The 129,079-nt window shown below is 38.3% G+C and overlaps 4 protein-coding genes across 4 annotated transcripts; 1 reads left to right on the forward strand and 3 right to left on the reverse strand.

Annotated features, from left to right (window-relative positions):
• Positions 1–2,453: 2,453 nt before the first annotated feature.
• On the reverse strand, positions 2,454–9,707 carry LOC137261916 (soma ferritin-like). Its single transcript, XM_067799734.1, has 4 exons — positions 9,457–9,707; positions 6,234–6,380; positions 4,783–4,908; positions 2,454–3,539 (listed from the first exon to the last, which is right to left on the reverse strand). The coding sequence occupies exons 1-4, from the start codon at positions 9,553–9,555 to the stop codon at positions 3,399–3,401; spliced, it is 513 nt and encodes a 170-aa protein (XP_067655835.1). The 5' UTR covers positions 9,556–9,707; the 3' UTR covers positions 2,454–3,398.
• A 16,681-nt stretch (positions 9,708–26,388) lies between these two features.
• Positions 26,389–40,295, reverse strand: LOC137261912 (retinol dehydrogenase 7-like). Its single transcript, XM_067799729.1, has 6 exons — positions 39,874–40,295; positions 37,500–37,626; positions 35,878–35,963; positions 35,265–35,447; positions 32,701–32,838; positions 26,389–30,348 (listed from the first exon to the last, which is right to left on the reverse strand). Exons 1-6 carry the CDS (start codon positions 40,190–40,192, stop codon positions 30,011–30,013), a joined length of 1,191 nt encoding a protein of 396 aa, XP_067655830.1. The 5' UTR covers positions 40,193–40,295; the 3' UTR covers positions 26,389–30,010.
• Positions 40,296–40,345: 50 nt separating this feature from the next.
• Positions 40,346–93,560, forward strand: LOC137261914 (ER membrane protein complex subunit 10-like). Its single transcript, XM_067799732.1, has 7 exons — positions 40,346–40,484; positions 52,019–52,076; positions 53,016–53,131; positions 54,431–54,535; positions 56,468–56,649; positions 58,298–58,394; positions 91,051–93,560. Exons 1-7 carry the CDS (start codon positions 40,404–40,406, stop codon positions 91,129–91,131), a joined length of 720 nt encoding a protein of 239 aa, XP_067655833.1. The 5' UTR covers positions 40,346–40,403; the 3' UTR covers positions 91,132–93,560.
• On the reverse strand, positions 64,529–66,918 carry LOC137261944 (probable G-protein coupled receptor B0563.6). The gene is made up of 2 exons (XM_067799764.1): positions 66,903–66,918; positions 64,529–65,841 (listed from the first exon to the last, which is right to left on the reverse strand). The coding sequence occupies exons 1-2, from the start codon at positions 66,916–66,918 to the stop codon at positions 64,529–64,531; spliced, it is 1,329 nt and encodes a 442-aa protein (XP_067655865.1).
• Positions 93,561–129,079: the final 35,519 nt, after the last annotated feature.

The raw sequence follows: 129,079 nt of genomic DNA on the forward strand, positions 1-129,079 counted from the left end.
CAGGTATGCATTACTTGCCATTTATGCATCACATGCCATTTAAGAGGCTTTTGAAACCTCACTTGCTCTGTGAATTCCAGAAAAAGGCTAGGCAAAGCTTAGTCATATATTATTTAACTGTTGTCTGTCAATCCTCAGCAAAACCCAGTTGAGTTCAATGCAGTATTACCATATTAACATTCTAAAAGCTGACAGTTGACATTAAGCTTTAATACGAGATAAAAGCGTACATAAATCATTGCTACATAAATACAAGTAGTACACGTTTATCATTTACTACTACCCAACAGCTTTCTGATATTTGAAAATATTCCAGATATTTATGTGGCAGTTTTGCACAGTGATAAAATTCATCGACCCATTTCTGACTCGAACGGACTCTAGACTCCATAGTGTTTAAAAACATGACCCAAGACATCTGCGACACAGGAGAAATAACTGCATTTGACATTAGGGGCTGTTATAATTTAAAGCAAGAGTGTGGTGATGATTTTGAAAAAGAGAGTTAGACAGAGAGGGATGGGGGTGGGGTGTGGTGGGGGAGAAGGGGTTCACCCATTTTGTTCTGGGGAGATAGTGGGGTCAGCTATATTGTGCAACAGAAATATAGAGGGTTAAGGCATTGCTATTGTACAACATGCAGGAGGGAATCACTTACTTTGCACTTGAATTTTAAGGCAGTCATTCAAATGAGATTGAGAATACTTTACCATAGAAAATCATCCTCACTCCCCAAGCCATTAATTATGTTTGTGTTTAACATTTTATAATACAGCTCTGTTTACTAAATGGGTAATCTCTTTATGGATGAGTAAATGACATATTCTTCCATGTCATCTCTTAATACTGGATTGTGATTGGTTAATCAAAGTCATTCAGAGGTATATAATCACGTTATATAACTCTGATTTTCCAACACTTTATGTATTTGTTTAGAATCTGAATAACATGGTTATGATAGAATGGAGATAAACATACTGTGTATGTGAGGTATATAATGAAGTTATAATAGCTCTAAATGTGATTTAAAACCAAACACGAAGACATTTTCATGGATGAGTGAGTGCATGTTGTTTGAAGTTGCAGTCACTTTTGTTCCAGCTTTGATCGCGTACAAATCAAGTCCTATCAGACCAACCAAAGAATGGAAGGATGATGATTTGAAGTGTGAAGGTGCTGTGATGAATTTACTCTCATCAACTATTGTTTCATCTTAAGGTTGAAAACTTTGTTAACAAGATGTTTTTTCACCATGACAGTATTACAATCTATACTTGTTGAATAAAATGTATATCAACAAAATGCTCCTTATGTTGGATTGTATGATTCCTGTTTACATTTGGATCAACCAATGACAGTCAGACATTCATGGATCAAGGTGATGATCAATTTATGAATGAATGAATGAAATCTGTGGACATATTGGGAGTCTGGAAAATGCAATCCAAATCCAAATCTTGTTATTTACAATAAACATGGTGTGCTGAGGACCTGTCCCAGACCAGATGGTCACAGGGGAATTCATTTCATCCCTGACATTACATCAGCAGGAAGCTGATTAGCATTGAAATGGTTAAGGGCTTCCTTCACAAAGCAACCTTTACTAAGGTTAACCTTAACACCCATTCTTTAACACTGCACTAAGGCTACCTTAGTGCTATGTTAAAGAATGGAAGTTGAGGTTGCTTTGTGAAAGGAGTCCCAGGACTGAATGATGAAAAAGTTCCAAAACAATTCACTTTCAAGGGAGATAACCACCCAAGATGTGGACATTATGTACAGTCTTTCCCCTTACATCCAGTCCTGAGAATGATGAGCGAGTGTATGTGTGGTAAGAGTGATTTGGCAAGATATGGAGTCTTAAGCACACTGAAGTGTTATGGAACATATACTGAGTCAAAAAAGAAACTTCACATTCTTTCTTCAGGGCACTATAAAAGAACAAGAGGTGGTAGGATGGTTAAATTGTTATTATTTCATTGCTGAGATCTGTGTGATGTACTCGATTCACTGACAGTGCCACAATCAGTTCCATTTGGCTACACATTCACGTTGCAGATTTGACGATCATGGCATTTAAAGTACCATTAGAACTGTGGTTCAAAACTGTTTTTTCACTTCTTGAGGCCAATGCAAACACATGCAAATGAAGAAAACTTGATTTTGCACGCACACCATTTGCATAAGGAATGGATGGGTTTGAGTGGGTTTTGCTAACGTTTTTCTAGAGTCAAAAGATTGGGATCCCATTTTGGATACATTGATGTCTCATCAGAGAAAAATTATTCATTATTTTTAATAATTACATTTTGTGAAGTTTCTTTATTGACTCGGGACATAATGCAGAAATGACAAAAGGCAAGCCCATGAAATACGGAACAAGCTGCCATTTTAAATACAGAATAACAACAGTCAGTGAGTTCACTTGCATTTCATACATTTATTCTTGTAACATCTGACAAACTGACCCACTACATGCCTTGTAAACAATACCTGCATAAACCAGTTATATAGAACCTCGTAAAATATCTGACATTGTATAGATGCCACAACTAGCAGACACATGTATATAATCCCTGCAGTAGGCGACATGTCGCTTATAGTAAATACATGAGTAGATGCCTCCAGAAAATACTGCTGTAGGAAAGCATGTTTACAGTGATACGACTGTGCACATATTTCATCTGCGTGAAAATACACAGTAATTCCTCATTGGTTTCATGTCATCATTCATGCGAGACAAGTTAACTAGTTGTTGATTTCTGAGAGGTGTTAAGTTGTTAGAAGTGAATTACAATATCAAATGTCTACAAAATGCTCCTGGCTTGTAAATGAAACAGAAACTGGCCTTTAAATGAATGTGGGCCTCCTATTCCATGAGGGCAGCATTTCTGTGCAATGTCTGAGGTATGGAACATGTGTGGAACATGTTATCATGATGCATACCAGTACATCTCATAAAACAATGGAAATTAATAAGACACTATCATTATTTCGTCATGCTTATAAATGTTTCTCAATCTCAATGCATGACCGTAATTAGAATACAAAGATATACAATTGTTTTGATTGCCGATTCTCATTCAACCACATCTGATAGCAGACCATTATACATTCATAAAGAAAATACACCCACACAAATGAACAAGTACACAACTAAATACAACAGAGTAAGTCAAAATCTAGTTTCACAATTAACAAAATTTTGTAATAATTCATCTTTCGTCACAATGAAAATATACCCTTTCACTTTGGGATATGGTGCAAAACTTGATGAGCTTCAAAGTAAAATACTACAGACTAAGTATATGGTACAACAGATTTGGAAATCTTATTCATTAGGTACGTATGCAGAAATGCATTTGACGAGATGCGAGGATGATGTGTGTTATGTAAGGTCAGGCATTTAGAGTTTCCTTGTCAAACATGTACTCCCCAAGTCCTGGTCCAACTCGTTTCAGAGAAGTGATATATTCAGAGATCTGTTTAATGGACTCAACCTGCTCTTTCAGAAATTCTTCCTCTATAAAATCTGCCATCTGCAAAAGCAAAATAAAAAGAAAATTTCAACACAGGAATTAAGTTGTTATTTCTAATACTAAGGTTCCACAGGAGCTTACCAAAGTGCTACAGACTTTACACACAAATATCAATGTGCTACAGATTTAACACACAAATATCAATGTGCTACAGATTTAACACACAAATATCAATGTGCTACAGACTTTACACACAAATATCAATGTGCTACAGACTTTACACACAAATATCAATGTGCTACAGACTTTACACACAAATATCAATGTGCTACAGACTTTACACACAAATATCAATGTGCTACAGACTTTACACACAAATATCAATGTGCTACATCATGATGACTCAAGAGTGATATTGCACTAAATGATCCATAACTCAAATGCCAGCATTTCTGTCACCACAAATAAAAAATACACAAGGACTCTAACTCTGACATTATCAGTCGGCAACTGCATTCCATGAACAGTCAAACTACTTTCTTTACAATAAAATTACAGGAAGTATTTCTTCTGGCCATTTCTCCAATTGGGAACCTATGATATGTGTCAACCAAGTCGGTGAAGCTGACCCCCTGATCCCGTTAGGTGCCTTTTACGGAAAGCATGCGTTGCTGAAGACGTATTCTACCCCAGATCTTTACAGGTCTAAGATTGTTACAGCAGGAATAACCCACTCACACGAAGTATGGTGTTACCAAGGTGACCAGTCCTTGTTTCTACCATGTAATGCCAAATTCCACACTGTGAAACGACTAGTGCATCATTATGGGTATAATATATGTGTGGAATAAACTACCTTGCTTAAAATCTATTGGGAGATAACTATTATCATGGTCACTGGTTGTATCATAAATCTGACTGGTCGAATTATCAGTGACAAATTACTGAATCATCGGACAGTCCTCTGTTATACTGGTTGTATCATAAATCTGACTGGTCAAATTACTAGTGACAAATTCCTGAATCATTGGACAGTCCTCTGTTATACTGGTTGTATCATAAATCTGACTGGTCGAATTATCAGTGACAAATTACTGAATCATCGGACAGTCCTCTGTTATACTGGTTGTATCATAAATCTGACTGGTCGAATTACCAGTGACAAATTACTGAATCATCGGACAGTCCTCTGTTACACTGGTTGTATCATAAACCTGTCTGGTCGAATTACCAATGACAAATTCCTGAATCATTGGACAGCCCACTGTTATACACCCCTTTATACAGATATGACAATTCTTACATGTGCATCGTTGTGAGCATCAGCTACTCCGTGCAGGTCAATCAGGGCCTGATTTACGTTTTTTTCCAAGGCAAGGGCGGACTGCATAGCATCAAGACCTGAGCCCCACTCGTCTCTCTCGGGCTTCTGAATATGGAAAGGAGATATAATAAATTACTGGATATTTACCAGAAACATAAAAGCCATTGAACTCAGGCATAATGGTGCATCACCCAAACCGAACATGGACAGTTCTTGCTTTCAAACTCAAATCCTCGGACACTGATACACTCCCTTTCGAGTAACAGGTCATCACTGTTATCAGGTGTTAAGTGATACATGTACTAACCATCTTGCACCTGGTGCAACCTAAGATATAAACCTACTTGCACCAGCCAAATTCTAGAGGTTTCGATGCACATAAACCTATTTCCTTGATGTACCTATGAAACCATAGCAACACAGAAAAACAGCTGATCCCTGTTTACGAGAACCTAAATGTGTCCATAAATAGCAACGCTTCCATGTCACAACTTCTAGTATTCAAAGTTCAGATGAAATATGACATACGCATGCTTATGATGTTAGATTTATTGGGGATTCGATTTTTAATAACTGACTTGCATCTAGTGCAAGTTTGACTAATAACTAGATAGCACATTGTAATATTACGCTGCAACAGTGCAAGTAAAAAGGCACTAAATCAATCTCTGGTTGAGTGGTTATGCTTTCACAATGATGATGGACAGTCAGATGGACTGATTAATATAGAAGAAAAAAATCCCTTTTCACAATGTAAATTATACTTCCTTGAAGTTGCAGACATGTACATGTGATTATTTATAGAAACTGAATCCAAGGAAAGAGTTAGAAATGACCTTTATCACATTTGTCAGGCATATGGACTGAAAGATAAACATCATGAAAGCCACTTCACATGCTTATTTTCTTTGTCATATGAAAGCTTTCTGAGTGTTGCAGCGTAATAATGTTAATTTACCAAATAATCAATTAAATATACACAGTGTTCACAATGGTTTTTCAAAGTAACAGGACATTGGGTCCTGTAAGTTTAAGATGTCTGTCTGACCCACTGAAAATTCACAGGGCCCACAGAATAAAGTTGAACAAACATTTCAGATTTGACACTTCTTTTAATTGGCATTGAAATTATTAACATTATATGATAACAAACATAAGATTTCTAAACAGCAAACAAGTGTCACTTGCCGCAAAAAACAACTTCACACAAAGACATTGTGAAATAATAAATCAGATACTGAGGTCGGCAGAATTGGTGATTTCTATCTACCAGATTTGTCAGAGGGTCAGACGCTATCCGTGAACATGGCATACATGTACAATGATATACATACAGGTACATATACTCATCTGAAGAGAGTTGCAATCAAAAGAACGGTATATTTCATCACTTCCACAAGATTTCAGTTGAATCAATAACATATTGTTACCTGCACATTCTGCAACACAATGCGACCACCTCTCAAGTTCTGGAACTGCATTAATTTCTCTGCATGTTCACGTTCCTCATCAGATTGCTTTTTAAAGAATTTGTGGAAGCCTTTCAGACCAACATCATCTCGGTCAAAGTGGAATGCCTGAAGACAAAAAGCAAACTGGTATGATTTCATGTTGCCTGTAGTAGTATCCCAGCAACATCACAAATATGGGACATCAAGAAAAAGAAAACAAATCTTTAACACCACACAACTTTCAATCAGGGTTGTTACTGAATCAGGCCAGCAGTTTCAAATATGTGCAGGCCCTTATGACCTTCAGTAAATTATTTGCCAATTATTTTTCATTGGAATGGTTCCTCTTTTTTGTTTTATTCAACATTTTAAGCGCCACCCATGTTATTCAGATCGTTCTTCACCTCCATTACCCCTGCCAGCTTCCGGTTGAACGGAGTGACGGAACAAGAATAAGCAGAAATTAAAACGAAATACCATATTGTCTAATTTTATCATGAACCTGTTGGGGTTTATATGTCTTATCTGTCGTCGCTATTTTTAGAATTTTCGTAACATTTATTCTGCATAAAAACACTTCTGGCATAATGGGCGAATGAAGCAGGGGAGGTAACTGTAAGTGTTCCATGTGGAATAATATCCTCCTGTTCCTTCACTCCTTTGAACCAGAAGCTGGCAGGGGTAATGGAGGCAAAGAATGGTCTGATCTACCATAAGTTGGTATAAAATGTTGAATAAAAAATATTTCAATTGAGTAATTGTTCAACATAGGGTTGGAAATGTGAGAGCACAACCAAGTGAAGACATAGGTGTCTACTTTTCATGGTGGAGATATTTTATTTTGACATGAAAAATATTTTTCGAACTGAAGCGAGGAAAGTATGTTGCCTATCTATGCTGTGCAACCCATTTGCGCTACAGTTTGCCTGTGCATAGGCTTTGCTAGATTTTGAAGAAACAGTGCGAACCTGTGTGCAATGTAGTCTATTTTGTTTTTATTGGTTTGACTTTAACAAAATGGGTCAGCAGATTTCATTCAGCGCCTATAGATTTCAAAGCCTGTAGGTAGCAGCAGGCCATGATGGCCAGCTGGTAAATCAAAGTATTGCAAACACTACTTTCAATCAAGTGATCTAAAAATACTTGTGTATGTGTGAAGTTTCTATGGTAACGGGCAGCTCCCCATTGTGAAATGCTCAGAAATTCCTGCTCTGCCTTTCAAATCATCTCAGCTGGATATATCTAATAATCCAGAGTTTATCATTTGATAGGCATTCTAAACATGGAATATAAACATGACAATGTATACAATTTTCTTGTTTAATGCAAAGGATAACTTTTCAATGCAGAGTCTCATAAGTAAGAGAGGACCTGCCAAGGTACGGGGTAGAATAGGCCTTTAGCGACCCACGCTTGCCATGAAAGGTGACTATGCTTGTCGTAAGAGGTGACTGACGGGATCGGGTGGTCAGGCTCGCTGATTTGTTTGTCATCGGTTTATAATTGTGCAGATCGATGCTCATATTGTTGATCACTGGATTGTCTGATCCAGACTCTATTATTTACAGACTGCCACCATATAGCTGGAATATTGCTGAGTGTGGCACAAAATTCAACTCACTCACTCCCTCAAGTAAGCAAGTAAGAACCACTTGAAATAGCACAAGTTATGAAGTGAATATTACAAAAGAGATGAAATAAGCTGATTGTATGTTAATTGAATAGTTGATTGATGTCATCACCTCTTCATCGGGTTATGTTTCAGTAATACAATTTCCAGAGCTGGCAAATGACTAGTTGAATGATCATCAACGAACCACTACCATTTACTATTTTCTGTGTAATTCTTTAATCTCAAGTTCTAAGACATCAGGTTTGATCTAATGGTGTAGCAAAACGTTTTTACACATGGGAAGGTTACAAGTTTGGACTCGCAGTTTCAAATCGTTATTATTGGTTTGTATTACAAGGGGGTAAGCGCAATAGTAAGAACACTAAAACACATGCATGAACTGTACGTGATGAGCATTAACTGTGACTAACCCTACTTGTTCTGGGTGTTCATATAATGTGCATACCCCCTTGTGACACCAACGAACAAAGTGATTTGAAACTATGATCGTTTGTAAAACAACGTTTATCCTAAGCTGAATTACATTCCGAGACTGCAACCAAAGGTTGGTTTACTAGGAACAAAATTTATAGTCCAATACTCCAAAATACACACATGATAATGGATTTAATACAATGTGTAGATGGTACCTGTCATGATGATTCATCACCCTAATTTATTGGACTTCATGAACATGTGGTGATGTACCTACTAAACATAAATCAGAAAATTATACTTCATATTCAATTGTAATTTGTATACTGAACACATGTGGAAAGGTAAAGTACACTTAAGTTATAAATTCAACTGCTGTACCATCAGTCATCTGCATCTGGTAGTATAAAAACAAGGTAAATGTATTAACTGCTCTTGAGTATAAAATCTCACATTCAGCAGGATCAATGATGAAACAGATGTAATTTTATTTCTCTGAACATTACACATGATGAATTTTCAAAATATAACAAGAAGATTAGAAGCTTTAATACTCTGGTTTCCATGAAAAGGGGGTGGAGCACTGATGATTTAAATCTATGTTCTGTAAGTTAGTGTAACATAGAAATATATATTCTGTATGTTGCCATTTGTCATGGTTATTACATTACGCAATAAAAAACAAATGTGACAAGTCACACTGCAAGACAAAGCTAAACATAACATACAATTACAATACTGACTATATAAACATTCTGAAAATTTGTGAACATTTGAACAACTGCAAAGTGGGGCACCAGAATGAAATCAGATGCCAATGTTGTCTGTGATCTATATTTCGCTAAAATTACTGGAACCCCCCTAAAGTTATAACTAGACATGAAAAAATAACGCCGAACCTGGAAAATCCATAGCTCTTACTATTATGGTGAATACTATCGTTCCAAATTAAGACCTTGAACTTACATAAACACTATAAACTATATCACTCCAATGTCAAATATCCACCATAAGAAAAGGACAGATTCGTCAAGGAATGGGAAATGTTGTACTATATTGATTGTGTAAATAATATGAGGGACAATAAGTTATATAAATGCGGAGCTCCTGATATTCGTGAGAAGGTAGACAATTCACGAAGCTACAAAGACTCACCATAGACTGATACACGTAACTGGCATACAGCTCCATGTTAATCTGTCGGTTAATGCCCGCCTCGCAATCTTCGTGATAGTTCTGGCGTGCTTGCGACATTGTGTGATGTGAGAATATTCTTTACAAAGGTAATGGCAGGGTGATACACCGTCGAAAAATTGTCCGTACGCACACTGACGCAGCTAAACAAAGATCGACTATTTTTATTTCGCAAAATGGTGGCTGAAACAGGAAGTGACGAATATATGCACAATCCAATCAGAGCACCTCGGCCTTGTCCGCGAAACTCACAAGCGATAGGTGCGAGTGACCACGGTCTCCTGAGTGAGTGAGTGTACGAGTTGTTAGTTATGTTCTTATCGGCAATAATTCAGCTATATCGTGACGAGAACAATCAATTAATTAAAGATAATTATATTTTGGATATGAAGAAGGATCGCAAACACTTTTGAGTGATGTGGGTACCAATCCCTCCAATATCTGATTTCAGAGTTGTACAACGCATTGGTATCAGCTATTATTTAGTTATCTAAACATTGGGAGTGAGTGAGTTTAGTTTTACGATGCACTCAGCAATGTTCCAGCTATCTGGTGGCGGTCTGTAAATAATCGAGCCAGAACCAGGCACTCCAGTGATCAACAGCATGAGCATCGATCTCCACAAATGGGTACTAATGGCATGTGTCAACCAAGTCAGCAACCCAGACCACCCGATCACGTTAGTCGCCTCTTACGACTAGCATGGTCGCCTTTTATGGCGAGCACGGGTTGCTGAAGGCCCATAGTACCCGGCACCTTCACGTGTCTCTAAACATTGGATCATACCAAACGAAAGACGCATTCGGTTACTTCGCAGGAAGGCGACTTTTTACTTTTAGTTATTCGCACGAAGGCGAAACAGTGATGTTTAGTGCTGTTACAGTAATGTTTATGTATATTAGCGTAAGGGCGGCGACTAAATTTGTACGTGAACAATTAAAGTTCATTGGTCGTTCATACTGACACCGCTTTCGTGAACAGTTCTTGCCGAACCTCTCCCGCAGAGGAAGACACCTGTGGACGGCGAACAGCACTTCACCATCTTGTAACCATGCAATGGCCCTGCTTCTGATGTGGGCGCTTAACGGTTTGCGCTGTGGAATGTAGAAGAAATTGTGAGGCTTTAAATTAATACTGTCTATGGACAACTTTGTTTAAAAATATTTGAAAACAGTTCGCAGTTTCCAACATTTGGTATATCCATACATAGGTAAAGCCATGTTGAAATAGGATTGATCGTACTGCCTAAGCCAAGCTAACATCCCCATTATCTTCGAAACGTTTCAACGTATCATACGAGCGAAGTGAGTTACGATTGTCTGGCTGTCGAAGCAGACCTATCCAGAACGAAACAACTCGTGACATGTATAGTTTACACGTAAAGGGTATCTCCCACATTCGGCTAAAAGTGCCTCGTTCGATGTATATATCTCGTGTTGAAGTTGTATACGGGTATCTGGAATACCTGTGAATCCTTTGCTAATTATATCAAGGAGAACAATTCCCTTGTAGTTATTGGGATCCTCTCTATCCCCCGCTAAATGTAACGGGACGATGTGACCAAGGTTCCGATAATCTGGAAAACTACCAGTATCGAGAATCGCGTTGAAAAGACGTTAATAAAAGGGTGGTAATATAGAACAGGTTTCCTTAATGGCCTCCGTCGGAATACCATCAGCCCCAGGAGATTTGCCATTTTCAGTTTCTTAACCGCGTTCAAAATTTCATCATTTGAGATCTCGTCACAACGTCACAATCTCTACTTTGTTCACAACTAACATCATGATTTACAAGAATTGTTCGTACATGTATATCAAACTGCGTAAACGTTTGAGAGTTGAAGGTGTTACTAAAGTGTTTATGCCAGTTATATGGGGTGATGTTTGTTTGTATGCTGGTAGTGTTACAATACGTCTTGATTGACTTCCAGAACTCTTTGCAGGGTTTCCTTTTTGTTGCAGCTCAGTGTTATATCCAGGAGATTGTACCTTTTATTTTAATGAAGGGAGTGTGATGATATGGGGTGGGATGTGTGGAAATGAGAACACAGACCTGCTCTTATTGACGGTGATTTAAATGCTCAACGTTACACTGACCTGGTGTTACGTCCAGTTGTCATGGTGCATTGTTTCAGCATGATAACGCAAGACCTCATGTGGCTCGTGTTGTACGTCAGTTTCTTAATGCCAACTATGATAATGTTTTGCCATGGCCACCATGTTCACGCGATTTGCCCCCTATCGAGCATTTGTCGGGTCACCTTGATCAACAAATCCGTCGTCGACTAAATCCTTCAAAAAACATAAATCAGCTGGGTGAAGCATTGACAAGAAGAATGGCGAGCTATTCCGAATGACGTCATTGGCCGTCTGACACGTTCAGTACGACGTCGAGTGCATGCCTGCGTAAATGCACACAGTGGATGTTGATTCCTGTTGTTACTGCCTGAGCCTTTACTTTTCATCACTTTGGTTACGTTACTTAGCTACAATAAAATTACTTCCTAAGTAGAAATATACACAAGGCTATTATGTCCATATCTGCTTTCAATAAAAAAAACATTGTCTCACTGACACATTTTCAGTGTTTTTTCAGGAATGTAGGTTGTTCAGTCCTTTGGGTACCGTTGGTGTGGTGTAATGGTTCCTGGTCTGGATTTGCCATGTGCCTTCTATTCACTGTGACAATCGTTTGTAGTCGTGATTTTTCCTACGTTGCAACAGAGTCGAGAGAGAAGCAGATGACGCCACTCTTAGACAGTTAAACACTATCTATAAACACCTTTTACCATTTGATTTGTACGCTCTTCTGCTGACGTTTGCTCAGATACAACTGCATACTCGTCAGCTTGCACACCACTCATCTATAATGTCTGTTAATTCCATCGCTATTAAATGGACAGAATCTGTTCTTGGAGTCAGACAGTTCGTGTCTTAAAATGGGACAAGATCACCAGTAACCTTCACATCTGCGACATCCTTGACGAGCCCCGTTAGAACTGGTTCTTCAGCAACCGATGCTTGTCGAAAGAGGCGACTAACGGAATCGGGTGGTCAGGTTCGCGGACTTGGTTGACAGGTGTCATTGTATCCCATTTCCGGTGATATCTAGATTGTCTGGTCCACACTCGATTATTTATAGACCGTCACCGTATAGCTGGAATATTGCTGAGCGCATTCAACAATCAGTCAGTCCAAGGCCAGTATTTACGATAGTGCTGGTCAGATAGAGCTAAAAAAACAGATTTAGAGTTATGGGTAAAAGTGCCAAATGCACATGACAGCAGAGATATTTTTAAACATAAATACAAATAGTCTGTCATCACAATTGTACAATAAACGTAAAATGATTACAGAAACTAGATGTAATATCGTTTGCAAGAACCTATGTACAGCAATTGCTAGTTCACAGACAGAAGAAACGATGCAGGAACTCAAGTCAAAAATTAGGTAGTATGCATTAATCACAGTTTAGTTTTATTTATAAATTATGTTTTCTATTTTTCTAAATTTTCACGATATCTGATTGCTATAAAATATCATAATGTCATATGTCACACATTGCTGCAAATGTATCCTTCTGGTTTCGGACTGATTTGTTTTCTGGTTATCAAATCATACTAAAGCCATTAGCTCCTGACAGCTGTACTAAAGCGAGCTGAGAACGCAGGGCTGATAGACAAGCATCTAATATTCTCTGCAAGCTTCTTGTCCAACACTCTTCTGGACAGCAAGGCCATGGTTTCTGCATCTTTTCCTATCCGATGGTTGATCTGTACGTCAAGTGACAGGCTGGTAGCAATAGTCGGCCTATGGTAAGTGAAGCCCTCTGTTACATCAAGGGTGTAGTCATTGTATTCTTTGCAGGCATGAGAGAACCTGTCCAAGAGTCTCCGCTGGTCCTCCTCAGTGTGTGGGGAGATGGAGAAAAGTTATGTCCTGACTTTTGAGGCCCCTGGCAGCATAACAGGGGTGAATAACTTAATCTGCAAAAGTGGATCACAGTTTCAACATCACTTATAGTAACTAACAATTAAAACAATTGAGGCAGTGACTGTTGCACTTCAGCTTGGCTTTAAAACAGATACCACCTGTTTGACACTTACTGTGTCCCCAGCAGTCGCACCTCACACACACTTGTCCACCACATACAGATGAAATGAAATTTCATGAAAATGACTGAAGCATTCTGATTGTTGTTATAGTAAATGACACAGAATGGCCAAACCTTCTTTGTCATTTCATCAAAGAAGTGAAAGTTTTAGTCACTTGACAAAATGACTGATTTCACAATCTGACTGTAACATATATACATCAATGATATTCTTGAACAACAAACAACCAGGAACATGTATGAATGGTGCATATCTATGAAGATTGTTCTTGCAAACCCATTAACCAGCATGTATCTTCCCCTTCATTTGAACACCTCTGTGGTACAGTTGATGAGGGTGTGTTGGGAGAGGTGAAGGTCAGTGGTTTGATTCTCAAAGATGTTAATAAATGGCACTTGATGTTACGCTGGTTTAAGAAATGATTCGCAGTTTCTGAGCCAGTCATTAAAGTCAGGTCAGTCAAGAAGTCAGGTCAGTCAAGAAGTCAGGTCAGTCAAGAAGTCAGGTCAGTCAAGAAGTCAGTCCTCATCTTTAAGTTTTCATCATCTTCACCTCAGAGCATGGTGACAACCATCAAATTTCCTTAATGAATGTCGCCCCAAATTCACTCTCTCACACAGACGTGGATATTCAAATGTACAGTAATATTTTCACGGGTGCAATTTTTGTAGAAAGTTCTCAAAAGACCTGTTAGATCTAGAGGTTTTCTTCAACACATTTCAAGCACCTGAGTGATGGTATCCATTGTTGGTATTCACATATTACATAGAAAACACAATACAGACACATCTTTAAAATAAGAATTTTCTTTTAAACAACAGTTTGAAGCAATAAAGAAAGTAATGCTGCACTGAGAATGATAGTAACAAAATAAAACCATTGCAGCACCATTATTAGACATGTGTTCTTAAACAGTAATATATGGGAATGTCCTGAACATAAAGTATTTTACATTTACAATAAATTTAGTATGGACAGTCGTATCAGCAAAATCTAAATGCTTAAGTAAGGAAATTACACTTCAAAAAGAGCATTCTTCCTGAAACAGAGGTCTTTCCTTTGGACTACAAAGATCCAGAAACATTCTGGTGCTACTAGGCACAGAAAAACATGCTGTAACAGATGACTGACATTTTGGAAATTTGTGAATAAATAAGAAAATACACAACATTATGGGTAACAACTGCAGAATGTTTCAGTTCTACAGATTAAATATCAAGAATCTGCACTGAAGTGTCACTGAAGGCACTGCAGAGGTTCTTATCCATGACAGTGTATGTTTTACCATGTTGAAATTGCCAATTATATGGTTAAACCAAAATTTAGGATATTCCTGAAAAATTGTTTAATGTGCTTTGAGACCATTAGTACAGCTAAAATAAATATCAAATGGTTCCCCTTAAATGTAACATGGATGATGGCTACATCATCCCATCAGCATCTAACCACGTAATCCACAAAAGTTAATCCACTCATCCTACAGTGGCTTCTCATTAATCTGCCCAACTGACATTCCCACTAACTAATCCTACACCTCCTTGGCTTCTGCCTAATTAACTTACATGCACTAACTGTCATTGTAATCCCAATCATCTTGTTTCTGTTATTTTAGCTCATCATCATGTTATTTTAGCTCATCATCATGTTATTTTAGCTCATCATGAAGTTATTTAGCTCATCATTATGTTATTTTAGCTCATCATGAAGTTATTTAGCTCATCATCATGCTATTTTAGCTCATCATCATGCTATTGTAGCTCATCATCATGTTATTTTAGCTCATCATCATGCTATTGTAGCTCATCATCATGCTAATGTAGCTCATCATCATGTTATTTTAGCTCATTTTATTTTAGCTCATCATGCTATTTTAGCTCATCATCATGCTATTGTAGCTCATCATCATGTTATTTTAGCTCATCATCATGCTATTGTAGCTCATCATCATGCTATTGTAGTTCATCATCATGTTATTTTAGCTCATCATTTTATTTTAGCTCATCATGCTATTGTAGCTCATCATCATGCTATTGTAGCTCATCATCATGTTATTGTAGCTCATCATTTTATTTTAGCTCATCATTTTATTTTAGCTCATCATCATGCTATTGTAGCTCATCATCATGCTATTGTAGCTCATCATCATGTTATTTTAGCTCATCATGTAACTTCTTTCCATGCTTTGTTATCCCACATTTGTTAGTGTTATCTCATTATCAAATGTACATGTAAATAACTGCTAAATTCACGGTACATGTAAATAACTCATTCCTTTATATGCTTGAATTTGGTATAAACATTTTTACCAGAACATGCTGATTATCCATAAAGTTTTGTGATCTTTAAACCACCAATTCTTAGAATGCCACTCAAACAAATGTAAATTCATTTCTCAAGCTAATAGTGGCTTCAGATTAACCTGACAACTCCCAAAAATCAACACTCACACAAAGTATACCATATGTAATACAATGAATTGTCAAAACATGTTTAGCATCAATACAATGAATTGTCAAAACAAGTTTAGCATCAGATGAGCTCCTGCTGTCCAGCTCATAAACAGTGATAAACAGGTGATTAAGCAATATAAATGTATTCATTCACATAACACATTTAGAATAATATCAGACGAATCAGGGGTTCAAAAGTCCCATTGACCGATGCCCAAGACAAGTCAGTTTTCATTTTGGGCAATCAAATAATGGAATCCTACTTGTCCATGGGCTACCAGATAAGTTTCGCTGCAAATTGTTTTCAAACAGCAAATAAACTTGGATTTCTGCTCGAAATGTAGCTATTACATTTTGCAGTGACAATAAAGTAGGATTACCTTTCTTTGCTATTTATCACTTTCCGATAAATAGTCCAGTACAAATTAACACCAAATACCATGTTGATTTATTCTTTAATAATTTCACCATCATCATTATGTCATGACAAGTAGGGCAAGTGGAAAATTAGTAGGAGAAGCTACTTTCTTAATTTTGTGGTTAAATATTTGAACCCCTGTGAATTGAAACATACCTCCTGTGAAGCAGGTTTTGTATGTCATGCAGAAGTGATAAACATGAAAGATGATTATGACAACTTCTTCATTGGAACACAAGGTGTCATAATCTACCATATTTCCTGTAATAAGTGCCTGGTCTCTAATATGCACCAATGATAAAACAAAAGTTTAAGATACAGTGCAAGCTGTCAAAACCAGCATCTGTCCGATCTGACAAGTTGTCAACACCAGCGTAAAGTCTCAGTCCCAACCCTGGCTTGTACATTTATCCTCAGCTCTACCATCCAGCACGCTGTATAAACCAGACTATTTCTTCAGTCCTGATAAGTGCCGGTGTAGACAGCTTCCACAGTGCAACTAATTACACCCAGCAAGTGCAATAAGTGCCAGGTCTGGAAGTGTAAAGAAAAATAAGTGCTCCAGCATTTCTTAGAGGAAATGCTTAATTCGCCTGATGAAGGAGTGAGCACAAACAAATACAGACAGGAATAGCCATAAATGTCTTTCACATGGTGTAAATTAATTGATTGGTTGAAAAACATGATCAAATGGTATTAGATTCCCGGAAACTGCAAGACTATTCACTGTGTATTGACACATAAACAATTGTTTTGTTGTGCCTTCAACAGTTGTGACGTCATTCAAATCATATTGTGACGTAAAGTTAGAATGACGTCACAAATGAGCAACTCCAGATGCTACAATGGGAACCAGCTGAAACGGCCAGCTGATGACACTTCACTGCTGTACTCCTCCTCGATGTAAATGAGTGCAGACAGTAAAACCCCCTTTGTTTACTTTTTGGTTTGCAATGTTGATAAACATCATGTGTTGGCCGATTTCCAGGTGTTATTGAGTATTTGAAGCACAGGAATATTTCATTTGAAACCTCCGGCTGACGCCGGGAATGCATTTGGAACCAACGACGTCAGCCAGAGGTTTCAAATGAAATATTCCTGTGCTTCAAATACTCAATAACACCCAGAAATTGACCAACACATGATGTTTATCTCCTAATTATTGTTCTTGTTCAAAATATAATTCACAGTAAATGACTCCCATGGTAACTACTTGATGGTGTAATACTTGCCATGCTTCTCCAGGTTACCTTTCTATAGATGCGGATGAGGAAGTACGGTAAGTGTTACACCATCAACACAGTGTCTGGACCATCTTTAAGACATAAGCAAGAATATACAAGACCCAGCAACATCTGTGACAGGGTGTGTGTGGCAGGGAAGTACAGTAAGCGTTACACCATCAACACAGTGCCTGGACCATCTTTAAGACATAAGTAAGAATGTACAAGACCCATCAGGATCTGTACCAGGGTGTATCTGGCGGGGAAGTATGGCAAGTGTTACATAATCAGCACACTGTGTGGAGTATCTTTAAGAAACACACAAGGCCAGTCAGGATCTGTAGCAGGGTGTGCCTGGTGGGGGTTCAAGTCTGGACTATCGTTAAGAAAGACAAGAATATACAAGACCCATCTAGGTTTGTGAGAGGATCTGTACCAGGGTGTGTCAGCAGGGGGGTGGGGAAGTATGGCAAGTGTTACGCCATCAACACACTGTCTGGACTAGCTTTAAGAAACAAACAAGACTCACTATCATCTGCACCAGGGTGTGTCAGCAGGGGGGTGGGGAAGTATGGCAAGTGTTGCACCATCAACACACTGTCTGGACTAGCTTTAAGAAACAAACAAGACTCACTAGCATCTGCACCAGGGTGTGTCAGCAGGGGGGTGGGGAAGTATGGCAAGTGTTACGCCATCAACACACTGTCTGGACTAGCTTTAAGAAACAAACAAGACTCACAATCATCTGCACCAGGGTGTGTCAGCAGGGGGGTGGGGAAGTATGGCAAGTGTTACACCATCAACACACTGTCTGGACTAGCTTTAAGAAACAAACAAGACTCACTAGCATCTGTACCAGGGTGTGTCAGCAGGGGAAGTATGGCAAGTGTTACACCATCAACACAGTGTCTCATCGATTTTTAAGACAAGAGCAAGTCCCATCAGCATCTATACCAGGGTGTATCTGGTGAGGAAGTACAGTAAGTGTTGCACAATCAGCACACTGTCTGAACTGTCTTTAAGAAACACACGAATATACAAGATCCAGCTGCATCTGTGCCAGGGTGTATCTGGCAGGGAAGTACAGTAAGCGTTACACCATCAACACAGTGTCTGGACCATCTTTAAGACATAAGCAAGAATGTACAAGACCCAGCAGGATCTGTACCAGGGTGTATCTGGCGGGGAAGTATGGCAAGTGTTACATAATCAGCACACTGTGTGGAGTATCTTTAAGAAACACACAAGGCCAGTCAGGATCTGTAGCAGGGTGTGCCTGGTGGGGGTTCAAGTCTGGACTATCGTTAAGAAAGACAAGAATATACAAGACCCATCTAGGTTTGTGAGAGGATCTGTACCAGGGTGTGTCAGCAGGGGGGTGGGGAAGTATGGCAAGTGTTACACCATCAACACACTGTCTGGACTAGCTTTAAGAAACAAACAAGACTCACTATCATCTGCACCAGGGTGTGTCAGCAGGGGGGTGGGGAAGTATGGCAAGTGTTACACCATCAACACACTGTCTGGACTAGCTTTAAGAAACAAACAAGACTCACTAGCATCTGCACCAGGGTGTGTCAGCAGGGGGGTGGGGAAGTATGGCAAGTGTTACGCCATCAACACACTGTCTGGACTAGCTTTAAGAAACAAACAAGACTCACTAGCATCTGTACCAGGGTGTGTCAGCAGGGGAAGTATGGCAAGTGTAACACCATCAACACAGTGTCTCATCGACTTTTAAGACAAGAGCAAGTCCCATCAGCATCTATACCAGGGTGTATCTGGTGAGGAAGTACAGTAAGTGTTGCACAATCAGCACACTGTCTGAACTGTCTTTAAGAAACGCACGAATATACAAGATCCAGCTGCATCTGTGCCAGGGTGTATCTGGCAGGGAGGTATGGCAAGTGTTACACCATCAACACAGTGCCTGGACCATCTTTAAGACATAAGCAAGAATGTACAAGACCCAGCAGGATCTGTACCAGGGTGTATGTGGCAGGGAAGTATGGCAAGTGTTACATAATCAGCACACTGTGTGGAGTATCTTTAAGAAACACACAAGACCAGTCAGGATCTGTAGCAGGGTGTGCCTGGTGGGAGTTCAAGCACGGTAAGTGTTATGCAATCAGCGACACTGTCTGGACTATCGTTAAGAAAGACAAGAATATACAAGACCCATCTAGGTTTGTAAGAGGATCTGTACCAGGGTGTGTCAGCAGAGGGGTGGGGAAGTATGGCAAGTGTTACACCATCAACACACTGTCTGGACTAGCTTTAAGAAACAAACAAGACTCACTAGCATCTGTACCAGGGTGTGTCAGCAGGGGAAGTATGGCAAGTGTAACACCATCAACACAGTGTCTCATCGATTTTTAAGACAAGAGCAAGTCCCATCAGCATCTATACCAGGGTGTATCTGGTGAGGAAGTACAGTAAGTGTTGCACAATCAGCACACTGTCTGAACTGTCTTTAAGAAACGCAAGAATATACAAGACCCAGCAGCATCTGTGCCAGGGTGTATCTGGCAGGGAAGTACAGTAAGTGTTACACCATCAACACAGTGTCTGGACCATCTTTAAGACATTAGCAAGAATATACAAGACCCAGCAGCATCTGTGCCAGGGTGTATCTGGCAGGGAAGTACAGTAAGTGTTACACCATCAACACAGTGTCTGGACCATCTTTAAGACATAATCAAGAATATACAAGACCCAGCAGGATCTGTACCAGGGTGTATCTGGCAGGGAGGTATGGCAAGTGTTACACCATCAACACAGTGTCTGGACCATCTTTAAGACATTAGCAAGAATATACAAGACCCAGCAGGATCTGTACCAGGGTGTATCTGGCAGGGAGGTATGGCAAGTGTTACACCATCAACACAGTGCCTGGACCATCTTTAAGACATTAGCAAGAATATACAAGACCCAGCAGGATCTGTACCAGGGTGTATCTGGCGGGGAAGTATGGCAAGTGTTACACCATCAACACAGTGTCTGGACCATCTTTAAGACATTAGCAAGAATATACAAGACCCAGCAGGATCTGTACCAGGGTGTATCTGGCGGGGAAGTATGGCAAGTGTTACACCATCAACACAGTGTCTGGACCATCTTTAAGACATTAGCAAGAATATACAAGACCCAGCAGGATCTGTACCAGGGTGTATCTGGCAGGGAAGTACAGTAAGTGTTACACCATCAACACAGTGTCTGGACCATCTTTAAGACATAAGCAAGAATATACAAGACCCAGCAGCATCTGTACCAGGGTGTATCTGGCAGGGAAGTATGGCAAGTGTTACACCATCAACACAGTGTCTGGACCATCTTTAAGACATAAGCAAGAATGTACAAGACCCAGCAGGATCTGTACCAGGGTGTATCTGGCGGGGAAGTATGGCAAGTGTTACACCATCAACACAGTGCCTGGACCATCTTTAAGACATTAGCAAGAATATACAAGACCCATCAGGATCTGTACCAGGGTGTATCTGGCAGGGAGGTATGGCAAGTGTTACACCATCAACACAGTGCCTGGACCATCTTTAAGACATTAGCAAGAATGTATAAGACCCAGCAGGATCTGTACCAGGGTGTATCTGGCAGGGAGGTATGGCAAGTGTTACACCATCAACACAGTGCCTGGACCATCTTTAAGACATAAGCAAGAATATACAAGACCCATCAGGATCTGTACCAGGGTGTATCTGGCAGGGAAGTATGGCAAGTGTTACATAATCAGCACACTGTGTGGAGTATCTTTAAGAAACACACAAGACCAATCAAGATTTGTAGCAGCGTGTGCCTGGTGGGGGTTCAAGTACAGTAAGTGTTATGCAATCAGCGACACTGTCTGGACTATCGTTAAGAAAGACAAGAATATACGAGACCCATCTAGGTCTGTAAGAGGATCTGTACCAAGGTGTGTCAGCAGGGGGGTGGGGAAGTATGGCAAGTGTTACACCATCAACACACTGTCTGGACTAGCTTTAAGAAACACAGGAATATACAAGACACATCAGAATCTGTTCCTGGGGGTGTCAGCTGGGGAACCATGGGAAGTGTTACAGCATCAAGACAGTGTTTGGTAAATCTTCAAGACAAGTTCATAAATAAACAAGACCCATGATGATCTATTCCAAAAGAAAGAGGTGGAAGCAAGACAAGAAATACCCCATAAACATGACGTACATGCTGTCTTTTGCAGCCAAAAATAAACTAACTAAATAGAAATTAAAAAATAAAGAAACAAGTACCACTGACCTGCACCACAGAGTACTGGAGAAGAAGCATGACCCACCACTGAAGTCCAAATCATCTGTGATACTATACCAAGAAAATGGAAAGACACACCTTTTTCAGTATTGTAACTGGAAATATTAAGCGTTAGTTGGTGTAATAAAATATAAACTGTGGTCCTTTTTGCCTCCATACTCATTCCATATTAATATGGATTTATTTCATTTGAGTTCTTGTACTGACATGTTTTTTCACAACACTATTTATCTTGAGTAAAAGCTAGATAGTTTACTAATGACTTCTTTATTCTATTAAAATGTGATGTTTCAGACAAAATACTGGACAGCATATGATGGAATGATGCATTTGATGAAGAAAGGCTAAACAACGTAAGTATGTGCCCAGTGACATGACAATAAAGACCTTACAAGAGGAGCACTTACAAGGCACCAATCACCTCACCTTCATGAGTCTATCACACTAAAAAGGTCATCAACATCTGCCTCCAAATGACTTCTTGGGAAAAGAATTCAATTGCCATCCCACATTAACCCACAACCACACCAATCAGTTGCACCACATTCGAACAAGAAGTCTGCTTTCAGCCTTGTTTCAGTCAAACAACTTACATTTTGTGACCAAGGAAATGAAATTTCAATACCACACGCATGGACCTGTTTCAGGCCCTTGATCAGCAAATCTTACTACTAGAGGAAATATCATCAAAATGAGCAACAAGACCATCACTGAAAAGCAGATGAACCTTCTGGCCTAAGTACTACCATTCAACTACGTTATCAACATCAAAAAGATGGCTCCAGTACAGTGAGCGAGTGAGTTTTAGTTTTACGCTTCTTTTAGCAATATTCCAGCAATATCATGGAGGGGACACAAGAAAATTGGCTTCACACATTGAACCCATGTGGGGAATCAAACCCAGGTCTTCAGCATGGACAGCGAACACTTTAACCACTAGGCTACCCTCCTGCCCGGCTCCAGTATAGAGTACTAAATAGTGTCCTCCCTTACTGCAAAATATCTTTTCAAGATAGGATATAAAGATGGGTCCCCAGTGTGTACTAAAAGTAAAGAATTTGATTGTGATATCATACACTTATTCTAGTATTGTAAACATGTCAACTCTTTATGGACTGATATTCAACACCGCATAAACAATGTTGCAGAAACTAGATAATAAAGAGAATTGTCAATAAAAAGAATGTTGTTTTGGGATTTCCTGTTAACAACAATGACCCTCTAAATGCTAAATCTGGTGATAAACGACCTCATTTTTAAATCATATTTCCACCATAGACAGTTGAGTCATGAAGTTATCTAGAAGAGTTGACAAACTACTATGATATTACTGCTTGTAAAGTAATAGCATATTCAACTTGTGATTATAATATGTGTACTAACTTACGGTCCAGCTGTCAACGATTATTTGTTTGACATTGTGAATGATGCAACATCATTCATTTCTTATGCCACATCAACTTGTCATATACATTGTTCAAGTCAACTGTAGCCTAATCATTGATGTGTAATGTGTCCATGTATACAATAATAAGAAAAAAGAAAAAGAAAAGGTCATCACAAACAGAAGGATTGACTACACCACTAAATGCTGAAATCAGTTCAACAGCCAGTTCACAAACACCCAGCATGACAACTGCTATGAAACAAGATGTCACTGACAAGAACATCACCATTGCTTCAGCCAACAAGGCTACGTCCACAGTCATCTCTCACTTAACTTGCCAGACAAATGAACAAAACAATCCACTGCCTACTGCATGATAAAGAATGATCCCACTCCAAAACTAACAATATACTATCGCCACCTTGCCCAAACCCTTTATACCAGAGCTACAACAAAAATATAAAGGAGAAAGGTTGGCACAGCACAGGTAAACAAACCTTTAACTTAGTCGGCACATGTGTACATGCCTCGCATAAACCTGGCTGTGCCTATTTGCATTCCTCCCTCGTCATGAATAGTGAGCTGTGATGATAGTGATGATAGTTTGTTAAATAACTTTTTTATTTTCAGGACATAAATTCTGAAAAATCTGTTAGAGTTGGTCATGTGTTTTGATTGTTATCAGCGTAGACAAAGTGTTAAGAACGGGCCTTAGTTTGCAGGGCTACGAACATTATGAGAATAACTGGACTGTAATGTATATGCCGAAATGAAAGAGCGAAAGACAGGAACCACCTGCCCTGATTAGTCTCTATAACATCACTGACCAAAAGGTAGCCGATGCAGTTCAATTTTGTTAATCCTCCTTAGATGAGAATACACTGTGCCATGTTATTTCACTTTATATTCTATATTAAACACTTGCATCACAAGATAAAGAAGTTGTCCATTTTCCTTTGCTTTAACAGACTTCTGACATGCCAATCAAATAGTTGATAGAACAGTATAATTTATGACCAAAAAGTCCATTGACTCATGAACAAGCATTGTCATTTGAAAAAGCTTAAATGTAACAAAAGTGATTTATCACTCACCCGGTGAAGATACTACAGTGTAGATATTTTTACGGCAAATATTACACTAGTGTAATACCGCTTCACGTATGATGTCAAAGTGGTTCAAAGTTGTGACGTCACAATGCTAATGTCGCTGTCGCAATTTTACTAGACCTTGCTTGAAAGCTGAAAGTCCTCATACTGTAGGCAATTTCGTGGCAGTTTCTGTCAATTTATGTTGGTGAGTAATAAACACAATACTAAACTCGCATCCATGAAATACCATTTTTATTAAACTCATTAAAGATTTGGTATCAAACTTGCTTTCGCTCGTTTGATACAAAAATCAGTAACCCATTTAATAAAAATGGTACTACATGGAAGGTTGCTTAGTATCCTCTATATATGAGATTACACTTTCTCAGTTAAGGACTAATTCCTGTACTTTTGCTGGGTTGAGCCCCCATCAGGGAAAGTCCCATAGCCTTACTTAAGAAAAAGTAATCCCAAATACAAAACTTGTTATGATTGTACTCAACATTTTTTCTTGACTTTCTATTCTTGGTTAGCCACTCCAGGGCACAAACTGAAAATATACAAGACTGATCATATCACACTCAGGGATATTGTTTGTGTGTAGACAACAACAATGCAAACATAATTCCAAATATACAAACTAAATGAGTGAGTTTTCGTTTTATGGCACTTTAGAAATATTCCAGCAATATCATGGCTGGGGACACCAGAAATGGTTTTCGCACACTGGACCCATGTTAGGAAGTGACCTCAGTTCTTAGTCATGATGAGAGAACATTTTCACTACTTGGGTACCACACCAGCCCTTATCTACTATGAAAGAATCAGCGTAAAAAAATGTTTCAGACATTAAAAACCAGGAAAAATAAAAATGCCAAAATCTGGAAATAGCAAAAGGCACCACTTTGGCGTCTACCTAACATATCAGTCAAGTTCTGCAAAAAAAACTATTAAAACGTTTTCAAGTTGCATAAGAATTGTTTCCATGGAAACCTAGAAAAAAAAAATGACAAAAATCTGTAAATAGCAAAAGGCACCACTTTAGGTTCTGATTGAAAAACCTACCAAGTTCTGCAGAAGAATGTTAAACGTTTTTTCAGTTATGCTCCATAAACAAAGCCCGCCCCTCTCATTAGGGAGGATCAAAACGATTCCATGGAAACCAAAACAGATACAATTCTGATAAATTCTGTAAATAGCAAAAGGCACAACCTTAGGTTCAGTATATTATATCTACTAATTTTGGTCTAAAAATATTGAACGTTTTTTGAGTAATGCTCCAGAAACAAACTGATTACGGACAGACGGGCAGACAGACAAGGCATCACCTATATCTTACATGCTGTGGGGATAAAAATTGATGGTTTTGAAAGAACAAATAACCGGCATAAAACTCAGAGTGGTCTTGAAATGTTTAGGAACCAACATTTCAGTATGTCATGGTGTGTTCAAATGCGTCCACAAATTGTTCACCAGCTTGACAGAGAATAGCCATGAAGCAGTGTGAATACAGGTAGTGATTAGTAACAAGATCACAGGAAATTCTAGTTAATTGTGATTGAAACCGAAAACGTATTGCTTTCTTGCTTTGGTGACATTTTGTTTCAATGTGGACTCTTCCACCGATCTCAAGCTTGTCATTGAGAATGGCGTAAATCACAGGCTTTTCTATTTTCTCAATGCAAAATCACTAGAATCTGTTAATGGTGCACAAAGACAGATGAATCACGTGTAAACTGAAAGTCTTTCTTTTCATAGCAGTAATATCAAAACCAGATGTATTTAATAATGACAAAAACCCTAAATGCTGCTCATTTAAAAAAGAAAAGCACAAAACATTGACGACTTTCCATGACTGAACTTGTTCCAGAATTTAAAGCAGGATGCAGGATCACATTGAAAGCAAGGAAAGAATCACAAAAATATTAATCAACGATGTCTGATTTTATTGCAGTGAAGCATTCAAGCGGAATAGGCAAAATAATATGGATCAGGCGAATGTTAATGCTCCAATACAAGCCTGGTACAATGCATCATGATTGGAGGATATGAAACTGATAGAAACATCATGATAGGACAGCTTTCTTCCAACAGGAATGCAATCAAAGGTATTACCACAATATTGTACCATAATATTAGATCACAGTATCAGTCCTCTGTAATTCAAATTCTTATTTGCATGTAAAGAAAATCAAAGGTAATGATTCAAGAAGAACTATTAAGGAGGTCTGATTCTTATGCTTCTTTCATATTCAGTCAATATCTATTTAATGCCATCACAGGCAGTCCTGAACTTTTCTGAAGCGGTACAGAAAATATTTTTGTCATAATTACAAATTTTCAAGACATATCCTCATCAATCAATGCATCATTTCATGACCTGTATCACAACACAGCAGAACTGAATGTAGTATTATCTATACATTATAATAGTAGCTCATCCTCTGTCTCTGAGCTGCAGTGGCAAAGATGCCAACCCCAAAATGCTGCAAATAGTAGTTTCAATGTTCAAAATTAGTAGTTTGACCATAAAATTAGTAGTCAACTACATACACAAAATCATGATGGATTCTGAGAAAAACATTAATGATATTACGGTCACATGGTTAAATTGTATCAGCAGGAACCAAATGTGTCAAATTGAAAAGGTATTGAAATCAGCTTCGCTAAAACTACGTTTGCTACTTGCAATCATTCCAGTTCAAATATGTCATTAAATATGATGAATGGAAGGTATGTGAAGTCCGAAAATGTATTTCATCGTTGAAAAGATTTTTTTGTCTATATCTCTGAATTTTAATGCATTTTATTCAAATTTCGTAGGATTTCTAGTGGAGTTTGAAGTTAAAATTTGTAGAGGTTGGCATCTCTGAAGTGGGGTAGCCTAGTGGTTAGAGATTCGCATGTAATGCCGTTAGCTCCGTTTGAATCCCCACATGGGCATAATGTGTGAAGACTGCTCCTGGTGTCCACCGCAGTGATTTTGCTGGAATGTTGCTTTAAGTGGTATAAAACCCAACTACCTCACTCACACTGTCTCTGAAATATAGGTTTTGAAGAACAATGGACAAAATTTTAATAATTCACCCCAAACAAAATGAAGGAATTTAGTACTGTTTAGCATTTTAATGAAGAAAATTCTGAAAATTATTTCTGTTAGGTACTTTTCAAGTATTTGAGTATGGTTTTATGACACTTTTACCAATATTCTTGGAATATCAATATGCGGGACACCAGAAATGGGCTTCCCACATTGTACCCATGTGAAGATTCAAACCAGAGTCTTTGGCATGGTGAGCGAACACTAGGCAACCAAATCCAACATATAACCTTTAAGTAAGCATGCAGAATGACTGGCTGGAATAAGACCATTAAGTGATACAGTGGTTGACAGTTGCAGTGTATAAATCCTGTCTTATTTACTTGCATAAATAAGTACATATATTATTATTGTCTGTAAAATTCCAATATCACACCTGGGTACATACAGAAAGGGTCTCATACATTTTACCCATGTGGGCATTGGAATCTGGTCCTTTGGTATCACATGTAAAAGATTTACCCATGTCAAGCGGCGGTTTCACATGTAAAATGTATCATTTTACTTACTTGTTACCATGGAGATATTAAGATATTCATTACATTCAGCTGTGGAATTTTAGTATTGACTAGGCATTTATCTACAACATTAAAAGTATCAAGTCAGCAAACATGAAACAGCTGACCTATGTTTGAACAATGGAAACAAATGTAAATCAAAACATTAAATGTATCTGAATAATTAATTTAGTTTAAAGGCGGAACAAGGGAAATAAACAAAAACTGCTGAAACCACTTGTACATGTATACAAAATATATACCCCATGTAATCAAATTCTCATCTTTAAAATATTAAAAAAAAAACATTATACAGATACTGGTGCAGAAAGCTTCATGAAAACATATCAGCAAGCAAAAAGATTTCCGAAGCAAGCAGCTTTAAAGTCAAACATCAGAAATGTCAATCCTATATTTACCTGCTTCACTGGTCTGTACTCCAATACAGACAACCACTAAACAAGACTTCATACTCAACATCAAACACAACATGAAAATAAAACTGGACTTCATCCTCTAGACTTTGTGGCATAATGCTGATATCATAACAATGATATGTCAATTAATCATGGCAGAACGGGCAGTGCAAAAACTGAAAAAAAAAAAAAAATTAAAAAAAAAATTTAAAAAATGCTGGCACATCACGGTTTTGAAACAACCAATAATTCAACATGAATGCTTACCATAAAAGCATGGCTTAAATGATTTAATTTGCATGATAACTGGTATTTCACTAATTCACTAATTCAATAATTTCACTGGACAACAAACGTGAAAGAAAAAAGAACGGTTGATGACTGGGAAATCAACCAAAGCTAATGAACTGATCAAAGAGATTATTGTTTAAAAGGTTTGACTGAACACTTTGATTTAGATGAAGGAGGAGTGATATTCAGGAAAATGCAAGCAGCAGGACTAGTCCTAAATATAATTAAACTCATTCATGAAAAGTGGTTCCAACCTTAAAATGACTCACTTCTGCATGACACGTTAAAGACAACAAAAAAATAGAATACCTAGACTATTGAAATATATATACAACCAAGTAAGCCGATATTAAAATGGCTTTAAAATATACAGAGCTCCATTACGATATGATAGTGTTTGCTTGACACAGTTATGAATACAGAACAGTGTCTCACCATGCTCACTGAACAATGTAAATGAAATTAATATGTCAAGTTTGTTTTCCTATTAATAAGTTAATAAGTTGTCCATACACTCTAAGTAAACTCACACACATACATACATGACTTTTGACAATAACTTATAACACTTGATGAACCATGAACACGTGGACGAATAAAGAGTTATCCCCCTTGTGCCAGATCACCATTTTCCAAAAGCAAGTGTATCATCTGTATTCAGGACGTTCACAACCTTTGCTAGCAGCAGCATGAAATGTGAAAGGAAACATTTCTACACTTATTTTCAGTCAATGAAGCATCAAAGGACATAATTAATGAAACAATATTGACAAATGTACATTTCATTTCTGACTTTAAGTTCACCCTCAAAGATCAACTTAATACAACCTTATTCTACCTTCATTATTTAAAAACTTAGAGATTTTCTTCAAAATTTAACACACTAAAAGAATATATTTGACTGGTTCTCCACAATCTTTGTTTGTTTGAACATGTGCAATCAAGGTATCTTAACAAAAGACAGGCCTATAATGGTCTTTTAGCCTGCAATATCAAGTCCTAAACAATAAGCAATGCCAGAAAAAATATTGGTATGACATCAAGAAACTTCCAACAAGTCACCATGCTGGATCTGTTCAGCTTCAATAACTATAGGTATTTCTTTCCTGTACATTCTGCTTACATTACTGCGACACAAGGGGAACAAAGATATCACTAACATTTCATAAATGGCAGTCTTAACAAGTATTGATATGCTACAAAAACATATCACAACAAACGGTAGCACTTGCATGATCCTTATCCACTCATTCCTGTAATCCAACTGGCTGTATTGTCCAAGGAATGATGCCAATCGCTCGTGATACTTTGTCTGCTAACCAGACAGGAAGGAGAGGATATATATTCAACATAATGTCAGCACCAGTGCCACAGGGGTAACGTTCCCGAGGACGCTTGGATAAAAGTCCGCTTCGCATGCAGCGAGTGACGGGAGTCAAGTCGGCTGGGTATCGCTGAGCTGATGCCAAGATATGAGAATATGTGGAGTAAAGATAATCTTGTCCATATGTTGCACGTGTCTTTTCGTCAAGTGAATTCCATACTTCGTCTCTCCGGCTCTTGATAACATGTTCCTGCATATTACCTATGGGTAAAGAGAAACATGCGATCCTTAAACATTTATATTTGATTTAATCACATATATAGTGGCAGTCTGTAACAACTTAGTCAGGACCAGACAATCCAGTGATCAACAGCATGAGCTTTGACCTACACAACGGCTATATGATAGTGATAGTATGTGTCAACTAAGTGAGTGAGCCTGACCATCTGATCCTTTTAGTCGCCTCTTACGACAAGCAAGGGTGACTGAAGACCATTTCAGACCTGGATCTTTATGGGTAGTAAATATCAGCAAGCTCGGTGACCTAGTAAGACAAAAGTATTTCAGTTCCACATCGTCAAGGAGCAAGTGGAAACTGGAGAAAGACAGCACCATTTTGCTGACAATTCTTGTGAAATGGGCAACAAATGGATGCGATTCAATTAAAAAATTCTCATGCCTTCAAACTTCAATGACTGACAACTGACACCTTATGACTTTCAAACAATCGTTACAGAGACGTTTTACATTTCCGTCTGATTATTAGTGTCATACCACCACATAGTAGGAATACTGGCGAGTACAGTGTTATAAAAAGATGCTTTACACTAGAATAATAGTTAAAATACAGAATACTTGACCTTTGACTATGGTCTATATATGCCAGCATGAAATAACCATTCCCAATTCTTTACAGTAACAGCTTACTGGGTTTTTTGTCAACGTTATTTATGAAACATGGGGAAGCATGTATGGTTCCTGTTCTCCATTTAATGATACTGAGCATCCCTAGATGGATTCTAATCATATCATGATGTGCTTTTCAAAACCACAGGATCCGTGAAGGTCTGGGGTAGAATAGGCCTTCAGCAACCAATGATTGCCATAAAAGGCGACTATGCTTGTCATAAGTAGGGCCTAATGGGATCAGGCAGTCAGACTCACTGACTTGGTTGACACATGTCATCGGTTCCCAGTTGCTCAGGTCAATGCTCATGCTGTTGATCACTGGATTGTCTAGTCCAGATTCTATTATTTACAGACCAACGCCATGCAGCTGGAATATTGCTGAGTGCGGCGTAAAACTAAACCCACTCACTCAGAACCCCAGAATATCAGTGGAAGTCTTAAGATGCTTATAAGCTTATAACTCTCAGGACTATTGTTTAGATTGCAAACAACTGAGAATTTGACACATCCAGAAGTATAGAGCAAATGTTTGCTAGGTTTGAATGTGAATCTGACACAACCTGGCACTGATACAACTAAGTTGGGACTGTACTTGCTAAATGGTTCAGTTTGTTAGACTGTAAGCTGCCTACCATTGCACTTTTCCAGCTATATGATACAGGGCTCAATTTAGTGCTCTGTTACTTGCAATGGTGCAACCCAAATAATACAATAAATGCAACCTAGTCATTTGTCTAACTTGCACCAGGTGAGTAGGTAAACTTTTGAATAAAACATCTAAATAATTCAAAAGTATATTTCTTTCATTACACATTGCCATAAAAGCAATGCATCTGTAACTTGTCTGGTGCAACTAGGTGTTTATCTTACGTTGCACCTTGTGCAAGTAGGTCAACATCTCTGTAATTCAGTCCTGTGATAGAAGCTTTCAGCAGGGGTGAAAATTACCCTTCCCAGTCCAATCTATTATTCTGTTGAACATGCAAATTTGACTTTCCAATGTTAATTATGTTTGTTATTTTGAAAAATCAACAAGAAAATTGGCCAGTGCAGTGGAAAAATTATCAGGGCATGTGATTTAATATGTGCCACTGTACCAGAGTACACAAGCAATCTTATAGTTATATCCACCCCTTTTCGTGTCTGAACCAGACAATCCTGCAATTAATGTTACAAGCAAAGATCCTCAATGTTGGGTCACAATGACATGCTCTCAGCCAAGCCACCAAGTCTGATAACCCAATGCCTTTGGTTCACACATGTTCACAACTATTAAAACTAAGATTCCCTTGAGAGACCCAGCATAACAAATGGTTTCATCATTATGTCCCACTCTGCTCTGAAGCCTTCACCCCTGTAGATACTACGATCAAATATATGATGCAGATGTCATTTGGGACAATGTCCAATCATAGACAAACACTGGCTTTATTGAAGGCATTGCAGGAATACATGAACGTCTCTGAAATTATCATGATGACATCTTATTGCAGTAGATTCTGTAATTCAGCATAAAATTTAAACAAATAAAACAGACTTAGCAGTAGGTCATTCTGCAAATGAGAAATTAGATATTAATATTAATTTGGGACAAGTCTGAGAAATATGTTGATTCAGGAAAGAAACAGCAAGCTCACGAAAACACTGTTACCTCCATACATAACAATCAGTTAAATATTTTACATGCACATGATATGCACAAACCTGTAAAAAATCCTGTAGGTTCTATAATAGCCACATGGACCCCCCACTTCCTCATCTCCTGGCGAAGTGTGTCGGAATATGCCACCAATGCATGTTTAGACATGCTGTAGGCACCATTGCCTTCCATGGAGATTCGACCTGAAGAAAATACACAGGACAGTAAGATGACAGGAAACTAACACTGGATTCCACATAACACACTATTTACACTCTAATATCAGTCTTTGAGACCATTAGTTCAGACCAATAAACTTGAGACCAATTGCTGGAAAATCATTCTTGCTTTATTATTGAATTCAGTGTTGTTTTCTGGACATACTTAACAAGGACAAGATATAGGATATAGGATATAGGATAAGATATAGGATAAGATATAAGATATAAGATATAGGATATAGGATATAGGATAAGATATAGGATATAGGATATAGGATAAGATATAGGATATAGGATAAGATATAGGATTTAGGATAAGATATAGGAAATAGGATATAGGATAAGATATGATATAGGATATAGGATATAGGATATAGGATATAGGATATAGGATAAAGGATATTTATATAGCGCACACATCCACACACTAGTGCATACTAAAGGCGCTGGCATTGTATCAGTTTATTGAGGCTCTCTCATCCTAACAGCTGGGTGGACTGGGACACATAGTCACAGTACTTTGTCCAAGTTCACAGCACTTTGCTGTGCCCGCAACTAGGTGTTTTCACATATTTATGTGGCAACAATCTGGTCATATACCAATGGATTCTTGGGCATACTAGTATTTAACCAAGCAGAATTTTACAAAACTGTTTCCAGACTTGAGGCACAGATTCCATGCAAATAACGTCACTCTTTGGGGCGGTATAGATGAGGTTGATAAAGCAATAAGAAATGTAGGGAAAATCAAACTGGAACTTTATGTCAGACTCAGAGCTTAAATTCACACAAATTTGGGGAAAAAAAGTTGTGATTAATTCAATGCAAATGTGTGTACAGCGCACTCTGTCCAACTCTGACTCTGGTTTTTCTTCGGATTGCTGTATAAATATGACTGAACTTAGTCCTGAAGTAATCCTTCTTTGCTGTCATAATGAAAAAAACATGTATCTCGGACTCTCGTGAATTCAGATTTCAGAGCAGAGGCAGTCCAAAAAGGTAACTTTTAGTGTAGGGAATTGGCTGAAATCTCATATTTGATGACTGCTTCATTACCAGTGAACATTCATCGAAAAAAATTAGTTAGTGTTATTTTTCAGATTGTGATCGATTGTTTGCGCGCTTGGTCACTGCGACCAATCTTCTTCTTTCAATTTATCGGGAACACCACTAGCAGTTACACGTAAAAACATTGTTTTATAATCTGGACTGAACAAGAAGTCTGCTTGGCCAATAAACCTTGAATAAACAGGGAGTAGGAGAGAGAACTTTGACAATGGGCCATTTTCATGCTTATAAACCATTTCGAGAATTTTGAATGGGCCACTGCCACCGCCATCTAGAGCAAACGTCCAAGTTTTAATGTGCCATTTTTCATTCTAATGTGAAAAATGGTCCATGGCCCCTGCCTTTCCCAATCCCTGAATACACCACCCATTGATTGGTTTGGGTATTTTGTCTAGCGGTGAACGCATATTTAACTTTGATGCGATTAGCAATAATCTGCCAATTATAACTGAGATGATTGTAGCAACTTGTAAATAATGGAGTCTGGACTGGCAGTCCACCATCGCAAAGCATGGACATGAATCTATACAAATATGATATGATGACATGCAGCAAAAAGTCATTAAGTCTGACCACATCATCGCATGTGTTGCCCCATACCTCAGCCAGGGGTTTTGAACACAAATGTTAACCATTCTTAGCAGGGTATTCAGGCCATATAAACATTAAGTTCTACTAGCTCAGTTAGGTGGAGATGAGTAAAAAAAAATGCAGACAGACACAAACATATTCTAGTTTTGACAAAACAGATGTTGTATCCACGTTTATACAATGATTTGTATATGTGTTAAATACCCAGCAGTGGGTTCATTGTAACAGATGGTCACAACTTGAGTACTGTGTAACAGCTGATGTGATCAACACATATTGAGTGCTGTTGCCATTAAATGGTCAAATCAGAACGGCTGCGTTTGGAATGTTTGCATTGCCATCTTTGTTTTCATAAACAACAACTTTACAAATGTTTACAAATTTACTGACTCAGTGAAAAATTAAAATGTTAAAAAAATCTGAAAAGCAGTTTATATGTCACTATGATGATCCGAGCTCATTTACTGTTACTAATAAAATAAGCATATTATTTCAAATACCAAATGAGAAAATCCTTTGAAACTTTATCTAAAAAAACTAAAAATACAATAAATTATGGCGAACTCCAGAAGAAAATACACTAATAAAAAAATACTTTCAAACTGGAATGTTTAGCTCATCTCACCATGGTGAACAGACCATACTAATTTTCACTAGACAAGGGATTCAGATTACAGGTTTAAGGCACACACTGTTAGTTTCCAGAAGTTCAATGCCAGCTGGATAAGTGGATAGTACAGATTACAAACCCAATAAACTTGAAACGTTGATGATACGTCCTTTTGCTTGTCGGATCATTGGAAGAACAGATTTTGTAACTCGGACAGCACCAAACAAATTGACATCCATCACACGCCGAATAAGCTTTTCTGAGGTCATCTCCAGCTCAGAGAAGTACCACACGCCTGCATTGTTGACCACTCCCCAAAGACCTGGAACAACACCGACAGTGGAACAAACGCTCACAATAAGCCTTTTCAAATGAGGGTTAGACATATTTCAGTAAGATTCTGCTTCCATATCCTTGTGGCATCTACCATTACACAAGAGAAACACATGTGGAAACATACCTTCTGCATTTCCATATTTTCAATCAGGGACACGCTCTAAGCGCATAACATATATACAGGTTCTATGTACAATAAAGTTGGTGTTCATGTGAAGAGATGAGTTTTGAGCATGGACTTACAGACTGGCAGTGATGGAGAGGTTTTAAGATCTGATGGTAGTGAGTGAATCAAGTCTGTGTAAATAGTTATTGTTGCTTCAAGAAGTTAGCATTAAACAAAGACAACACCAACAACAAATGTAAAACCCTGTGGTACTGATGATGTTTATCAGACTGCCAAGACTGTCACATACCTTCTTCTCCCACTTGAGTCTGGATGTAATCAGCTGCAACCTCGATGTCCTTCTCCTTTGTCACATCCAACTGGAGAATATGTACCCTGTAACCATGGTAACAAAGAACCTTCTTTACCATCATTGTCCCATATTGGCACAATAAATACTAAGATGGCCATTGGTATAAAATTAGCAACATATCTAATAAGGACTTGCATTAATGGAAAATACTACACATTAAGTGTAATTCCATGAGTGAAAATGTACCCCAACGAAAATGTCCAAAATAAAATTCGAGAAAATGGCCACTAGTGCTGCACAGGGAGTAGCGGGGTGATTAGATATCTTGACCTGAATTATAAGTCACACCCGCAAAATTTCAGTCACATCGTGAATACAGAAAAGTTATAATTTAATGACAACTAAAGGTAGATTGTAAACACCTGTCACCTAAGGACAGTGAAACAATTATTTTATCACAGATTTAAATTTAAAACTAGAAATTAAATTCAAATCTTTTAAACTAAAGATTGAATTAGTACTACTAATTCATCCATATAATCACTGCCTTATTAGCCTTTTTCTCTATCACAAACTAATCTCATTTGTAAAATAAACAATCAGTCTACCTGGTTTGTTCATTTCTAATATTGAAACAACCAATCAATCTTCAAAGGTTTAAGTGTTATGGAGATTGAAACTAAAACAACAAAAACACTCAGTTTTTAAGAGCTTATCCACACTGAAGTAAACTGCTATTATTTAGGATATATATAATCACATAATGTCCTTTGATGCAACTATGTTGGCAGTTTTCTCGAGGCATAGAGTGTTTTCTCTAGGTTAATAGGCCGTTCTCTGCTGCGCATTGGCCGTTTTCTGGATTTTTTGGGGTCCTATTTTTGCTGTTGTCTTATCTCTGTATCCCAATTCCACTACTGGGGACAGTATCCTTGCGATTCAGTAATTTCATGGAATATGGTATACCCTTTGCATGTGTATGAGTATTCTTATATTTTCACAATAAAAAAACATTATGCACAATAGCAAAGCTCTCAAAATTCTCAAATTAGCCTAAATCTAACCAGTGATATTACTTATTCATGCTGTATAAAAATATGTTTGGGTTGGTATTTATTTGTTCCTTTCACATTTTAAGTGTCAGGTTTTGACATGTAATCAAGCCATGTTACAGCCAGACAAACCTGATACAGACACTATAACAAAGTTACAATGAGTGATATTTGTCACTGTGACCAGAAGAAAACAAAATCCATTCATTTCTCAACACCATTCAAAATATTTTTCCTTCTTATCACATTCATCTTGAGGATATTTAATGTAGAGCATGACAGAGCTGACCACTTTGAACGTGCTGACTATGCATGAGTAACAAGAACAGAAAACTTCAAAAGGTCACCCAGGGACTGAGAAAGGCAGGGGCCATGGGCCATTTTGTACATTTTAATGAAAAACAACACAATACAATTTGGAAGTTTACTATTGCTGCAAGGGCAGTGGCCCATTCTGAATTCAGAAAATGGCTAATAAGCCTGAAAATAGCCCATTGGCAAAGTTCTCCTTCCCAATCCCTAGTCACCAATCATGTTTATGATGTATGACAAGTTTTAGCAGCTTACCTCTGGGAGCATTTGTTTCTTAGCTCTATTGAACCTGGGCTATAACAATCCAAACACCCAGCAAACACACGCATGCCAATACTATCCAATTTTTTCACCAAGGCATTTCCGAAGCCACTGTCACAACCTGAAACAAAATGACACTTAAGAATGAAGATTTTTATGGATATACTTCTAAATGACATTCAAAGAATTAAAATGACACTTGTCATTAGTTGAAATGAGGATCGAGAGTTTTACACTCCTTTATCATTATTTCAGCAACATAGCAGGGCAAACAAAACTTCCCATACTGTACCAGGTTGTGGTGAATCAAACCCAGGCCTTTGGCATAACCATGAACACTTTATCTTCTTGGCTACCCTCACGTCCATTCAAAAATGGATGCGTATAGAGTGTACACATTTTTCGAAATATTCATTACCACTGTGAAACTGTATATTCCAAGCTATATCAATCAAACAGCTGCATGTTAACAACAAACCATTGGCGGTCATGGGAACCAGAGTCACTAATTGGTCATACTGATCAAGAACAAGTTGATTTATGCATCCAAAGGGTGTGACAAATCAATGCTCCATTTGCCTGACATCTAAATATGCTAGATGGAGAGATAAAAAAAAAGACATCCACCACCACAGAATCACAATGATCAGGGTGTTACAGTACAAAATGACATTTGACCCTAAAAATGCCAAAGAAATAAGGTGTCATTGATTGTTGGTCACTCAACATGAGACAACATTACCACATGCTTAAAAGCCACACAGATGTTCATGAATGGTGTTTCAAAGTAGCAGGACATTGTAAGTTTCTGATATCTGTGTGACCCACTGAAAATTCACAGGACTCATAGAATAAAAATTAAACAGCATTTCAGATATAACATTTCATATAACTGGCATTGAAATCGGCTAGATAGCAGTTTACCAGGCGCAGCACCAGCCAATGCCATGGAGCAATCATCTCACATCAGCTGTCTCCCTGTATCGCATATTGCCTCACGTTCCACTGATCATTTCTTTAGAGGCAAAGACCCCAATACAATCCTTAGAGTTAGGGATTGAAGTTAGGGTCAGATACCCTTTACAATACTTAAGAGTTAGGGTTTGGGGTTTAAAGGCACCCTTTACAATTCTTAGGGTATGCGGTTAGGGTGAGGCACTCTCTACCCAGTGTTCACAAATGGTGTTTCAAAGTAACAGGACATTGGGTCCTGTAAGTTTCAGATGTCTGTCTGACCCACTGAAATGTCACAGGACCCACAGAATAAAACTAAACACACATTTCAGATTTAACATTTCTCTTAATTGGCAATGAAATTAATAACATTATATAATGACAAACATAAACATAAATTTATAAACAGTGAACAAGTGCCACATGCCACAAATAAGAACTTCAGACAAAGTTATTGTGATATTTTCAGTCAGACACTGGGGCTAGCAGGTTGGGAACTTCTGTCTGACTGTTGGCAAATCTGCTGGATTCGTGAACACTGTTTACCATCATTAAGGTTGGGGTTTGGGGTTAGGTTTAGACACCCTTTATGATCCTTCGGGTTTGGGGTTAGGGTCAGGTACCCTTTCTAATCTTTTATGGAGCTAACACATCTTCTGAGGCAAACAGGGGGTTTGGGGTTAGACATTACCTTAGGACAGTGAAATTTGATTTAATCTAAATGAAACACATTTCGCGCAATCCGGTTCCCATCACAGTCCATGAAACAATGTCACGAAAAAAAACAAATGGGAAGGGTGTGACATAGTGAGACAGAAACTCGAGAAACAAAACAAATACTACGCTTGCGGAGTGGTTTGTTGTGTTTCTCATGTTTCTGCCTCACTGCTATACTAACGATCTTTTAAACGAGCATTCATTAACTGTGATAGCACTTGTGGTCCCAAGGAAGAGCATCTACTAATTACATCACTAATTAACAAAGCACAATCAGCCCCAGTAATGCTATACAGAAAGAGTGCCCCCTGTAGAGTGCAGTACTCCCTTGATATTATAACCATGTAAAACTTATAAACAGCGAACAATTGTGACATTTAAGATGACAGCTTCAGTAAAAGTCATTGTGAAATATAGTCTGATACTGGGACTGGCAGGTTGTAGATATGCACCTGACTGTCAGTGAATCCTCCAGATTTGTCAGAGGGTCAGACGCAATTCATGATATATTGCTACTGACTTACTTTATCTCCAAAATATTCAGATGACATCTGGACTTTGCAAGGCACTATCACATGATCAGACAGTCACATGATCTCATATTGGGAAAGCCCCGGGAATACCCCGACGCGTTTCCCGGCAAATACACATGTTAACATTCTTTTCTCACCAATGCAAAGTTAACGAACAGGCTTACCTGTGACTAACACGGCCTTGTTCCCGACTGGGAGGTGACTTGCGGGTAGAATCGAGTAAACAAACAGGCATCCTACAGCAAATGTAACTACACCCCCTGGGCCTTTAACAAGAAACTGACATAAAGGTTCTCCTAAAAATAAAACTACTAAACTCAGAAACGATCTGAACCCGAACCGGAATTCGTTTGTAAGGAACTTCGAGAGAACTGCCATTGCAAACACCACCGTGACGCTCGAGTAAAGGACTGAGTAGACGACGATGTCGTCGTGAGTAAATTCGCTCGTTACGTCCATTGTCACGTAGTCATCCAGATCCATAAGCAGGAGATAAGGTCGCTAATTATTAGGATACAATCGGAAACAGTTCGCACACTGCATCTCTCATCTCGCCGCCATTTTACAACAAATGTGCGACGCGATGAAATTACGAGCAAGTGTATTGGCTAGAGGGTGGGAGGGTGTTTGTATTTGATGATCTGATTGGTACAAGGCCAATTAGTCCATCCCACAATTCCTGATAATTTTCAAGATGGCGGCCCCCATTGCTTTCACGACGGTTTGGATTGTTTTTGGGTTAGCACTTTTTCAAACGCCCAGCGGTATTTTTGCGGTACGTTTGAATGTATTTCTTATAAACTTCACACGGTTCAAATTCCGCACAGAGGAATGCATCACAGTAGAAGTGATAGTCGCTGAGAAGAAAGAAAACTACTTGTGACGCTAGTAGACCTTCGAATTTCGCTCACGTTCAATGCTTTACAGAAGAACCAGCAAGACAAGTGAACATATGTGCATATTCAGTAATTTGGTACTTACAAACCTAGGTATTGAGAAATATAACCCATTCCATGTTTCCACCCATACTTCAATACTTCCACCACAACCACTAATATGTTTGCTGGTAAGACACTCCTTTTGACACTAGTTCAGCTAGCTAAACGTCGTGTTGCTGCCAAGGCATACACCGGCGCATGCCTTGGCAGGAACACGACGTGGTAAGAGTTCCGCCTGTAACCCCACCCCAACCAAAAGCCAAAATTACAAACTGACATGCATACCTCACCCTAAATATACATTCAGTAAACTAGAACAGATATGAAAAATACATCAATGAACTTGTTTCAGTTTAGGAATATTACACCGGGAAGGTGGCAATATTCTGTGTAAAAAGATGGGGGTTATGGTCGGAACTCTTTTCCACGACGTTTAGCTAGCTGAATGACTTTTGACACTTACTGTATGATTAACAAATATATAACATGCAAGTACATAGCGATGCGGTCCTATACAGTCAAGACATGACACTCCATCACAGCTGAGAACACCACCTTCATAAATCCTATTCAGATTCTAGCGGCCGATCACCCCTCATATTTTCTTGAGATTTTTTAAATATACTTCCCGAGGGTTTTTGACTGAAGAGTCGATACTGATCTACTCCCAGATAATTTCCCTACGCATACACGTAACTGTCATGTTTTTATGATCATACGTTTATATATTAATGGGCATGTTACCCATAAACTTCGTGTTTCAACGATAGCAAGCTGACATGTTGACATAATCTGCGCATGTGCCAAATTTCTATAGTCTATATCGGAAGGCGTTCTTCATTAGTGGTATGCAAAACTCACCGTAGTCTTCTGTTTTGCGTGCTCGTACTTTGGTTACATACTCTTATGTATAACGTATTTATCTGTTCTTAGGTCATGATTTATAGCTTTTCTTCGCAGAGAGGATTCCATTCACATTCATGCAGAAGTTGTGTTCCAGGGATCAAGCAGATTTATATGTTAATAACATGCAAGACATAACCTACTGGATGCCAACTTTTATTTCATCTGAGGATCAGAAAAATTAACGTTGTACGAGAATTGTGTTTGTGCTGCTCTGGATCTAACCATGGTTATAACTCAGCTATGTACAGTATTACATTTCCTATCCGATGATGTAAATGTGAAGTAAATGTACATACATGGTTTGGAAAGTAGACCCAAGGAAATGTAATCCGCAAGTTTGTAATATACGTTGAAAACCAGTAAATTTATCCGTTTACAGTGCGAAGATTTTTTATGGGGAATCTTTCATGAAACTCAGAGCACGAATAAAATACTGCCTGATATCGGAACGACATAATATATTACATGGATGTGTATTCCAATGTAAAAACTGTATATGTTCAATGTTTAAAAACGTATTGTTGAGGAGACTTGATTTTCCTCTGAAGTCAAGCGACGACAGAAAGGATACACACTTACAAGCCAATCAGTTTCAATGCAAAAATTCACATATACGTTTTTGTAGTATCACAAATTATAAGAAATTATGAAATCGCACTTGAAAAATTAGGTAACAGCTAAATGGATGGTCTTATCTACCTAGGAGTTAGTTGTTGGATTCTCAAATTGTCTTTATTATGTATACATGTAGACATATTTTGACTAACGTTGCATCATTATTAACAGAGTTCCAGCCTAATGTTGCATCATAATGAAATTACTGAAAATACAGCACAATATGGGTCGTATATTTTAAGACAACGCTCGGAATAAGATAACATCGGTTTGTTGGTTAGTATAAGCATATATCTCACATAACTCCCTTTACTTGCATACAAAGCTGTTTTACCATGGCATCAAATGACTGGTTTTGGGGTATTTTTTCACCACAGAGGGGGACATAAAAATGGGCTTCCTATATTGTGGCAGAAGAAGTGCAACACCAAAGCATTGGCATCAATAAATTAAATCATATAAAGTCAACTATCGGTTACTGGTGGGGGGTGTGGGTGGGTGTTGTTGTTAGGTATATTTTTTCGTTTGTAATTGGTAGTTTAAATTAGCAACTGAGGTTGTCAAAGGATGTTGAAGTAGTGTTAAAGTATTGTCCTGAGACAGTTACTACCTCAAGACTTTAATTCCCGCAACATTCAAAGTAAATGCAAACATACCAGATTTTTTAAACTTATGATTTTTGTGTTCTCCAAATATGGCTAGATTTGAGTACAATCGCCAGCGGTAGAAAAGATCATGTAAATCCAGAAATCCAGGGTCCATGCAGGTAGACAAATTACTGTACGTCACAGTAGTACTCGATGATCTGCCTTTAGTTGGTGCGTATCCCCAGTCCTTTTCCAAATTTATTTCTTTTTATTTTAATTTAATTCTCTATCAGTGATAATCTAGTTATATTCCTGTCCTTGTGATAATGCTGTGTATATTATACCCCCCCCCCAAAAAAAAAACAACAAAAAACCAACCAAACAAAAAAAAAAAAAACGAGTATATCGTTAAACGTTAGTCATTAAACACCTTTGTCCATAAAAAGATATAAGTCATATGACATGTATGGAATATAAATTTCATAACCAGGTTAATTTGTTATTAATATGTGTGTTAATAAGAAATACTAATAACGAGCCTGGACCAGACAATCCAGTGATCAACAGCATGAACATTGCAAATGGAAACGATGATATGTGTGGACCAAGTCAGCGAGCCTGACTACCCGATTCCATTAGTCACCTCTTACGACAGACATGTGTTGCTGAAAAGCAAATCTATCCTGGATCTTTACGGGTGCACAACCTTATAAAATGGATAGAAAGTATTCCTGGCACTAAACTAAATATATAATAGAACATAATCATTGTTAATGATTGAAGAAAAATGAAATGACGTCTGTGTTCAAATTACCTTGCAGCAAGCAATACGTCTACACAAACATGATCAAATTCTCTCCATAGTACTTCCTAGCTGCAGTCTGTTTCATTCAGCGAAAATACATCTCATACATAGACTGTGGATACAACAAATCGGTGCCGTCGTTTTACACTAGCAGACTTTATTGTATGTCTATGTCTATGCCGCATGTCTTCAAGAAATGTACAATAGAGTAAGTTCAAACATCCATATTATCCGGCAAAAAAGTATGTATAAGTGTAAAAACTAATACTGGTAATAGCATTCTTATCTTACACTTAGGTCTGCTTGGATTTTGTTAACAATACAAGAATGTAAATTTGGAGAACGTTTGAAATTCTCAGACATGTGTCACAGTGAAAAATCATAGCGAAAATGACAAGATCGTGCTCCCTTAAGTGCCCTGAGCACTGCATTGTACAAAAATAATGTGTTTGATCCCACCTAAACATCTTTTTCATTTGAATGTGAATGGAATCCTCTCTGCAAAGAAAAGCTATAAGTCATGACCTAAGAACAGATAAATACGTTATACATAAGAGTATGTAACCAAAGTACGAGCACGCAAAACAGAAGACGAGAGTGAGTTTTGCGTACCTCTAATGAAGAACGCCTTCTGATATAGACTATAGAAATTTGGCACATGCACAGATCATGTCAACATGTCAGCTTGCTATCGTTGAAACACGAAATTTACGGGTAACATGCCCATTAATATATAAACGTATGATCATAAAAACATGACAGTTACATGTATGTGTAGGGAAATTATCTGGGAGTAGATCGGTATCGACTTTTCAGTCAAAAACCCTCAGGAAGTATATTTAAAAAATCTCAAGAAAATATGAGGGGTGATCGGCCGCTACAATCTGAATAGGATTTATGAAGGTGGTGTTCTCAGCCGTGATGCAGGGTCATGTCTTGACTGTATAGGACCGCTTTGCTGCTCTTGGCTAGCAAGTACAGTGCTCAAGAAAACCTTGAAAGCAGCACCAGTGCAGAGCAATGGACTGGTTCTTCCTTTTGTTGTTTTTCTCCCGTTAGTACCTGGGTGATATCCCAGAATTTGTGACAGGTTCGGGACCTCAGCTGCATCACCCATATGCACAATTGATAGTTTATGTATAGACTGATCAACAAAGATGAAGTCATTTTTTTCTTCTTTATCATGAAAACAAATGAAATACTTTGAAGTTTAATCATTTGTCAGTGGTAAAAAACTGTTAGGACTGAAAAATAACGAAGTCAATGTATGTCTTTATATTTTGTCTTATAGCGCCAAATACTTTATCATCATTTTTTGTATGCATTTTGAGACGTAATTAAATAGCACACTGTCTGCTTATACTTACAGTGAATTTATAACTTAACTGCAATATCTAAACATTGTATAGATTGTCAATATGAATCATATTTCACACACATCCAAGTGAGACCTACTCACTGTATGTTGTCTGTAATATAGATTCTGCTGAATGCTGCAAAAAATAAATTAAAACAAAATGCAAGTATTAAATTTAAAACAGACTGAAGTTAGAGCAACAATGTCAGGGTATTACCTTGTTCAGGATTGTAGCCATCAATATCCACATGAAAGAATGATATGCCATTTATCTGCAGCTGGTAAATAATCCTGCTCTATGTCATATGTCTTTCAATAGTCTAATACAAAAAAGTGATACATTGTTTTGAGGCTTTTCACATGGGTGTATGGTCTCATTTTTCACCCAAGATAGCACACCTTGCAACTAATTGTATGATGTCCGCCATTCTCAGTAATTTAGGTAGCCAATAAAGAGCAGTCAATCAATCATCATACTGGTGTTTATACTTTCTACTCTCTCTCTTCATGACAGGGTGTGGTCAGTATAGATTAGTAAATCTACGAAGAAACACTGCGTTTTGACAAATCTGCTGTATATAAAGGTAAAAGTAGCTAATCAATCAGTGTGTTGTTTAATCCTTTGATCAATGTTTGTTTTTGTTTGTCAGCTGATAAACCATCTTGCATCACTTACATGTACATATTACATATGAAATACATTTGCCATACCAGACCTTAATACTGTTAATTTATAATTTCTGTGCTTGACATTCTAGTTTATTATGTTGAATATTTACTCCAGACAGGAAAAATGCCAAATGGAAACCTTTGTCGAATAATCTGAGTGGTATTACCACTAATTATACCTGTTACATATTCATTAACTGACCAGTGATGACAAATAACATGTGTAGGTTTATACCTAGGTTTATACTAATTATACCTGTTATATATTCATTAACTGACCAGTGATGACAAATAACGTGTAGGTTTATACCTAGGTTTATACTAATTGTACCTGTTATATATTCATTAACTGACCAGTGATGACAAATAACATGTGTAGGTTTATACCTAGGTTTATACTAATTATACCTGTTATATATTCATTAACTGACCAGTGATGACAAATAACATGTGTAGGTTTATACCTAGGTTTATACTAATTATACCTGTTATATATTCATTAACTGACCAGTGATGACAAATAATGTGTAGGTTTATACCTAGGTTTATACTAATTATACCTGTTATATATTCATTAACTGACCAGTGATGACAAATAACATGTGTAGGTTTATACCTAGGTTTATACTAATTATACCTGTTATATATTCATTAACTGACCAGTGATGACAAATAACATGTATAGGTTTATACCTAGGTTTATACTAATTATACCTGTTATATAGTCATTAACTGACAAGTGATGACAAATAACATGTGTAGGTTTATACCTAGGTTTATACTAATTATACCTGTTACATATTCATTAACTGACCAGTGATGACAAATAACGTGTAGGTTTATACCTAGGTTTATACTAATTATACCTGTTATATATTCCTTAACTGACCAGTGGTGACAAATAACATGTGTAGGTTTATACCTAGGTTTATACTAATTATACCTGTTATATATTCATTAACTGACCAGTGATGACAAGTAACATGTGTAGGTTTATACCTAGGTTTATACTAATTATACCTGTTATATATTCATTAACTGACCAGTGGTGACAAATAACGTGTAGTTTTATACCACCAATGCGGTTACAGCAAGGGAGAAGTAATCACTGTATTGCATCATCAATGCATGTAGCCTGAAAACACGTACAGGCCGAAATTTTTTTGACGATACCAATGGAACTGTTGTAAGATAAGAAATACTTAAAGTATTTGCTGTGTACTTGGGTAAATAGATATGATCAGTTTTTCACCAAAGAAAATTTTCAGATTTTTCTACTAATGGCCCAGCCATTGTTATTAGATTACGGTTCAAATATATCAAATGTGTGTTTTTATTATCATAGATAAACCAGTGGCGTAGCCACCAAAAATATACACATGATTTTTGCTATGAATGTTGGGCCAACCCTCAATACTATCTAAATATAGAGCTTTGCAATCTATCAGACTTACTACATGTAACAAATGGCTTGCTATGTGCCTGTATTCATCATATTTTTACATGACATGGTGAAATATCGGGGTGAAAAACACAGAAACAGGATCAAATTTGATCAGTCACTATACCATCCAGGCATTAGAAAAACCTACACTGCTGGGATACTGTATTACAATCAGACAAGTCATACCATGGTCATTTTTCAAATAACGGCATGTGATGGGCATCCACCCTTCTCACTGTTCAGGATGAAGAAATGCTGCCAGTGCCCAAAGTAAACATGTTTCAACACAGTGACAAACGGGTGTGCGTTGGTGTGTATCGAAAGCTGCATATATATTATGAATCTACGATAAATGAGCTTTCAGAAAATACTAAATGTACGTTTCTGAAATATATGTACATAGGTGAAATTCTCTGTTGGATATCGTCAATTTTTGCTCAAATTTTGCACATTTTTGTCCTCTATTTAATTTCCTCTTTTTATGTTTTCATTCACGTCATCCCATAACTTGACCATCAGTCAATAACTGTAGCAAATTTTGTTTAATTATTTTCATAAATAACACTTTTTTGTGTGGCATGCAGAATTTCTCTCTCTCTGATCAGACAGTCACATGTATGAGTGACCCCCTCTCAGGTAGTCACTTGTATGCAGAACGGGAGACTGTCTCGCGTACACGTTACGTCCTTTACTGGTGCCAAAGTGGACAGTAGCCCAATCCCTGTGTCCATCATGGTCAAGGGAGCAGGTGTGGACCAACTTGCAGCTTGGTTTCATAATTATACCATTGGTGAGAAACATTAATTGCTCCACATCAGTGTTCCCTTAAAGCCCGGAATGATACGTCATGTTTATATGTCACATAATTTATGCATCCTTTGGTGTCATGCCACCTATATATTTTGAGACATTAATTACGATGCTTCTCTGTGTGTTTGAGGTATCACACACCTTTACATATCTTGACAAAACCTTCATGAAAGAAAGACAAGTTTGTAGATGAGACATATTCAAAGCACATGAAAAAGTCCAAAATATTTTTGAGTCGACAGCCAGTAAGCAGTGTATGTATTTCAATAATTCTCATGCCAGGTGAGTCAACGGTCAGTTGTCATACCTGGCTGAGCGACCTAATTGCCTTCTGTAGTCTGATCTATCATTTTCAGCAGCTATTTATAAGTTTTACCCGATTTTACAAGTAAACATGCTTTTGTGGATAATCTCTTGCACATCCCACTGAATGCCCAGTTAGGTTGAAGCGAGTTATTTCAACATATCCTATTTGCAGTTGTGTAAATTTGGAGGATACAGAGCAACAGCCGAAAAACGGTTTTTTTCTATTTCCAGTACTTTCAATTTCATACCATTTTTCCAGGTAGCCAGTGTAACTCCAAGATGTCAAGCCAATAATATTGGTTGCCTGACATATTATTAGAAATCATCTTTTTAGTTGGTGTTAGTGAAATTCATGTTAACACAAGTGATGTATCATAAATCTTAAAATGTATATTAGCTATTCTTCGTTTAATTCTTGTTCACATCAACCAATGTACTGGTTACATTTGGCTGTTAGGCTGTCAAATTTTTTAGGGGGAGTCAAAATCCAAATTTGGGGGTCAGACAATTTACAAAGGTAATAGATTTTCACCTAATAATGTTTAATGGTTTTGTTTTTGTCTTTTTTTAACGTGTATGCCTCTAAGTCTGAATTCTAAAGAATTATCATGTGTACTTTTAAATCAGTTAGAAATCAGAAATCAATTTAGTGACATTTATTACCTATAGCATTAAATTGTGTGGTTTGATTTGTAATTTTATATATCATCAGAAGCGACACTGTGCTTGTTTTTTATGCATATTTTCACTTTTCACTGCATCATATGTGCAGGTTTTCCACGTGAAGGGGAACCCTGAATACTAAATACACTTTTTGCCAACGGGTTCCCACGATATAATCAGCAATTTCCATAACCCTTATCGGTACTTTTCTTGAATGATGTAGTAAAAAATAATAATAACATTTGCTTTTTTTTCAGTAATATTATATATTCAGAGTTTAGAGTATTTGTTTTGGTCGCATAATTGATTTGCATGACTTTTAAACCATACAAATGGAAACATGGATGGGTACAACACTTGTTGTATTGATACACAAACCAGAATGGTGAATGACACTGCAGTCACTATGTGTTGATGTCCATCTCTAGAGCAAAGTCTTCAGTTTGGAAACATTTTCAATTGATCTCTTGTACAATGACATCTGAGTACTAACTGTTGCTTAGGGCATTGTTTCAACAGAAGGAAGCTATAATTTCATTTCCTTAAACCATGTGTTACACTTTCACAATACAGTCAAGACAAGACAAAGATATTTATTGTACTTAAGGCCTCCGGCCCATATACAAGTAATACAAGTACATTGTTAGCACATGTTACAGACATTTCACGGAAGAACTTACAGTGCAGATAAAATATTGCTTCTAAGGTTAACAGCATGTTTCACATAGAGGGCAAGATTACGTATTACATTTTCATTTTTGGAGGACAGAATGGAAGTAAATGCAGTTGATGGATATTTCAACAGGTAGTTATTTGGGATATATTTTTTTCTTAAATCAGTGTAATGTGGACACACAAAAGCGAAGTGGATTTCGTCTTCTATGGCCGAGTTACATAATGGACATAACCTTAAATGTCTCTCTATTGAAAGTCGTCTGCCCTTATTGACTGATAAGTCTAATAGGCCCAATCGAAAATTAACAAATATACGTCTGATATTTCTAGATCTCAATACAGACAGATATAATTCTGGTTGGATTAAGCTCTTAAAAGATCTATACAACTGATATCTCGAACTGTTGTCTAGACAGAAATGCCATTCTTGATAATACATATTTACAGATTGATCTCGAAATTGTTTAAGAAATAGACTGATATTACCAACTGTTTGATTTAGCCAAACAAATCCAAAGCCATGAGAAAACAAGAGATTTCTAATATAGGAAGCCCATGTTGTCTTACCCCTAGCGTCTAAAAATACAAGCATATTATAAGCTAGTTTGGGGATTCTTTGTTCATGCATTCCAAGAATCTTTAACCAATATTTTAGACATCTGATTTGAGAATTTATATAGATCGGATATCTACCGCATTCTCCATAAACCATACAAGATGGTGTTGCTTGCGCTACATTTAAAAATCTTTTGCATGCAAAAAGGTGCAGTTTCTCCAGGCATTCATAACGTTGAAATCCCCAAATTTCAGAACCATAGAGCATAATCGGTTGAATTTGTGCATCAAACAATTTAAAATATATTTTCGGGGTTAAAATTCCAATATTTTGGGAGACTGACATAACGTTAATCAGAGCCTTCTTAGCACGTGATTTCAAATCTATAACACTCTTTTTAAAGTTCATGGTATGAGAAAACACTAGTCCGAGATAGGTATAGTGGTTAACAACAGATAGAGGTTTGCCATTCAAAAACCATTTTTCTTTAGAGGCCACAGGGCCCCCTCTTCTAAAGATAACTATGTTTGTTTTTTCAAAATTTACAGATAATTTCCATTCATTTGTATAACATTCCAAAATATTCAGTTGGTTTTGTAGACCAACAATAGTATCTGACACTAAAATTACATCATCGGCAAAAAGGAGGATAAAAATTTCAATAATATCTGGAACCATTTGCACACCATGTTTGCCTGAATTAGAAATATCATAATACAGTTCGCTTATAAAGAAGGAGAACAATATTGGACTTAAAATACACCCTTGACGAACTCCCATGGGGCAGTCAAAAAAATCGGTGACATCATCACCACAACGAACACATGATTTTATATTCAAGTACATAGATTTTAAAATAGTGTACATTTTCCCCTGTAAACCAGATTTTCGTAAGCAGTACCATAATTTAGAACGATCCACAGAGTCAAAGGCTTTCTTAAAGTCAACAAATGCTACATAGAGTTTGTTTTTATTACGCGACAGACATTTTTGTATTATCGCATATAATGTAAAGATATGATCAATGGCTGAATATTGTTTTCTAAAAGCCGCTAAAAGTCTCGTTAATCCGATCTCTGTTTATCCAACAGTCTGCTTTACCAGATGCTTTTGTTGTAACAAATTGAATAAACATAACTTAGTCTCATTTATTTAGTCCATCATCCTTGTTGATCCGACAATTTGTTGTGCAATGGACGATGTTGGAGTAAAGATACTTTACAATATATTGCAATACATATTGCAATGCGCCAACACACATCACAATATATTGCAAGACAATAATTTGTTAGTACCAAGCCCTATGGTATAGTGGTATGATTGCTTTTACTGTGAAAAGATTGCCAAGTTCTGAAAGCTTGAATTTGATGCACTACACACATTTAGGTTATTTTGAGGAAACAACCCTCACAGTACTGCTTTGACCTTCTGAAATGTTGCTTGATACATATAATGAAGTCAATCATACCACTTCCATTGCAATCAGAAAATGAGTTCATCTAGAAAATGTAGGCAAGTCAAGGTATTTCTCTTTGAGTCTACTTGTGTAAAGTATAAAATTCAGTCAATACAGGATATTTTTCGACATGGAAGCTGTCAAAACCGTCATCTGTCCAGTCTGGCAAGTTGTCAACACTGGCATAAAATCTTAGTCCCATTCATGACTTGTGCATTTATCATCAGCTCTACAATCCGGCATCTTGTCTAAACCAGATTATTTCTTCAATCCCAGTGAGTGCCAGTTTAGACAGCTTCCACTGTAGTTGCATTGCTAATGATGTTTAGACATGTATTTATGTGAACTTCACATGACTGAAAACTGTTTTTAAATTTAGTTTAGTCTTGACATTTTTATATGAATAAACAATAGAAGAATGATCATAATCAAACCTTGCAATGTACAGCTGCCAGTGTGTTAGCAGGTTGTATGCTGTTATAAATAAATGCTATACGTTCTTAAATGTTTTTCTAATTTCAGTTTGAAGATGAATTTGAAGGATCCCGAACACTTACAGTGGAACACTCATTTGATAGAGGTAACTGGATTAAATTCAGCTTGGAGAATCCTTAACTGAAGCAATCATGCATACTGAATATATTGCATATAGATATAGCATGCCACTAAATACATTATTTGTGTATATTTTAGGCTTAGAGATGTGTGAGCTTTGTACAATATTGGTTCATCTGTCATCCATTATTTTCTTATGATTTCATTCAAATTGACAAATCCACAACAATGAAAGTGAGGCAACAGGTTGTCTATACTGCAGGCTTTCTTTACCCTTCTGATAATTGGCAATTAGGTGTGACTCTGAGGGTTTGAGTTCAAATCCCGGATTGGGTTCAACTGAAAAAGTACTACAATTTGTACTTTACTAAGAAAGTGGAATCCCAAGAATAACATATGTTACATTTGACCAATTTCTAAATGGCATTGTGTAATCGTTTCTTTCGGCCATGGCAGCTGTGGCCATTAACACTTACAAGAGGGGTACACAAAGTCCGCAGTCTAAACTACCAGTTGTCTGACTTTCATTTTTGTGGAAGTCGCTGTGGCTGGGCCGATTAGTCAGATGACTGTGTGCTGGTGATTAGGTGCATGTGGAAGATACCGCAGTGTAATATTTCTATGAAAATGATTACACTTGTGTAATATAGCTTGACACGTACCGTCATGATGGCTACAGTTATGACATCTGAGTGCTAATGCCTCTGTCACAGTGGTATCAGACTTTGCTTGACTTGCGGAAAGCTGAGAGTCATCAATCACACTGTGGGCAATTTCGCTGCAGTTTCTATAGATATATGTTTCTAGAGTAATAAACAGAATAATAAACTCGCTTTCATGAAATTCCACTTTTATTTAACTCATTAAGATTTACTATCAAACAATCAAAATTGATATTACAAGGAAGGTCATTTAGTATCCTCTATGAAAACCATGTAGACTGTTGAGGTGCGTTTTGTTTCAGGTCCCAATCCTGTGTACACCAAGAGAGGGACTATTGTCATACACTCACTGAAAGGAAACCGTGCTCGCTTCACACAGACAGCTCCCCTTTCTCCAGAAGAGAGGTCTCAGCTCGAGGTACCCTACCTTAGAGGAATTTACATAATCCACAAAGTTCCAAACAATTTTTGAAGCAACCAATATTTTGTAAGGCATATGACCAAAACAAATGAATGAGGCTCTTAATGATTTTCTCTCTGAGGAATACACTACGATTATTCAGAATTGAAAAGGGTTATTTACTGCATAAATGTGATATCCATGGTGACTGTTAGACAAATGAAACTACTGTGCTACTGACCTGACAAAACTGTTATGCATGTAATATTCCTTTCAGTTTCACTGCCTTTTAGGCTTGAATTTCTTGCACAGTCACTCTCCCTAGATGGAACAGTGTTGTTGATTATCAGTGGAGTGTTAAATGTGTAATCATTTGGCTTACAGTGATTTTTGCTTTCGGACATAAGATTCTTTGGCAAATTTGTAATGATAGGAAGATCCCTTCAAAGATAAAATATATGTTCCAGAACATCCTATTGTGATATTTGTGTTGATCAAAATAACTGATTTTGTTCATGAAACTTATGATACAACAATCCTGTGAAGGTGTTTTCAGTGTACATTTGAAATGTTATTTTACAATGCCGTTTAGAGAGATTGCAGTTTTGGAGATCAGGTGTGTGTACTGTCAGAGACTGTGAGGAGTAGGATTATCTCTGCTGGGGGTCACTGTGTTGTTCAGGGGATGAAAGACCCCCTCTCACTGCAATTTTCACAACCCAGGTCAACACTTCATTGTCACTGTTGTCACCTCAGTGGGAAGTGGCAGAGATTATGCAGATAATGCCAGCACTTTCATATTACCTTCACCTTCAAGCTAATACTTTATGATGGTACAAGTATTTCAATATCCATGCCAAAAATATGCTGTTTAAAAAATCTGTTATCATGGTGTTAAGTGGTTTATGTCTGTTGATGATTAGCGTAATAGAAAACAGTTGTGAAGAATGTGCACAGTCGATTAGCTGTCATGAAAGTTATCAAAGCCACAATCTGGCTATTGACAACGTTGAACATGTTGAATAGATTCAAGGAAAATATGCAATATTAAAACTGTAATGTCCATAGAAGATGGACATTATTATGTTTCCAGGTGTTCACACAGCTGGCAGTTGGCTCTGTCACACCATGTCATCAGACAATCCTAGCTTTATCCAAAGAGGTTTACCAGGAGACACTCTTTAAGAAGATTTATTGATTTATAATTTTTTATCCAGAATTAAAAAAAGTATAATAGCTAGGCCTTTTCAGCGACCTTTTGTTCACTAACGTTAAGTTTTCTGAAAATCACAAACTGGCATTGTCTTCTATTTCCAGAATCTGGCAAAAAGCAATGGCATCTACCGTGTAAGAATCCCAGTAACATCACAGGATGATCAACAGACCCAGAATGAAGTGTATATATCAACTTTCACACGAGCTGTAAGTGTCACCAGATTCAGGGAAATATTTCAGAAAAATATCAGTTTACATCTTTACATCAATCCTGGTCATTTCAGACTTGTGGTTAGGTAAAGTAACTAGATACATAACCTTCTCCTATAGATTGTTACCATGTTACCACTAAAAACCAATGTGCAAACTGTATGAATCTGCATAGCGGATTCTTACAAAAGTTTGCACATTGGTTTTTGGTTTCATACCTCAATGCAGCAAAAGATATACACAGTCAATTCTTATAATTACGAAAGAAATACACAGTCAATTCTTATGATTAAATTCAACAACAAATACAATAGGCTTTCAACAATATTTCTTTAAACATATTCAAATTCATCGAAACAGGTTTCTTTGTTACCTCTGATTAGCAGTTTCGGTGTAAGAATTTGGTAATAGCGTGACATGACTCAGGTAACTCATTTACATAAAATGACACGCCTACCAAACCATTAGCCAATCGGCATAGAGCACCCCCAAACTGCTGTCAATCAACCAAGCTAACATCAGGTGGTGAATCAGAACGGAACAACACAATGTGACGCATCCCGGTAAGAGCTAAGTTTCAAGTTCAATTGTTTGAATTATTACCAGCGAACTGAAAGACTCAGTTTGAAAAGTGAGAATCAGAAATGAAGCCTGATGGCATGAAGTTAGTGGAACTGAGATTGTAGTATTCGTAGTAGAAAGAGGCTGTGATGTGACTGGGATTGCGATGCCATGAACTGATGTTCCATCGTGCATATGCCCTTCTTGAGGCGTTGCAACGTTATTAACGTTCACGGATAATTTTGAGTTGTTTGTTTATGTTAACCACAATGTATCACTTCAATGTTTATCCAAAGTTCATTAGGGTACCTGAGTGCAAAGGAATTCCCTTGCCGTGTAAAGGTATTCCCCGACATTCCTCAGGTCCAAAAGCAGTCCGATTCGGTGGGCGTGGCTTAGCTTTTCAGATTAACGGGGAAATGTAATCAAAAGAAATGTTCCCAGCTAACCAATCAGATTGTCAGAATTTTAATGAACACAATGAAAATTTAATTATATATGGATGAAAATAAGCTGAATTTGTGGGAGAAAAAAAGCAGTCTGCAGAAACTTATTTTTCTCGTGATATGAAGATGTCACCACATCACAGGACGGTGGGGTAGCCTAGTGGTTAAAGCGTTCGCTCGTCATGCCAAAGACCTGCATTCAATGCCCCACATGGGTACAATGTGTGAAGCCCATTTTCTGGTGACCCCTGCCGTGATATTGCTGGAATATTGCTAAAAACGGCGTAAAACTAATCTCACTCACTCACTCACTCATCATATCGCTTTGTGCAAAAGAATAAAATAATATGGCCACTGTTGGCGAAGATGTCAGATTTGCAATTAAACATCACTAGACAAGGTTACTGATGTATTATTTTCTGATTTAATATTTGGGGACACTGTGTCATATGCAGGGATTAAGATTACCTTTGTCTTGCAAACAAAGCCGGAATAGCAATCAACCATGCACAGTCCATGTCGTATTTGAATTCTACACATATATTTCACATGCTTTATCACTCTATGTATTAGAGTATTCTCTCTTTATAAATGGCGTTTTCATATATGCCTTAATATATGCCATGTTTTGTCATAGACCTGTGAAGGTCTGACGTAGAATAGGCCTTCAGCAACGGTGACTAAGCTTGTCATAAGAGGCGACTAATGGGATCAGGTGGTCAGACTCGCTGACTTGGTTGACACTTGCCATCGTTTCCCAATTGCGCAGGTCGATTTTCATGCTGTTGATCAGTGGATTGTCTGGTCCTGACTCGATTATTTACAGACTACCACCATATGGCTGGCATATTGCTGAGTATGGTGTAAAACTAAACTCACTCACTCACCCATAATTTGTCGTTACTTTTTTTTTCTGTTGTAGTGTGCAATATATGAGTCTGGACTGAGTGACCAGATGATGGTGAACTTTGACCAATCTGGAGAGGTTCTTGGCATCTCACTGACTGCTATTCCAGGCTTGTGTGTTGGCGCCAATGTTCCTGCATCAAACCTGACCAACTGGAAGACATCTGTGGAGGCAGTTCTAACAGTTTCTGGACCTGTGTAAGTGGTACTTGTCATGCAATGTATCGTTCTTTTGATGTAGTTGGTGGGCCATCTAATGTTGAACCCATCAACCTTGTTTCATAGTTATTTCAGGTAGTTTCTTCTGGTGCCATACATAATACAGAGGTTCCAGGAAAATATAACATCCCTGCCTTCGAATGATGATTGTATCAAACTTTGTGTAAATGGGTAATATAATCCAGATTGTGATGTCTTTAATCTTATGTTTGATTTTGGATTTTCAGAGAGTTATTTTGTTAGAGAGTGTTGATCATTATACCACAAGAAGGTAGAGTTGATATTGAACCTAGTTTACTGTTTTAGTTCATAGTATGTTTATCTATTTATTGTCTTTAACCAAAGAGTTATCTCCCTTCCAATGATCATTTTCTTCTGTTAAAAAGCACACAAATAAAGAAAATTTGTACATGGGCCTCCAAATGGGGGAAAGGTTTCATATTTGAATGGCTTGCAGGTGTCTTTGCGAGTGCAAGTGTGGTACTGTTTTCAAAATGACAGAAGAAGCCTCAGAATGATAGGGATTTTGTTGTTGAAATTCTGTCTGATCCCTGACATATTCTGGGCAATAATCAATAACTGGTTCCCGGTCACCAATGCCTGTAGTGCTTGATCCCACTTTCATGTTAAAGTTGATTCCTATCCATGGTTATCGTGAGTGACAGAGCAAGTAAGAATGGTTTTATGCCACTTTTAGCAATATTCCAGCAATATCGTGGCGAGGACACCAGAAATGGGCTTCACACATTGTACCCAGAGGGGGAATCGGACTGGGGCCTTCAGCATAACGAGCAAACGCTTTAAACATTAGGCTACCCCAACACCCCTCTTTTCATGAAGTTTTATCCCCTTCAAACCTTTTGGCACCAAAGTATAAGACCTTTTAGGCCACAGATCTGTCTTTTTAAGTAGCTAAATAAGGAATAATGGGCTTTTTCTCCAAAATAAAATAAGTAACAATACTGTTGTAAAAATTTCAATTGCTTATATGGAAGATTTTGTGGCTAATGAAACTGTTGAACTCAATAATGTTACCATAAGTTATAACCTTCTATGACGTGTATTGTTTGAGGCTTTCCTCCATCAGTAAGATGGGATGCTGGGATAGAACAGGAATACTGTTCATTGCAATGTCATGCTCAGTGGTGTCTTTGTGACGTAGGTTTAAAAGAAATTGTTGTTGTCCCCAGTTATGACATCATATACTCATGCTCGCTCTTCACGCCTGAAGTATGGTTTGTTTAGACCTTAGTTAAACCCAGTTTTCTCACTTACTTCATGTGTTTAATAATTCAGCCTAAAGTTTAAATAGTAATTGTCATGAGCTATTCCTGGCCTCAATACAATCAAACAACAGAAGAAACAAACTTTTATCTAGAATTTTGAATGCTGCAATGAATCACCTCAATGGCAGGCGTTTGGTAGCATAGTGGTTAAAGCGTTTGCTCATCATGGCCAAAGGGCTGAGTTCGATTCCCCATGTGGGTTCAGTACCTGATGCCCATGTATGGTGTCCCCAGCCATGATACTACTGGAACACTACTAGAAGCGGCGTAAAAGTCACTCACTCATTCACTCACTCATTGGAAACGGCTATTTGAATGGACAATCATGTTTATCACTCCAGCCCAGACACACAGACATATATTGAGAAAATGAAAAGGGAAGAGGCAGAGAAGGCGAAAGGTCAGCAAGGAGACAACAGATCATTCTTTGGAAAATATGTGAGTACTGAAATTATCATAGTACAAGACAGGTAATCAAGCATTGAATATGTCTTTATATACAATAGTGAAATACATGAATTTTGGCAAATATGCAAAGGGCACTGTTGTCAGTAATTATTTGTTGTGACCAGCTGAACTGGATGTTGATCAGCTGGATGAAACCAGTTCCTAACAAATGATCAAATCAATCAAATCTGAGTCTTCATCTGTGAGAAGCTTTAACTCTGTGGTGACAGTATTGTAGAAGTGGACAACTCCTCTTCAAGGGAATTTAGTGTCTAGTAGGTGGAAACTGTATTGGTTCATAGGATTCTGTGTGTCCTGTCTTCCAGAGCCAGAGGAGTACACTAAAAAACAAACCTGATGCAAGTCTAGAGTGGTTTGGCAAGTCCAGGCTGACTCAGAAAATAAAATATCATTCTTAGCTCCATTTTGATTCTACTTTCTATTTTGCAGATATATTCTTTTTGACTGTATTTGTTGGACTAAGCACACTGTGTATTAGTCTAGGCACAGTGGTGATGGCCTGTTGTCATCCACCTGTGAAATTTGATGCTGCTTATTCTTTCAATCACTGGTTTGACCAACTTTTATTGAAGCTTTTCCTTCTCACAAGTGTCTTTTTCTTTACTCATTTTGAAAAACACATTGATGGTAGGCTAAAGTTATGCTGACTCCTTGATATTCATGACTTCATCCATTAGGGTTTTCTTAGCAAAACTAAAAAATGACCAATGTCTTTTTTCAACTATAGTCTGGCCGAAAATGTTTCAGGACGGTGTTTGGTAACTTTACTTTAAAACTATAAAGTATCCGTTATACTATAGCTATCCGTTTCCAATTTGGTATGAGGCTTCACAATTCTTCTACCATTGAGGATTTTAATTGTCATAATTTATCAGTCGATAATAAGAAAGTTGTCTAAAGAACTGTCATTATTTCAACTCACAACAACAACACCTCACATGTCAAGGGTGTTGAACTACTTACTGGAACAGGCAGGTCACATTTCAAATCCTTACATTATCCTTGGCAGAAATTATGACAAATAAAATCCTCAATGGTTGAAGAATTATAAAGCCTCATACCAAATTGGAAACGGATAGCACTTATAGTTTTAAAGAAAAGTTACCAAACACTGTTCGGTCAAGTTCGGTCATTTACAGCCCACTGTCATACACCTAGACTATTGCTGACCACAGCTTTAACACCAACCAACCAGTGAAGCCTGTTCTTGGCAGAATACTGGATCGGGTGGTCAGGTTCTCTGATTTGATTGATACATCATGGTAATTACAACTCATTTTATCTTTATCTTGTTTTCTGATTGGCTACATGCTCCTCTACTATTTTCAGTGTACCTCACTTACAAGTGAGGTACATTCAGTGAACATAAACATCGAGGGCACATCAACTCATGACCTCCTCATGACCAGTGAACAAGATATAATGTCAATCACTGGCTTGTTTGGTCCAGTATTTACATACTGACATCATATACCTGGAATATCCATAAACCTGCATGACTCAATTTTCCATGGACAATGAACACTGGATTATATCATGTGATTGGTATTCTGAAACTGAATTCAATGAAATAATACATCATCTGCAGGATATCTTTTGTCTGATTTTGGGAATTTCTCACGAAGCTTGTTTCAGACTTGACTATATACCTCTGAGGATGTCCAGATAAATAAAATGAATGCATTTGTCATGATACAATAATAGACCCGTGAGATCCAGGTTAGAATAGGTCTTCAGCAACCCATGCTTGCCACAAGAGGCGACTGTGCTTGTCGTAAGAGGCAACTAATAGGATTGGGTGGTCAGGCTTGCTGACTTGATTGACACGTCATCAGTTTCCATTTGTGCAGATCGATGCTCATGCCGTTGATCACTTGATTGTCTGGTCCAGACAATTATTTACTGACTGCTGCACTATTCTGGAATATTGCTGAGTGCAGCATAAAACTGAACTCTTTCACTCACTCATACAATAGTGTGCTTCCTTGTTCCTACAATGAATAAGTGGTCTGATTTGTAATGTCTGTCATGACATTACTGATATATTGGTTGTAGTAGCATAAAACAACATTCTTAGACATTCTTCCTTCAGGGTCAGAAGCACAAAAATGTATTTGCTAACATGTTTTATTGAGACTTCACAAAATATGACACTGTAAAACTATACATGCTAAAAGACATGGTTAACAATTATTGATCATGTGTATCACAACTCATTCTTTTAAACTATATGAGTAACAAAATATTAGGATTGTCAACTGGTCATATGTACACATCAGTCTTTTTAACTGTGTTAACAAAATGGAAAAATATTTGTTCTTAGATATCAGCAAAAATAGGGATGCTTGTACATTTCCTTATGCGAACATGAAATAGCATATAAATATACACATAAAATCATACTTGTTAGGATGATAACAAACGAAATGCTTTTCTGTGAAACATATCACCGAGGAAGATAAAAACTTAGTTGTCTCATTGTTGACATAGGTGTTTCTTGTTGCAGTCAATTTTAAGATCATACGACTGTAATTGTGTGTTCATGATCGTATTCTGTTTACCCTGTTTCCTCTGTAAAACACCTGCTAGGCATCTATTGATTTCATGCACGTTGCTTACCTCAACTAGAGACCTAGCCTCTATATGTGGGGTCAGAGTCTTTTGGAGTCTATTGGAAACATAGCATTGAATGGAGTAAATAGTAACATAGCATGGAAGGTAGTAAATACTGTATATCCCATGGTTGTATATCGATGCTATGTCGACAGTGCCGGAGTAAAGACATAAGAAATATAGCAGTGAACAGAGGCTATGAAATCATTCACATTTGCAATGCAAAATAAGTATGATGCATTGCCACAAATATAGTCAACTTTTAGTTCACAAAATACTGCATGCTGTTAAGATGTCAGATATATGTACATTGTAGTATCAATGGTGATTACGATTTGTCATGGACATACTTCTAACACAGCTGTTCATTGTCCACTTTCATCCTAGCCATGTAACACTTTATAATGTACTATATCAGTATACCATCACGTAAGGTCATACAAGGATGGTGAAGAAGGAGAACCTACAGCTTGTCCAACTTGACTTCTAGTGCATTGCGTGACCATGTCACAACTGGTTGAGTCCATTATTGTGATGGGGTGCACCTTTGAGGGTTGATTGTCAACATGCCCGAAAAGACGAGACAAGGTCACTGTTTGACATCTTTGTAGAAAAATCGTCAGCAATATCCTAACCTTTTTAAACACGAAGTTACAGATGGTTTAATGTTTCTGATTTGGGCTTTTAGGCTGTGAGCAGCAGCAGCAGCAACTTATATTTCCAGTGATAATTGAACTGGAGTGTAGAGAGTGATGGTGAGAGTGTATGGGATTGTGAAAGTAACTGATGTCTGTATGCCATAAAGTTACCAAACTAAAATACAGTAGATATTTATACCAGAATAGATATTTATACCGTTGTATATATATAACTGTGTGAACAATTCAGTTGAAACATGCTTCACACAAATGTAACATTAATGACATTCTCTGCTCCCCTTTTAATGAAGTTAACTCGACCTGCCGTTTTTGCCATTGACCTCCCGGGTGATGTATCGATATATGTAGAGTAGCTCAGGTCAAGTTGAACAAGCTGTAGAAACAAATACTCAAACTGTCACCTCAAACTCTAACCCAGCATGCAAAGTTTGAACGTGTTTTTGTTTTCCTTCATCATTAGTTATATTATTAAAGACCATAAAAGGGATTTTTTCCAACCATCTACATAAATTTAGGGTGAAACATTTACGTAAACATGATGGGAAATCACTAGCCTCAGAAACGATACTGTACACAAAGGAGCTCAGGGCCTAGATTTCCAAAGCTCTTGTAGCGCTAAGATAGTTGTAAGTTAATGTTAATGTATGGGACTTACGACCACCTTAGTGGTAAGAGAGCTTCGAAAATCTAGGCCCAGGCATAAAGATGATCTTTGAAAAGGTTAGGTATGACTGTTGACAGTAATTGATGGTAGAAAAGAAAGACTATTGTTGAAATGAATGACATATATATATTATCCATTGCATCTAATACCATGTATGAAACATTATTCATCTGGAAGGCTATCAACAGTCCATGGCAGTGTGTGATAATGAGAAAAATGAAAGTCTTTTTCAATATATTGGAAAATATAGTTGTATCCTACCAAATACGTAATTCAGCAAAAAGCCCACTCATTTGATCCTTAATGCATCAATGCAGGTATGGGCAATAGCTTGGTTTCATCCTGGTGATTCAGTATGTACACACTGACATGGAGACAAGTCCTCCAGAATATTCCCTCCTCACAACACAGGGCTGCAGTTTGTATTTTAAGCCTCTCAGTATTCGAAAGGTTGATCTTCACATTGGATGTTGATATTTGTGGAGGCAGATTCAGTACATTTCAACTCCTTTGCTTCTGTCTCTGAGTGTTTACAGATGTTGATGCTGTTAAAGGTCGTATTGGCTACAACTGATCACAAGAGTTTCTTAACTACAATATACATGTGAATATTGGGTCAGTGACGCTGATAGAGTCTGTTCATACCGCTAATCAACTTTGGAGAATAGAGGTCAACAGGGCATCTCCCTTTTGAATGATCTGCATAAAGCACATTTGCTTCATCTGAAAGACTTCAATCCACCACCTGAATTGTAGACCTGATTCAAGTAAACAGGTGTGAAAATCTTATGAATAGAGAAAATATATTTTGAGGTGCATGTTTTGGTATATATTTGGGATATATTTGGTTTCTGTAAATGGTCCAAAACATAAACACAGAGACACCATTTACAATTCATTTGAAGACGTATTACACACAGTGTAACTAAGTTGTGAAGCTGGACGTTAAGGCTGCAATAATTCGGTTTTGATTAATCGAAAATCAAATCTTGGCACCTTTTCAATTTTTGATAATGATAACTATTTCAATTTGACATTTGAGTGTTTTAACGTCATATTTTCTTTGTTTGAAAATGTTACAGCATTTACATTCCTGATTTCCTAATCAAATCTTGGATAACATTTTCATGGATAATCTAATGATCGAATTGAGGGTCCGTTATCGAAAATCAAATGGACGTCAGGTGAATCGTTGCAACCCTTCTCCATACTAGAGCACTCCTCTCTGCTCAGTTGTATTGACCTATTCCACTCTTCAGGATATGCGAATTTTCTATGCAGTGTTTTATGCTGTTCTGACATTTTCCACATTGAGTCTGTTCAACTGTACTAAACCCATCGACTCTCAATGCGACGATAAGAATCTTTCCATGTTGCTGAGCTGTAATGAAGAATTTCGCTATCTAGGCTGCTCGTCTTACTGAATACAACCAGTGATGAGACTGGCTAACTGTGCCATTCTTTGGTCTTGTAGTTCCCCAGAATCATATCACTGTTTAGCAGTGGAGAACCAGTTCAGATCACATAATCTACAGATTGGTTATCTATGTCTACTGATCTATATTTGATCTAAATCGTTTCCACAATGATGATTTTTACCGTCCAGTTGTGCCTTTTCAATTATTTATTGTACAATTTCACTGTCAAGGCTGCTCAGCTGTCCTGAACTATTCCACAAGATTTACGGAAGTGTGCATCTCAGTTAAGGCTCAGTTGATTTAACTCACTGATCTGGTCAGCTGACCTGTTTAACTCTCCAGACTGTTCAACTGACCTATTTAACTCTCCAGACTTCAGCTAAAGTATTTAACTCTTCAGACTGTTTGGCTGAGCTATTTAACTCGCCAGACTATTCAGTTGATGTTTTAACCCTCGACACTGTTCAAACCAACCAAACTATTTACTTCTCCAGTTTGCTCAACTGAACAGTTCAACTCTCCAGACTGTAAATCTGTTCTGAATTATGCCAGTGTCCAGACTATTCAACCAACTGTTCATTTCATCAGACTGTTCACACTAACTGTTCAACTCTCTATACTGTTCAGCCAAACTTTTCAAATCTGTAAGACAGTTAAACTGTACTGAACTGGTCTCTAGGCTGTTCAGCCAAACTTTACAACTTCCTAGATGGCTAAGCTGTACTGAACATTTCTACACAGACAGACAGTTCAGCTGTACTGAACAACCCCAATGTCACTGTCACCTGACAGGTTTTTATCACGTTGGCTCAACAGTTTAATATTCTCCATATCAAAGCTGGATATTGCTGTACATCTTGACTTGTGGAACTGGTGTCTGCGCTGATCTGTCAGTATAGCTGATAGTCGGAAGTCTCGAGTACCATTACACCCAGATGAACCTGTTGATCCCAGAGGACGCCGAACAAAGCGAATTATCTCCCTTGTTGAACTGCGTGAAACAGCTGTTGGTTTTATGCAGCAAAATATTTCTTGATAAGTTCGGCAGAATTTGGCACTGAAAGCCATATAGATTATAAAATTTATTGATGAATTCACAGTTTCAAGGAAGTATGTCACGCATGAAATGCAAGCAAACAGGTTCTGTTTAGATCCATGACGGGAGTAATCTTGCCTTATTTGGGATGTGATACTGTTGAGAGCTCCTGGCAGTATGCAAATTAGGAAGACAAAGGAAACAATAAGGAGCATTACTGTGATGCGATTCTGTTCAGACATGTTGCAATGGTTCCCTCCCTTGCTCATGATGCGACGGAGATTCCAGGTTTGCCGTATGGCTTTGACAATGAGAATGTTCAGAATAATGAGCAGAACTATGGGGATAAAACGGAACAAAATGTTGAGGATCGTGCCATAAATAGCACAGAACTGATAGTTCTTTCCAAGAATTGTCTTATGAAGGATGACTATAGTTCTGTTGTTATTGGTTACAGTTTCTGGTCGGTATTTCAGAGCATGGGGAAGGAAGGCAATGATTGTCAGTAAATAGATCATTAGGATGCCAAGGTATGTCTGCTTCTTGCCACAGATGGTTCTTGCTCTCATTGGACAGTAGACGGCAACAAACCTTTCAATACTGAGAAGCGTTGTCAGCCATGTTGTGATTCTGGCAGTTACAACACTCCCATAAGCACCAATAACCGGATATGTCAAGCGACGAAGATTAGCAGCACTGACAGGATCACGTGACTTGTAGATGATAATCATGGAATACCAAAGGCTGTGAAACAGCACGAGAAAGTCAGACACGGCAAGTGCAGCAAGACAGCAATTTGTCGTAGTTCGCATGCGATGATGAATAAGTACGAAAAGACTGAGAATATTTCCAATACATCCAAATATAGAGATAGGGATGATGAGAATTGCAAAAATGAAGATTATTTTCTGAACTGTTTCTTTTGCAATGACTGGGTCATCAGGAATTTGGGGATGTCTCGATACAGAAACACTTTCATTTAACACTTCCATTGCAACTGTGCTTGTCCACATTGCTGTAAGCTGTACTAAATAAAGATCACTGGCTGAGTGTCCTTAACCTTGTTGGTACAAGGTCACCAGTAAAATTTCCTTGACTTTGACCTTCTTGACAGCACTGCTCAGTTTCCGTATATGCGATTTTCATCTCATTGTCCAATGCAGATGTTAAAAGTTGATTGGGGTTTTTTCACTTGTGACCCTGATGGATGCTGTTGTCATCTAAAATGTTGATCTTTTAGTTGGTGCCAGAGATACTGGTGGTTGTGTTCTGTAGATCAAGATGGTTTTGGTATCGCTAGCACTGGTTTCATTGTAAGAAGCCTCTTTTTTACAGAATTCTGGAAAAAAGGAAAGCAGAATATTGAATTAGGTATAACACAAATGACCATTAGGGACAGTGTGTTATGATAATGATATGTTCAAAGAAATTATATACATCATAAGAATATTTTATTCTGCTCTTTCACCATGGCCAGGAATTGATAGTTAATTATCATTACCCTGTGTGTTTCCTTGTCATATATTTAGAATATATACTGCACTACGAGATTCATGCAACGTGAGGACAATAGTTTATAGTCATATTATGTAATTTCCGTCACTGAACCAGTTTCAGAAAGTACAGTTCAGTGCATACCTTAATGTCACTTGATCAGAAAAAAATATACGTCTTATATCTGGACACTTTATGTGTACATATGTAGTACATATATTTCCAGATATCTAATCCCCTTATCAGTTACCTCCAAATTCTAGCCATGGAAAAATCTATTTATACAATACCCAAGGTTATTTCAAGCATTAATATACATAATGTAGGAGCATGTTTAGAATACAGCACCGCCACTTCTCATGAGGATGTTAGGGTTAGGTTAACCTAATGTAACCCAATCCAGCCCAGGCCAGCCCAACCACCTACACCTACGTAAAAGAATATTATGACATGTTTTTGCAGTTTGTGGTGCTGTATTCTATAGGCAGGCCTATACAGTAAAACATTGTGTTATATCCCTTAAACGAATTCAGGGGAAAGAAAAAATGACTTAGTGTATACGAATAATGTTGCATTATTTAATTGCTGCCCTACCTTCATTGTAAGGCATTGTTTCATGTGCATAGATTAAGATGACTGCATTTCAGGATCTTAAATGGATCAATGTTGATGATGAATGTGGTGTAAGGATGACTTGTGATGAAGTGCGATGATGATGATGATTATGATGATGATGATGATGATGATGATGATAAAACAACATTTTCACTTTGACCAAAGGTCCATTCATCTTTTTCCAAAAAAAAAAAGTCATGAGAGTATATTTTCTTCCAAACTAAATCAGTTCATGATCTGCCCATGTCAAAGTAAAACTAGGATGGCCATTTGCTGAAAAGATCAGAGTGAAACACAACACTGCTCTTGTCCTTTCACATTACATTTGGTGAATGTTTTGATCAGAGATAAGGGAAGTACGAAACAGGCAGTCACCACATGGCAACAGTTGATAAGCCTTGTCTGTTTCCCTGGATCTTCATATACACTTACTCCATAAATGACAGTATTGTTATGTTTCTTATCACAGGGTCTCATTTCATCTTTGAGCCTTTTTTAATGTGGTATATTTACAACAATAACAACAATTCCTTTTGGGTTTCTCAACTTTACCAGAGCAGGTAGAGGGTTGGAAGTGGGCATGTTTTCAGATATTGCAACACAGCAATAATTACTGCACTCTGCATGGTTTCGGCAAACATTTTGCTGATGACTTGAACCTTACGTAACCTGTCTGGTTTTGAAAACATTCTTCATACCTTCAGGGCTTTTGTTAGACCTGGATATTGTTTTAATCTTTTGTAGCAATTCAGGAACTACATAGCTATCCCTCCCAGGTGATTGTGTGACAGTGTGTAATTCGCATAAAATAATATTTACATAATCTCATCGTGGAGATGATTGCGGCAGTTGACGCTTTTAGGTTTTCATGTTTTGGTGAAGGGTTACCTCATTCTTCAGTCAAATAACTTTGATATTGAAACACCTGGGAAATTCAGTAATGGAAAAATCATGATTCTGGAAATAGAAAATCGGACTGATTCAAATGAATGGCATACGGTTTCAATTGATTTCACCAACTTAAATGGTTTTACATGTTGGTTTATATCAATATGTGAAAAGCTATATCTGGCAACTGAATTGTGTTATCCTTAACGTCTTTTAAGTTAATATAAAATTTTTCTATATTTTTGCATAATGAAGCTCTGTTGCAAAAGTTTCATTTTCACAGATTGTCCATTCACAATGGACAGTGAATTCCTACAGTAGATTCAAGTGTGACCATCAACTAAACCATTATAATGGTTTAGTGTCTTGTTATATTGACATTTGGTTTGGCATGTGTCAATTAAATAATTAGTGAAATTGTAGATTATGTTGATAACAGGATGTAGAGTTCAAAGGTTAACATTAACTTGTGTATTCGCCATAGCTATGTAGATATGGATGTAGCATTGGAGAATGAAACTGAATAATATGCCCTTCATGTAAATATTTCTGTAGTAATTATAGATCTAATGTCATTAACTTTAAGAATAAGTGCTTCCATCTAATCCCTCCTACTTTAACGTTTTCACAGTAGACAAGTTTCATTCCTAAACTAACCTCAACAGAGTGACCACTTCACACACATGCACACACATCCATACATACTCACACACTCACACACCAATGTTAGGCCTCGCAGACTCTAACCATTGATCATGTGTTTGCTGAACAATTCTCTTAATGTAAGATTGGCAATCTTCCACTCTTTAGTATATCATATGTTCCATGTTGATGTTGATAGACCATCTGCCCAAAGAACAGAAAATCAGTAGTTTAATCTGACAATATAAAATATTGTATGTGAGACAGCTGTGTCCATGGTAAACTGCAGCATTATATCTCAGTGGGTTATCACTATGAAACAATGTGTGTACCACGTGTACCTATGTTAAACTGTCTACTTCGTATCAGTCTAAGTAAACTTATCCCCACTGTTATTCGTTATATTCCTACACTGCTACACTGGGTCTAACAAGACCTAGTAGATGGTCGCGTCAGGTAACCTTTGAGTGACCTATGACCCTCCAATGAAATGTGAGACCACTAAACGGATTTAACCAATCAGTCAATGGCTGCTGTTTAGGGTTTGGTGGGAATTACAAAATACACTGGTCGCTGACAATGATCTCTCAACAAACGAAAATCACTGATATTTGATCTGCAGTGTAAACGCTTTTTGGTTTCTGTTGACATGGTTACCATTAGCTAATATTTCTGCAAGCTAACATTCTTGAATGTTGACAAAATCACTATTTTCAGCAACTGTGTATTCTCTGTTGTGGCATGCTCCATGTGCATTGCCAGGAAGTGATCGTAGGGAAAATAGCATTCGGAATTGTTCGGGCACAAACCTGTGCATGAGTAAAAGTTCAAACAGTATGTGGGAATGTCCACTTTTGCAATTTGGTAAGCTGTGCTCTGATTGGCCAATCTCAAAGGTTAACTGACTTAACCTCCTCCTAGGTTTCGTTAGACCCAGTGTAGGAGTGTAACAAATTACTCTGGGGCTAAGTTTACTTAGACTGTACTTTGCATTGAATCTGCACTTAATATCGGAAAGAGTTATCAAAAATAAATAAATACATTTTTTTATCTGTAATGGTCAAGTTTTCATTGTCTAAGCTTTTGACCATATCTGGCTGAATAGTGAATAATTACCAATACCATACCTCATATTGCATTGCAAATGATCATTTTATACAGACTTCAACTTGTAAGATGGCTTAGTTCATGGTATTGACCCCATTTTGTCTAATCCTGCTGTTTGCAACACAGCATTAATTCAAAGTTAATAGTGCTTAGCTTGTAACATCTTGTCTTGTCACTGTGATGGCTGCACTAAGTAGGGCCCATTGATTTTCTGTGCTGAATTGTGAGACATTTCCGATATTTTAGAGACATTTCCAACCAAAACCAGGAAGTCATTAACTGCATAAAGTGAAAGTGTCTGGCTGATTAAATAAGAAATGGTCATTTTAGACTTGTGAATGAGTTCAACATTTGTTTCAGAACATTTGGATAAATGTGTTTGTTTATAAGGAACTCCAAGCTATGTACCAAGAAGTGTTTCCTGTAGTCCAAATTCATTCAGTTTTATTATACCGCCTATCCTTCAGTTGTTACTGTACTTCTAGCCCCAGTTGCACCAAACTCTCGTAAGGTTTTTTTTTCATAATTTAGCCATCGTACCTCCTCTACTGTAACATAGGAGCTATGGATGCTACGAGAAAAGTTACGAGATCTGAAGGTTATGAGAAGTTTGTGAAAGGGTCCCTGCTGTTATTACCTCCATGCTATTTGTGTTTCTATTGTACACCTGCAATCACCCAGTTATCTCTGTGCAGTGTGCTTCCATTACCTGTTGTTAATGTTACCCACTGCTTATCACAACAATTCTTCCATATATATCTCACATCAGCAGGTTGTAGTCACTCCAGCTTGAAAATAGTGCATCAAAAACATTGCACAATGCAACAAGGCAACAGCTTTCATAACCTCAGATGAAACTTTAGACTGACAGAACTGCTGTCATTAATGATGAAAGGGAAGGTGTTATTTTCTTCTCCATCTATAAGTCGTTTTTGTCCTTTAATGAGAACGTATTTGTCATCATTTTGCATTCCACATTAGACTGTTACTCATGAAGATCCAAGTTAGCATTGCTCTACAGTAACCCATGCTTGTCATATGTGGCAGTGAACAGGATCTGGTAGTCAGACTCGTTTACTTGGTTGACCCATACTCCATTGCTGCCTTCTAGCGGGAATATTGCAAGTGCTGCGTGAAATTAAACTCACTCATTAGATTGTCATCAAACTGGGAAGTAATCTTCAATCCAGGATTCTACACCATGTTTAAAGAAACACTTTATTTTTATGTTTTGTTTTTTTTTTACACGGGCGGCAATGATATCTCTTACTGAAAGTGAGATCTTTCTCTTTGTAGCTGAATTGGCTACGCTCTATGTTGATTTTTTGGGTCACATTTTATGAGTGCTTCATTATCATTATCACCAAAATATGTCAACTGTGTAGGGGAGGCCTTTGACACAGTCTGATTTTTTAAATATTGTTTTTACGTTTCAACGTTTTTAGTGGCTAGTCATTTTTAGGCATGGTTGCTATATGCTCAGAGTCTGAGACAGTCCAATACCAAATCCTATCCCATTCCACAAACCTGTCCTCCACCACCACCAACCCGTACATGTCAGAGTGCATGTAGTAACTGTATATATACTGAGGGACAAAAATAAGGGATCACATGTATTGCACAGCTTAAAATAAAGGAACAATTGTGCTGTCATGTGATCCCTTATTTTTGTATATGTATTTGTATGTGAAGAGAATGGAAAGGATTTCAGCTTGCTTTAAACAGTAATGAAAAAGGAGTAAAGCCTGGGCAGTCAGAGTATGTTAGTCTTTTAATTAAAATATATTTGCTATATATCTAACGTTCAATATTCCAAAACTTGTAGATTTGGATGGGTTTGCTGGAAAGTTTGATTCCGGATTGTTTGAGCTGTCATTATCACCATAAGCATCATCATCATTCTCTAACATAAGTAGACCCGTGAAGGTCCAGGGTAGAATAGGCCTTCAGCAACACATGCTTGCCATGAAAGGCGACTATGCTTGTCATAACAGGCAGCTAACTGGATTGGGTGGTCAGGCTCACTGACATGGTTGACACATGTCATCGGTTCCCAGTTGCACACATCGATGCTCATGTTGTTGATCAATGGATTATCTGTCCAGACTCAATTATTTACTGACCGTCACCATATAGCTGGCATATTGCAGAGTGCAGCGTAAATCTAAACTCACTCACTCACTCTAACCTTCTGATGTCTCCTGCCATGACATTGCTGAAAGTAAACTTACTCTAAACTAAGACAATCAACATCATCATTATAAATCCCCATCTTTACTGTTGCTGCAAGATCATCATGATCTCTTGTACTGCAAATGTTTCTAAATAGATGTTTCAATTTCATAAAAATAAGCATAGTAACCACATTGTACAAAGACATTTTGCTGTCCATCTTAACAAGAAACATGAAAAAGCAAGAAGACAATAATCCCGCCATGTTTTACATCACCTAGCCCTCTATCAGAATGTTGCCTACAGATGAGTGCACCATGACTAACTTTCAGTGACAACTGTTGTGGCATAATTTACACTGTCAAATTTCATACCAAATGCTGATTTTATTTGTTTGAAGGAAGAAGGAATTTAACCAGTGATGTCTGGATTCTGTCACAGAACAAAGCTTGTATGCTTGAAACTGTTATTTGTGGTGAAAATACAATTGTTTATTGTTACAGTGGCCACCTGGCCCAGATCAAGTGAGACTGTTATTCTTAAGGTCGTCTGATTATCACTGCCATGAACAGATGCTCTGCTGGCCTCCTACTATAACCTTCAGTCAGAAATTATAAAGCGTTTCCTCCTGAATAAACTTTTGACAATATAATGCAGAAAGGGGTAAGATATTTGGATTCATTTCATATTCTTGGAGGAATTGTATACATCATAGCTAGAAGGAAAGAGGTTGATCATGGATGTGGAATTTGAAGAATTTTTCTTGTGTATTGTTGCTGAAGGGAAGTCAGATGGAGTAGGCCAAATACCTGATACTTGCTGTATGCCTGGATGTGCCTGTATGCTTTAAGTTCTGATGAGGACACTATCAGTATGTGATGCCTGTTCACTCATTCCGCCATTCAACCCCTCAGCCACTGAACCATAGAACCACTAATCTTCTAACTCACCTCCAACAATAGCGCAAATTTCTTTTGCTAATTAACTATAACTAAACAAGAACAATCAAAATGATTCCTCTGAATTGTATTCATTCAAATTTATTGAGAAGTGTATGTGTACATTTATTGGATAGCTATTTTAGAATTTTGTTGATCAAATAAAAGTCTAAACAATTTTCTGATGGTGGGTGGTTCCAGGATATTTGTCATATTATATCTTTGATAATATTGTACTCGCTGTCCAAAATTCAGGAACATGACAAGGATTTTAGAAAATGTTCTTTTTAAAAGATTCTCAGTTATAGGTCACATGCAGCGTAAAACACAACTTTGTAGATTCTGATACCTTTCAGTATGCACTTACCAAAACAAATCATCAGAAATGCCAATTCAACCTAAAAAGTTGAATAAAAACGTGATGTAAAAAAAGCCTGTGAATCGGAACTGAAAAGATTCACATATTTCCCCCACCCACCCAAATGTGGAAAAAGTGGTTTCATGAGCTATGGTGCACTGCGCCCATAACGCATACGCAGTGAGTAGGCTAGTGGAGCTTGAAACAGTATGCCTGCCAGAGTATGGGGTTTGTGAGCAGTAGTCTAATCTTGGTTGTGTACAACAAGCAAATAACCTTGTTCCATGAAAAAAAACAAACATAAAATTAAATGTTTGTCGGGAACATTTTTTCAAAAGTGATGAGGGTGGTAGGACCTTTTTTGTAATTTTTGAAAAAAAAAAAAAGACATGAGGAGGGAGGAACGCATTTTTATTAATTTGTCCCAGAAATACAGCTTTAAAAGCTTAGTACGTGTTGATGAGTTGTAGACTCAGTCTTCCTCGTTCTTACAGACACTCATTCTTATAGTGGACAAATTGATGATCAGGATGTGTCAAAGTCAAAATTGTTGTTTTTAAATGGCAGTATATAATTGTTACAGCACAAATACAAGTGACACACCGATGCCAGTGAAACATTTCACTTTTATTAATTAGCCTAACTGCTTTCACACAAATGTATTAGTTATAAAAAATAAGAAACACTTGAAAATACATACATTTATATGTATGGTTGGGGTGGAAAACACAAACTGATAAATACAATTGACTGTTTGAAATAGAGAGGTATCTTCAGTGTTTAGTGTTACAGCCTTTGATTTTACAGATAATCAAACCCTTGATTTCAATGTTGAAACAGAGACAAGGAATCATTAAGTTCCACCTCCTGTTACACTCTAATAAAAATCTCATTCATCTTGTGAAGTTAATTAATCATTTAAAGTATCAGAAACAGTTCCGTATTATCGCCCTTCCACTTTGTCTCTGTCTGCAGATGTGTTTAACTTTTGACATATTTAGATACGAACACACCAATTAAGTTTCATGAGTTTAATTGTATCAATGCAGCCCTTGAGTCTGAATTAGGTCCAACTTCTGCTTTGGGATGATAAGGGATGTTCTGAAAGATGGTTTAATTAACATATTTAGAGCTGACTGGGGGGCATCAGTGAAGATCATAAGAGTATCTTGAAATGAAATGGCATGGTTAAATTATTCATAGATATGTTCAGATCTGACATTCACCTTGATTACGTTTCATGTTTGTCAACATCATGCCCTTGTTTGTGGGTTTCACAAAAGTAGGACCCGTGAAGGTCTGGGGTAGGATACGTGGCCTTCAGCAACAACAACAATAAACAACAACAATGCTTATTGTAAGTGGGATCATGTAGATAGGCTCACTGACTTTATTGACTCATGTCATTGGTTCCCCATTGCACAGGTCAGTGTTCATACTGTTGATCACTGGATTTTCTGGTCCAGACTGGATTATTTACAGACAGCTGCCATATGGCAGGAATATTGCTGAGTGTGGCGTAAACTAAACTCACTCACTCACTCCACAGTAGACATTTGTAACCATGTAATGGCAGTTCCACCACTCACTCACTCATTCACAAAGTAGTAACGATCTGAGACAGTAGACCCATGCTTGTTGGTTTTCACAAAGTACTAGACGTTAAAGACCCCATCATTTTTTACTTTTATTCCATATCAAGCCAGCACTCTGTGATGTGTCTGAAATTCTGTTCAAGAGATGTTAAATAAGAGAAAATAAGAGAAAAAGTTGAACAGATACTCCAGATGTAAAAAAACACAGAGCATTCTCACTAAACCCTTTAATGAAAACAGTTTTATTCTTTCATGTGGCCTGTTGATAATCACTGGCTGAATTTGTCAAGTTTTTAGTGCTATGAATAGCCAAACTAAAAGGTTATCTCAGTTTTCAAAGCTCACACATATCACCTGGGACCCCCCATATCAGCCTGAGGACTGATGGATGATACAAGGGTTAGATAAATATGGTGGTTGATATGAAATATGCCATAAAATATCCTTTTTATCACACATGCAAGATGCCTCATATCACACTGATAGCTATGCGATAAAAAGACCCAATGAAATCCTTGACAGGAGATGATAAATGCAGTGGGTGGTGGTTAAAAACTTTACTCCTGGTATAAGTTAGCCACTTGTCATTGTCTGTTTAACATTAACATGCAAATTTTCATTTCATACCATCTGTTACAAAATTTATTGTATTGTTATTTATGAATATATTCCTCATGAATGGTTTTGAAAAACAATTAACAATCATGAATTCATCATTTAGATCATTATTATGAAACAACTGGAATGAACTAAATGATTCTGGGTCTGATAGGATTATATTATATCCTGTTATAATATTTCGTAGCCTGAACATTCAATCATTGTGTTATCACTAAAGTCGCTCTAGGCAAGTTCCTCATGGTTATATTTCCTATCTGAAATCTGTGTTCTTTGAACAGCAAAATATTGACACGTACTTGCTGCAGGCTGGCAGTATTATTAGATTTTACTTTGCAGTTTCAGGTTGTGCATGCTCGAAATCCATCCCTGTTACTGGATTTTTCTTTCGATATGCATGGTCATTTTTATTTTAGCGTGTCTACTAAAATATCTCCACTACAGAATTTCCATCTGCACAATGGTAAAAGTTGTAGTCACAAGAAAATGTTTAGTTTTGTCTGATTTTCACTTTTGTCCTTACAGCAGACACAGTTTCAAAACCTGTTATAGCCTTGTGCCACTGCCGCCAACATGTCAGAATTCTGATTCTGATTCTCAAAGATTTTCTAGTCAAATCACAGGTCCATGTTAAGTATGCATGTTGGTTCAGTCCTGATATTCATGATATTGATTGAAAATTGGTAAATCATACATAAAATCAGACTCGAGTCTGAAGTCTGAGTTAATTGCAAAGACTGCTCGTCCTCAGAGATCAGCAGAACAAGTCAATAATGACATTGAACTCTTGGGATATTACGGCACTAATTGTTTGCTTGACATGGCATGATCTATTCAAAGGAAACAATAGTGCTTTGCATCTGAGAGAAAAAAAAAATACCATGGTATAAGTGAACTCTGAAAAACAGGAATGAATACAGTATATTGATTCCCCAATCCGGGGAGTAATATGTGACCATCCTTTTGATTTCACATAATGAAGTTTTTGGGTCTAAATAATTTGTTTATTGTCCTGAAACATTGCTAATTTTTGTGTTTTTTGATCAGGAAAAAATTCATTTAAACAAAGACATTTTTAACATTCATGTAGGATCTAGATTTTTGGTGCGTTTCATCCAGTCTAATATTTTAAGAAATATATATCAGACAATATGGAAGCCGGCAACACAGTTTTCAATTTTGATAGTAATCTGACTACAGAACAATAAGTTCAATCAAGTTTACAAATCTGTTCTGTTTTAATAGGCATATTCAGATGCTGACAGCACTCGGAAAATTGATGTTATTCTTTAACATGTTTGCTTTGTTCTGTAAGGATTTTCCTAATAATTATGACAAAAGGATTATATGTGACATATTTACCTTAATCTAGTTAAATCCCATTTGTCATCTGTGATGCCATGAACTGCTTGAGAACTTTGGCACCAATATCTCTTCTACCTCACTGCTTTCAAGATTAAGTCGTTTCAAGCCTCATGTCGTTTGTTGAAGAAGTCATCAGTTTCCAACCATTCAGCTATACGTCCTGCTGCTTAATCCACTCACAAACGCAAGTCACACAAATAGTTCCAGTTCATCCCTCCAGGTGGGTAGACTAACGGCACAAGTTATAAGATGCTGATATTGCGCATTAAGCTTTTATACACGGAGGAGCGTGATCGGATTGCCTGTTCTGGCTGGGCACAGCTATCTATCTATTCGACACTCCCCACATCCGATTGATTCTTCATGTTCGCTGTTGGAAATATTTGACAACCCCTCGTTACTGCTTGTCAGATTGTAGAGTTCCTGAATCCTGATGTTTATAATTTATGATACCCGTTGTACACAAAAGCACTTAAATACCTTTTCAGAAAATTTAATTATAAGAAAGGAATTTATAGCCATCATAAAATGTCTGTTTTGAAAGTTCTTCCAGCGTGACACAAAATTGAAAAAAATGTGCTGTCCTGTGGTTCTTTGCATGGAGAGTATTTGATATATACCATTAAAAAAAAGTAGGGGATAGTGGATTTACAAGATTGACAAAATACAAATGATGAAGCCAGGGAGGAAAGAAACAGATGATGAAGAGAAATTATAACAAATTATTCCATTCTTTTGGAAATGTATTATCGCTGTGGAGACATATTACTTTTTCTCTTACAACTTGGCATTGGCTAGTGGTATACTCACAAAATGGAATATCCTCTGCTTTTTTAATGATAAATATCCAATCTCGTAAATGTTCTTTTCAAAACTGGCAATGCAGAAGAATAGACTGTACAGAAGTATTGTTTATTGTCCTAGTGACATCATTCCCATTGTTCTATTTTTCCCAAGAAAAGCTTTTCAAGACTATTAGTTCACACTTTGTTTTCACCTGTTTTACTGATTTGCCCACTGTAAGCTTTGTTGAAGAAATTCTGAATGAACTCTCCTCTTTTTATCTCAAGCTGATGCCATATGGCACGAAAAAATATTGTCCAACTAGTTTGTATCAATGTATTAATAGAAACAAACTCTGTGTTTATATGGTGATAATTTAACTAGGTGTTGTTATTCAATACACAGAATGCAGACTTTAGGTTCACTGGCAACTACCTGTCAAACCTATCACGCAACTGCATGATTTAAGAAGGTCATTTGATTGCAAGGCATTAATGGTTTGCTGGAGGTATAAGATATAACTCTCCAAAATCCAAACTGTTCTTGCTCAGAGCTCTTTTGCAGGCTCTTCCACAGTAAAACATTTTTACTGTTTTATACCAGTAACCCGAAGTGATGGAGAAAACTACAAATCAGTTGGATCTGTTTCTTGTTGTTACTTGTTTTCTCCACCAGCTGACAGGTATGTTCCTTCAAGCAATCCATAAAGCAAATAAATATGTTGTAAGTTTGGGAGGAGCACTGGGCTAACCATGTGTCTGGAGCAATCACCTGGGTTCAGTTCCACACTAGCACACCGCGTAAAGCCTATTTCTTGCATCCCTTGTCATCTTTCTTATGTGATATTGATGGAAGCAGCATTAAAGATACTCAGTAACAACATGGTAGCCTGATGAAGGGGCAAGGAATAGCCCTGAAGCATTGGGTATAAGAGAAAGGAGAAGTTGACATCCATAACATTTTGTCTTGAACATGGTAGTCTGATGAAGGGACAAGGAATAGCCCAAAGACATTGTGTATACAAGAACGGAGAAGTTGACATTCATAGAATTTTGTCTCGAACGTGGTAGACCTGATGAAGGGGCAAGGAATAGCCCATTAACATTGTGTATACAAGAAAGGATTTGACATCCCAAACAGTTTGTCTTAAACATGGTAACCCATTTCATTATCTGCAGCAGCGATAGTGCTGGAATATTGCTGAAGGTGGAGTAAAACCTCATTCACTCATTTTCTGTAAACCTGGACAGGCATGTTTGTGTGCAGTGGAGTGTCTGTCATCATATTTAGAGCTTGAAGGGATGACATGATCCACGAACAGTCGAGTCTTTATAGTAATTAGAGGTTTGTTAATAAGATGTGCCGCCTTCCTAAAATACAGATATAGGAAGATATTGAAATAGGAAGACTCTGTGTTGGTGATAATAGGTTATCATCTGCTGGATAACAAACTTGAAATTGCTACATAAACTTTCAGTTTTTGTGTGGATTGCCTGATGAGTGAGTGAGTTGTGTTTTTGCCATGATGGCAAATTGTGAAATTAAAAGAAAGCATCAGAATGCTCTGTAATGAAGAAAATTGCTTCTACAAGCTCTATTATATTCCTACTGTATTGTAAGCAAGTTATCTAGATCACTGTCAACAGGGACAGGATACATGTTACTTTTTGCGAACCCCTCTCCACAGTACCAGTGTGTATTCTGCTCATTTTGCTGCATCCATTATAAACATATGCAAACGGAAGTCAGTTGTCTTTGCGGTTTGATGGTTCATAACATGAAATAATTATGACTTTTCTGGAGCCAGATGTTACATTTATCATGCAGTTTGATTGATGTCTTATAATGTATCTCCTCCCTTATCAAACCGTCAGCAAGTTCTACATGGCAACTGACGTATTGAATACTGTGAGGACATATCATAGGAGTGAACATAAGGTGTTGAATCACAGTTTTTGTCATAGCAGGAATAATTATTGGATCGTTTTAGTGCAATAGGACCAAACTTGGTGTTTTATAACACTTTTAAAGCAAACATATATATATTACATATTGTAATACCTCATAATTAATTAGTCTGGTGACAAGGAGACATTCATGGAAGATTCTTGTCTTGATGGTGGTCAGTTAGCCTAGGGCTCAAAGCCTTTGCTTGTCATAGCAAAAACCCGGAGTTTGATGCCTCACATGGGTACAAGCTGTGATACCAGTTTCTGGTGCTCCCAGTTGTGATATTGCTAGAATCTTACTGTGAGCAGCCAATTCTTACACCCAATCTCACTTTCACACTCACTCACTCACACACTCGCTCACTCACTCACATCTAATTACTGTAGTCAAACTCATTTATTGACTCATGTTTGATACAGGTTTCAATGTTATCTCAGGTACTTCAGTACAGAGTTGTGTTCTTTGGTATGATTTGAGGGCAGTGAGGTAGCCGTGTGGTTAGAGCATTCCATAGTCACGCTGAAGACCCATATTCGATTGCCCACATGGGTACAATGAATGAAGCCCAATTCTGGTGTTCTCCTCAGTAAAATTGCTGGAATATTGCTAAAAGTGGCGTAAAAACCAACTCACTTTATGTATAATTTGTTGTCATTGGACCCTTGCTTGTATTGTTCAACCCAGATCACTCACTGACTCCTTCACGTTAATGTCTTACGATAAACGCAACATGGCTGATGCACTGCTCTGTAACATGATCTTGCTTTTTCATACAAACTAGAAAATAAATTCTGTTTCTTGCTTTTTGAGCATCAGGTGGATGCACTCTACTGCATGATGTTTTCTTTCTTTCAAGTGTCATATATGACCGCAAATAAGCCCAATTTTGACGACCCCCTAAAGCAACCTTATCTACAGGTGACAGTTTCATCGATTTTTTATTTTTTCTGTTGTAAGAAAACCACTTTTCAGATTTTAACATCATTTATTCACTGACAAGCTTTGAAAGTCACACTACTCATTGACAACTGGTACTTAGCATCAAAACGGCTTTTGGAATATTCTGAAAGCTGGCATCTGTGCAAGTTCAGTACAAGTTCAGTTTCCTAATCAAATGAGCTCAGTGAGAGGATACATGTGTTTCAGATGACTTTAATTAAGCCATGGTATTCCCTTAATATCTCTATCTGTGACTTGAAGTATCTCGCATATCAATACAGATTGTTGCTTATTGCCATAAATTTTCGTGTTTCATCATTCTGTGTCTGATAACAAGCTGTCAACATCTGTAGAGCGCCACCTAGTAGGGTTTTAATTTTGATTTATTGCAGAGATGCCCATTTTTTCTAGAGGTGAGCAGCTAACGTTTCATGTAGTTTCTTGTAATTTCACTGCATGGATGCTGTCATATTTGATTCTTGTGAAAGGAGTATACAGAGGTTTACCATGTCTTAACAAGCAGATGTAACTGGACATTGTGTGTTGCTTTTTAATCAAAATAGGTAAATCCCCTTGCCTCAAAATAAACCACTGGTGAGTTTATCTGTATGTCAAGAAAGCTCACTTTTTCGATTTGATATACAGACTGAAAGTGCAAAATGTAGTGCCTCTGTTTACCCAACCTGACCTTGAAAAGTGTAAAAAAATATGGGTTGTGTCCCTCTGCTTACCTATTAAAATGGTGTTGATATATCCTACTCAGCATGGCAATATCTAGATATTTGATGCCATCTCTACATACAAGTTCATAGTGAGTGAGTTTAGTTTTATGCATGGTGTCAGCATGTTCTAGCCATGTCACAGCGGCGGACACCAGAAATGGGCTTCACACATTATGCCCATGTGTGGAATCGAACCGAGGTCTTATGCATGGTGTACGAATAGTTTAACCAATTGGCTACCTCCCCCTTAAGTTCATAAGTAATCCATTGGTTTCATCATGGATTTAAAGTAACATCTTTGTCAAACTTCAGAAATATATACTTGGGCTACTACAATGTATTCGAACTGTGTCCATTCATGAATTCAGTTTGTTATTTGTGAGCTCAAATGATCTCGTCATGATTTTGTTTTGAAAAGGTGGGTATTTTGTTGAATTTGGGTGTTGTTATTTTGAGTGAGATGCTAATGTTCTTGTGACTGGCTGCATCTGATGGTTAGACTCGCATACTGTTTGATGCATGTCATTGTATCCCAGTTACACAGATCAATGCTCGTCAGGTCAATCAAGTGGATTGTCTGGATCAGACTTGAATATTCAGGGTGACGATACAGCTTTTTGAGAAAGGGAGGTGCACACTATTGAGAAAAGAAGAATAATTTCACTCAAGCTTCAATGGTCATTTAACAGAATTTCAGGACAAAAGGTTAGGTACCTAGCGCACCCCTGCACCCCCTCTAGTTTCACTTATGATATATGTGTACAGATCCCTCAATCTTGAATTGGAATATTGCTGAGTGCAACATTAAACTGTAAACAAACCTAAGAGGGTATATTAAAACTCAGTTTTAAACTTTATAAAGTTAAAATCTGTTCCACATAATGTACATTGCAACAAAGTCCTAAAATATATGTATTGTAGCTGATTTAGAAACATCGTGGAAATTTAGTTTCTTGTTTCATATTAGTATTTTTACACAGACTTGCAATACTCACAGCAAGTTTTGTTGATGCTTTTAACTGTTGCTTTTCATGGGAGCTGCAAAGCGGAAACACTTATTAATGATTTAGTAAATACTGTCTGGAAAACAGCTGCACTGACATGTTTACATATTTATTTCTTTATTATCTTAGTGCATGTTGAAACGTAATATGTTGTGATGCCATGTTTTGTTTTGTTTTAGGTCTTTTATGATGTGACCAAAATTTCCCTCAGTATTATCTTTTCTTATGTTTTGCCTTTTCTCCAGGGCGGCACTGTTGATTTTGTACATAATGACATTCATCATTATTAGAATGACACTTCTTACTGCAACTGAACTGCAGCACAGACAAAACTCCTCTGCTTGTTATTCTCCTTGGTTTTGGTGATATGTTTCAAAAATAGAAATACAGACGAGATTACTGCATTTGGCGTGACAAGGCATGTAATGTTTAAAGCATTGTGACAAGTCACTTACATACTGAGCTATCTCATAATGGGGTGCTGTCTGCTGCAATGTATTGACAGTTTTCCAGTGACAGTGTTCATGATTCAGTTTACGTCAAATTATGGCAATTAAGGTGTTTATTCTGTGACCGTTATTATCGATTTAAGACTCAAATAGTCTTAGAGTTTTCAGTGTTGCTGTAAATACCACTGATCTCCATTGGTTCCAACATAAATGGAATTTACTGATTATTGTGCGGAATACTGTCACTATGTTAATGGAATGGATCATAAATACTGAAACAAAGACAGGCTGTTCATGATTTTATTGAAAGTAGTGTTATTGAAAGTAGTATAATGACATGACTATATGTTACACCCACTTGGTACATTAATACAGATTTGTTGAAGGCTGTTTTCACTGTTGAATTGCCTTTAGCGGTTTCTCGCACAAGAAAAAGTAAAAACATGTCTGTTTCTATAATAGGCAGTACTCAGTGGTACAAGTGTATATTACAAAAGAGATCACCAGCTCATTTGTCTAGCAAGACTACCAGTTGTCCGACTTCTATTTTTATGGAAGCTATGGTGGCTTAGCAGTTTTGGTTGCTGACTTTGTTGGCTGGTAATCATGTGCCTGACTCTGTAGGTGTGGGTTCGAATCCCGCATGTGACTCAACACAACAAAATACTAGACTTTATGGACTTCAGTAAGAAATTGTAATCATAAATATAACATTTGTTTAACTGTTGGACAGGAGATACTTGTTTGAGCAAGGCACTTAATACCATGACCTTTTCACTATTTCCTACTGTCAGACTATCTTCTCACATCTTTCGTATAGCATGGATTGGGGATGAAACCGATACCTCCCCTGTCTGAGGTGACGGTCTGTCCATTATGCCGCTAAGGTGTCCAAACCATTTGGTCATAGGTATAAATCTGTCACTGAAGTTTGTCTGAGCTATGTGATTTAACTGGAACAGTTCTCAAAGGTCACAGTCACAAAATTTGCTAACTGGTGTCGTGTCTCTCAAGGATTTGGAACAAGACTAATCTTGTAATTTCACTGTGCCCTTGTTTCACCAGAAGCACACTGCATTAAAGATTCTGACTGACTTCTTGACCAGTTTGGCCAAAAGCTTTCTCACAAATCACCACACATTAATACAAACAGATATATCCTGTTGACTTTCTGGTCTGTAGTATTATCGTCATAGACTGACTAAGAGGTGATCCAATCAATTTAATTACCTTCTCTCTGACTGCCACCGTGTAGCTGGAATATTGCTGAGTGTAGCATAAAACTAAACTCACTCTGCCACTTAGCTTCTCTCTGTGTATGAAGGAAAATCTGACTGAGGTTTAGATGGGTATGTGAGACAGTTTAATGAAATAATGAATAGAGGACTGAAATCAGGAACTGAGACAAACACACTTACCTCTTTGGCAGAATTAACATGATATTTTGAATAACTATCTGCCAGTATAATAAAAATACATGTATATATATACTGAGGGAAAAAAATAAGGGATCACATGAAAGGACAAGTGTGACTTTTTTACTTTTACTTACTTTTCTCCAGTTTTCTTCACAGGCTACGTGTGTCTAAACTTGTGAGGAAACCTGGAAAAAAGTTTCCTCACAAGTTTAGACACACGTAGCTTGTGAAGAAAACTGGAAGAAAGTAAAGGAACACTTGTCCTTTCATGTGATCCCTTATTATTTTCCTCAGTTTGTTGTAGATTTAAGAAAACAACATAACCAGTAATTTGGACTTGTTACTGGCTTCTAGAACAGTCACATGCAAGATTAACTGTAGTTATGTAAAGGAATCAAGTGCTCTTTCACTTCTTTGGAGTAGTTGGTAATAAATTGATAATTAGCTTGTGACAGAAAGGTTTATAGATTTACGACAATGTGGTGCAAAATGTCTTTTATATCAAACCTTCAGTCAGTGATGTCCATGTCATGGTAAATATTATTTTTGAAAATTTAATTTGCTTTAGAACACAAGTTAGCATGTATTTTTCCAAATGCCTGTATTGGCGTCACTGAGAAAACAGTTACCATAGGGAACCCCTGTATGTTATAAACCAGAAGTTGCACCATTGCAACACCATTGCAACTACCATTTCCTCAGTGTACAGGTTATTTTTAGAAAACAGTGTTGCCATTTCAAATTGGTTTTTAACAAGTGCAAGCGTAGTCTAAAAGCTAAGGCATTCCATAGCTGGTTTTTAATGATAGAAATGTTACATGATACTTTGAAATAAATGTAAAGTCTAAGAAGTGGTAATGCTGGGGTAGGAATGTTTTGTAGCATGAATTTCCATGTGCCATTGTTCTAATTTGTAAAGATTTGTTCTCATCGAGGTGGCAAAATTGATTAGTTTAGCTATCCTTTAATCAGTTGCCATTTCTCTTTGATAGGTATATCATAATTGTCTGTAATGTTGTTAAATAGGCACTGTATGCTCTCATGCTTGCCATAAAAGGCGACTCAGCTTGTCGTAAGAGGCGACTAACGGGATCGGGTGGTCAGGCTTGCTGACTTGGTTGACACATGTCATTGGTTCCCAATTGCGCAGATCGATGCTCATGTTGTTGATTACTGGATTGTCTGGTCCAGACTCGATTATTTACAGACCGCCGCCATATAGCTGGAATATTGCTGAGTGCGGCGTAAAACTAAACTCACTCACTCACTCACTGTATGCTCTAAAGGTTGTTGTTACCCACATGCACTGGCAGTTGAAATCACAATCAGCACAATTTGTACGAGAAGTTGCATAGTTAATTGTATTGTATTTTCATTTGAGTGATACAATTGTAGAAACAGTTCCTTCTGTCCCCCTATATTCTTTCTTCCACAGATTAACAGAGGTAACACTAAGTTGTTCAAACCTATATATTGTACTTCATTATAGCTAAAATGGATAGAATTATCATTACAACGCCCACACGTTATCAGAAATGAGCGGGCCACTGTAACTTGATGATGCCCGCAAAATGCTTGATGACGGGCCATTATCAAGACCGTTCTTATGTGACGTCATAATTAGCTCAGCTGTTGATGTGCAATCACCAACGGCTCATTTGAACTTGGGTTCATTATTGGTAATATTTCTGACTCACATTCATGACATACCTGAACCATTTACGTACTTTCTTGTCTGTGCCAACCATAACGATTGCACAATAAATTACAACACACAGCAATACTATTTGGGATGGGGAAAAAGGAGGAACTTTTACCACAATTGTAAATACAAAACAAACGTATCAGGTATTCATGTTTTTCGGTGCAGATATCTAAGATATTCTGTATCTGTGCAAGTATTTCAATCCATTGCTATCACTGTGATGAAAAGAGAAGTTGTGAACAGATTATTCAATAGAAAATCACCGGGTCAAATGCCATGATGGCCATTGATGTGTGGCCTGTTGTTCCAAACCTGCTGGAACTTCTTGTCACAAATGGAACTTGAAAATCGCCATTACTTTTCATGGAAAGTGTGAGTCAGTATTTGAACTTACAGACATGACCACATACATCACATACTTCTTATATAAGCCTTTCGTTTCTTACTTGGTGTGCTTGTAGGCAAATCTGAAGTATCAAATGATACACTTGGCTCATTTACACCCTCAGTATCCATTTCTGAAATTAATTTGATCAGTTTCTCAATATTTTCATAACCTTTGAACATGCAACCATCAAGACAGTGCTCATAAAACTACCAGTACAGCGTAAAAGACACCAAAATAATAGTGGTCAACTGCCACCATGTGTACAGATTCTTTCAGCATAATTACACTTCAGACGTAGCATACAATGACATATTTTAACAGGAACATTCATTTCTTTCTTTGTAAATCATACAAATCATTCTAGGGTAAATATGATTCATATAAACAGCCAATAAAGCAGTATTTCACGTTTGATCTTCGAGTGATTGTGAGAGGTGTTTTGGAATCTCAGTTTTGAGGAGCATGCTTAATGACATCATATAATTGTTGTGCTGGAGTCATTGTTCGATTACATATTTTCTGTGAAGTGTTAGTCATTGGGATGAAACAATACACAAATCACCTTCAATTAACTGCCCCTCGCTGCGGCAAAAACTGTATTTCAAGGGAATAGCAGTTGCAGTGGTGCAACTTCCGGTTTATGAAGTACAGTTCATTGAGGAAAGGGGTGCCTTTGCTTCTATGCAACTTGCTTTGAGGTATCCATGATGGTGAGTGTGTCAAATTCAGTTAATCTCATTAAGTATTGAGGGGATCATTTCCTAAAGTTTGAGAAAGAAAATCACCCAGCTGTCTCCTTACTTCAACACCTGTAATCATGTGGCACTTCCACAATCTGAAGATGAATTAGGGTTTTTTTCAAGATTTTTTTCCATATTGATTTCTGTATTCATAACATTGATCAGTGATAACCAAAAATATTCAGTAATTTCCTCTGAGTTGATGAAACTGTCCAGGTTTTTCCCTTTATAATTGAAGTAGATAGTGTAAATTTTTCCACTATGAAGCTAAAATTACATGATTAATTGGATTTCTTTTCAAATCAATGCCAGCTGCATTTGTTATTCAATTAAAGATTTCTTTTGATGAAATCAATCGTTTGGTTGATGTTGATCGTCACTGACATTCTGGAACACAAGCTCATAAGCTGAAAGTGAAAGTTGGAAAGTTTATACTCCGAAAGTTTTAAGAATTTGGACAAATAGAGATAATTTGTTAGGTCTAACAGGTTGATATAATGCATTACAGTTCAGGGAACATCAGACGCTGGGAATTAAACTAATGATTCATAGACCTTTTCTATTTGATTATGTAAGATTCTTGAAACACATCAAAGACTACTTAGCCACTATCTGCATATCTGATTACTGAAGATATTCACTGCTTCTGTCTGCGGATGATGTCAATATTGTATTAAGACCCGTGAAGGTCCCAGCGAAGAATAGGCCATAATAGGCGACTATGCTTGTAGTAAGAGGCGACTAACAGGTTCCCATTTGTGCAGATTGATGCTCATGTTGTTGATCACTGGACTGTCTGGTCCTGACTCGATTATTTACAGAGTGCCGTCATATGGCTGGAACATTGCTAAGTGTGGCAAAAAAACTAAACTCACTCACTCACTCACCCACTCACTCACTCACTCACTCACTCACTCACTCACTCAAGATTGTATTAAGAGATCTATGTAGTCTGCCTCAGGTCCATGTTTCTTTCCCCTTTTGCCAAGCCCTTTGTTGTTCACAGTTTACATGGACTAATTTTTATTTGAAACTGTGCTTGTTTCTGTCAAAAAGTTAAATACTGACAACAAAAAATATACTTTACAGAAAATAAATTTGAATGAAAACAGATGTACTCTAAAATAAAGCAATGATTCTTGCAGTTCTTGTTTATGAGAACATGTGAACTGGAATGTTCATTACTCAGCTTGGATGTGCATGTACTTGCACAGCACACAGTTTGGATGTTTGGTAGCTTGATATTTGCACGTTTCTTCAATGGGAACAACACACAAGACTGTGAAAGACGTAGTTAAAAATCCACATTTACACTTAGTGCAGCTCGTTGGTACAATGTATCAAGCCCATTTCTTGTGTCTCCTGGTGATGTTGCTGGAATGTTGCTGAAAGTGATGTAAAACTAAACCCGATCATTTGGTGCAGACACATGTCATAATAGCAGAATAATAATGCATGCCCACTCCTTGCATATGTTGTAACAGGCTTGCAGCAGTCGTGTAACTTTGTTGTACTGCCATAGACAACTGTTAGTACAGACTTCTCACCCATTGAACATGTCTTGAGAGGGTAACACCCATGTCAGGACCGGAGGCTGGAAGTTCTAGCGCAGTTGGACCAATATGTGGTTGATAAAATTTGTTGCAAATATCAGAGAAATTACGAGTTATTATGCTGTTAATCTGAATAGCATAACATGCATATAACATCTTGTAAGAACAGTTACATTTATCATTAGAAAAGAGTCTACACTTCAATCAATAGATCCTTCCTGTCCTTCAGGATACAAAATTCCGCCCAGTAATTATGACACACTCTCATCTGTCATGTACTGTTGATTACATTGACAAGAAAGGAGTAATGAGATTGCTCTCTGTAAATCCTGTTTGTTGTTTGAAGTTAGGTGGGCTCCTGACTTTGTCCAGATCACAGCCACGTAGGAAGTTTGTCTGTTGACCAAGTGGTCTTTGCTGACCTTGTTAACTCAGAGATGAAAGGTCATCTGATTCAATATTTTGATGAGCTTCTCTGAAGTAAAAAGTCAGAAAGTTTTGAGGTCATTTAATTGAAAGTAAAATACTTTAAAAGCTAAATTGAATTTTCACTATCGAGGATAGTAATATCACAACATTTAAACATTTGCCCTGAGTGTTGTGTCTTCTGGAAGGTGTTTGGTCTTAATATATGCAAACATGTATGTGGCAATAAATCAATATTTATGTATCAATTTTGACACATACAGAGAAATCTACTCTTTGGATTGTCCATAGGACTCACATTTTGGGGATGTTGGGGAAAGTTGGACACTGTTGAATGGTATGGTTATTTTACATAGGAACAAGGAAGTGTTGGTCATCAGATCTAATGTAAAAGTAAAAAAGTGAAATAGTAAAATGGTAAAGGTTTCGGTAGTTTTTATCACTAAGTGCTGTGACTCACAGTCACATTTTACCAAACAGCCAGTGGTTGAATGATACAATCAGCAGCACGTCATTCCGGGATATTAACACTCCATGAAAGGAAAAAGATCCAGCAAGGTCCACTGGCTAAGTTCATTACAGGTCAACAGTGATCACTGCATTTATCCCATTAAAAAGTTTGCACACATTTCAAGCCAATAGATTTACCTACAAAATGAGGCATACTGCATAAAAATAAAGCAACAGTTTGGGAGCTAGGGTGTTCTGAAGCACGAAGAAGTGTGATTGAAGTTTGCGATGGGGTTGGCACATGTCATCGTATCCCGGTCATGTAGATGATTCTCATGGTGTTGATCACTGAATTTTGTCCCAACTCAGTTACATACAGACCATAGGAATGTTGCTGGATGTTGCAAAGTTCATCTTGTCTCTCGCTGTGAGCTTCCGAGGAAATGCTGTCAGATGTTAATGTGGAGAGGTGTCATTTAGAAGTGGTACATTTTATCATCCGCTGGCATGTAATGCGGGGGGATATAGTCTATGCCTCGTCCCTCTGTAATCATTTTGTTTCTGGAGCATAACTCAGAAACCGTTCAATATTTTTAGACCAAACTTGATAGATATAATAATCTCAACCTATAGTTGTGCCTTTTGCTATTTACAGAGTTTTGGCATTTATATTTTTTTTGTTTTTCCTTGGAACATTTTGATGTTAGTCTAATGGTGGGGTGAGCTTCATTTCAGGAGCAGAACTCAAAAACCATTCAATATTTTTCTGCAAAACTTGGTAGATATGTGTGACAGACCCCAAAGTGGTGCCTTTTGGTATGTACAGGTTTTTGTGATTTCTTATTTTCTCGGTTTCCATGGAAACATTTCGGACTTTGTCTCAAAATGGAGGGATCTGCTTCGTTTCCGGAGCAAAACTCAAAAACCGTTCAATATTTTTCTGCTAAACCTAGTAGATATATCAGTCAGAACCTAAAGTGGTGCCTTTTGCAGGTTTTTGTGACTTATTATTTTGTAGGTGTGTCCATGGAAATGTTTCAGACTTGGTCTCAAAAGTTAAAGGTGTGTATCATTTCCGGAGCACAACTCAAAAACTTCTTAATATCTGTCAGTAAAACTTGGTAGATATGTGTGACAGACCCAAAGTGGTGCCTTTTGCTATTTACAGGTATTTGTGATTTCTTATTTTTTCGGTTTCCATGGAAACATTTCGGGCTTAGTCTCAAAATGGAGGGATGGGCTTCGTTTCCAGAGCACAACTCAAAAACCGTTCAATATTTTTATGCAAAACTTGGTACATATATCAACCGGAACCCAAAGTGGTGCCTTTTGCTATTTGCAGGTTTTTGTGATTTGTTATTTTCTCATTTTCCATGGAAACGTTGCAGACTTAGTCTCAAAAGTGAGAGGTGTGTTTCGTTTCAGGAACACAACTCAAAAACTTCTTAATATCTGTCAGTAAAACTTGGTAGATATGTGTGGCAGACCCCAAAGTGGTGCGTTTTGCTATTTACAGGTCGTTGTGATTTATTATTTTCTCGGTTTCCATGGGCAATGTTTCAGACTCCATGTCCACAACTTGAAAACCATTTCGTATCTTTCAAAAGATCTTGGCAGATATATGAGGCAGATCTTGAAATGGTGACTTTTTCTGATTACAGATACATGACATTTATATTTTTCATGAATTCCATGGAAATAATTAAAACTTTGTCTAAAACCACAATAAGTAACTGTCAGATGATTTGTCCTTTCAAACGTGGGGGCCAGGGGGATATGTCATCTTCTGATGACTCTTGTTTTCCTGAGCTAGCAGCAGCTCTGAACATTTCTGAGATTCATATTTGTCATCCCTCTTGTGCATTGTAATATATTATTACAAGTGATTACAATTCTCTCTGTTTTGTCTATTTTCAGTGGATGTACATTGTTCCATTTGTGATACTGGTAATGGTGGCATCATCCTCGGACCCAAACCAGGGTGGCGGAGGTCGATGAGGGGAGGACATAACAGGACATCCAGTGTTCTCAACAGTGAAGACTAAAATTGGTGACAAATCAGTGAAGGAATAATTCTTTCCCATAAAGAAGACTGGCTCATTTAAGTGAATCTGACAATGGTTTCTGGGTGTACTTCTTAGAACAAGATGAAGCACACCCACATGAGAAGGCTATGTGTTGTAATGCCAAGAAGCCATATTAACTGTTGTCATTTGGGAAACTGGGTGTTCTTCAACTTCGTTTGAGTAGTATGTGTGGAATATGAGGAGGTCGGATTGTGTTTGGCGTTTGGTTGGTTCAGATTCACCAAGGGTTTGAAAGAAGAGGCGAATGTTTGTCAAGTAACTCATGTCAGTCCGGTAATGAGAGAGAGTGATGCTTGTATATAACAGGTGTATGAACATAATGCATGAGAGTGCCTGTTGAATATACTCGTATGTGTACCTTTAGGTGAAAGTGGTAAATGATGAAAAATTTGTCAAAGAGGATTAAAATTTTTGAATGCCTGACTGCCACCACGAGTATACTTGAACCATCAATTGTGGTTGAATTGCCACAACAAGTTATCATGAAGTCATGTCAGTGGTATATTAAAACAAGTTTCACATGTAGGCAAACATTCACAAGAAGCAATTGCCTCTTTGCGGTAACAAAGAATGCCAGGAGACATTGGTTTCTTGTGCAGGTTTTGTCAACGTGTGACACTTGTTTTAAATTACGGCTAATGTAGCTATTGGATAACTTGTAGTGGCAAATTCAGCCAGAGTTGATACGATGAGTATCCTCATGATAGGCAGTCAACATGTGAAATGGTATTCTTCTGATACATATGATGAGTTAAGAAACATGGGCAGAATTTGAAAATCACTTCTGACCAGATTGAAGGCTTTTTTTGGCATTGACAGAGCCAAGTGGGGAGGGGGATCTTGGATCTGCCTAGGAGAAACATATAGTGACATGTTTGAATTCCATGATTGAATGTTTTGCAGTCTCACTTCTATTAGATCTTTTTCTCCTGTACAATAACTCTGTGCATTAACATTCGAGGACACTCCATATTAGGGTATGAAAAACTGCATTTTTTAAACAGGTAAATTTTCAGAAAGATTGACGAAGCTTTTAGTGTGAGACTAATTTGTTTATTTCAAATTTGAAACAATGACAGAAAGTATGTTCTAAAAGCAAAAGATTATGGTCTTGTCTTTCCTATGTACCATCCTTCACTTCAACATGACAGTTCAAGTTGCTTTTGTCACCTGCTGTGAGCTTCATTGGAAGTGGTGTCCGATCTTGATGTGAGAGGTGTCATTTAGAAGTGAAACATTTTATTTTCACTCGAAAAGCTGCAACTCTGTACATTTCTGAGATTCATGTTTGCCATCCCATATGTGTGTTTTGTACATCAGTTGGGGGTAACTTTCAGGTTGTTGTTTCATGTCATAGCGACAATTAATAGTTTTGATTAATGAAAGTTTGTCAGTTTTCAAACAACTTCCAAGGCCTCTGATGGGTACAATGTATTGTACTTGATTACCAGTACAACCCTTCCTCAGCTACACACGCACGCACGCACGCACGCACGCACGCACGCACGCACGGACGCACGCACGCACGCACGCACGCACGCACACACACGTGTAGCTGGGATACTGCTGAGTGCGGCGTAAAACTCCCTCGCTTGCTCACTCACTCCACTGTAGACATTTGTAACTCTACAAAGACAGTCTCTACCATCCATTTTCAAAGGTAGACAGTGATAGCTATATTATTCACAGAACATGTCTATCTCCCACCATTCATTTTCAGTAGTAGACAGTTATAATTACGTAGATGTGCTATTTACAGATCTCTCCCCATGGCCCAATTTGTTTTTCATATCAGGAGCTTCTTATTGAGTGAGACATGTACAGCTGAACAGCCTGGCAAGATAAGAGCTGAAACAGCCAATCAAGGCAATAAAAATGTTGTCATCTGTCACACATAAACGTCTCATTAGATATAGTTTTTTGGCTGTATATCAAGTGAACATCAGTAATTGGTGCTAGACAACTCAAGCCCATCAGAATCCCATGCTGGAGTACCTACCAGGGAGATCAATCCTACTTCAATATTTTTTGTACTTTTAGGTGTAAGAAACACATATTCATGAACCAAGAAACTGAAATTGCTCAGCTTCAGTTTTAAAGCTGAAGCATCTACTAATGACTGTAAGTTTGGGGGTGTTTTTACCCCAATATTTCTGAGCCCCAAAATGTCCCATTACTCATACTTGGCAACCTGAATGCCAGAGACTTAGGTGCACCATCTTGCTATCTCTGTGATGAGCAGGGAGCTCATAGCACATCTTTTCTGTTTGTTAATGTGAATGTTTCTATTTATTCAAGAATGTGCAAGAATGTTTTGTCCGAATAAATGTCCTTCATTAATCAGTTTGCCTGTAGTTCTTCCTGTTATAGTTCAGTACAGACACACAATGTTACTGGATTGAGTTGTTTGAGTGGAGAGGGGATGCACAGAGGTTGATTTGTAATTTTGCTGTCTGACGTCTGGTTGAACAGTAATAACAGCATCAGTAAGTATTCAAGTTTTCGGGCAATCAAATAATGGCATCTCACTTGTCTGTGAGCTACTAGATCATTTCTGCTTACTGTTTCAAACTGCAAAGACTTGGATTTCATTTCATATGTGCTCAAAATGTATCTATTAAATTAGAAAATGATAATAATGAAGATCTGTAGTTGTCTTTATTTGCTATTTATCACGTCCCAATAAACAGTCAACTAAACATTAACATTAAATACCATATTGATTTATTCTTTCACAATTACATAATCTTGTTCATATCTTACAAATCTGGACAAGTGAGAAATTACTCACACGTTACTTGCAAAGTCAGTAGGAATTTGACCAAGCCCTGTACCACATTGAGGCACGTTACCGCGCCCTGCAGTAAGATAACACTGTCATGGCATTGTTCATGACGTCACGTCACCTCTGTGACGTTGCGTACTACATGTGGCGTCGGCGGGTTGCCCGCCCAAGTTTGAAAGTAGATTTAGGTTTATTTTCCTGAATTAAATGACTTCGGTTCTAAACAGAATATCATATTCGTGCCCATAACATACTGTGTGTACGTCTCCTGCCTAAATATCCTTTAATCCCTGCTGTCGCACCAACATTTAAGCTCTCGTGTCGTAAATATAGTACGACATGGGCACTCATATAATATCTTCTATTACTTCAGGGATGGGGTGACAGAGCAAACATATCAAACTGCGATTTGGACTTGATCTCCACCAGTGGTCAGGAACGCTCACCCCTAGCCTTAAACTATGATAGACGGTCCTTTAGACAAAGTATGTAACAGAACAAATGCCGGGGAATGATCGAACCACACGCCGCCTCGGCTCTAAGACATGGCGATCTCATGCCATTGAGCATATTTAATTTGATACATTATCGCCCAAATAGATCGCAAACATCAAACTTTGTAGATAATCGATAAGTACCTATCATAAGCGGTCTGTGAAATATCAGGATTAAATCAATATTGCGAACTGAACCTAGATACTTTATGACAGATGATGAACATACATGGCATAACGAATGTGCGAAACCAGCAGTGTACATTTGGCGCCATTGGTAACAGAAATTCACTAGTGCTGTCACTTTCCAGATACAGGATTTCCGGATGATTTAATGTCGTATGCATTTCGTTTCACCTAAATATAGTCTGGTAGCGAGGTTTCTATTTATATGTAGAATATCGGCGGCGGTTCTCTGTAGTCTGACAATTCTTCAACAAGGTGGGGGAGTCGAGATTTTAAATTAGTTCAATGACAGGCGGTTCAAAACACCACTTCCTAAACAATTTCAGCTATATCAAATCGTGACCTACTTCTTGAAATTGGTGAAACCCATTAGAATCCGTTTGATCGCCATTTATGTCAATCAATGAAATGAGACAATCTGTCACTTATTTTTGTCAATAAACTCTAATGCGTTCTAACTAAACCATTACCTGAAAGACGCTGTACAGCTGTAAGGGATATGTTACCGAAGGCTAAAACCCGAATGACTTTTGGCATCCCTCACTACTCAAGCTGACAACCCGTGCTTTAATTGGAATACTGATTAAAGTGTAACTAGTTGAGCAAGCTTTAAATCACATGTGTTTTTGTGGTTTCATCTTCAATGTTTACAGTCTATTAATAGGGCTACTGATAATAGTAACACTCTTTTCGTTAATGTGAACTGGTAGAATGCACCATAAAGTATCCAGCACCATGTTCTTATTATGAACAATTCTACCATCACCTTTCACCAAAGCAATGCTAAACCAATAGTACAGCAAGTATTGATCCCTGTCAGCTATCTGAGATCAAAACAGATCAGTAATAGAAGAATCTTAGGCCCTTCATGTAACTGTACATCATGCTCTCGGTCCAAGTACGATTGAGAATAATTCCTGTCATTCGGCCTCCATTTTGTTGACATAAAAAACATTTGGCTTCTGGTGGCGTTTAAATAACGGGGGGAACCTCCGAATCTCCTGAACAAGCCACAATTCACGTTGGCATGGGTGTCTGTTTCCTGTCAATACCCCAACCAGTATTTGTAATGGTATAAAAACATAATATTATTGTAAATGCAATATCCAAAGTCATCAGGCAGAATCATTGGAACATACAACTTTATGGATGACAACTTCCCATTTATTGCGTAGAGCGACGTTTCTATGTAGGTTCTTACTTATCGTGAAAAGCATATAAGAACCTACATGAAAACGCCACTCTACGCAATAAATAAGAAGTTGTCATACATGAAGTTGTATGTTTCAAGTCTGGGCCACCAACTTCCAGAATGTCTAACAATTAGTCAGAAATTAACCCAGAAACCAATTCAGTTGGTTTTAAAAGGTTATTTGGTTGGGTTGTTTAACGTTGCACTCAGAAACCCTCCAGACATGGCGGTGGTCTGTAGTCGAGTGTGGACCAGATAATCCTGTGACCAACAACGTGAGCATCGACCTACACAACGCATACAGATCGGATCATCACGGATAGGCATAACAGCGAAACAGTGACAGTCATGCCAACAGAATAAAAAAGTGTTATGTTTGTGTAAGGAAGCTGATCTGAAAACATTTCTCCTACAGAGAGATTACGAGAACCAGAAAATCAATCTACGCAGTTGGGATATGATGACATGTGTCAACCTAGTCAACAAGCCTGACAAACCAGTTGCATTTGTTGCCTCTTACGAGAAACATTATTTATTTATTTATTTATTTATTTATTTATTTATTTATTTATTTATTTATTTATTTATTTATTTATTTATTTATTATAGGATATTTATATAACGCACACATCCATGCAACTATTGCTTGCTCTAGGCGGTGGTATTTTGTATGGTTTGCTGAAGACTTTAATTACTCACATAAACATAATCAAACTTAACGTTTCACACACATGAATGTGAGTGAGTGAGTTGAGTTTTTCGCCGCACTCAGCAATATTCCAGCTATATGGCGGCGGTCTGTAAATAATTGGGTCTGGACCAGACAATACAGTGATCAACAGCATGAGCATCGATCTGCACAATTGGGAACCGATGACGTGTCAACCAAGTCATCAAGCCTGACCACCAGATCCCATTAGTCGTCTCTTACGGCAAACCCATTCGCCTTCATTGAGAAGACCTATTCTACCCCGGACCTTCACGGGTCCACACAGAAATGTATGTAGTTTTATTTTTAAAAATATGTTTCAATGATATGTACATTTAGGGTGGCATACATAGGCACGTGGGGGCCATTGTGGTGTCCGCGTCTCTAACGTTAGGAATACGGCATTTTGAGAGTATATCAGTAATCAAAGGGAAACATTCAGAAACGTCGCGTTCCTTATTTTACAGCTGTTAACAACCATGAAACTTTCCACTTAATGTTGTTATTGTTGCAGGATTAACAGAAATAGCAGAAGCTAACATAACTGTTAAGATTCAGTTACCACTCACACATACGGATCATGTCCCCCGATGAGGATATTTTGTTGGATTTCGATTACCGACCGAGGGATTTTATAAGTTTCACTGGCACACCTAATTACTATCGACCAATACTGCCATTCATAACAACCCAAACTTTAGCCTTTTAACCCATTTTCTCCTTTACGCTTTCAAATATCACCCCCACCCACCTGAAATAATATATCGCTGGTTTGCATGAATACATGAATACATTACTTGACAATATAAGTTGACCTGTACGTTCAAATTATACATTATACGAACACATAATTCCCTTTGCCGTTATGCATATTCCAGAGACTCGATCTCTCTGTTGAAGAGTGGTTCAGACAGATTCACTTTTCACAGCGCTAGTAAAATATTACGAGATATTTTTGTTTCTGTTAATATCGTGTTTGCATCTTCCTTCATAATGCATTGAAGATTCACAGGAAAAGAAGTTTCATCCTGTTATCACATATTAGAAAGTGGTTTCTCCGTGAGCTATATTTTAAACGCCCACATTAAATCCTTCTTTGTTATTCATTATCAATATTTACCACATATCGATTTTTACTTTCCCGATCGAACTTGGAATCACACAACGCATTTTCATTCCAGTCGTGCACTCTATGTATATTTACAGATCATCAACTTCAAGACACTTTGCGATATTGTCATTTGTCAGATATGGACACTATGCTGTCTAGAGAGGTGGTATGAAAACAGCCAGTGTGTAGATTTGTCTCGGTGTATTACATTACCGACTCCAACCCATATTATATTCTGACCGACTGACAAGAGCCACGAATTGGCAACGCCATTATGCCCTGATATATTTTCGGGCCTGATTTATTACCCAATGAGGTCATGAGCAAAGCCAGGGACTCGTTGTAGGAAAAAGGGTATCGTCCAAGCTTACTATTTATGCAAACATATATACCTAATATAGTACTATATGTTTTATAGTACCTTGTTGTTGGAAACGCTATCGTGTTACCCCACTGTTTAATATATTCCGGTCATATCATGATGTTGGACGCCGGAAATGGAAATCCGCGTCTTACATTGTGTCCATGTAGGGAATCGAACCCCAACATCAGCTGAACTTGGTGGGGGGGGGGGGGGGGGGGTGGAGGGGCGGTCTGAAACTAAGCTAGTCTGGACCAGACAATCCAGTGATCAATATCATCGATCTGCGCAATTGACAACCGATGACATGTGTTAACCCGACCACACGATCCGTTAGCCGTCTCTTATGACATACATGGGTTACTGATGGCCAATATCCTAACCCGGACCTTCACGGGTAGATCCAGTCAGACATCATTAGGAGCCAAGTATCGCTGTTCGGAGCTTTGCGCTCTGTGCGCTCACAAAGGTTTGAATGGGCAGAATAGTTTTATTTTGAAGTTTACATCATAAACTGGAGGAGGAGGATATGGTTCTGTTGATTGTTGTTTTTATTTGTGCAGTTGTATGAACGTGTTTGGCTTAAATGAAACATGCCATTTTTTAACAAATATTAGACTTAAATTTATTGTGGTTGCCTGTGTCTTGTGAATAAATCCCGTTATTTACATTTAGTATTATAGAGCAACATGTCGACTAGGCACAGTACAAATCTTCTTGTTAGCAAATTTTCACAAGTTCTTTAATCCATGATAAACTACTGGGGAACATGTTTCATACAGACAATGGCAGTGTTAAATCCTATATTTACAATCACTGCACCTGTATTTTATTTCATTCCATTGCGCAGCTATAGTGAGTTATGCACAGTCGCAACAACTCTGACTTCTGAAGCAGTGCTGTTGAGACGGCTGATAGTAGTATGGAAATGCTACTGGCTGCCTGAGCACACTAACCGGTAGACAGTGTCCGTGAATAACGGTAAACCCTCATACACCGCAGAGATAACAAACCTCCACCCCAAAGCGTGTTGCTTGCGCCACGCTCCCGATATCAGTTGCCAGAATCAAATATCTTGGTTGCAATCCGTTTCTTCAACTTCCTCTTGATGACATTTTCGTTCCATTTACTAAAGGGGCCATATTTGTTTAGGACGTTTAGGACGGGTGTCTATTAATCACAAAATGAAGGCAATTATGGAGCTACGCCAACCAATCCTTCTGTTGTTGTAGACAATGGCATCCGATTGCCAACTGTCACGATCCAGTAGAAGCCAAGCTGAACTGCCTCAGATCCACACGTGGAGTTCCATGTTAGAAACTGGCCTTCAATAACCCATACACGTCCAAACACTCAACTAACGGGGCCAGGTGGTCAGGCTCACTGACTTGGTAGAAACATTTCACGATATCCCAGACGCCTTGATTGATACTGATGTTTCTGATCACTGAATTGCCTAGTCCAGACTCAGTTATTTACAGAGTGTGCGTTATGACTGGAAACTTACTGAGTGAGGCGTTAAACAATACTTACTCACTCAGTCACTCGCCCAACGAAAATATTAAAGGCTACAGAAAAAATGAACATAAATGCTAAGCATGAGTTTTACATGCCACTAGTTGAGTTGCATCCCTTCTTTTCGGACATTGTAGTGTAATATGTTTGCATCACTTATTCGTACCGATTACGAGCCTTCAGTAATCACACTATTACGTGTGAGATGTTGTTTACGGACACTAAAATACTAAATACAACATGACCACCACAGATCTGGGTTGTGGATTCGAATTCTTGATTAAGAACACTATACTTTTGTATTCAGAGTTTCTGCAGAATAATAATCATCTTCAGCTGTTCTAATGCAGCTTCACTACAATCAGGTATATTGTAAATGAAATGGGTCTATCGACAGGTAAATCGGCTATTTCTCTATTAGCATTACTCTCACAGTTTATTATAATCACACAAAGACATATCTTTATAATGTCTGGTACAGACACAGATACTTACGGATCGCCGTCATATAGATAGATTGTTGCTGAGTGAAGAACAAACTAAGTACTATGCAAAGACCACAACCGAGTGGAGGTAAGCATGTCAGGCGGAGGTTCCCTTTAAATGGGCAAATGTCAAATCCCTCGTTACCCCAAATTATCGGATGTATCGCAATCCAGTGACTGTGCGGTAACACCTAATATCGTGTGACATGTTTGAAAAAAAATTATCAGGAAACAACTTTATAGACGTGTTTACTGGCTACACCTTGTTTTTTTGCCCATTAGTAGCCAGCTCGAGTGTTTGATGACGTCTTTTATCACAATTAGATCGATCTGATGCGTGCATGTCAGCACTCTTCTTCGTATTTATGGGCATCATTGGAAATATCGTGTTGGCCAATTATTACACGGCTGTCGTTGTAGGTAACAAAACATTTTTTCTGTAGGCAGCAGAAACATTTTGTTGTTGTATACAGGGATATTGAGAAGAAAATCGACGGCCTTTGGGTGACGTAATCGATTTTTGACAGTTTAATCCCCACCCCCTTTTAGACGAGTCCCCCCTTCCCTTCCGGATCAGGCGTGTGTGTAACATTTAGATTGACCTGTCATAGAAATATCCACTGATTTGTTTTGTCACACAGTCGTGTGATCAAATGTGTGTTCATTTCTAGGTGTTGGAGCATCCACAACCCCCGACTCAATGTTAGTTGTCCATTCAGAAATTATGTTTTCAATTATTGTTCTCGTTTGTTATGAGTTTGGTTTGCCGACGCGAGTGTTCACACAGAAAAAATTCTTTTATGGAATTAATAGGATATTGCTGAGTGCGGCGTAAAAGTAACCTCACTCTCAGTACCCCTGTATACAACAGCGACTATGCTTGTCGTAAGAGGCGACTAACGGGATCGGGTGGTCATGTTCGCTGACTTCGTCGACACATGTCATCGGTTCCCAATTGCGCAGATCGATGCTCATGTTGTTGATCAAACGATTGTCTGGTTCAGACTTGATTACTTACAGACCGCCGTCATATGGCTTGAATATTGCTGAGTGCCACGTAAAACTCAACTCACTCACTCACTGTATACAACAAACAATATTGATAGTTCTGAAAAAATATAAACAACAGTGTGTGCTACAAATATATCTCTAGTGCAACAAAACAACACTGACAATATTTATGGATAACAAGTCATAGTATGTGGTATAACCCCAGACACACAACGGTATATGCTTCAACAAAAGAAATGCAACACAACACGATGTGGACCAGAGATAATACAACAAAAACACACACTTTCTTCACAGTGTATTCATTAGTGTACATCGAGATTTGTTTGAGTATATTGCGTTCGTAATTGGCGTTACTGTAGTTTGTCCTTTTTTGCGTTTAACTCGGAAGATACTGTAACATTGTACGACAGCAGCAGTAGATAATCAGTTTGATATTAGACAAACCAAGGACTGATACAGTGACACGCAATCCACCAAGTCTCTCATTCAGACCAACAATCCCTGTGAAATGGCCTCTTCATATGATAGTAAGTGTACACAAATTGTTTGTCAAGTGTTCCAATAAAAACTTTTTGTCAGGTCTTTAATGGAGGCATGTAATCAATTGGGTTATTGCAATCAAAGTGTCACATTGTCAAAATATGACACCAATAAAAATGCTAACTCTAATTAGTGGCGCATGACATACTGTCTTACACCTGTTGGTGTCACTGATTTTCACCACAATGTCACCTTTAACGGGGTAAGAATTGGCCTTTACCATCACATGTTTGTCATAAGAGACAACGAACGGAATTGGTTGGTCAGACTTGCTGACTTTGTTTACACATGCCATCGTATCCCAACTATATAGATCGATGCTCATACTGTTGATCACTGGATCGTGTGGTCAAGCCTCGATTATTACATACCACCACCATGTAGCTGGAATATTGGTGAGTGCAACACAACGTTAAACAAAAACCAACCAAAGAACCTTAATGAAGCTTGGTTTCAAGCACCCAGCTGAATTGGTTTCAAGAACAATCATGACTGATGACTTTGGATATTGCGTTTACTATTATATTATGTTTTCACATTGTTGAAAATACCGACTGGGGTATTAAACCGCAACATATACCTATGTCATCATGAACTGTGCCTTGTCTCCACGTAATTCAAATGCCATCAGAGGCCAAATGTTTGTAATGTCAGTGAAACGGAGACCGACTAGCGGTAATTGTTCTGAATAGTTCTTGCACCGGGAACATAATGTGCAGCTACATGTGGGGGCAAAGATTAATCTGTTATTGATCTGTTTTGATCTCAGATAGTTTACAGGGATCAATACTTGCTGTACCAGCGCTGGTTTAGCATTACGTTGGTGAAAGGTGATTGTAGAATTGTTCATAATAAGAACATTCTGCTGCATACTTGATGCGACATATTCTACCTGTTGACATCGATGAAAAAAGTGTTAGTATTACTCTTGCTTAAGTCTGATGAAGTTATCAGTAATCAGATTAATAGATTGTAAACAGGGAAGACGAAACCACATAAACACATATGATTTAAAGCTTGCTCAACGAGTTTGGTCTTACGCTTTAATCAGTATTCCAATTAAAGAACGGGTTGTTAGCTTGAGTAGTGAGGAATGCCAAAGGTGATTCAGGTTTTAGCCTTCGGTAACATATCCTTTACAGCTGCATGTGCTGCAGGGGCCACCTTGATTTCACCTTTCAGGCAACAGTTTAGTTTAGTTAATAATTAGCAGATACACGGCCTCATTTCATTGATTGACTTAAATGGTCATCAAACGGATTCTAATGGGTTTAACCAATTTCAAGAAGTATGTCACGGTCTGTTAAAGCTGAAATTGTTTAGGAAGTGGTGTTTTTGTCATTGAACTAATTTGAAAAGTCGACTCTCTGATCTTGTTAAGTAGCTGCGTAAAACTCACCAGACTACAAATGTACACTTTGGTGTTCTCACATTTGCCGGATGGCGACCCTGCTATGCCATGTTTGTTCATCATCTGACATAAAGTATCTAAGTTCAGATTTAATCCTGATATTACACAGACCGCTTTTGATACTTACTCATCGCTTATCTACAAAGTTTGATGTTTGCGATCTGTTTGGGAATCCTCAAAGCATTTTGCAACTGAAAATGTATCAAATAAAATATGCTCAATGGCATGAGATCGCCATGTCTTAGAGCCGAGGCGGCGTGTGGTTCGATCATTCCCCGGCATTTGTTCTGTTACATACTTTGTCTAAGGGACCGTCTATCATAGTTTAAGGCTAGGGGTGAGCGTTCCTGACCACTGGTGGAGATCTAGTCCAAATCGCAGTTTGATATGTTTGTTCTGTCACCCCATCCCTGAAGTAATAGAAGATATTATATGAGTGCCCATGCCATACCATATTTACGACACGAGAGCCTAGATGTTGGTGCGACAGCAGGGATTTAAGGATATTTAGGCACGAGTCGTACATATAGCGTATGTTATGGGCACGAATATAATATTCTGTTTAGAACCGAAGTCATTGAATTGAGGAAAATAAACCTAAATCTACTTTCAAACTTGGGCTGTCAACCCGCCGACGCCACATATTACGCAACGTCACAGAGGTAACGTGACGTCATGACATTGTTCATGACGTCACGTCACCATGACAGTGATATCTAACTGATATGTTTGCTCTGTCAGCCAATCTCCGAAGTAAATTGGTGTTCTTGCACATACATGTATGCGAGCCCCCGACAAGCCCTGAAGATATGGACGTTCTAGCTGTTTTAGGACTTTCGCATTACAGAAAGGGCTGAAGAAAAGGGGAAAGTTGTGTCTTTTGGACTGTGAGAAAGACCAGGGCATCATGAACCCTCCTCCTCCCTGACTGTATGACTCCGAGGTAAATCAATGTGCTCCAGTGTAGTATTAGGCTTGGCTCAGTTCCTCTGGACTTTTATTTGGGAATCCTCAGCGCATTTTGCACCTGATAATGTATCAACTGAAATATGCTCAATGACGTCAATTTCTAATTCTTAGATCTTAAAGAAGAGGCGACTTGTGAGTCGACCTTTTCCCGTCATCTTCTGTTACACACTTTGTTCTCACTCGGGAGCAATCTAAGGACGTGATATCAAATTTTGTATACAAGTTCACGATGACAGCCAGACATGAAGCTTCCGTTCAGTGGAAATGGTCCCTGGAAGGATGTCCAGACACCATTAACACCTCACATGACTTTGTCACGAAACACAGTAATAGGTCACTGAGCGCAGGGTCGCCGCCAACAGATCATGTGGTGTGACATCCGACTCTGTATACATTCACTGAGATACAGTAGGATGGACGCGATATTTCCCAGTTGTTGCAATAGCAGTAGCATTTGTTCCAGATTGTTTCTTTATGTATTCACATGATCATAATCAAAGGTAATGTTTCACACATACATCAATGCAAGTTTTGTTTTTCTTAATATGTTTAATGACGTGTACATTTAGAAGTGACAAGCACAGAGAAGGAGGTGTCGCTAGGTGAGTGTCAACTTCTGTAGCGTGTTGAGCACAACGTTTGGGGACTTTATTCGTATACTCCACAGAATGAATATCGAAACTTACAAATAACTTTCCAAACAATGTTGTCACTTTTGTGGGGTTAAGAGAAGTGCAGAAGGTTATATGAACAACTGTTAAGACTCATTTATCAGTCAGAGATGTGGACCATGTCCTCCGCTTACATTACGGAGCAGTCATGTCAATATTTCACTTCTTTACACCTACAACTACTATCCACGTATAGTGTGCCAGAAATTTGGGAAATGCCATTCGGAACGAAAGTTCAACAGCAAACAAGCCAAACTTTAGCCTTTTAAACTCTATAGCTCCTTGGCACCTTCTCTCACTCCCACCCCCGCGCCACTCCTACCACTTAAGAAAATATAGAAATGATTATATGGTTGCTTTTCATGGACGTACGTACATATATATTTTTCAGGAAAATGTAATTTAAACGTCTCTTTACGTAATGACACATTTTATTCCATTTTGCCGTGATGCACATTCCAGAGATTTTAATAAAATATTGTTCTGGCTGAGGAAAAGTGGTTCAGACAGATTCAGTATTCATAGCGCTAGTACTACGAGCTATTTTCGCTTCTGTTAATATCGTGTTTGTTGTCTTCCTTGATATAGCATTGGAAATTCACAGGAAAAGAAGTTTCATTCTGTTATCAGTCATCTGAATGAGGCTCTTTCATGAGCTATTTTTTAAACGCCTACATAAAATCCGTTATTCTATTCTTCTCAATATTTGCCAATCATCGATTCTGAGTGACACTTTCCCATCGAACTTGGACTCAAAATGGAGACTTTATTACACAAGGTATTTACCTTGCAGACACTGCGATATTGTCATTTGCCAGAAATGGACGCTGTTTAGCGAGGTGATATGCTGCTGATCTGTCTCGGTGTGTTTAAAGTACGCCGGTAGATCTGTTGTAAATCACCTTTTAGCATTTGATAATGCTATTGTTCATTATGAACATCTACCAACCTTGTTTTAGCGTTGGTGCCATTCTTCCCATTCACAAGGGTAAAGGTAAAACTACACACGAGCCTTCAAATTACCTGGGTATAACCTTAACCGCTATATAAAGCAAATTATTCGAAATAGTTATCTTGGTAAGAGTAGAAAATAGGTTTTGTAACACAAAAGTCTTTCCTCGCACAAGTATCAGTTTGGATTCCGTAAAGGTGCTGGCGCTGAAACGCCTGCATTAACAATGCTAGAAAGTATAACTTACTACAAGGAAAGAAATTCACCGCCATGTGTCTTTCTACACAACGAAAAAGCTTTTGACAGAACATGGCTCAATGAATCATTTCATAAACATCACCATTCTGGTATAAATGGGAAATTGTGGCGCATCTTACTTTACTTTACTTCAGTTTATACGTCAATGCAATCTTGCGTTAAAATAGGGGGCGTTACATCTTCTACATTTCCTTAAAACAAGGTGTTTGCCAAGGCTGTGTTTTGTCAGCGTGGTTATTTTCACTGCATATAAATGACCTATCATACGCACTGGAAACATTACAATATGGTTTAACTATTGTAAGTGGAGCTATAGATGGCCTACAGTGTCCATTTAATTTGTGCTTTGAGTACTCTTGTAAATGACATCTTAAATATAATTCCAAGAAAAGTGTAGTATTGTTTGTTAATACCCCCCAAAAAGCATATATGTCCGCCATTTTACATTGAGGAGAAATCTGCAACACGGTGACATCTGGTTGTCTATGAGGGCTGGTAAATAATCACTGCATCTTTAACTTTTGTGATTACTCAAAAACCCTGTAATGAACCTAGAATGTTAGTCAAAACTGACTTTAAACATACTATCAGTCCAAGCATGCATAGAAACACGTTGTCTTATGTCCTTTGGAAAACTATGTAGAAATAATTTAAACCTTGTATTCAAGAATCTCTTAAACCATAAACTTAGTCAGTTCTTACTTGACTCATGCTATGAAAGAAAAGTTAAGAGACTTAGTTTAAAATCACTCATCTACCTTATGCTACGATTAACGTATAAATTCTACCTGACAGACTGTGTAAATGCATTCATTGTGTCTGCCAGCTTTCCTAGTAAATCATAATGGAATGTCCATGGTAAGAAAACAATTCATGATGCTGAACATTCATAGACTATGGCATATGTCCACCCTACGACCTGATCTATTTCACTGTATTGCAAACATAGCACAAATTAGTTCTCTGCGTATCCAGTCAATCTGTGGCACACTTGCCAACGATATTGTCAAACATGTTTTATGTACAGCCAACTGGCAAAACGCCAGAAAGATCTTCTTATCAAATCAGTTATTGACATAGTAGATGCAAACACTTTTTCCAGCCTTTGAAACACTGATGAAGAATTGACTCAAAGTTTCCTACTCGCGGGACTTCCAACGGAATGTTATATATCCCTTGATGATAGTGCATATATGGCCAATACACGCATAACTGTCAAGCACTGGAAACATTTCTTTGTAAATTGTTTCTAACTATCTGTATTTCCCTGTTTCTGATCTACATGTTAATATATCACACCGGACTGCATCTTCATTCTCTGGAGGAAATAAAGAATATCTATTCTAACTATTAACAAGACACTGTGCGATATTGCCATTGGTCAGATATGGAGGCTATACTGTCTAACGAGGTGGTATGAAAACAGTTTGCCTGTTGATATGTCTCGGTGTGTTACACCACCGACACAAGACCATATTATATTCTGTCAGATGGACGAGAGCCACGGATGGGTAACGACATTATGCCCTGAATGGCTTTGGCAAATACATAGCTGTGGGTTGTCTGATTCAATCTGTACCCAACGAAGTCATGAGCAATACTAGAGACTCGTCGTAGGACAAAAGGGTTCTGTGCTGTTTTCTAATATGTATTATACTACATCGCTATTTTCAAAGGGACACCCTCACGTCGTCATTTCACCTGGCAAACGCGCAAAGTCAGTTCTTCTGAACAAACCTGTTTATGTTAAATTGGGGATGGGCATGTTCATTGATGCCACAGGCGGCGGGGTGGCCTCGAGATTAAAGCGTTCACTCGTCATACCGAAGGATCGAGTTAGCTTCTGCACATGGGTACAATGTGCTAGGCCCATTTCTAGTGTCCCCTGTCGTGATATTGCTGGAATATTGCTAATGGCGGTGTAGACCACACCCATGCTCGCACTCGTTCATCTATATGTGCCACCAATCTGAAAATGTGCTTCACGTGTACACCACTCACAGGTTATGTCAGTACGTCAGCTTCGGTTCTTGATCCAATCAGATATCAGCTCCCTCACACGATTGCTACTCGCACTAGACTCTCGATACCAGTTGCCGGAACCGGATATCCTGGTTGATGACAGCGTTTGTTCCATTTACTGAAGGACCATGATAGTTTAGAAAGTACAATGAATCACAAAATCTATTAATCACAAAATAGAGACATTTATGGAATGGCACGATAGCATCCAATTGTCAACTGTCACGACGCCAAGCTGGACTGCCTTAAATCCACCCGTGGAGATCACGATTAGGGTTGATCACCGGTAACCCTTGTTTGTCGTAGGAGACAACAAGCAGGATCGGGTGGTCAGGCCATCGTATCAAGCTGCATAGATCGATACTCATGCTTTTGATCACTGGGTTGGCTAGTCCAAACTCGAATGCTTACAAACCGATGCTGATATAGCTGGAATATTGCTGAGTGATGCGTAAAACTAAACTCACTCACTCAGTCGCCCGACGAAAATTAAACGTTACAGAGAAATATGTTAAAATATTAAGCATAATCCTGGTGGCTTACATGTAACTTTTGTCCCGTATTTGTTGGATATGCAAGTGTCGTATGTTCGACTCCCGTGTTCGTTTCGATTACGATCCTTCAGTAACAAAATGATCATGGGTGAGAGGTCGTTTACAGAGGATTCAAACACTAAATACAACATGACCATCGCAGAACCAGGCTCGAATCCCGAAACATTATATTTACCTCTTCATTTCCGCCAGTAATGAAGATTTACAACAAGGAAAGAATATTGGATAGAAAACGCAAACGTTGGAAGGGAATTGGACGGATAGTTAGCGAGACAGTCACATAGTACAGGTATGCAGGCAAGCAGATAGATAGACATATAGGGAGACAGACTGGAACAGAACGGGATAAAGATACCAGCACAGAAATAGAAGAACAACACAGAGAGGGACAGTGGAGGTTCAAGAAGACTTCAGTTGAGGGATGACAGAGATAGAAAAAGGTGGAGGAACAGATGATGGTGAAGAGTGAGTGAATATGGTTTCACGTCGCTTTTAGCAATATTCCTGGAATATCACGGCGGGGGACACTGAGGATGGGCTTCACACATTGGCTTCTTTAACCAACTGCATTTGGAAAATATTTCACTTGATTCATGTCTCCTACATTTGTATTATTCGTATTCAGTCTCAACAATATTTATCTAACCTCACACATGAATGTCGCTTTCTGATTGGTTAAGCGCTATTCTACTATTTTCAATGTACCCGGCTTACAGACGATGTATTGTTTTCAATGTACCCCGCTGGGAATTCCGAACTCATCTGGTGCTTCGTGGTAGTACTTCTTTGTCTCGAATAACATTGCATTACGCATCAGCTACGGAAATTACCGATGTTTTGCGATTGAAAATCGATGGCAGGGAGATCACTCTAAATCTGTTTACCTAGTGTCGTCTGCAAATGGCGATTCGCCTCGCATTCAACGGAAGTGCGTCAAACAGTCCAAAATTAAAAATCAGGTGTTCGGCAAGATGAATACGTTGTTCACTGGTCCCTTGGGGGCCATGGACTCATGTACCCTCGAGGTTTGTTTGCAGGGCGAGGGGAACATAAACAAACCTCGAGGGTACATGAGCCCATGGCCCCCGAGGGACCAGTGACAACTTCTAATGTTTTGTCAGAGGAGACGACAAACGGGATCGGGTGTTCAGGGTACCTGCCTTGCATGTCATCGGTTCTCAATGACATAGATGGGACTGGGTTGTCTGGGCCAGACGCGGTTATTTACAGACCGTCGTCAAATAGCTGGAATATTACCGAGTTAGGCTTTAAACAGCAAAGTAACAAAATATACGAACAGAAACGTATTCTGGTATTCGGGGTTCCTTGAACAACAGAAATGCCCTCCTAGCGATCTTGCTTGGCTTGGTTGACGCTCATGGAGTCACTCACTGGATTATTGTCTCCAGGCGCCTCTAGTGTTAACGGATTGCCGTCATATAGTAAGATTGTTGCTTAGTGACCAACAAACTCATAACAATGCCCAGATCACAACAGAGTGAGGATGCGCATGGGAGGCGGAGATTCCCTTTAATCGGGCAAATGTCAAATCCCTAAGTTACCCCAAATCATCGGACGTACCCCGATCCAGTGTCTGTGCGGTAACACCTAATATCGTGTGACTTGTTCGGAAACATTTATCAGGAAACAACTTTATAGACGTGTTTACTGGCTACACCTTGTTTTTTGCCCATTAGTAGCCAGCTCGAGTGTTTGATGACGTCTTTTATCACAATTAGATCGATCTGATGCGTGCATGTCAGCACTCTTCTTCGAATTCATTGGCATCATTGGAAATATCGTGTTGGCCAATTATTACACGGCTGTCGTTGTTAGTAACAAAAATAGCATGTTGTATTACAACAGAAAAAAACAGTGTTGTTTTCTGTGAAAGCACATAAACAACAACGTCTGGTCCAACAGCATCAGATATATCTGTGGTGTAACAAAACAATACTGACAATCTCTATGGGTAACAAAGTCTTCGTTCCGTTTTGAACGAAGTTTGGATCCAGATTCTTGTATCGTTGTGAAGGGAAATGCCATCGTGTTCTATTGTTATGATAAAACAATAGAGAAGACCAACTTGTGATATAGCCCTGGAATAAACACTGATCATTGTATAACAACGGAAACAGCGGTGCGCTATCATCAGGTATACCGACGGACAAATCACAACACATGCTATAATCCCGAAATACAACAGTACATACTACAACAACAGACAAGACACAGCAACAAAGCCAACCAAAATACACAGTAAGTGGTACAACACCGGAAATACCTGGTGTGATAAACAAAACACATTATGTTAATCTAACAACAGAGGAACAACAGTATTTTATGTAACAGATAAATCACTCCTACTTGGGAACTAGGTAACCCGAATGCCAGAGACTTTTGTACAACATCCCACTATCTCTGTAGTGGGCAGCGAATAGCACATCTTTCCTGTTTAACTATGTAAACATGTGAAATGGCCTTATCAAATAATAGTGAGTGTACACAAATTGTTTGTTGCAGGTCTTTACCAACCCATGTTTGTCATAAGAGACAACGAACGGAATTGGTTGGTCAGACGTACTGACTTTGTTGACACATGTCATCGTATCCCAACTACATAGATCGATGCTCATACTGTTGATCACTGGATCGTGTGGTCAAGCCTCGATTATTACATACCACCACCATGTAGCTGGAATATTGGTGAGTGCAACACAAAGTTAAACAAGAGCCAACCAAAGAACCGTAATGAAGCTTGGTTTCAAGCACCCAGCTGAATTGATTTCAAGAAAAAATATGATTGATGACTTTTGATATTGTAGTTACAATTATATTATATTGTACCATTGAAAAAATGTTGACTGGGGTATGAAACTGCAAACATATACCCATATCATCATGAATTGTGGCTTGTACAGGTCCACACGAGTCCACGTAATTCAAATGCCATCAGAGGTCAAATGTTTTTGATGTCAACGAAATGGAGACTGAATGACAGTAATTATTCTCAATCATTCTTGGACCTGGGAGCATAATGTATAGCTACATGTTGGGGCAGAGATTAATCTATTATCGATCTGTTTTGATCTCAAACAGTTGACAGGGATCAATACTTGCTGTACCAGCGCTGGTTTAGCATTGGTTTTTGAAAGGTGATGATAGAATTGTTCCTAAAACATGTAGGATCATTGTGCTGCATAGCCCATGCTTCATGTTCTACCTGTTGACATTAACGAAAAGAGTGTTAATATTTCTGTCTTGCATAAGGCTGCTAAACTCTAGGACGCAGTTAGCTTTAGTCCTATTAATAGATTGTTTGTAAACAGGGAAGATGAAACCATATAAACACACGTGACCAAAGTTTGGTCGACTAGTTTGGCTTTGCACTTTAATCAGTATTCCAATTAAATCACGTTTTGTCAGCTTGAGAAAGTGAGAAATGTCTGAGGTGATGCGCATCTTGAACTTCGGTAACATAGCTCTTGCAGCTGTTTGTGCTGCAGTGGCCATCTTAATTTCGACTTTCAGGCAAGAGTTCAGTTGGAACGCATTTCAGTTTATTGACAAAATTAAATGATACATGGTCTGATTTCATTGATTGATTTAAAATGGAGATCAAACGGATTCTAACGGGTTTTCCCAATTACAAGAAGTATGCCACAGTTTGATAAAGCTGAAATTATTCAGAAAGTGGTGTTTTAACCTTAGTCATTAAACCAATTTAAAAAGCCGACTCACTGGTAGCTGCGTAAACCTCACCAGACTACAGCGACCCCCTGCCAATATTCTACATATATGTAGAAACCTCGCTACCAGACTATATTTAGGTGAAACGAAATGCATACAATATTAAGTCAACCGGAAATCCTGTTTCTGCAAAGTGACAGCACTAGTGAATTTCAGTGACCAACGGCGCCAAATGTACACATTTGTTATGCCATGTTTGTTTATCATCTGTCATAAAGTATATAAGTTCAGTTCGCAATATTCATTTAATCCTGATATTACGTGTACATAGACCGGATGTGATAGGTATTCATCGCATATGCACAAAGTTTGATGTTTGCGATCTATTGGGGAATCCTCAACGCATTCTACAACTGATAACGATAAACTATGCTCTGTAACATGAGAACTTTATGTCTTAAGGCGTGGCGAGGTATGATTCGATCAGTCCCTGCTCCACTGGAAGGATACCTACACAACATTAACACCTGCGATGACTTTGTATGAAATATGCTCAATGACATGCGATCTCTAATTATTAGAGGCGAGTCGACGTTTGTTTCGATCAGCCTCCGGCGTATTTTTGTCATCGACTCAATCAGGGGCCGTCTAAGGACTTGTGAGTAATTTTTGTATAACAGATGTTGACAAGGCTGCTCTTCTTTGCTTTCGCTGTTTACAATTTCATAATGAAGACCAGACATGAAGCCTCCGTTCAGTGGAAATGGTCCCTGGAAGGATGTCAACACACCATTAACACCTCACATGACTTTGTCACGAAACACAGTAATAGGTCACTGAGCGCAGGGTCGTCGCCAACAGATCATGTGGTGTGACATCCGACTCCGTATACATTCACTGAGATACAGTAGGATGGACGCGACATTACTGCCACCACAGTCGTGCTGTTATGTTCCAGTTGCTACAATAGCAGTAATATCAATTACAAATTGTTTCTTTAATTATTCACACAATCACTATCGCTTCACGGTAACGTTTCACACATACATCAATGCACGTTTTGTTTCCTGATTTTGTTTTGCAATGACGTACATTTAGAAGTGAAAAGCTTCATACAGACAATGGCAGTGTTAAATCCTATATGTACAACCATTGTACCTGTAAAATAACCTAACGCCATGTTCTCTGTTTAACGCATATGTTGTGGGGAAACAAGATCGTCTGAAGTCGAAAAACGATTTTTCTATTTGATTCTATTGCGCAGCTATAGTGAGTAATGCATCGCCACAGCAGCTCTGACTTGTGATACAGTGCTGTTGATACGATTGATAACAATATGGAAATGTTACCGATGTTTTCTTAGCCGAAGAAAGAAAGAAAAATCTATTTATTTCAGTGTCGAACGCTCGTTAACAAAAGCACTGATAAAATGTATTGCACATATAGTGACCGTGATCATTCGGCCATCAAGGCCTACGAGACACTTATTGTTATACAGATACACAATATATGATTGATATATATGATTGAAATAGAATAAAATAAGAGGTAGTGAAAAAAGGTGATATGTAGAGGCGAGGGAACGCGACTGGTGCTGAGAACACTAACCAGCAGACACTGGCCGGTGAATAACTGTAAACACTTATACATTGCACACATAACAAAGCTCCACCCCCAAGCGTGCTACTCGGACCAGACTCCCGATATCAGTTGCCGGAACCAAATATCTTGGTTGAGATCCGCTTCTTCAACTTCCTCTCGATGACAGCGTTTGTGCCATTAACTAAAGGGACCGTGGTTGTTGAGGAAGTTCGACGAATCTATTAATCACAAAATAGAGTCAGTTATGGAGCCACATCAACCAAACCTTCTGTTGTTGTGGACAATGGCATCCAATTGTCAACTGTCACGATCCCAATAGCCGCCAAGCTGGACTGCCTTAAATCCACCCATAGAGATCCAGATTAGAATTGATTATCGCTAACCTGTGTTTGTCGTAAGAGGCAACAAGCAGGATCAGATGGTCCGGTCATCGTATCACAGCTGCATAGGTCGATACTCACGCTTTTGATCCCTGAATTGTCTGGTCCTGACTCGAATGTTTAAAGACTGGTGCCGATATAGGTGGAATATTGCTGAGTGTTACTAACTCACTCACTCACTCACTCACTCACTCACTCACTCACTCACTCGCCCGACGTAAATTGAACGTTACAGAAAAAAAACAACCAAACATGAATACAAACGTTGAGCAGGTTCCTTTTGGTTTTACATGCAAATTGCAAAGTTGTCTCCCGTATTTGTCGGATAGTCTTGAGTCCAATGTTCGAGTTCTATATTCGATCCGATTACGATCCTTCAGTAACAGAACAATCACAGGTGAGATGTCGTTTACGGAGGATTCAAACACTAAATACAACACGACCATCACAGAACCAGATTGTGGGTTGGAATCACAAAACATATATACTTCGTTTTCTCGACTTGCACAGCAATGTCAGCTACCCATTGGTCAGAACTGGTCTTTGATTTGGTGAGGGTGCTCTTCGAGATAAATTCGTTACCCTGTGTCCCTGAGTCTGATATGGAGATTTATCATGTGTCCGTGTTGGATAACAGACGAGAACGGTTAAACGTATCAAACTCGGAACACATTGTAACTTATATTATTTCCTCTAGTAATGAAGATTCACAACAAAGAATGAATATGGGATATGACACACAAACCTTGGAAGGGAATTGGACGGATAGTTGGAGAGATACTCACATAGTGCAGGGCATGCAGGCAAGCAAATGGATAGACATATATGGAGACGGACTGGAACAGACCGGGATAAAGATACAAGCACAGGAATAGTAGTAAAATACAGAGAGGGACAGTGGAGATTCTGCGACGTTTCGATGCAGATTCTTATATCGTTGTGAAGCAGGAATGCCATTGTTCTATTGTTATGGTGTAACAATAGCAAGGGCCAATGTTTGATATTACACTGGAATAAACACCGATCATTGTATAGTAACGGAAACTGCAGTACATGCACATAAACAAATAAACATCACGCGGTATGCAAAGGGACAAATCACAGCACGTGGTATAAGCCCAGAAATACATCAGTACATGGTACAAGAAGGGACACAACACCATGAGGCACAGAAAGCAAACAACAACATGCACAGGACGTGGTATAAAAACGGATATACAAACTCACATGCTACAATACAACACATCAGTATGCGGTTTAAGAACAGCTGGTTGGTTTGTTGTTTAACCCTGCACCCAGAAATAATCCAGCTATATGGCAGCAGTCTGTAAAGGATGGAGTCTGGATCAGACAATCTAGTGATCAGCAGCATGAGTATCGATCTACACAACTGGGATACGAATCGTCACGGGTAGGTATAACAGAAACAGTGACAGTTATATAATGTACCAACGGAATAAATCAATACTGCTTCCTTTTCTTCAGAACCATTCTGAGGCCGAGGGATCATGAGAATCAGAGATATATGAAACAAAGCAGAGATATATTCAACAATATGAAGAAAAAAAACTCAAGGAAGACTGCATACTATTTGAACATATCCTTAATATTGGGGATATATCAGAAACAATATCACCACAGTATCCTATGAGGATACTATATATGTCAGTGACGAACACACATGCTGTCTCCTGGCATACTATATTAATCATACAATAGTGTGGTTTAGTGTTTTAGCCAAAAGGTTAATATGGTTAGAATTCTTTTGAAACTTTTACCCCGTTTTCATGGACACATTTTACACAAGTATGTATATTTCTACACTCATCATTCATCATGTTAGTACAAGTTACTTGACGTTTACATGAAGAATTAGAACGTGCATGTATATTTTATGGTATGTAGCTGTCACATTTTGCGTTTATCACAATTGAGGCAAGCATCAAGAATGGGTTGAAAAGTTTCGAATGTCTAAACCTACATTTGACCTCCACAGCGGAGAACTTTATCCTTTTCTGCAAAAAGACTCAACTCCAGTGAGGAAGCGTCTTGATGTTGACCACAAAGCGGCCACAGTTGTATACTGGCGAACAACTTCGACAGACTACCGTCGGTAATTTGTTTAAAAGAATATCCAAGACCATCTCACTATCGAAGCCCAGTACAATTCATAATAACTTTGCCATTAGTTTTAATAATAAAAAGAAATGATTGATGCGTCATCATTTTGATTCCACAAATCTGTCAGATAGAACACAAATACCCAACGTTCCAAAACCAAAGCTGCACGGTAAAATTAAGCAATTTTTCTCTCAGATTGTTTGCTAAGGTATGATACCAGACATTAGTCATTGCTAACCACAGAAATAGTACTGGATTTCTTCTGTGTAGCTAACTTTAACATTTTAACATCACAATCCTCTGGCAGCGGGGTGAAGTCCTGCTCTTCATCCTCCTCTGTGAACCTATTGTTGACCACTTCCTCTACTTCACATCCGGGGCTGTATGACAGACTACCACCGCTTCTTTTCAGGCATCCAATGCCTCGAAAAGTTTCACTGGTCTACTGCCTAAAGATTATTCATTTTGTCTTTGAATTTGCATACATGTAGTTTTCTACTCTTTCCACTGGTCGTCAAGATTATTCTACATCCTCTAAATTATCTCATATGTGTGTGCATCCACACAAGTACGAGACTTTTCATAGCCATTTGTGAGCATTTCAGACGAAATATGTTGATAAATAGAGGCATTGCTTCTTTTTGGATCATCAGTCTGATATTCTATGTCTTCTTCATTCCAAATTGCCAAAAGATATTCAGTATCTCTCCATCAGATCAGGTAATTCTTCTCTTTTTCTTTCCAGGTATTGTGAGGGTCTGAGAGCTTGGTGTACCAAAAGGCAGCTTATTGTGTGCTTGTAATATCAAGACTAAAGAGGCAATGTGTCTGAAAGGGTCCGTGATGTCTATATAAAGCTGTGACGTAATCAATGTTCTTGAGTTCGTATGGACACATTTACATAGGGGGCAACAATTCTTATGTGAGTTGGTAATTACGTTTACATGGACACATTTGCATACATAAGTAAATATACATTCGTGTGTAAATTTACTCAGGTAAGCAAATGTGTTTGTTGCAATTGTATTTTGACAGCTGACGAGCTGTAAATTCAGTATCTCTGTTTTTTATGTAACTATTGGAGTCTGCTCCGTCCGCTGTCTTGTATATAATCAGACTTCTTGTATCCATGGTAACTCGTATCCCACATAGGTTAGATACAGTAAATATACAATTGCCAAATCACAAGCTAACGGAGGGTTAACGTTATCACTGAATAGAACATTCTCTGTTATTGAGTGGCATCACTGTCTCTTACTACGTGCACACAGATTTCTACCGTGCTTCTGCACGCCTCGTGCCTGTTATTTGTGACGTAAGGAAACGAGTTTGTTGTAGTAATTTCCCTTTACCATCACCAGCATGAAGATTCTTTTCGCCATGTATTTTGATAAGTCTATTTTCGGAGACTGATAGCCATGAAATATTCGTTTTTGTTCATCCGTTCACAATTCAGGATATTGAAATCGATATTTTGGCACCGATTGACTGAAAGGTTTGATTACAGAAACACAAAAATCACTGACAAGAAAATGACCACGTGAAAAAAAGGTAAACAAATGAATATTTATTATAGATATGCACGATATATTTATATTCGTTTAGATTGCACACCTAATAATTGTATATGAGAAATCAGAGTTGGACGATGTTCAATATTTTGTGTCAGCTAAACACGCAAATGTGTTGTCCCAATACAACCCACCAATATAAGATGCCAACTATTCATTTTGGACGAACCCTACATTGTGGCTAAATGACATACAGTAATATATATCCTTGAGTCAAATAACATATCTATGTCATTTATCTTATTCGACAAACACGATATTTCGGGAAAAGGGAGTTTCACTTGCTGAGAAGACATACTATTTCTCCGGAACAACTGGTATGTGTATTACGGACTGATCTGAACTGTCTTTGAGGTACACTGAAAGTAGTTCCGGTATAAAGGGTCATTTCTCTCAAGTGGGATATCGACTTTGCAGTTCCAGATAAACTCGGAATTCATTGATCAATACAATACGTTTAAGACGTTTGTCACCAGTCACTAAACTGTTGTGACACAGATGTCGATGTAGAAGCCATAGTCACATACTTTGATCACACTGTGTTTTAAAGTGACCGCACATCGTCTGCAAAGTGATAGATACGTCACAGACACATAGGACGTATAATGAAACCAAATCCTTTCCACGTATGGGTGTGACGCCGGTGTTGGGCGTTATTTATATGTGAACATACTGTGCTTGCAAAGTACAGCCTGATTACCTGCACATGAAACTGCGTTAGATTGAATTTGGAGGCCACGGTAAGGTACGCACATATTGGACACCAATTTTAGTACAAAATTCAAACGAACAGGTAATGTATTTTTGGAGATGTGAATTAGGACTGGCCCTGTCCTTATCACGGGTGGCGATAAAATGAATCCTATGGTAAAGGGTGGTTGATAGCGTGCCCTCGTACCCTGTGAGCGTGTACCATCAAAACAGCTGCAACACACGATGCTTGCACGCAGGTACACACATAACTGCAATAATCTTCAACGCGACTTAAACTTTAGATTTCATCTTAAGTAATGTTTTCCACTAATGCATCAGAGTTTGAAACTATGTGACATCATATGTTAGATAACGGTGTTAGCATTTGCACCGAAGTGTCGACTGCTATGTAGACGTCCATCCACAAAAAGTGTTCCTCTTTAAGTGACCTCGTGTTGACATGAAGATTTTGGAATAACATGAAGACATGCCATGTTCTTGGCTGACAACCGCTTTGTATTTTCTCACGGTTTGGGAGTTTCTTGCCCCTGTATCAGGCAATGGGTAATTATTTGAGTATATTTTAGTGGGTGAACTTCCAGCAGTACGTCAAGCGGCTTATGTATTTCAAATGAAAAACGGGGCGATCGGGTAGCCTAGAGATCGCTTGTAATGCCGAAGACTCAGATTAAATTCCCCACATGGGTACAATGTGTGAAATTCATTTCTGGTGTCCCCGGCCGTGATATTACTAGGGTATTGCTAAAGATTTGGACTGACCTGTTGTATCCATTCATGTAGGAATAATCAGTTTTCGGCAGGTTTTTAGATTAACGGCCTCGCACAATAATAACCTTGCTTTAATGCATTTGAATTGCTTAAATTGGTTGACATGAAGGATGAAGGACCCATATAAATTCAATATACAAGACGGTCAATCCGCTCCATTATACAGAGTGTTGGTAACCCACCAGTATCTGGGGGGGGGGGGGGGGGGGGGGGGGGGACAGAATCTGTTCATTGCTGGATACTTTTTGTCCCCGGTTTGATTAGCACGAAAGCTTCGGGAGCTATTGAATCTATGCAGAACATGTCTCTAGAGCGAAGGTTTTCATTGGACACTATTCATAACGTTGTTTACAATGTTTCCAATGGGACAAATATACTTACAGAAATGACACCGGAAAACTGAGGATGGGCAACTGGATGTATCTTTAATGTGTATCAGTATCAATTACAGCCCATCACTTTTCCAAACAGCAACACAGAAATCCAATGACTTCTTCCACGAAACCCACCTTTCATAAATCACTAACTTCCTACATTTTGCTATTGAAATATATGCACACTGGACCAAATCCAAAGGACAATATTGGTTGGGTGTTGTGGCATAACGCAATTATTGTAATTCTAAACTAACAGTCTGCCCAATGGCCTTTATATAAAGTTACTAACTGCTAAATGTGTTAGTTAACGAGGTTTTTCAAGACTGTTATGGAGGTTAATGGACAGCGTGGTCAAAGCTTGTCTGTTAGTCCTTCGTCTGTGCTGACATGTGTGACACTGGCTGTTTGCGCGGTCGTGTCGATGAGTCATTACTCTCAATGTCTTTGTGGCTAGTTTCCGTTGCCAAGGTCAAACGCTCACCTTGAAACGTGACTGGGACACATATAACTCCGCCCACAGACCAGGGGTTTCTAAACTACATCACACAGCAGGGAGTCTTTTCCCTGATAAAATTACTTTTGTAAACCCAGGGTTCGTTTAATTCTGCCATAATCATCTTGCATAAAGTCATCTAAATGTAAAACAGAGATGCAGTCGTGGAAAGATGCGGAAAGAGTCGTGTCCCTTTGTCGCGTCTTTGCCAGCCTTCATCGGTGTTTCGAATCCCAATTTCGCAATGAATGTTTTACTGATTTTGTGAGCATAAACATCCTATCTGTGTGAAGTCCTAGAAGAGCCATTATCGTATTGTCGCATCAAGTGCCAAAATTAACAATAGGCGACAATGCGGTAACGATACGATTTAGCTATTTGTCTCATTGTCGGGTTTGGAATAATATTTTCGTATTGATCTAAAGAGTGGCGATGCGACATAGAACAATTTTCAAGGTAAAATATGTCGCGTTGTCGTAAGATGTGCAAGAAAAGCCTTTAAACGCGCAAGGACCCGTGAAGGTCCCGGGGTAGAATAGGCTTCAGCAACCCATGCTTGCCATAAAAGGCGACTGTGCTTGTCGTAAGAGGTGACTAATGGGATCGGGTGGTAAGGCTCGCTGACTTGGTTGACACACGTCATCGGTTCCCAACTGCGCAGATCGTTGCTCATGCCGTTGATCACTGTATTGTCTGGTCCAGACTCGATTATTTACAGACTGCCGCCATATAGCTGGAATATTGCTGAGTGCAGCGTAAAACTAAACTCACTCACTCACTTTAAATGCGCAAGAACGCGAAGAAGTCCCTTCTAGGATCACACACACACCAAACTGGTAAAGGTCTTGCACCTGACGTACTTCAGACGTGCCCCTCCAGAGAGTAGAAACACTGTGATATAACTGCAAATGAAAAGTGCTCAAAGCGGTGCTACACCGAACGCTTAAGTATGACTCTTTACATGTCGGTACACATGGCGTTCTTCACGTGGTTCACGTCTAAGACCGGCAGGACTTCTCTCCTATATTTGCCATACAGCTCGTGAAACATTCAAACCGCGATGGAAGTGACGTTAAACAAAACCCAGTCTTCTCACCATAGTCTGCTCAAGCAAATTAAAGGCCAGGAGTACTGGAATGGTACCTCAAGAGCGTCTAAGGTCATTTGACCAAAACAATAGATATTCATGAAAGTTAAGTGTCAAAAGCTTTTCAACGAGGCCATTTTAAAACCTGTATTTCAAAAATGTTTCATCTAAATATAACGAAGGACCAGTTCAAAAAGGGTTTCAATCACCCAGTTTACGAGGGGACTGACTCAAGAATATGTTTAAACCATTTGGGTACCGTCTGTCCCTTACGACAGGAAACATCTGAGTGTACATATTTACACAGGGACTGAACTTCCTCGACACATTCACACAAAACTACCCTGGACCCGTAAAGATTCGGGTTAGAATTGGTCTTCAGCAACCCATGCTTGTCGCAAGAGGCGACGAACGGATCGGGTGATGAGTGAGTGAGTGAGTTTAGTTTTACGCCGCTTTTAGCCATATTCCAGCAATATCACGGCGGGGGACACCAGAAAATGGGCTTCACACACTGTACCCATGTGGGGAATCGAACCCGGATCTTCGGCGTGACGAGCGAACGCTTTAACCGTTAGGCCACCCCACAGCCCCCGGGTGATGAGCCTCGCTGACTTGGATGACAAATGTCATCGCAACTCAGTCACGTAGCTCCATGTTCATGGTGTTGATCACTGGACTGCCTACAGACCGCCGTCACACAGCTGGGATATTGCTGAATGCCCCTTAAACAACAAAGTATGGCGTTAATAAAAAACAAACAAAACATACAAACAGAAACCTATTTTGATATTCTTTGTTCTGAGAACAAGAGGAGTGCCCTCCTGGTTTTTATAGTCAGTCCAGAGCCCATTTGCCCATTTCAGCTCTGGATAAAACGTCCTGAATTCCTGGAGTCTCTTATAATTGAAACATATGCAGCCATGCGTTGTTAACCGGAAACCTCATTTATCCAACCAAATTGCACATGAAGTAAAGGGATTTCTGATATTGGGAGCAAATCACAGGAAGCAAGTTCCCCGGCGCACTGGACTTTATGAAGCCATTCCTATCTGCTATGTGGAAAATACATCAAGCGTTGTTATGTAATTTCACTGGAGGCGCCCAGCACGTATCTCTAATCAATCACCATAGGGAACAACTCGGTCTATTTTTCGGATGCTATTTACTTTCGCTCATAAATCCTTTCAAGTAGTGTATTTGACGGCGCGACAAAATCTGCTAACGTATGCTATTTCTGGATGTTTATCGCCTTTCTTCATCATTTCCGGCCTAAAATACGATTGATTTTAGATCAACCCTTAATTCAAAGTGTATTTTCGAAGTTTTCTTTCTGGCCACGTATGCACAGCTGAAATGGCCAGATCAAGTCTGCATGTATTGTCATTACAGGGTCCAAAGAGCTTTGTTTTAGAAACATATATTTACATTTCATTACCATTAAAAAACAGAAAATGTCATAGCACCAAATACAAAGCAGACAATTCGTTATTCTCTTTACAAAACAACAGTTTATGATACAGGTCAATTTCCCTCAGATAATTTTCAAGCAGATGCCCCTCACACGAGAAAACAGATCATTCAGATTTCTCGCAACATAATGGGAGTTCCTTGCTGTCGAAAAGTCCTCACTGTCAAGCAAAATATGATTGATGGTGAACACGTCATCGCAAGAGACACACATAGGAGGTTCATCCCCATCCTTTTTCAACAGATAGTTATAAGTAAAACTGCTGTGGCCAATACGACATTGTCGTAAAACTACTTCATCACGTCTGGATTGACAACCCAAGTAGGTATAACCAATTGTTGGCTTCAGTTCATGAATTTTATTTTTACCTACGTGAGTGTCCCACCTTTTTTGCATAAGGCCCCGAGTATAACTTAAGACAGTGGGTTTGGAGTCACTGTACGGGTTAAGCAGTGTGTGAAAATCTGTGGGGATCTATGGGTGTTCTGCTTGGAACGTAGCTGGTTGTATTCCTGTTGGAACACCAAAGAATTTGTTTCTGACTTTTTGAGCTTGATGAGGGTACGATCGATCTGTGGCTTCACCTCCTACCAGGTTGGCGAAAACAGAAGCCGGTAAGGTGTTGTGATATTGAGATCAATTTTAGCTGCAGATGTGTGGGGTTGAACTCTGATTCCAAGAGGTGGAACCAGGCTTGGCATCTTAGAGAAGAGGTTTTCATATAGAGGGCTGAAAACACAATTGTATGCTGGACTGGACTCATTTGAACGGTTTAGTGATATTCTGCGGTGCAAAGTTTAATTGTTCAAGGGAGGGTTCGTTAGTCTCCGTATATGGACTGTCTACCGGAGAGGTCTTAAAGGCTCCAAGACAAGGCATTGGTAGTGGATAGAATCTAATTTTTCTAGACAGCTTTTGCAGGCTCCACCGTAGACAATGGAGCCGTAATACAGTTTAGAGCGAACCAATGATCTGTGTAGATGAAAAAGATTAAATCTTCGGTGACATGGATCGTTGGAGGGGGACATAACTCTTTGTAACACAACTGTTGTGCACAGTTGTAAGACATATGTCAGGCTCGTAAGTATATAAAAATAGCCACCTCAGCGGATTATGCACATGAGAAATGCATATCGATGCAGGTTGTTAGTGTTGTCACGTGCCTTGAAGTAAGCAGGACAGGCAGAATCGTGCAAAACGAACGGGACAGAGGGAGCAGTCATTGAGAAGAATGCGGAGAAACCAGTAAAATATAGCATGCAAGGCACTTGAAGGGACGAAGTGACCATTCAATCCAGCTATCTACTGCTCAAGTGTCAGCATCACTTCCTCGCAATACGTACGTTCAACAATAAAGACTACCGTTATCTGTTTGCCTTGTATTGTCTCAGGAGCACAGATGTTCCGTCTTTGTTGAAATTCAGGGGTTCAATTTTTTTCAGGAAAGTAACTTGTCCTGACTGATTTTCCACTTGCCCTGATTTTATGACACAATGTTTGATGTCAATGTTTACTGGACTATATATCGAAGAGTGATAAATTTCAAAGAACCATAGCTCTAAATAACTATTATTGCGAAATGCAATAGCTACATTATGAGCAGATGTGAAATGAAATCCAAGTTTGAAACCATAAGTGGAAATTATCTAGTAGTCGACGGACAAGCAAGATACCATTATTTGATTGTCCGAAATGAAAACTGACTTATCCCGGGCGTCGGGCGATGGGATTTTCTTAACCTCTGCCGAAAGGTGATGTAACTCAAAAGTCAAGAGCACTGTATAGTTATGTGTAAACATGATTGTCTTTATATATACTTGGATATTGAACTGAGATCTGCTGATAACTGAGATCTGCAGCTCTAAACGTCATTGAGGACATAGTTACGGTAGATTTACTGAACGTTTTGGTTTGGATGTTTAACGCCGCACTCGGCACTATTCCAGTTCCATAGCGGCTGTCTGTAAATATTTTAGTCTAGACCAGACAATCCAGGGATCAACATCAATCTAAATGACTGAGATGCGATGACATGTGTCAACCTAGTCACCGAGCCTGACCTAGAACTCGTTAGTCGTCTCTTACGACAAGCATGGGTTGCTGGAAGACTGCTTCTAACCCGGAGTTATACGGGTCCATTTACTGTACGAGGGTCTGTGGACAATGTGTCTCTGTCCACTGCATGCCCTGAATATCCATGGAAAGTGTATTAACTAACAAAAACACAAATACCACAAGCAACAAATCTAATAATGACAAACAAAGCAAATTCAACAAAAAACGTCCCCATATGAAACCAAAACTGTCAATTTCTCAGTTGCTCGGTGTGTACAAATGACCACCAGATACAGTGAAATGGAGAACGTATATGGTCACGTTACAGATGTAATTAAGGAAACTAGTACTGCAAGGCGCCTCATTAAAGAGCAGCAATTCCTTATATAGATCGATGACGTCTGTCGCACTGGTGATTTCCGGTAATTATAAGTCCCCAACAACCGACGTTTATCAAAAGCGGAAAATGGTCAGGCCAGCGAGTTTTCTAGAATGCATGTCCTCCTGCTTAGTGCCGTGGATCGATGTTCAGCTGCAGATCGCGGTGTTGGTAGGAATATTACTGAGGGCAGCGTTAAACAAAGGTAGAATGGCCTTGATCATGAATCTGGCATGACATTGCCAAACGATATGCGTGGATGGAAACACTAACTGCACGACACCGTCCGCCAAGTGGCTGTCGTAGATTCTGCCTAATTGGTTTTCATTTGGGCGGACGTCGAGACAACACGGGCATAACTGTCATCAAGTACGGTTTTTTCTTTCGCAATTTTCTTAAAAACGTCATTCGTACGCATTTTTTGTGTAGAGATGAGGAAAGTATCAGCACTTGGGTGTGTATCGCAATGAGGCAGAATGACATACGAACAGACGTCATGCAGACGTTAGTATTCAGCTAACAGTATCAGGTTTCCTCATAATAAAAACCAATGATGTTTTCGTGTTGTAATTTTCATAAAGGTCATGCTTACATGAAGGATTTGGAGAACTTAGTCGGCTAAGTGTAGAACGCCAACGACAGAAGACGACAAATCTGTCTTGGATACTCGTACACCAAACAGATAGCGCAAGACCAGCAAGAGAAATGTGCGCGAACAAGCCAATATTTTGGAACCAAGCGGTTTACACACAAGCGCGAATATTTGTGTGTACTCAGAGCAGATATTGAATGATCTCACATACTGACCATATTTTGTATTGACAACGATAATTTACTAATTATTTTACACATTAAATTGAATGTGTATAGTATAGTGTTCGTCCTGCCACAAACCCTTCTGGACCCCCTATGCTTTAGCTGACAAGCAACTCATATATGACTGCATGCAATCTCGCTGTTGTCAACGCTATTGCTGTGTGTTCCCAACATTGCAACGATTTGCACTACACACTTGTGGCCTAGCAATGACCACCAAAATAGCTTGAATACTCTGATATCACCATTTGCAAACAGTTGAGCCATTAGGTTTCCAAATCTGGACTGGCAATATTCTGAGAAGGACAGGATTTTTTGTGTTAATATTCAGCATTGACGCAATGCTTTGTAGAGAATCAAAACCATTTAACTGCTCCTGTCGCTGGTTTCACCGTCTATCACTGTCAACTCCTCTACAGGTTCATGACGGGTGGTGGAGTTGAACTCGGAATAGTGAAACGTTCCTGCTTTTCCTGAAGACTACATTTCACTGAAGCGGGAGTAAGTGAGTGAGTTTATGTCAGTTTTCTATTTATTACGAATCCCAGCAATATCACGACAAAGAACACCAGAAATGGGTTTCACACATTGTACCCATATGGAGTATCGAACTCGGGCCTTGGACGTGTCGAGCGAATGCTTTACCATTGTAAGCTCGGAATATTTCTGTTCCTTTCAATGATACAGGGACAGATTATCATTACGAGATTAAGATACCTATTAGACTTTTTGTGATAGGATAGCATTTTTTCATCCGAAACTGTTTTTGGGACTTAAAACAATGTGTTGCAATTGGGTTGGGTTGGGTTGGAGTGTGTAATTATGTCAACGTTGTAGAGGTGTTCCACACTATATAATTGGTATTATTATTCAAAACGGCATTAGTTTTTGTTGAAGATCAAGGTTTTTCACTGTGAACACATCTTTTTTGACTGTTTCCCTGATCATGCATTATTTTCCCTCGTTCACAGATTCTTTTAATTTAAGTCAGAAACCTTTATTATTATGTGACCCAATAGACCAGAGACGGGTTTTGTATTGTTATGTCATTTACAGAAGTAGGCTTTAATTAAATATTCGTTACTACACGGACAACCTTACAGCTGCCAGTAGCTAATTAACATCTTGAACCTTCTGAACTGAAAATACCAATGTCATTTCGTTTCGTCATATTTTACTGCCAAGTCCTAAGACGGTGATCAAACATCCCAGTGTAGGGCATTACAGTGGAATAGCCATGATTGTTGAAGTGTCTCGTCAAGAGACAAATCAAAGTCTTTCACCTGTTCGGACGGTAGTCAAGTGGTTAAACTGTTCGTTCGTCACGAGGGTACAATGTGTGAAATCTGTGTCTGTCACCACGATAGAGCTGACATATTTCTACAAGCGCCGTAAAAACTCACTCGATTTTTTCAAATATCTTTCTATCTATATTTTTTTGTTTGAAGTATGTTAAAAGACCTGTATTTTGGTGACAAGTCACTCATAGCTGCAATGTAGCTACCAGCTTTGAGTAAACTGGTTCAACTGTAGCTTATTGCGATTAACTACTTTTCGTTTAGATGTAGACATACGAGTACATAAACATGATTTTAAAACCATATTGGTTGGCGCCTCAAATTATTTTCATACACATCTGCAAAATAAATTTCATTTCATTTTCACAAGCCACAAGGTCACAAGGGGCTGCTAACAAAATTCAAAGTGACTAAAGTATCAGTCACTGGATTGTTTTGTCCAGAGCCATGCTAATACAACGCTAAAAATAATGCGTGGGTATAGGCCCAACATCTAGAACATGTTCATATGCTGATCGAATTTAGAGGAGAAGCGACGATCATAAATGTAACTCAATATTATTTGTTTCCTAGCTGTCGTTTGTTGTTTAAGGGGAATAATTAGACAAATGACGTCATCATTCATCTGCAGGGAACTGGTCGCCTCGGTAGCAATAACAAATGCAATGATGTGTCTCTTCCTATTTTCTGTCTCATTTTCTTACAAATTGGTACTGGAATCGCATTACAAGTTTGACGTGGAGACTGGGTTCTGGCTCCAGCTCATATGCATCAACATATGCTATAGGACAAGTGTCTCGGCGGGTATCGATCCATGCGTCTACTACATCTCTTTCGTGAAAGTAATTTCAAGTCAAAAACAAACAACTCATACATGAATGCATGTACATGCATTACTTCTGCTTTCAAAGCCCATCATATATTCTGTCACTATGCTCATTCACGTTTATTCAGATAAAAATGGCCATCGATCCACAATACTTTAATGTCGTAAAAAATTAAACAACCTTCTTTCATATTACTAATTGTCAGTTGGTGGCTGACTTGTGTGAACAATCGACAACGGATTATTTGATTTGTCTTAATCATTTTTGCATTGTCTCCATATTTGTCAATGTGAAGTTGAAGACATCATCTTTAAGGTATATAAATAGAACACTAAGTACACCTCTCAGGAATTTTGTCTTAGAAATAAGTAGAAATTTGAGCAAGTGTATATTTGATAAGCTAAGAACATATAATCGACCCTTAACATGACTAGTGAATTCAAAGTGTTGTGGCCTTATCTTTGAAATTCACATGTGAAACATTGACCTGAAAATGAAATGAATTATTATTCAGTACAAGCATCTCTGTACTGTTCCTTAGTATACGACGGTCACATTTGGTAAAAGAACCTTTGCCTATGCTGCCTCTACCTAATGGAATGGGCTGCCTGCATGCATCAAAATGTTTGAAACTGTGCCTGCCTTAAAAAATAATCTTAAGACTTATCTCTTTCAAAGGACATTTCTATAACAACCACTTTGTCTGACCAGCGCACAGAGCATACTGTTGTGTGAATAGATGTGCTATAGAAATGCACATTATTATGTTTTACATATTAAGATAGATACGCAGCAGAGAGGGTTCGGATGATCCTGGCACAGTCAGGCTGGTAAAGCTCATCATCAGCTCAGGGCCCTCACCCCCTATACACGTAGCCCAGACAGCGAATGGGACTTCTCCAAGGAAACACTGCCTAGTCGAACCCACCAAGAACTTTTCGGAAAATACAGAAGGCTCCCCAACACTGCAGCCTTCTGCAT

This window comes from Haliotis asinina, chromosome 14, assembly GCF_037392515.1.
Source record: "Haliotis asinina isolate JCU_RB_2024 chromosome 14, JCU_Hal_asi_v2, whole genome shotgun sequence".
In the NCBI taxonomy this organism is placed as follows: Eukaryota; Metazoa; Mollusca; class Gastropoda; order Lepetellida; family Haliotidae; genus Haliotis; species Haliotis asinina.

Bases quoted from the DNA above. Each gene is read 5' to 3' on its own strand.
- LOC137261916 (XM_067799734.1), bottom strand. From the start codon at position 9,555: ATGTCGCAAGCACGCCAGAACTATCACGAAGATTGCGAGGCGGGCATT. The intron at 6,381-9,456 runs GTGAGTCTTTGT...TTTTGTCTTCAG, and splicing joins GTTACGTGTATCAGTCTATG to GCATTCCACTTTGACCGAGA. The intron at 4,909-6,233 runs GTAACAATATGT...TTCCATATTCAG, and splicing joins TTGTGTTGCAGAATGTGCAG to AAGCCCGAGAGAGACGAGTG.
- LOC137261912 (XM_067799729.1), bottom strand. From the start codon at position 40,192: ATGGATCTGGATGACTACGTGACAATGGACGTAACGAGCGAATTTACT. The intron at 37,627-39,873 runs GTAAGCCTGTTC...ATTTTGTTTCAG, and splicing joins CAAGGCCGTGTTAGTCACAG to GTTGTGACAGTGGCTTCGGA. The intron at 30,349-32,700 runs GTTTGTGCATAT...CTTTACCCATAG, and splicing joins ACCTACAGGATTTTTTACAG to GTAATATGCAGGAACATGTT.
- LOC137261914 (XM_067799732.1), top strand. From the start codon at position 40,404: ATGGCGGCCCCCATTGCTTTCACGACGGTTTGGATTGTTTTTGGGTTA. The intron at 40,485-52,018 runs GTACGTTTGAAT...TTCTAATTTCAG, and splicing joins CGCCCAGCGGTATTTTTGCG to TTTGAAGATGAATTTGAAGG. The intron at 56,650-58,297 runs GTAAGTGGTACT...TTATCACTCCAG, and splicing joins CTAACAGTTTCTGGACCTGT to CCCAGACACACAGACATATA.